Source organism: Denticeps clupeoides, chromosome 15, assembly GCF_900700375.1.
Source record: "Denticeps clupeoides chromosome 15, fDenClu1.1, whole genome shotgun sequence".
In the NCBI taxonomy this organism is placed as follows: domain Eukaryota; kingdom Metazoa; phylum Chordata; class Actinopteri; order Clupeiformes; family Denticipitidae; genus Denticeps; species Denticeps clupeoides.
The window spans coordinates 3,938,486-4,079,760 of record NC_041721.1 but is presented as its reverse complement, the minus strand read 5'-3'; the positions used below and the strand labels follow the sequence as shown (position 1 = coordinate 4,079,760).

Genomic DNA, 141,275 nt, shown 5'->3' with positions numbered 1-141,275 from the left:
GGGGCGTCTCTGGAGACTCTCACATCATACAGAGCCCTAAGCTTCCGAGGAACACCTATAAATGTAATGATTTCCTGCATTATTTCATTTCATACTGGTAGACCTCAGGACAGAAAGCAGGTGGGGCGATTATTCTACCTTCATCCATGATAGCTTGAACTTTGTGATCATCATAAATCATACGCACATTAGAAATTTGTGTGTGTATTTACATCACATTTAAACACAGACATGTGACATGTGGCCGCTGAGGTGCTGGAATACGGAACGTGGAAGCATTACCTTGTGACATGGTCCACAGTGTTAATAGCTGAACACTGGTGTGCTAGGAACAGTTCGACCAATCCACTAGCGCGAGTGAAATTGAATAGGCGTGTAGGATGCCCGTGACATCATGAATGTTTAAGCAGCTCAAAAACCCGGACAATTTTAGAAACCCAGCCGGTTTGAGGTTTCCAGGTCTCAATAAGAGGACATGTCCTGGGAAAACAGGATGTCTGGTCAAACAATGGGCTATGGCCAATGCGATGTGGAGCAAATGGAAAAACTGTGTAAAATACGTCTCCTTCTGTGTAAGTAAAAGTCTGGCAATATCTGAAAAAACTGATATTGAAAAAAATCTATTTAAAAATGTAATTCATTATGGGAAAATATATTGTGTTCAATTTTCTAGGCCATATCACCCAGCCCCATACCCAGATAATGATCCTCCCTTGGTACCACTGGTCGAGTTTTAGAATTTCTCATACCACACCACTACAGTGGTCATGGTCCTACCACATCAATGCACCAGTTCCACCTAAAATCTACCACTGAGGGGGCTGATGAACCATTAAGACCTTCCAGACGAGAAACATCTCCTAGAAACAGCACCAACTAAGACAGATGGGCTCTCCAGAGAGTGGCGTGATGTGCATGATCCACATTCACCTCCATGACCTGCAATCTATCTACTGCAAGCTGTGTCGGACCAGAGCCAGGAAGATAATGAAGGACCTCAGCCAATAAACAAGCGCAAACTCGCTTGCATTATGCAGACTTGGCAACTTTACAGGTGTACATCATAGTAATAAGTCCTGCCTGTGAGCCTATGCATTGCATTGTAGGTGTTTTCCTTGATCGAAAACAAAGATGCATCTGTGCCAAAGGTTTGTTGTACGACTTAAGGACGTGGTACTTGGTATAATTTAAAAGAATTTAAGACATGGGAAGAGTCCTTTCTGAATGCTTAGCATCTTTGAAATTTGTATTTATTTATTATTATTAATAAAATCCCTTTCCCTCCTGCCTCTGCGCTTCCCTCCCCCGTCAGCACACCAGCGTGACAGCCTGAAAGCAGTTTTGGGAGGAAATGTCTTAACAAAATTAACAAAATGCCAACAAAGATGGCCTTACCAGACTTGTTACTAGATAAAAAAAAAAAAAATTCATAAAAATTAATTGCAGTGACATGCTGTTGCATTCTTATATGCAACATACACTCCCAGCTCAACGTGTCACCTGGTCTCAATAGGTCCTGCCTGTTAGCCTATGCATTGCATTGTGGGTGTTTTCCTTGAAAAACAAAGATGCATCTGTGCTAAAGGTTTGTTCTATGACTTCTATGACGTGGTACTTGGTAGAATTTAAAGCATCCTAGACATGGGAAGAGTCCTTTCTGAATGCTTAGCGACTTTGAAATTCATCCTGTGAGTGGTTCTTTCTTGACCTTGGCATTTGACCCCTGACCTTTCACCCCAATTGCACTGCAGCCTCCTCATGGTTTTATTCACCTCCACCCACACACATGTTTATTCAGATTTTTATAATTGTCTCAGTCAATATTTGAGTAGCTTCTCTGTTGGTTTGTGTTCAACGAAGGCGAATGTCATCCTGTCCAATAGACCCATGTGTTCAGCTAAAGTGGAAAATATTGGAGCAGTTGGGTAAGGAGGGCAATTCAGTGTCCAGGATCAGTGCTGATATACACTGTGCTCGGTGTGTGCCTGTGTGTGTATGAACAAATTTGAATATGCACATGCATCATGCTGTTCCAGCAGTCTGTGGGTGGGCCAAAGACCCCCACCTGCCTACCTTCAGATGGCTCAAAAACCAGAGATGCTCCACCCAATGCTCAAGTTCCTCTGCATCCACGGCATGTCGCTCTGTTAAATTCACTCAGATCCTGACAACCTGAACTTTCATTAATATTTCACCATGAACATCTTAACCCACGTTAGACCTCAGAGTCTAAACGGGTGTGTGAGTTCACAATGTGCAAGCAGGATGCTGCAGTACAGACAGCCCTTTGATCAATACTGCACTGCCTCTGTCTGCAGGAACACTGCAGGACTCCCAAGTGTAGGTGTGTGTGTGTGTGTGTGTGTTTGTTGCAGCTGTTCCCATCCACATAGTGTCTCCCTGAGTCAGCTGATTGTGCCAACATCTCACCATCTGTCCCCTTTGCTCTCAAAACACTTCATATATAATACCCCCCCCCCCCCCCCTTCTCTCTCCACACCTTTACACATCGGGACAGTTTTGTTTTTTGCTGAAGCAACACGAATCCGTTCGAGCTCCTGTCCCGCCTGTGGCTTCTCGGTCACTGCTAGTGTGCTAATGAAGCACCAGCAGGTCACGTGACTCCGTGTGTGATCAGGAGATGGTACCCAGACAGTGAGCATGCTTATGGCCACAGGAAAATAACATACCGGGCCTGTTTTGAACATCTTACTTAATAAGCCCTATGTCTGAAAGCAGGTTTGGGAGGAAATGTCTTAACAAAATTAACAAAAATGGTAACAAAGATGGCCTTACCAGGCTTGTTACTACTACTACTACAAAAAAAACGACAATTCATAAGAATTAATTGTAGAGATTTGTTGCATTCTTATATTTTTCAACCCTTACTCAGCAGGCACATTTTCTGAAAAATATAAAATTCAGCGTTCTCTAATCTCCAACAGACAGGAAGACAGTGTGAATATGAAACTGGGAGAACGTGTAGGAGAACCACTGTCTCTCTCCTCTCTCCCTTATTTCTCGCATCTGCTCACACACATTCTCAGATTAAAATCTCGTTCGTTGTCTCCTGGAGACTCAAGGTGTTTCCTCCCCCTCCTCCAGTCGATAACCATTCACTGGACTTCAGTTCTCCATTCTCTGTTTGAGAACAAGGTCATTTAAGAGATAAGAGTCGTTCTTCTCCTTCTACCATCTTCAGGGATCAGGATGTTTATTCACAATCTGCACGCCTCATACTGAGTGTGTGTGTGTGTGTGTGTGTGTGTGTGTGTGTGTGTGATTTGAGGTCCTAATGCAAACGATGTCTGAAACTCAACAAGTAAAACTGGGCTAATGTGTAGCTGTAGCCAAAATACGTGTGTGTGTGTGTGTGTCTGAGATTGTATCAGGGAGCTCATTATCAGCCTAGTTGTTGTGGCGCCAGTTCACGAACATGCCAATGCAGCCTCTATCCTCGCCATGCACCCACCAATCAATTATTCATGAGTCTTTCTCTGTGTATGTGTGTGTGTGTGTGTAGCGGTCGTAAGTGTGTGATCACGTCAGCCCTGTCTGTGTGTCATCAGAATCTAATGTGTTCACGGCTTCTTTACTGCCTTACTGTCTGTCACCGCTGCAACGCAGACATGTTTTATTGTAACAATGGAAGTGGAGCTTTAATTCCTGTGTGTGTGTGTGTGTGTGTGTGTGTGTGTGTGTATGTGGGTCAGAGCAGGGTAAGTGTGCAGATCTCTTGCCTATGAACAAACGAGTTTAAATAAGAAAATTGCGCTGTAACTGTGGTGTTTAATCATGTTGCAAGGCTGCACTTATTGAGCTCCATTTTTCCTTTTTATTATTTTTTTTCCTCCTGCGATTGAATAATGTTCACACTCAACGTTTTTCCTTTTTTTCATTTTCATTATGAAAACAGATGTTGGCTGAAATTGTTTTTCTTCCAGAAGAGAACCTTGGGCTGTTGGTTCAGGGTGACTTTTTAAATTTTTTTCTTGTTCCCCTTTACATCTCTTTTTCACCCTCTCTCTTGTTCTCGGTGCTGATGTAGGACCTGTTGCCCAAAAACCTGCCTTGGACAAGACCAAGGGTCTGATAGAAATGGAGCTCATACAACAAAAGCAAATTCTAACAAGCTAGAACAATCTAGAAACTAAACTAAAAAGCTCCTCTTTATCAACAGAAGAACTGAGCTAACTAGATTTTGTAGCCTAGTGGGTAAGATACTTGATTATAAACCAGAAGACCACAAAGTCTCATGTTTTAACCTCACTTACTACCATTGTGTCCATGACCAAGACACTTAACCTCGAGTTAAGTGTATCTACTGATTGGAGAAGGGCCTGTGATAAATGCCATAAACCCCAAATTGTCTCAAAAGACCAATTTTTGCAGACAGCATTCTTGAAAAATATCAGTTATTGACAATATCTACAATATCTTCGCTGTGTGGAATAAAAGTTCTGTAGACACTTCTTTTTACTATATTTCAGGGGGAATGCCAGGAGGAACATGGCAGGTGTGGCAGGAGAGGCTGGGCAGGAAGAACGTGGACACTTGGGCAGAGTGAGCAGGCAGGAGACAGGGAAGGAGGCAATGGCCAGTGGCACCATGTCTTTACCGTGACTTGAGAATGAGAGAGGCGTGTAGGAGGAGACGAGAGACCTCGGTGCGGCGGGACGCATGGAGGCAGGTAAGTTCCTCCGCGTTACTCTGCGAACGCGGGCGGCGCAAGCCGCAACACCACACTGATGTTGTCGTTCGCGTTTAAGGCACAAAGACAGGACAGGACAGAACAGGGCGACAGGACGGAGATCAGGTTTCGGGATTACAGACAAACTGGAACGAGCTTACTTGGCTTGAGGGGTGCGGAGCCGGGTCTGACAACGGGTGTCAATCAATGACCAAGCATCCGGCAGCTGCTCTCTCGTCAGTTTGTAGGGCACACGTTACCTCGTTTCCGTGTTGCTCCTAGTCACATGATTGAATCATGTGACAGTCTTGAGCTGCCATTTGAAAATACTCAGTGACTGAGCTGTTCATTCCACCACCGAGGGGCCAAGACGGAGAAGAGTCTAGATGAGCGTCTTCCTTTTACCTTCAGAGATGGAGGGACCAGGCGAGCAGTACTGGAGGCTCGGAGTATACGAGGTGCAGTGTGAGGTGTAATAAGGGCTGTGAGGTAGGATGATGCTACTCCATGTTTGGCTTTGTAGGCCAGCATCAGTATCTTGAATCTGATGCGAGCAGCTACTGGGAGCCAGTGGAGGGAACGTAGCAGAGGGGCGGTGTGGGAGAATTTGGGTTGAAGATCAGTCGTGCCGCTGCATTTTGTATGAGTTGCAGAGGTCGGAGGTACTAAAACGATCCCATTCTTAACTGGCGAACAGCGATTATCATGTAAACCGGCCAGGCTCTAATGTACATGTGTAAAAAATGTTAATATGATCTGATCTTACGCACTTATTATTATTATTACTACTACTATTATTATACTGCTGTTATGTCCTGGTCTCGAACAGGAACGTAACCATGTATGAAAGAGGGAGGGAAATGCTCTGAACATTTCAGACAATTTGAAGTTGAGCTTTATTGGCATTTTAGCTACATACATGTTAGAGAGTACCTAGTGGAACAAAACAATGTTTCTCCAGAACCAGGTCCTACATGCACGATTTAAACAATTTAAACTGACATACTGACAATCAATTAAAACAATACTGAGATAAATTGCATGTGTGCATCACAGGCCGTGTTAGAGTAACATTTAACCAAGAAGCATGTAGACCACAATGAGACAGACAGCACTAAACTAGTGAAAAGAATAATAAATGAGCAAAGTAAAAAGTGCAATAATATATAATAATACTCAATATAACAGAGGCAGTGTGTGTGTGTGTGAGTGTGTGTCAGGAGGAAGAGGAAAGTTCCTGAGTGTTCAGGCGTCTGATGGCCTGTGGGATGAAGCTGTGGGATGAAGGGTCTGGCAGTGAGGGCCCGAATTCTTCTGTACCTTTTTTCCGGATGGTAGGAGGGTGAAGAGTGCATGTGAGGGGTGTGCAGAGTCCTTCACAATGCTGGTGGCTTTCCTGATGCAGCGTGTGTTGTATATGTCTGTTATGGAGGAAAGAGAGACTCTGATGATCTCAACATTCCTCACTATCCACTGTAGGGTCTTGCGGTCTGATGCAATGCAGTTCCCAAACCAGAGAATGATGCAGCTGGTTAAAAAGCGCTCAATGGTCCCTCTATAGAAGGTGGTGAGAATGTAGAAACGCTGCTGTTCTTTCTTGGCTGTTAAGGAGAGGTTCTCCTCTAGATGAATGACACAGAGGAATTTTGTATTCTCGATGATCTCCACACAAGATCTGTTGATGTTCAATGAGAAGTGGTTTCCAGTGGTTGTCTTCTGAAGTCATCTCCTAATCATCTCCTTCATTTTGATCACGTTCAGAAACAGTACTCTGAACACTGACTTATCTTTCTTGCTGATGAGACCCACCACAGACGTGTCATCAGTGAACTTGGTGATGTGGTTGAAGCTGTACATCGCTGGACAGTCGTGGGTCAGCAGGGTGAACAGCATTGGACTGAGCACACAGCCCTGAGGAGCTTCTGTGCTCAGTTTTGATGGTGCTGGAGATGCTGTGACCGATTCGGACAGACTGAGGTCTCTCAGTCAGGAAGTCCAAGATCCAGTTGCAGAGGGAGGTGTTCAGGCCCAGCAGGCTCAGCTTCGCGACCAGGTGCTGAGGAATATAGGCGAATTGCAGTGGGTCCAGGGTGGAGGGCAGCAGGGTCTTCATATGTTTCATGACCAGCCTCTCGAAGCACTTCATCATGATAAGTGTGAGGGCAACGGGACGGTAGTCATTGAGACACGGCACTGAAGACTTCTTCGGCATGGGCGCGATGGTGGTGGCCTTGAGACACATTGGAACAACGGTGGTGCTCAGGGAGATGATGAAGATGTCGGTGAGAACATCTGCAGTGCTGGCCTGCACATTCTCTGAGCTCTCTTCCAGGGATGTCACTGTAAATAGTATAACAGAGATGGGGGCGGGGCTGGAAGAGTTGTTTCAGATTGTAGACATCATTTTCCGCAATGTCCATGAACCGGAAAGGCCGTGTGAGCTACTGCCATCTTATGTGTGTGAGTCTGTGCCCACACTGTCCCAGGATGGGATCCAGCAACCACGACCCTTAATAACAGGACTAAGCTGATAAGGATGGGAGTGAGTGAGTGAGTGATGAGTGGTTCACACTAGAATCTGATATGGATTGGCCACAATTAAAAAATAATGAAAAAAGCAAAAATGAGCACTTAGGCACACAGAGTGAATGGAGTGGAGGGGTGTGCCTGGTATTGTGTGTGTATGTGTGTTTTTTGCGCTCTCTGCTTTCTCTTTCTGCACCACAGCGCCATCTGCAGCTCACAGCAACTCAAACCGGGCCTCTCTGAAAAATGTAAAAGCCGTGTCCAACACAAACTTTTAATAAAATGATAAAACCATAATAAATGTGTTTTCTTTTCACACAGCAATGCAATAACTTGGTTATGCACATCAGACAGAGTGTGCGCAATGTGCAGATTTCTTTCTGCTGCGCTAGTCAAGTCTTCTGAATTATAAATGACGTTTCCAGTATATTAATAAACCAAAACCCAAATTCAATCCATCGGAGAGATATTGAATTATGGGGAGAGTCCTCTTCTTTTCTGCAAGATTATTATTTGAATAAAATAGAAAAAAAAAGGTGGAGAAAATAAATCGATCCATCATCTATCTGTCTGTTGATACAAATTCTTATTATTTTCATTTCATTAATAATAATGATAACAACAACAATCAATAAAAATAAAGAATTTTGTTTTTAATATTGTTGCAAAGTATTTAAATCAGACAGTAGGTCAGCCCCCACCCTACACCATGTATGTTTTGTTCACCCAGCAGCTCGCACTGGGCATCTTAATATATGTAACTTGACCTTTGACCCTGCCAATAAATTTCTTCTGCTTCTGTGGCCTGTAGAATGTGACGCAGTGGTGGGGTAAAGTCTTCCTACTCTCCCTACTGTCTACAGAGCCAGCAAGTTCACAATACTGAACATTTGTTTTCAGTGTTAAATGAGTGTAGATTAAATTGCATAGAGTAATCGCCCCCAAAAACAGCATACCAATCAGGTCTGAGCCAGAATCTGTATGTGTGCAGAATATTAAGAAATGTATTCAGCTTCAGCACATTGGTCTGGAATGGTAAAGATAATCTCTCTGAGTCTTGGGGACAATGCATGCAGGGAAATGCGACACGGCCGCCTGCAACCTTGCTTTCTTGTTAATAGTACATAGATTCATGTATGTTTTGGCATCATGATGGTTTGAAATGCTTAATGCACATGCAAAGCACAAAGTGGAGTAACAGTCACGGTAAAGCTAGAGACAGGATTATAAATATTCATTATTGTGTGGCTTTGTAGTTTGTTGCATGTTGAACACTCACTTGGTGAAATAATTTGTGCGCCCACCTGTTTAGAGCAGAGTGTGTGTGTGTGTGTGTGTGTGTGTGTGTGTGTGTGTGTGTGTGTGTGTGTGTGTGTGTCTTTTACCCTACGATTAATGGAAGCCCAACAGTCGGGCAGCGGATGTAAACTCCCAGGCTCTCCCACCGCTGGCAGCCGAAGTGGATTCAGTGGAGTCGGGAGTCCCTTCATTTTACCTGCTGTAATTGAGACAATCTGGCAGTGATAGATTAGCGAACTAGGCGCTCGCCCCCTTCGGATTTTTGTCATCTGGCTTCACAGTGCTCCACCATGTGGTGTGATATGGAAAAACATGGTCCGGTGGGAGGGTGGCAGGGCCTCATGTGTACTAATGTGTGCTAATCTTGGGTGTAAGGAATAGGGATGTGAAGATCTGTCCCAGACAGGAAGTCACAATCACACGGACACCTGGCCGCAGTGTTAAAATAAAGCTTTAGACCAGGTTGCAGGCATCATCGGTAAACTAAACCTGAATCTAAACCTGTTCTAATTTGAACTAGATCGGTTTCTGCAAATGACATGTCCAGCATTGCATTTTTTATGTACTTCATTTATATTTTACAAGCTTTCAACTCATTCAGACAACACAAGAAGAACCACTCCACCACCATGCTCCATCCCAGAGGTTCTGTCTGTTCTCCTCTGGACTACCATACGAGAAGTTCTAGACAAGTTTACTGAGGCTTCGTGCACTTTGAGGTGATGAACATGCAAGATGCTTGACACTAAAGCTCTTCTCGGTGAGTTTCATCTTTCTGTAATAGCTGTTATTCGGTGAACGTTACAGTCGTGGGGACTGGGGACCATTTCGTCCAAAGTGTGAGTTCTGAAAATACAGAGCATTAGCACAGTCGTCCAAACACAACCCTACGCAGATCACAATTAAACCTTTTCATTTAAATTCGTTTTCTGAGTTTCTGAAACAGTGAAGAGAATCAACTGACGGAATGAATCAGTGCTTCAGTTCGGATGAACATTTCCTGTTCCTGTCCATTCAGGCTCGGCGACCTGTCTGGATTCTCCACTTCCTGTGTTCCTTAGCAGCAAGGAGGGAATCCAAACAGCTCTGTACAGAGACGGAACCGTTCCAGGAGGTGAGGGTGTCGGAAGCTGCATTGTGCCTTTTACTGTGCTGCCGAGTGCTTTGATTAAGTGTGTGTGTGTGTGTGTGCGTGTGTGTGTGTGTTTGTGTGGGTGGGTGTGTGTAAGCTTTTTTAAAGGAGCAGCTGTTGCTTCATCTTCATCACCTGGTCATCTGAAGTGTAAATAAGGTACATCAACATCTCATTCACATTCAACACACACACAAACACACACACACATAGACAATCAAGTGCTTCTCAAAGATAAAAAACAAAAGTTATGATGCTTTCCAGAACTTTCTGACCTTTGAGTTATTTTTTGAGAAATCACACAGAATATTGGATTTTCATGAGCTGATTTTCATCTGCCATACTCAGCATATAACCAAAAATATTTCAATTTACAACTGAGGGAGTCAGCATACATGAATGCTTCCTTTTTGAATGAAGATATGCAAATAAATGACCTTAACCTTTTCTGAATTTATCTCTGTGTGTGTATATGTGTGTGTAATAGAGAGAGAGTATGGGTGTGTGTGAGAGAGAAAGAGAGAGTGTTTGTGTGTGCGTGTGTTTGAATTGCCCATCTCTCTCTGTCAGCTGCTGTTATACTGTTTGACACTGAGCAGCAAATCTGATGTACTGATGCTGGACAGAAGCCTGAATCTCAGATTTATTTGCCTTTGCTTTTTCTCTAGGGGGGAGAGAGAGAGATGTATGTATGTGTGTTTGTGTGTTTGTGTGTGTGTGTGTATCCTAGAACATATGAATCCTTATTTCAACTTTTAAATTAACTTTCCCAGAAATGTTTTGCCGAAACAAGAAGCTTTTTGCAATGTGAGAGATCATCCTCATCATCAGCGTTGGAGATCAGCGAACAACGAAGATTTATGTTGCTCATTACGGGCAGGGCGCAAAACCCACGCTTTAAACGGGTTTGCATCGTTACAACAATTGTGCAGAATTGGTTTTCGAATGGAGCGGCGAGCTCTTCGAGCAGGATAATGCTCACACAGGATATTGGCTGAGCAGCTGATCACCATGGCAACCGAGCTCCTCCCCACAGGCCCACCGAGACCTTTCCTTCCTTTCTATGTGGACAGTCCTGAGTGTAAAAAGCAGTCGAGGTTCATTCATTACAAGCTGAGAAGCAGGTGTGTGTGTGTGTGTGTGTGGGTGGTACACAGACTGGCTACACTGATATCTCCCAATCAGAGGTGATTACAGTGCCTGTCAGTGGATATATCACTTCATCCGTCTCTCCGCTGCAGACAGCAGGGTGATTGATGGACGGCCTGAAGGAATTCTGCGCTGGACCGGAGTCTTGGCTCGGTTCCTCTCTCCCCGCAGAGCTGCGGTTCTTCGCCGTCCTCTGCCATGAAATTGGCCAAATCGGAGCATCTGTACACCATCATCCAAGATGCACTCGTATTTGTGACGGATTTCAGTTTATTCCGTGTGAAAATGTGCTGTTTCTGAAGGTGCATGCTTCATGATGTCTGTTCCCCCTCTCTGGTACCAGGGGGCGACGTTGAGCCACTCTGAGGGGTGACCAGAAGGCACACTGCGACCCCTCGCTGTGTTCATCGCGCCTTCAGACTTCATGGCCTATTTGTGGAAAAACTAAGCAAAACGACTGAAAAACAAGATTCCTTTTATCGCTACAGTTTTGCAGAATAATGAGGAGAAAATGCAAATGTATTAAAAATAGCTGCAGAGGGGATGACTGGTTTCCTAAAATAACCTGAGACTATATTTACTCACCGCAGCAGACATTGTTCTTAAAAGCCAACTCCAGTTTAGAAAGTGAGATACTTTGAGAGATGAAGTATAGAGAGATAAATGCGGACAAAATGGTCAGGTAGACGGGACAGTTTCAGACTGTTAAACTTTGGCCCTAAACAAATGTTGTATATATTTTATTATAAATACATGTGCACATAGACTAACAGATCACACTTTAATAAAGCAAATTGCAGTAAAGTAAAGAATCTGGCATGACTTTTGATGAAACTCATACAGTGCATGTTTTTACATTGCATTTCAGCAGCCAGTCACTTCAATTCATTCTCTTGTAATAAAACCAATTGGGGGTCAGACTCCTAGCCTGTGGTGTGTGTGTGTGTTTGTTTATTTTATATATATATATATATATATATATATATATATATATGTAAAAACCCACACATGAAGACCATGTGGTGTGGGAGAAGAGAATAGAGTGTGTAGAAAAAACTCTTTCTCCCTCCACACAAAGCACTGTATTCATCCACTCCAATTTGATGTTACCTGGCAGAAAGAGGCATGGCACAACAGAGGTTAGAAATGAACAGTTTCTAATTTATTAACACCGGTAAATAATTATTGTAGTTACATGTGAATATTGAATGTAAAAAGGTACCAAGGTTACAGAGAAAGTAAACATGAGAAGAAAGAGTAAAGAGGGAGAAGAGAAAGAGAAGGGAAAGAGAGGGAAACCCCCCTGAGCAAGATAGCTCAGGGGCCCCTTTTCCACATGTGTGCAGACATTTATACCCCTGGCCTATAGGAAGTTGTCACTGGCCTACAGGAAGTTGTCACTGGCCTACAGGAAGTTGTCACTGACCAATCAGAACCTGTTGTTTCTGATGTCACGCCCCCGGTGCCTCCCATTTGGTGAAGACAAAGAGGGTGGGCGGTCCTGACGGCTGATACTTCGCACGTTGACGTCGGACAAAAGACATGTAAAAACCGGGGTGTCGAATCTTCACCCACAACCGTCGACACAGGAATGTTACACTTCCCCCTGCAGACATCTGTTATGCAAGACAAAGCAGGCTCCCACGATGTCCATTCTTACAGACGGCCGGTTGATCCCCTGGGGCACTCGAGTATTCAGGGTCCATGGGGATCACAATTGGGTCATGATTGTGTATCTGCTTGCTTCCTGGTCAGTCGGGAATTCAAATGTAGCCGATAGTTGTGGTTCTGTGTCCTTTGTGATCCTCAGGCGTCTGAGGTCACCCTTGTAGGGAAACCTGTCTTCTTGGCATAGATCAAACACAGCAGCATACATAGAATATTCAACTGGATCCAGGGCTTTTCACACTTGGTTGGGTTCTTTGTCTGGAGTGTGATGAGGTTTGCATACAGATTGTGCATGTAGAAAAACAGTGTTCATCGTACATTAAAACCAAACCAGAAAAACAAATGACAACAATGATCAGATACTGTAATGCAAAAAACATGTAAATATAGTGGGAGGCTTAAAATGATATCAGGGAATTCATAACTCCGCAGATTTGCACTGGCTTATCAAGTCTAATCAACAACAGTGGCCGGAAAAATAAATACAAATAAATAAATAAAAAAGTCCCGCTTGTTGCCATGTGATTGGAGAATTACACCTTTATTAGGGAATTCATAACTCTGCGGATTTGCACCGGCTAACGAAGTTCAATCAACAACAGTGGCCGGAAAAATAAACACAAATAAATAAATAAAAAAGTCCCGCTTGTTGCCATGTGATTGGAGAATTACACCTTTATTAGGGAATTCATAACTCTGCGAATTTGCATCGGCTTAACGAAGTTCAATCAACAACAGTGGCCGGAAAAATAAACACAAATAAAATCCCGCTTGTTGCCATGTGATTAGAGAATTACACCTTTATCACTAAAAGCTATTATTTGAGATTATGGCATTGTTGAGGTGTTCAGAGAGAGAAACAGTTTCACATAAATTTAAATTCTGATCCTAAACATGTTGATCATACTGAACATGAATTTAAAATAAAAACATTTAAGTTTAACAGTGCAATTTCCAATCCCTGATCAGTTATTATCAAATTGTTCACCGTGGGACATGGTTTATGATGTTCAATGTAATACCAGTAATCTAAAATGTCACAAATCCTGGTTAACAGTTTGGTTTGTGGGTTCATCTATTGTGCCAGCCATATCTACATGCCACATTGTAAGTGATACAGTAATTAGTCTATGTTCATTTTATACCTTGTCGGAGTGGATCTGGATTTAGAAATGCCTCGGTTTCTACGGTCCCGGGCTTTTAGGATATGTAGATCCTTTTTATTTAAATTAAAGCACATAGATTCTATTCTTCCCTATGCAGTAAAATTCAGATAAAAGAGACTTACGGTCACAGATCCACATCCGAGCAAAGGTATCACGTCGGGATCACCATTGTAAAAACCCACACATGAAGACCATGTGGTGTGGGAGAAGAGAATAGAGTGTGTAGAAAAAACTCTTTCTCCCTCCACACAAAGCACTGTATTCATCCACTCCAATTTGATGTTACCTGGCAGAAAGAGGCATGGCACAACAGAGGTTAGAAATGAACAGTTTCTAATTTATTAACACCGGTAAATAATTATTGTAGTTACATGTGAATATTGAATGTAAAAAGGTACCAAGGTTACAGAGAAAGTAAACATGAGAAGAAAGAGTAAAGAGGGAGAAGAGAAAGAGAAGGGAAAGAGAGGGAAACCCCCCTGAGCAAGATAGCTCAGGGGCCCCTTTTCCACATGTGTGCAGACATTTATACCCCTGGCCTATAGGAAGTTGTCACTGGCCTACAGGAAGTTGTCACTGGCCTACAGGAAGTTGTCACTGACCAATCAGAACCTGTTGTTTCTGATGTCACGCCCCCGGTGCCTCCCATTTGGTGAAGACAAAGAGGGTGGGCGGTCCTGACGGCTGATACTTCGCACGTTGACGTCGGACAAAAGACATGTAAAAACCGGGGTGTCGAATCTTCACCCACAACCGTCGACACAGGAATGTTACACTTCCCCCTGCAGACATCTGTTATGCAAGACAAAGCAGGCTCCCACGATGTCCATTCTTACATATATATATATATATATATATGTGTGTGTGTGTGTGTGTGTGTGTGTGTGTGTGTGTGTGTGTGTGTGTGTGTGTATATATATATATGTATGTATATATATAAATACACACACATATATACATATACATATATATACAGTACAGGCCAAATGTTTGGTCATATTTTTATTTTCATGACCATTTACGTTGGTGGATTCTCACTGAATGCATCAAAACTATGAATGAACACAAAAAAAGGTGAAATAAGTGAAAACATGTTTTATATTCTAGTTTCTTTGCTCTGATTACTGCTTTGCACACTCTTGGCATTCTCTCCATGAGCTTCAAGAGGTCGTCACCTGAAATGCTTTTCCAACAGTCTTGAAGGAGTTCCCAGAGGTGTTTAGCACTTGTTGGTCCAGCTCACCCCAAACCATCTGGACTGGGTTCAGGTCCGGTGACTGTGGAGGTCAGGTCTCCACTTTTTGTTAAGTACATAACTCCACATGTGTTCATTCTTAGTTTTGATGCGTTCAGTCAGAATCAACGTAAATGGTCATGAAAACAAAGAAAACACATTGAATGAGAAGGTGTGTCCAATGTTTTGGCCTGGACTGCACATTCTGGCACACTACCAGAAACATATTTAGAATTTGTTGTATGAGGAAAAAGTGAAGTATGTTTGATTAATCTATTTTTTCAGATTAATGTAAAAATCCAAGACCCATAAATGGGTAGATGCATCCAAACTTGTGACGGGAAGTGTGTGTACTGGTTTTCAATGCCCCATAACACACACACACACACACACATACACACACAAATAACCATACTTGGTCTTGGCTGGAATGCAGTGTGAGGGTCAGCCATGAGGTGAGAGCAGGCCGCCTCCTGGTTGACCTGCAGGCTGAAGGAGCAACCGTGAAGAAGCATCTAGACCGGCAGCCGCAGGCTTAGCATGCCAGTTAGTTACCTGCTGACAAGTCGGCTCGTGTCGTGTCGTGTCGAGCTGAAACTGAAATCAGTTTCGCGTGACCCGAGCTGCAGCCAGAGGCAAACATCGTGTTGAAACGCCCCGCCGTTTGAAGCTTTTCCAGCTCCGAGATGTTTTTTTCAAGATCATTTTCACCTCAGGCTCAAAAACAAGCCGAAAGAAGCACAGACAGCTAAACAACAAAAATCGGTCATAATTCATATTCTTAATTAATGACCATTCCGACAGAGCAAATGCTTTTTTTTTTTTTTCATGTTACCAACAGTAATCTGAAACAGTCCGGGAAGTGACTCCCTAAAATACAAATAATGATCATTAAAAAGAGAGATGAGCTACAAGAACAACTATACACACAGTGTCTTTGTTTCATGGAAATGACGGAATTCTGCAATTAACCAATTAGGTAAATCAGCAGCGTTTTTTTTTTTTTTTTTGGAGTGAAGTGATTGTCATTGTGAAACACTGCAGCACAGCACACGGTGACACAATGAAGTGTGTCCTCTGCTTTTAACCATCAGTGTGTGAGCAGTGTGTGGGGACGGTGCTCTGCTAGGTGGCACCTCGGTGGATCGAGATTCGATCGAACTTTATGGGACAGTTCATGGCCAGTTTATCAGACATGAAAATGCAAATTATGAACAACATACTTACAATACAGAAATACATCTCTAGATGTCAAGACCAAATTATTGCCACTTTCACTTAATAATCCTTATTTGTGTTTCAGATCACTGTTGGTTACATGATTTAAAAAAAAATTTTTTGTAATTTTGCACACGACTGTATATTCGTATTTATTTCATATTTCTGTATTGTAAGCATGTCGTTCGTAATTAGCATTTTCCCCGTCCGATAATGTGGAAATTGCGCATTTACCGATGCCGGTCGATTGGGCTCCTGCCACGGTGGTCCCGGGTGCTGATGGATCGGGTGTGACAGATCAGGGTTGGCCGCCAGGGGAGGCCATTTTTCCTCCTCGTGTGTGTGTGTGTGTGTGTGTGTGTGTGACTGTGCGTAACACCACCACCCCCTCCTCCCCTTACTCCAGGTTCTGACGCTCGGAGGGCGGCAGCGCGCACTTCAGGCTGCCGCACCCAGGGAGCGGAGATGCTGCTCCGCTGCGGAGAAGGACCCGGATCGGGGCGGCGGGGGTGAGGAGGTGGCCTCGTCATGCGCCCTGCCCCGGGGCCGCGGAGCGACGATCTGACTCGAGTCGAATTTTTCCGGATCGTGTGAACGGCGCGGACCGCCATGCAGCGGACCGCCCTGCTGCTGCTGCAGCTGCTGCTGATGCTGCCGCTGCTGGACGCGGGAAACGGCGGCTGCGCTACAGGTGCGTCCCCGCCGGACGCCATCCTGCGTAGTGACGTCCGTCACGGGACCGAACACGCACACGTCCCGTCGGGCAACGGGCACAAGTTGAGCCACCAGACGCCCGCTGCCATGGGAACGGCAGGAGGGCGCACCCCCCCCAAGGCCACCAAGGCCACCAAGGCCACCAAGAGCCAGCGGCGGAAGCGTGGCGCGCGAGACGGCCAGAGGAAAGTGCACAGGGGCGCGTGGCGGAAGCGCATCTTCGCAGAAAGTTTGGCCATGTGGGAGCCGCTGCCCAGGCCCCTGGCCCTCACCTCCACCGACTCCCCCGCCGACATGAGCCGCCACGTCGAGCACAACACCAAGCAGGACGAGGACCCCTGGGACGCCACCCCCATGACCCCGCCCAACGCGCCGGACAGCGAGGAGGAATACTTCCCCAACCCCTTCTACCCGGTCACCGGCGGCACCTTGGGCGCGTACGCCATCACCTGCGTGTCCTCCATCATCTTCGTCGTGGGCGTCGCCGGGAACGTCGCCATCATGTGCATCGTGTGCCACAACTACTACATGAGGAGCATCTCCAACTCCCTGCTGGCCAACCTGGCCGTGTGGGACTTCACCGTCCTGCTCTCCTGCCTGCCGCTGGTGGTCTTCCACGAGCTGACCAAGACCTGGCTGCTGGGACACTTCACCTGCCGGGTGGTCCCGTACATCGAGGTAACCCGCCAAGTAGGGCAAAGGCGTCAGGTGTCACCTTTCCGGCAGGGAGGAGCTCTGCTGTCCTGCCAGCGTGTGTGTGTGTGTGTGTTTGTGTGTGTTTTTCGGAGCGCCACGCCCATTCCGTCCGCTGTCACCTCCACCGAGCGCAACAAAGTCCCCCGCCTTTGTGCGGTCGATGTCGAAACTCGGAAACAAAAGCCCGGCATTCTCGATCCAGTTCTGTCCGCTCTGTGCGAGTGTGTGTGTGTGTGTGTGTGAGTGTCAGGTTGCCGCTGCGAGACGGGCTGATGGGAACTCCTCTGGGGCTGGTCGGCTGTCTGAATGCTGCAGCACTGTAGTGTAGGGGTGGTGGCGCGGGCTGACTGGAGATCAGTGTTACTGTGCAGAGTGCAGGACCGGCATGCACTCTGTGTGTGTGCTGGATACCGTGTCCGTATCCGTGTGCGTGCATTTTTGTTTGACTGTGCGTGTTCATTCGGTTTGCATGTGTGCGGTCTGTGTGTGCGTTGCACGTCAGTCTGCGTTCGTCTGCATGTGTGTTGTTTTTTTTGTGTAGTGCGTGGTTAAAACTGCATGAGTGCATGTATGCATGTTTGTGTGTGTGTGTGCATTCGTGCTTTTGTACTACACTCTGTAGGTGTGTGCATTTATGTTTGTGTGTTACATGTGTGTGGCGGCTGTGATGAGTGAATTTGGGTTAAGTGGAGAGTAAAGTTGGTCCGCGGGGCGGATGTGTGAGGGAGCGTTCCACAGAGACATCAGCCTGAGGCAGCATTACTCACAACACACACACACACACACACACACAGCCCATACACACTCATACACACATTCACACCCACACAACCACCCAAATCTACCTAAACACAGACCCGTGTTGACCTATGCAGTACACAACTGTTCATACACACACACACACACAGCCCATACACACTCATACACACATTCACACCGACACAACCACCCAAATCTACCTAAACACAGACCCGTGTTGACCTATGCAGTACACAACTGTTCACACACACACACACACACACACACACACACACAGCCCATACACACTCATACACACATTCACACCAACACAATCACCCAAATCTACCTAAACACAGACCCGCGTTGACCTATGTAGTACACAATTGTTCACACACAGACACACACACACACACAGCCCACAACGGGTTATATGAGCCGCAGCCTGACAGGCTTCCAGCAGACCTGGAACCCGCCTCTCCTCACAGCTCCTCCCAGAACCCCCCACGCGTCTCCACAGAAGATAATACGCTGAGCCGGATGCCCCACCTTCATTCCAAATTTCATCCCGGAAACCGTATCGGAGCTTCGGAGGGCGTCCGGGAGGACGGTGACCTTGCCCGCATCTCGCCTCACCGCACGTAATAATAACGGCTACATAATGCATTGGCTCATAATCGCGTTGTTGTGTCTGCGCAGTAAACCCGAATCCACTTCCTGTAATTACCCGACTCGTTAACAATAAGATCACATTAGTCACTGTTTCGGAACAGTGCGTTATTCTGAACTGAAGTGAAAGTGATTGTCATTGTGAGACACAGCAGCACAGCACATGGTGCATACAGTGAAATGTGTCCTCTGCTTTTAACCTTCACCCGTGGTGAGCAGCGGGCAGCCATGACAGGCGCCCGGGGAGCAGTGTGTGGGGACGGTGGCACCTCAGTGGAACCTTGGCCGCTCGGGATTCGAACCGGCAACCTTCTGGTTACGGGGGGCGCTTCCTTAAGGAAGTTGGGCCACCACTGTGGCTGAACTGCTAAAGTAGTGGCTGATAAGCCCTAGTTATCGGCAGCGTCTCGTCCAAATTGATCTGGAAATGAATGGTGCTCCGTTATTTTCGTCTCAGTCCCGGATCGAACGTTCCCACTGTGGCTCCCACTGTGCCTGGCGGTGGCCCCGGCAAATGCCATCTATCAGTGCAGGTGCAGACGTGAAGCCCTGAGTGCTAGGCGTCTCCGGCAGGCTGCCTTAGCTGTTTGTCTGCCCCTCCCTGCCGCTTCTTGGATCTCTGATCAAAGCCCCCCCCCACCCACCGTCAGGAGCCGCTCCGGCCCCGGCTTTCCGGTGATGAAATATTGACGCTGTTTACGCCTCGCGGTGCCAAGCGTGCATATGGAGCTCGGCTCCCGATCGATCGGCCGACTGACCGGGCGGCGCAGGCAGGGAGGGGCTCCACCGGCCTGTAATGGACACCGTCTCCACCACGCGCTCCGCCGCGAATTGGCTGCGGGCTTTTTATCGACGTCCATCAGAAGATTGTCCCTAATGGATGGGCGATACTCGATGCCGCTAATAAATGAAGTGCTACGATGTTTGCATGTTGTAAAGAGCCTGTTGCCGCGAGTTACAAGTCATTATTACACGCAAGGGCTCCATCATCTACTATTTACATCAATTTAATGGACCTAAAATGGAAATCTATTTCCAGCATCACTGGTGCGGCCTGTGTGTTTGGCCCGTGCTTCTCCAACACCAAAGATCTGGCATTTGTTTGTAATTCATCAGAGGTCTCCCACCGGTCGGCAGGAAGCCGTTGTTTAGTGCACTTAAAGCCGGACTGCTGAGGACATTTAGGGCCTTCTGTTAGACATTTACGATTAAGACTGCGCCACTCCAAAGGAAATAAGCGAGCGAGGAAGCTACTCAGGGGTGGGTAGTAGCCTAGTGGGTAACAGACTCGCCTATGAACCAGAAGACCCAGGTTCAAACCCCACTTACTACCATTGTGTCCCTGAGCAAGACACATAACCCTAAGTTGCTCCAGGGGGACTGTCCCCTGTAACTACTGATTGTAAGTCGCTCTGGATAAGGGCGTCTGGTAAATGCTGTAAATGTAAATGTAAACCTCGTGCCATATTGTGGAGCCGCAAGGACGAAAAGGGTTTCCAGTTGTGGCAAGTCCCTGTGTGTCTCATGTTTTTTAGTAACCGTGAAAAGTCCATTTCAACACATGTAACAAGGACAGTTAAATGGACTTGGGGCATGTTCAGTAGTACTTGATCAGAATGCTTGAAGTAAAGTGTTGATAAGCTGCTTGTTGGTATTGGTAGTGGGCATGGACCTGAGATTTCAATACAAGGAATCACGTTTATTACATACCAAGTGTAGAAAACAGAGGAAAACAGAGAGATTAAATAATCAATACTTTGGATATACAGTACAGGTCAAAAGTTTGGACACCTTCTCATTCAATGTGTTTTCTTTATTGTCATGACCATTTACGTTGGTAGATTCTCACTGAAGGCATCACAACTATGAATGAACACATGTGGAGTTATGTACTTAACAAAAAGTGGAGACCTGACCTCCACAGTCACCAGACCTGAACCCAATCGAGATGGTTTGGGGTGAGCTGGACCAACAAGCTAAACACCTCTGGGAACTCCTTCAAGACTGTTGGAGAAGCATTTCAGGTGACGACCTCTTGAAGCTCATCGAGAGAATGCCAAGAGTGTGCAAAGCAGTAATCAGAGCAAAGAAACTAGAATATAAAACATGTTTTCAGTTATTTCACCTTTTTTTGTTAAGTACATAACTCCACATGTGTTCATTCATAGTTTTGATGCCTTCAGTGAGAATCTACCAACGTAAATGGTCATAAAAATAAAGAAAACATATTGAATGAGAAGGTGTGTCCAGACTATTGGACTGTACTGTATGTCACTAAAGTTTGTCTTTTTTACTGGGCTTTCCCACACTTTCCCCCTCTCTCCAAGGTATGGAAATTTTGTTTCTATATGATTCATTCTGTTACCACACATGGCCTCTTCGGCTTCGTAGTACGTGGTATTGCTTAATATTGCTTGTTGAATTAGATCAGTCTTGGTTACATGTTTTTTTTCCGTCGGCCTGCAGGTAGCCTCGCTGGGCGTGACCACCTTCACCCTCTGTGCTTTGTGCATCGACCGCTTCCGGGCGGCCACCAACGTGCAAATGTATTACGAGATGATCGAGAACTGCACCTCCACCGTAGCCAAGCTGGCGGTGATCTGGATCGGAGCGCTGCTGCTGGCCCTGCCAGAGCTGCTGATCCGGCAGCTGGTGACAGAGGACGCTGGCGTCCCTGAGGCTCCGCCCACAGAGCGCTGCGTGGTGAGGATCTCCACCGACCTGCCTGACATGCTCTACGTCCTGGGCCTGACCTACAACGGCGCCCGCCTCTGGTGGTGCTTTGGCTGCTACTTCTGCCTGCCCACCTTGTTCACCATCGGCTGTTCGCTGGTGACAGCCCGCAAGATCCGCCGGGCCGAGCAGGCGACCGTCCGCGGCAACAAGAAGCAGATCCGCCTGGAGAGCCAGATGAACTGCACGGTGGTGGCGCTGGCCATCGTGTACGGCGCCTGCGTGGTCCCGGAGAACATCTGCAACATCGTGTCGGCCTACATGGCGGCGGGCGTGCCAGAGAACACCATGGCGCTCCTGCACCTCCTCAGCCAGCTGCTCCTGTTCTGCCGGGCCGCCGTGACCCCCGCCCTGCTGCTGTGCCTCTGCCGGCCCTTCGGCCGCGCCTTCCTGGAGTGCTGCTGCTGTTGCTGCGGCGACAGCTGCGCCGCCCGCTCCTCCGCCACCGCCAGCGACGACAACGACCACGAGTGCACCACCGAGCTGGAGCTGTCCCCCTTCAGCACCATCCGCAGGGAGATGTCCAACTACACGGCCACGGGGTCGCACTGCTGAGGGGCGGGGCCTGCGACTCTCTGAAGGAAGTGTATAAAGTTTTCTATGTGTACCTGTACGTTCACTCTACGTGCTTTTAAAGGTTTTATTTTCCATGTTATTTAATACCCTGATGGTGCCGCCAGCCGCTGTAGAGCTTCACTCCCACCGTCCCTCTCAGGGCTGCACTTCTCCAGCACTACATAAGACATAACATCACTAACGCCAGTTCATTTACCTCTTCAGTGTTTATGGCTGGTAACTCGCCACTTCTGACATCCACACCATGAACCTTAACGGCTTACTTCCACACTCTGGACGATTTTAACCCCTTCCTGTCAATTCGGGTGGAGCACGGCATCCATCGCCTCCCTTTCTCCTCGGCCTCCCCCCCATTCTCCACGCTCCTCATGCCCCCTTGTACACAGGGTGCGTCAGTGGGCGTCACCAACACCGACGTGCAGCACTTTAATTGGAGCGTTCTGACCAGTGAAATAGTGAATGTGACAGTAGTGAACACGCCCCATGCATCGTATTTCGTGCTGGGAACGTAGAGCCCTTAGTCTCACCTCCTATCCAGATTTAATATATTCTAAACGACTGCGTGTTCTGTGACGTGCTTGAGTTCCGTCTGAGGACGGCGATCGTTGTGAAACCGGTCTAAAGGTGTTCAGATGTCGTGTGAAGTACCCTGTGCGCCCTTAGCAGCCTTCCTGTCTGTATTTGATAAAAAAAAAAAACCTGTAATGCACACGCCATGGTCAGTCTAGCTGGTAATTTATAAATTACTTTTTCTATAACCAAAAAAAAAGAAAAAAATGTCTTTAATAAACGGACTCCCTCAAGTTCTCTTGGGTGGAAAAACCTGTACGTTCAAATGCAAATGTTGTCTTTTTTTTTTTACCGATGACGTGCTGAAGGAGATTAGCAGGAAACAGGAAGCATAATCATACTGTACTGACGTCTCGGATCTTGTAATGCAGCTTTTGATTGTGCCGCGGCAATAATCAGGGACGGGATGTAGGACGGAACGCCGAGGTTCTCCGTGGATTATCTTCACTCATGTTAGGAGGTACTCCTTTATGCTCCTGCCATCATTTGATGTTATTTTCGGCGCCTGGCGGGAAGCGGGCCGGATTACGACAGGTCCCCACTTCCGCCTGGTTATCAGGAAGCGTTGGTCGGGTAGAATGGCTGCTTTCGACTCGCCTCAGCTCGGCAGTTTTCCACCGCCGGAGAACCACCTACGTATTCCGCCCTCGCTCGGGAAAGAAAAGGGCTCTTCCAGTGCCAGCGTGACGAAGGTGGAGAATGAGTTTTGCCAGACTCTTCCTGCCACCATCTGAGCTGCAGATGGAACCGTCCTCTACTGCCGTTGCGCCGTTGGATCGGTCAGTTCGTGATTAGCCGTAGGTTTTTTTTTTCCCGTCTGTGTCAGGCATTTCTATGGCTACCAGATTCGAGCAGACTGCATGTGGGACAAATTACCAATGCAAATATCCTCGCCTGTCCCCTGATTCCTCCATATCCTTTGATTCCACAAATACCATCACAGTTAGGCCTGCCAGAGGACAGTACATGTCGAAACTTTTTTAACGGAACCGGTCAGCGAGGACTGAGAACCACAGATTACACTGGGCATTTATGGCATTCACCAGACGCCCTTATCCAGAGCGACTTACAATCAGTAGTTACAGGGACAGTCCCCCCTGGAGACACTCATGGTAAAGTGTCTTGCTCAGGGACACGATGGTAGTAAGCGGGGTTTGAACCTGGGTTTTCTGGTTCATGTAAGCTACTGCTACATCAGTGTAGTGGCTTCAGTGTTGGCATTGAAAACGCGGGACATTGACTCAACAAGGCAAAGGTCGAGCCTGCTGCCTAATGGTCCCCTGCTGGCCGCCTTGGCAGGCCGGACAAGGTCATCGTACGCTCAGATTGTTTTTTTGCTGTGTGTTCTCTCCATCTCTAATGAGTTTCCTGTCCTGGTCGTGCAGCAGGGGGTACTTGAGGGGGGGGGGACATTTCTCAGGCCTCGCTCTTCAGTCACTGTCGGAGCGAGGCGCCGGGGTGTTTCATGTCACCCTGCCGTCCTCACGTTTCCGCTACGTCTTTATTACGCATTTCCTCTCCAGGCTCCAGACGCCCTTTATGGATTTCTGAAATCAGATGAAGGCTCCATCTGCCCGCCTGTCTGTCTCTGTAAAAGACAGCCGAGTGTCTCGTTTTGAAGACCACCGTTTCGCATGGCTTGACGATCCTCCGGCGCTCGGATCAGAATCAGCCCTCATGCATTTTAATGGCGGCGAGTTCTAAGCCGACCAATCGAAAAGAAAGGAAAGAAACGCGCTGCGTCTGGTCCAGCATAAATCAGAAACGCAGGGGAACAAGCGTTCAGCAGGGTGAATCAGGCAGGGTGAACATTTCTCTTTTTGCTGTCAGTGTGTGTGTGTGTGTGTATGTGTGTGTGAAGCTACAGGCCTCAACGATCAACACCAAAGGGGCGAAGCACGGATGAAAACTCGTTTCATTACGGACTCTCATCAGTTGTATACCTGTAATAGTCGGCCGATTGTGATGAAGATGAAGAGCCTGAGAGCCTCCAGATTGCAAGTGACGAATAGACCGGAGAGGTGGAGCGAGGTGCGCTCGGAATCGTGCAGTATTCCGATGCTGCATAGCGAGGAGGAGTTGGGACTGTGTGTGTGTGTGTGTGTGTGTGTGTGTGTAAATATATATATGATTGTCTCCCCCTGCCTTTTGTTTGGTTGCCATTCATTTCTAGGTCAGTGAAGGCACGGAATGCTTGAGTAGCTCGGAGCCGCCAGCTCTTCTTCCACGGGTTGCAGAGGTAGAGCGCAACGAGAGAGGAAGATGAAGAGCAGCCCTCTTTTTTTATTCTTTTTTTTTTTCCCTGCTCACGAGGTACTCGCCTTCCAGCCAATCGGAACAGAGGGTTGACCCGGATCGGTACTAATGCTGATATGCGATCACTTATCTCGGCTTAAATGGCCGGGCGAAGCGCCATTTTGTTCCCTGATGAGCGCCGGGGGTTCACCCATCCTCGCTGCTAGCATCTCTTCCCTCTCCGACAGAGCTGCTCATCTTAAAGACTGCTCCAGCGGCCCTGTTGTGACTCGGGACGATTGCCACGCCGGCGTGTCCACAGTAAACTGAGATTGACTACCTAATGCTTCCGGCCAACGTGTCCAGGTTTAATTCAGCACCGTGCACAGACGCGAGCGTATTCCGGAAAGGAGAAAATTCACCTCCGTTAGCCGCTTTTCCTGCAACAGATACACTGTCGTGGAACACTGAAGCAATTCCGGCTGAAAGCCGGTGGAGAAGCTGGAAAAAAGCGGCGCTCCTTCCACACCTCCTCGCCTCCTTTGTGTCTTTCTGACAACAGGCAAATCAGGCAACAGAAAAGCTACAGAAGCTCTTTGTGCTCTGACGGGCTCCTTTGTCCTCTGTGTGTGTGTGTGAGGATTAAAGTCTGTGGGTGGAGTAGGGGACCCTCACCGCGGGTTCCCCTCTACAGAGGGGGGTTCTGGGTAATTAGAGGAGCGATAGCCGCGAGGAAACACCTGCTGCTCCGTCTTTAATTGAGCGTCTTTAACGAGCCGTGGGATCGCGCTCCTTTGAAGCCTTCGCTCGGCGACTGTGAACCCAACTCGAACGTTTCCGTGGGCTTCGCCCACCAACGGACAGTTTTGAAGTATGGCATCGGCGCGTTAGCCCCTCGCTGCGGCGCACCTCTGACCGAACCAGACAATCTGTGGCGATCATTCGTAGCAATTACCCGCCGTTGCTCTGGCAACCGGCACTCTGTTGCTGTGGCGATGGCTGCAGCCCTTACACAAGCGCCCGGCTGAAGCCTCTTTATGCGGCGAGGCTTGCCGGTTGGCCCTCGAATTCAATAATGTCCACCACGAGATGCCAATCCCTCCCGAACAATGGAAAAATTTATCACATTTTCCAAAGCTAAACTAAGCATGTAGCTACTATCTGATGGTACATCACCATTCCATTACTTTACATTTACAGCATTTACCAGATGCCCTTATCCAGAGCGACTTACAATCAGTAGTTACAGGGACAGTCCCCCCTGGAGCAACTGAGGGTTAAGTGTCTTGCTCAGGGACACAATGGTAGTAAGTGGGATTTGAATCTGGTTCATAGGTGAGTGTGTTACCCACTAGGCTACTACCACCCTATTAGGTGGTACTAGATGGACTCAACATGCCCCTGCATAAGGTGGCCGTCACCCTGCCTTGTTATTTATGGCTGCAGAATCGAATGCTTGCGCCTGTCGCAACTCAATGCAGCATTCTTACCTGCTGTGGCCTTTGGGTGATTTAACACTCCGCTGCTGCAGAAAGTGCCTGTGGGTGCGAAGGAACCTTGGTGGAAGGCTAGCAAGCGCGGTGGTGGTGGCACTGAGGACGGCTGTGGGCGCCCTAGAGGTAACCATGACGACACCTCCGTCCCCCAAGGCCAAAGTGAAAGAAGAGCAATGCTCAGAGGCCCGGTTCGATTGAGCGAAAAAAATTGCACCCACCCCCAACCACAACCGGTTAAATAAGCCTGATTCTACTTAATCACCTCAAAATCACCTTAAACGGGTCAGACTCTAAAACCCAGATTAAAACAAATCTCAGACTAAATACGGTTTTAAAGAGCCGGTCTGGTGGCTGGTTCCTTTTCCAAAGTCAACATTTACAGACCAGAAATATGAAGTCTTTCGCCACACTGGACTTTTTTAAAACCTTAATCCTGGTTTTAGAAGGACTTTGGTGGATATACTGTGTGGTGGATGTTTGGTACATAACTAAACTTACATTTACAGCATTTATCAGACGCCCTTATCCAGAGTGATTACAGGGAGAGTGCCCCTCAGGGTGTCTTACTCAGGGTCTTCTGGGTCTTCTGGTTAATAGCTGAGAGGCTACTACCACCCTAAATAACAAGGCAGGGTGATGGTCACCTCATGCAGAGGCATGGAGAGTCCAGCTAGTACCAGTGTCCAAACCTGACCTTACTCAAATGGAATGGTGATGGAAATAAGTTAAGGGCATTTACAGACAGTATTTAAACCATCAGATAGTAGATACATGCTTAGGTTAGCTTTGAAAAGCGACTTGACTGGTCACAGGAACATGTCAGCTGATGATGTTTAAACCAGATTTGAGGGCTTTATACAGTCGCTGAAGAGAAGGTGAGTAGATAACCAGTGATTTCTCATTGGTTGTAAGAATGATATGAAAACAATGAACTGATCGTCAAGTAGTGTCAGCAACATTTCTCCCCTTCATTCTTCAAATTCTGGTCTTCTAACATGACCTCGGCCTTGACCTTCTGCTGAGCCGATGCAGGTCGGGAGGTTCAGGCAAAGGCACAATGTCCCTACTAGACAAAAATGGCACCCAGTATTGCATATTTCTTCCTCCAATATGTCAGCGCTGTTAACTGGAACAACCATGAACTCTTTCTTTCTTTTTTGACATTTTCTTGAACAAGGATGCCCTGTGAAAGCGGAAATCAGCAAAACTTCTCACGTGACTCAGCACAAAAAACCCCACCCCTCTCCTGTTAAATAACGTTCATACATGGAAAAATCTGCTCATCTGCTCCGTTCTCTGCTGTTTCCTAGACAACGTTTGATCCAGTTGTCCACCACACAAACACACCCTCCCCATCGCTTACCGCATCACGTCCGACTCCTTCAAAACGAGGAATTCAGCAGCTGATGCATGAACCGGTGGGCTGAAGGAACTATGCTATCTCCACTGAGCCACCTTCTCCGCTGCTTAATTCACCTCTGTGCCCTTCCTCCTCCACACAGGGATTATTCTAATCTCTTTTACAGCAGAAATAGTAAATGTGATTAAATTCGTGAAAGTTTATACACGTTAAACTCTCAACATGTTTTTTTTTTTGCCGCCACTGGAAACAAAATGCACCCTGGGAAACTATATAAAACGCCGGCATCCATATTTAATGAGAGCTGACTGCAGACAGACTGACCCAGTATTCTACATCTCTCTGTAAAATTTGGTGGGGAATCAACATCAACCTGACACATCTGAAATACACACACACACACACACACACACACACATATCAGACCTGTTTTTCAATGGCAAGGAATGAGCTGTAATGGGTGTCATTCATCAAATCCCACCAAAAGGACTGTTCCGAAATCCAGGATCTGTCAAAATGCCTGGTGCTGAGAATGTTTCATGGCTGCAAGTGCTGAATGTATCAATCAGGAATTCTGCAAGTGCGAGGCAAGTCGTGATGGGTGGGGCACAGGCGAAACGAATGGTGACATCTGAGTCATTTTCAGGAAGGAACAAAGAATTCCCACTTTAGCGAGCTGCCCGTTCACTGTTGGAGTCGTCAGTGTTTGATGGAAGGATGTCTGTGTCTGTCGTGAAGGGAGCACAGGATCTCATTATACTGGTTGATTGGCTGGCAAATTTCTAAGTCTTTTTAACTTACTGAATTGCATGGGAAATGTCTGTGTAGGGCATGGAAATAGTCCTTCCTGACAAGTGGGAATGGTTAAAAAGTTTCAGAAGAACCATTGGTTCCAAGAACCATGTACTTTGCCACATCAGTATCAGAATCTTTTTTAGATTGATCATAGATAATAGAGCAATCCAGCAGGGAACAAAAATATTTGATGCTTTTAATTTTTTGTAATGGTAAAATTATTCATCTTAATTGATCTTGTGCCTTTTATCTGAGTCTTGTGTCTTCTTCTCTGAGGCCCCGCCCCTTTTTGCTGTAAATGAGGGGGCAGTAATGGCTGGTGAAGGAGCCACAATGCATGGGCCGATGCCAATCACAGACCTCTCATTGTTTGGCTCTGTGTAAGACTTTGTCCTGGAGGGACAGAACTGGACCCACCAGCAGAGGCCTGCTTTGCTCTGTTTGCTGTCACCAGGCTCTGAACGGCTGGCCGTAGGGGCGATGGCATGTGCAGATATCCGAGATTGGGACCACAGAACAGCAAGGGTCTCCTTCCTCCCGTGTTTATTCAGGGTCGTCACGTTGTAATTTTAGCTTCGAGGAGGTGATTCTCAGAACGGCGAGAGGTACAAAGGCGGTGAACGTGCGTCATTGTGAGGCTCACATGACCGGGCTGGGACAATGGCCGCGCTGTCGGGTCCCTTGTCCTCTCACGTGCTCCGTGGGATGTGCAGATGGCGTCGGCTGATCCTTGGTGACCTGTGGCTCTTCTGTCCACAAACAGGCATGGACCAGAGCCAGGGAGGGGCGACTCCAGCAGGAAATGAGGGGACCGGACGCCAGCTGTCCGGCTGCAGAGGCGATGCCTCCGTCCCCACTGACATGAGCAGGAATTGGCATCTGGTGCCCAGAGCCGTTTCTGCTGATATTCCCAGTACCGGCCCACCGACTCCCTGAAATTGTTCAGAATTGAATGTCTTGTCGGTATGCATTTGTCTGTCTGAATGTTTATCTCCTAGGTTATGTTCTGCACATAGTTCTGCCATCGTCATAGTAACCAGCACATCTTCAATGACTTCCTACTGTGCAGGGAGTCTTTACAAGCCTGGATGAGGTCCTGCTCAGATGTGAGGCTGTTCATAGGTGCAGAACAACACGCCGTGGAGCCGCTTGTTGCTGGGGGAGGATGGGAGACTGCTGCTATGGAAACGTAGAAAAAAAACAAAAAAAAAACAATAACTCTGGGGGTGATAAGGTGTAGCGTTAGAGAAACAGAGACTGGACATGATGGACGGTGGTGGTGATTCATCTCAGCACTGCATCTGCGTCCCGAACAGCGGCGGGAGGGGAGCGGCGTGGCTGCAGCATATCGCCTCGGTGCCTCGGCCAATCAGAGCAGGGCAGGTGGACCGCGCTGTGACTCACTCCCACATCGACTCTGTTCACTTCCATCTCAACCCAATTCAAAAGGGACAGAATTGCCCATCCAATCACCCGGGGTAAACAGAACAGTTTGCGTGATTGCATATTAGAGCCCTGTGTATATTGGAAATTCAATTTTTCATTTTCGTTCTCCGCCCATGGAGTCAGATAAGACAGAATGAGACAGGAAACCTGTTCCAGAGTGAAACTGAGCCGGGTGGAACTGGGTCAGTGGCTAATTGGGCTGCAGCGGTTCACGCTCATGTCATTGCGTGACAGCGGTTTGATATGCTTTTGCACTTGATCTTCATCTCCGAACTTTTGTCTTGACTTCCACACAGCGTGGATCAGACCTATTGCACATTGTTGTTTTTGTCGCTTTGAGATTAATGAACTTCTTGGACAATAAAAAAGTGCATAAACTGAACAAAATCAACATTGCTAAAAGCAAGACTTGAGAAATATATGACAATTGACTTTGCAATGGATTGATTTGAACCATCTGAACCAGATCAGTATGTATTTCTGTCTTTATTGGAGGGCGAATGAACTTAACTGGGTAGAGTTCTTTTGGATGTAAACGTTTTGCACGCCTTGCAGACGTTTGTAGATGATCCCATGTTTGGCAGAGCTAGCAAAGATTCAAAAAAAGGTGGGTGTGCTCTGCCTTAATCTCTTTCCAATTAAAATATATAACGGGCAGTTTACTGCAAATTAATGGTAGCAGGATAAGTAAATAATCGTCCATCCTCTTGGGCACCTTTTCGGCTCGGGGCCCCGGGCAATCGGCTGCTCTGCCTACCCGCTCGAGACGGCCCTGTGAAGGCTTCACACTAACCAAATCAATTAATTAATTAGCCGCACCGTGGAATATAAGATTTGCATACAGATGAGCCTTTTAGCATCTGACGGAAGAGTTGCTGATTTGACTGATAATTAACGCGGAATAATTCCGGAAGGAGGGAGCGCCGAGGAACATGGACTTGCCGGGCTGAGGCCGGAGGTCAGGAGGAGGCAGCGGGTTCTATTCTAACCCTCTTCCTACCGTTCCATCATGAAAGCGAGTGACGGCAGGGGGTGATCTGAGGGTGACCTTTAGCAGGGGCAGCCCTACCCGGAATAGTCCTGCCTTACCCGGTCTGATCCGTGGCACCTCTTCACACGCCGTCTCACCCCAGGTGATGCCGGCGCTTCCCTGTATCAAACCGAAAGAAGCGGGGCGCTTTGTTTCCCCCAGATCTTGGCAGGCAGCTCTTTAATAATGAATCCGAGGCAGCGGAGGCTGGAAGGAAGTCGGTGTGGAGTCACCAGCGTGAGAGGGTGTCACGAGCGGGGAATGCAGCGGTTTCCTTTTAGCTTTTAGCAGCTAATGCTAAGTGACAGGATGGGGTGCGGGTGCCGCTGTGGGGCAAAGTGTGTGTGAGTGTATACGTGCATGTGCATGTGTGTGTGTGTAGAAACAGAGGTCCAGTGGCAAGATGCAACCATATGCACACACACACACACACGTTCACATACTGCATGCATGAGTACAGACCATGAAAAATTTATGTAGCCCCCTGGTGTATTTAAGAGAGCTGGAGCGCCCCAAACCGCATCTCCTGCCACAGTGCACACACACACACACACACACACACAGAGGGAGAGAAGAGGAAAGTGTGTCACTGGGTCAGCCATTAGCCATCATCTAAAGGAGAGGGAGAGAGAGAGCAGACGTTGGCAGTGGGAGCCTTGCCAAATGAAAGTGAGGAACAGAGGAAGATGGGATGGGCGGCAGAAGAGTGACCTCTAGCAAATCATCCTTCAGCAAGCAGTGAATTTCATTAGAAGGAACTGATGATGGGTCCTCTCTCTCTCTATCTCTCTCTCTTTCACACACACACACACACACACACACACACACTTCTTTTGTAAATTAGCAATGCAAATTGTACTTCTTACATCGTTTGTCAGATTAATATTATCTGGAATTCAGAGTCCTTGTTGGGAAGAATTCGTTCTCGCAGAATAAAATAAAATTTATGAGAATAACAGAGTATTATTAGAAAAAGTTAGTTTGTTCTTGTAAAACATTTTCAAATAAGGTAGACCTGCAACCATTCAACAAAAATCAAGTATTTATCTTATTAATGAAGGTACGTATCCCAAGTTTTGACTGATCACAGTTGAATCAAAACGAGATTGGCAGATTGTTCTGATTGTCGTGAGGTATCAGTCATAATCATAAAACGGAAAAAAAACATTTTACTCAGCCCATCAGTGAATGTCTTTTTTTTATATTAAAAAAATATATTTTCAATTAAATGGGGTCTGATTGGGTGGGTCTGGTTCCTACCACTTCTAAGGAGTTGCACATTCTCTTCTTCTCCATTCGTTGCCCAGTGCAGGCGTCGTTCTAATGTTCCATGCATCCTTTGTCAAATTGCATCATATATCTTATTAATATAATAATTTGTAAATATTTGGGCCACATGCAGCAAAGCATCTCAGAACCGTCTGTGGGGAGGTGTGGAGTCCGTGGACATTAAGGCTGGATTATGCAAATCCTAATTGTACGACAGCGCAGCTTTTGTGTTGGGGACCGCGTCTTGAGAGCCCACGGAGGGAGGGGGTCCCGTCTACATTCTGCTCTCGTCTGTGGGTTGCATGCCAATGGCTTCATCAGGCCTGGGCCGCCGGGTGGCATACATATCTGAGATTTCAGGCACAGAATAAATTCCCTTTTCCTGAGATGCAGATTGTTGGATGTGTAAATAGTTTAGCTGCGGATGTAGGGTTTGGGCGTAGGAGTTGAAAGGATTGCGGTGTCAATATTGAGCCTTTGTGACGATTTTCTTTGAAAGACAGACGTCGCTGATGTTTACAGATGGGGGGATGGCAGCGAAGGAGAGAATTGGTGGAGGAAGGAGGAGCAGAAGGAGAACTTCAGACATCTCCAGACAAATCTTCACGCCCTGTTTGATTCAGAAAGCAAACATCAGTTTTCTCTTTAACAATCATGAAAATGAATGTGAGAAATGTGCCAGTTCTGGCATTAAATCTCTGATCTGCCACCGTGCCAGGAAAATGCCATCAGAGATGACATTGAAACAGCTCTGAATCGGTTGTGCAATTGTGAAATGAAACGAGTCAAGTGAGAAATCATTTATTTGGGCTTGATAAGGAATGTACATCCAGACAATAAGCAGATGTGCAGGGAGCGGGAGCGTGACTGAGAGCTTTGGAATTTTAATTCCCTCTCTGGCGGGCTCGACGTGGCCCGCCGATAGCTTTTAATTGCTGACGTTAACCTGACATTCCACCGGCATTTCCAGAGCAGGTCTGTGGAAAAATAAACACGTGGGTAAACTTGCATTTGGCGCGAAAGCGCCGCAGAGTGGTGAGTGGCGCGGTGACAAAGGGGATGACCTTCAGACAGACCCCGCTTTTTATCTGGTCAATCACAAAGTGTGTGTGTGTGTGTGTGTTCTCTGTGCGTATTCACACAGTCTATTTACAGGCAGTACCGTGGTAATCTTTTGTCAGCGTCAGCAACATTTCAGGTGTGGAGGGGAGATACTGCCGTACGCATGTGGATAAGTTGCTGTTTTACAGACTGGAATGGTGACCAGTTTGGCGGATATTAGCACTTTGGATGCTCCAGTACCGTTGAAATGTCCCGTCATTTCATTATCCTGTAGCCTAACTGGGTTATTGGTGATGACGTATCTCATCGTCTGGTCAACAGTAGAAGGTTGCACTTAGATAACAGTGATGATCTATATCTTGAAGAGGGGGAATTTATTACCCACACAGCCCTTTTGTGTACACTGAAAAAAATTACCTGATTTGAATGTATACATCGGTCCCACATTATCAGGATATGATGAACTGACATAAATGTTTCTCTTTTGCTCAATTAATTGTTACTCTTCAAAGCTAAATATTTAATTCATGTAAGATTGTTCATGTTGAGTCAACATAATATTTAGTTCCTTAAAACCAATTTATTGAGTAATGTCAATGCAATTTAATCACTTTCAGAGTATGTGCTTTTCATGTGCTTTTATAATTTTGTAATTCAACTGTAAGTGTTACAATTAGCTACTCCTGTCATGTAGATGTCTTCTTGTAAAAAGTAAAAGAGACAAGAAAGCATTTTGGAAAGCATTGGTACTAATGGTGACCAGGTGGGATCAATCCCTATCTTAGTATATCCACCGCGGTGCATGCCCCGGTGAACTCCTTGTTAAATTCATCCCCAGTAGGTGGGCAGGCAAGTAAACATGCCCTATCTGATCCAATGACATTTCTTGCTGGACACTTTTTCCATTTGGACAATGGACACTTTTTCCATTTCCGGTGGTGGCCAAACATGATTACATTGATTTTCAGATTTTCAATTCTAGTCAGTGTGAAAGAATCATTCTCAATAATCAACTGAAATGTTCTTGACTAAATCATGTTTACCAAAGAAACATATTTTAATTGTGCTACATTTACAAAATTATTTTTTTCTCGATAATCTCGATAATTATTTGTGACACCCAGAAAAAGGAACTTTAATCAAGTTTTTATAAACAAAGTTTACAAAGGGGAGGAGCCTGTTTGCATGATTGACACAGTCACACACCCTACCCCTACCTCATTATTGATGATTTAATCCCCCTCCGTGTCAATATGTCACACGGCCCGGTGTAGGGCATCATCCATCTCCTCCCTTTCCCTTCATTCTCTACACATGTATTAGTACTCATAGTACACAGGGTATGTCAGTGGGCATCGCAAACGTGAGCACGCCCACTACCTACACCAAGATGCAGATTATTGTCCCTTTAAATCAATTGTTCTGATATACGTTCTTCAGGAATAAAGTGTGCTGGTGGCGGTAGGGCCGTCATGACATGTCCTGCAATGTTTTGTCTTTTTAAACACGCTCACCATTGCCAATGCAATTCAAATGCAGCCTACTTTCCACTCAACCTCACCATCAGGTTGTTATGAGAGCTCATTAAAAAAGGACTATGGGTGTTCCCGTGTTAATCAGGTGTAGGTATGCAGAACTCCTTTTATCAGTGTGTGTTTGTTCAGGAAACATCTCAGGTTTCTCAGGTGGGTGGCATCGGGCACAACAGCAGATGCACTGAGCAGAGTGGCTCAAAGCTCAAGCTCAACACCGGGGAGTAGTGGCATGAGGAGGAATGTTGCCAGCATCCTATCACGGTTCCTCGTACTAATGCACAATTACGTCCAGCTCCACAGCTCATCCAGCAGCTGACCCCACACCTGATCCACGCCTCTGGGGGCTCCCATGTAACTTGCTAAATGAGCAGTGAGTAAATTCATCAACTCCTGTACATCATAATGAAGAGGACAGCCAATGACACGCTGGCAACCTGTCCAGACAGTTTAGCATCTAATTCAGATTAGGTTGATACATAGATACATAGATATATAGATAGACTGGTAGAGAAGACGTCATGATAATATTAGCACGGCACCATCACAGTCTGCTGAAAGTGAAGTGATTTTCATTGTATAACAAGGTGACATGCAATGGAATGTGTGGGGACGGTCCCTTGCTCAAGGGGACTTTGGAATTTCAACCTGCAACCATCCATTAGTCTGCTTCCTTACCTGGGCGACCCCTGCCTACTGTCCTTATGATATCACAATGATGCCGATTCTCCCTATTTATCATGATGTCTGAGAAGCTGAATATGAACAACAATCCCCAGAATTCACAACTCAAGTAGCCTGAAATGAAAATAAACCTTACATGGCTGCATTGTTTAAATATGAAAAAAATATGAATATTTTATGACACATCTCTATAGTTTGGATATAATGGCAAATTGGAATTTTAAAATGACTGCTGGACGTTTCTCACACAATTTAAACCTTGATACAGTGATTGTGAATAGCAGCGTTGCGATGACGCTGCCGTATAGATTTATCGTCCCACCCCCACATTCAGTTGTTGGCAAGAAAACTGTACTTTTTAGGCAGGAGGACAGTGTGTTTTTTACACAGGATGCCTGGTTAGCTGGTCGGTGAAATTCTACGTCTGGCTCAGAGAACCTGTGCAGCTCTAGATGTACCACCGGAACAGCAGAATCACACGCCCCGCCGAGCATCTCCCGAGCAACCCTCACCATGGCAATGAGGAGCCAGTGGATGTGTGTGGTGCTGTGATGGATGTCAGGAGGCCAGACTCCAAGACCTTGGCCCAGAGTGTCAGTCGAGCACAGCTTTAACCCCATTAAAAATGCAGGGCGGCGCACCGAACGCCATGCCACTGCCGTAGTCCTGCGGCCAGACCCGGGAAGTGACTGGAATTTCTGATGCGGGAAAAAAAAACAAAAAAAAAAAACAAGGGCTGAATCCACGCATGGGAATTTGGCATCTCCACCAGGAGTCTCCCATCCCCCATTACACACCTCGCCCCGAACGCCCCCCCGCCGTGCCGTCGAGACAACGCCAGACAACGGACCACTCCATCCAATAACTACAGCAAATTGGAGGAAATGGGATCTAAAATTACATTTCACAGCATGTCATTTAAAATGTATGACCGGAGGGGGGGAGGAGCTTTTAGCTTTTATTTAAACACAAAAAAAGAAAACCCCTCAGCACCCCGAGGGCGGTCTGTGGTATCAGCCAAGCATCACACTGCTATTCCTCTCATTTCTTCTCTCACTTCGGAGCCGGAATGCACCGGGCCTTCGAAACCAATTCTCTTCACCTGCGAGGAACAGGAAGGAGTGTGTTGTGCCACGCGAAGAGCCTGACCGGCAGAATCCATACGCAGGCGTGGTGAACAGTACAGAAACGCCAGCTATTTTTAAACCGGCCCTCCACCTCCGGCGAGAAGGTTGTGGCCGGTTTTTCAAAATGTAGCGTGACCGCCACCTAGCGACAGAGCCACGCACGCACCACGCCTTTATCTGAATCGCTGCCGTGTGACCCGCATCACCAGGCCTCACCATTTATTCCGGAGTCGCAAACCCCCCCTGCCCACGAATGCCATTGGCAAGGGAACGGATCCTGTGCCGCGTTTTGCTTTGCAGTATTCACAACCAGTGGTGGCCTAGCGGTTAAGGAAGCTGCCCCGTAATCATAAGGTTGCTGGTTCGAATCCCGATCCGCCGAGGTGCCACTGAGGTGCCACTGAGCAAAGCACCGTCCCCACACACTGCTCCCTGTTCACTCAGGGTGATGGGTCAAATGCAGAGGACAAATTTCACTGTGCATCGTGTGCTGTGACATGTGACAATCACTTCACAAAAAAAAAACTGAATTCTGTCTTACAGAGGCCGCCCGACCCGGCCCAGCCACTTCCTCTTTGCACGTCGCACTCGGCTCAGTGTTTATCTTTGTACAGGGTAACAAAGCAAACCCTCCACCCACCTCACCTCGCCTGTTTTTCCTGGAACCCCACAAAGAGAAACGCTGCAAACGTGTACGAATAGCCACAACACAGACGGTCCAATGGCCGCGCGTCAGACGAAGACACGCTCGCCAGTCTGCCCGTCCACAGAGACATCTGTCTCAGTCCACGCTCACAAACATGAGTGGATTTGGGTTGCTTTCGGGAGAACTGCTTGCGCTCACTCCAACAGAAACGATTTCTCAGATTCAGCCAAGGGCGAAGACCTCGATAAGATGTGGGGTTTTGCTTGCAATGTGCATCTCTTAAGCACCAACAGTGTCTACAGTTTTGGAGAAATGATCACAACCATGTAATGCATACCAAACGTCTCAACATACTGTGACTGAAAGGAGGTATTTGGCAGAAATAAAATCCCAACTGAAGACTTTTTATAGGACAGGCATTAAGATTTGATGGCCATCATCTACTGTTGCTGTGAGCTGATCCCTGTGGCATTAGGTGCAGTAATGTCAGCAAGGGCCGGCCCCTCTGAGATAAATTACCGCCTTCTGTTCCTCACATGGATGCATAACGCAGGTAATGATGGATGCATGTGTCAGTGTGGGCACGCAGCTTCAGTTTCGTGGCTTTCTGTGCTCAGCTGCTGTCGCAAGATCACGTTATTGCATGGTGCATTGCCAACCTTGCTTATTATCCCTACACAACCTCTTTATTATTAATGCAGTTGTAATATAGCACAGAAACACAAAACTACTGAGCATGTCAGTAATTTTATAAATGTGTCAGAAATAAAGAAATACACAAATCATGATTATGTCTGTGTTGCCAGATTATGTGGAAAAGCGCCGGAAATCGTAACTGGTTAACGTATTTCAGGCAAGTCTTGTTTTATTGTAGCCTATGTAAGCTTCCAATGGTTTCGTAAAATAATTTTGACAGAGCTTGTAATTGTATCAGAGGCTAATTCAGTACTATTTTAGGATGCAATGATCATGTTTTACTTCTCAGAAGTAAAATTTTACTTCTTCCTCCACCTTCCCAGCACAGCTTTTCATTAAATTCATTCATTTATGCATAAAATACACCGATCACAAGAACATTTAAAACTTTTGCCATTACTGTGATATTAGTTTGATTAAGCATTCAAATAATCTGTGACGCTGTATAATAAATAAAATAAATAATTTGGACAGTTTTTTTCCCGGTTCAGCTTCTAACTTTCAGCTAACCTGATAAATGTTGCATTCATGTCTAATAATTTACATGTTACATTTATGGTCCTTATCCAGTGGAGTGACAGGGACAGTCCCCCCTGGGGACACTCAGGGTTACGTGTCTTGCCCAGGGACACGATGTGGGGTTTGAACCTGGGTCTTCTGGTTCATGTACGAATGTGTTAACTGCCAGGTAACAAAAACATTTAACACCAACACGTTAAATTATGTGAAGAAATCTAAATACTGTCATTTAAATGAAGGAAATTTATTTTAGAGCTAAGGGCGTGTCTCCTGCTCTTAATTCAGAACGCTAATTACACGCTACGATCAATCCACGCTTATTGCCCCGCCAGCCAATCAGAGTCGAGTATTTATTCATAGCGCCGGCCAATCAGAGCTGAGTATCGCGTTGAACCGTTGTGCGGCTTATTAATAACAATGGGAATTTTCTCTCCCAGCATTTGAGGTGGATTTCCTCTCCCGGCGGTTTTTTTTATGATTGTAAAAGAACATATTTGCCGTATTGTGCGAGGCGGGTTGTGCATGGTGTGTGTGTGTGTGTGTGTGTGTGTGTGTGTGCGTGTGTCACCCCGCCCTCCCCCTCTCGCCTCTCCGGCTCCGAGGAACGGAGCAGCCGCCTCGCCGGCCAGGGACCGCGTCTGATCCCCGATGTCCGGAGGAGGCGGCCGCCGGCTGCCGCGCTGGATGCGCCTGTACTTCTACGGCATGCACGGCGTGACGCTGGACGTCGTGCTGTCCTCCGTGCGCGGCTTCCTGGACGACGGCGACCCCCGGCTGCTGGGCTTCTCCTCCCCGTACCGCTGCGCGCTGCATTCCCTCACGCACCTCCTGCTGGAGAAGATCTACCTGCAGAAGCGGCGCTTCCGCCGGCGCCCGCTGCTGTTCCACCTCGTCCTCTACCCGGCGCTGTACGTCGCCCTGCAGACGCTGGTGGGCGACGTCAGGGCCGCTTCCGGCGCCCAGCTCGCCGTGCAGTACGTGCTGGCCCTGTACTTCGCCAGCATCTTCCACGGCGGCCTCCTGCGGCTGCAGTACCAGGGGCCGGGGACCAAGGCCTCCCCGCAGGGCCTGCCCGGCCCGCTCAGGTTCGCGTTCTTCGGGATGCACGGCTTCCTGGACGAGGTCCTCTTCACCTCGGCGTTCGGCCTGTTCGAGCGGCCGGACCGGACGCTGCGGGGCCACACGTCGCTGTGGTCGTTCCCCATGTACGGCAGCTGCAGCTTCGTGGTGGAGAAGCTCTACCTGTATTTGCACTTCGAAAGGGGATGGGGCGCGTGGCGGCGGCTGCCGCTCTACATCGGCTTCGTCTACACGTGGGAGTTCTGCTGGGGCCTGGTGCTGCGCCAGTACCGGGCCTGTTCCTGGGACTACTCCCACTACCCCCTCAACTTCATGGGTCTGGTGACCCTGCTGTACCTGCCCGGCTGGGTGTGCCTGAGCCTCTACCAGGACGTCCTGTCCAACGTGCTGCTGCGGGTGACGTGCACCAAAGAGGAGGCCGTGGACCTGGCGTAGATCCGTAGACCCTGGGTTACGGGTGTGGCTCTGCGAGCAGATTTACTACCGACACACACAAAAAAGAAAAAACTGCCGTTTATATGCTGTGTTAATTAATATTTGATTGGCCCAAAAAAAAATGGCCGTTTTTTAAACTCCTGATGTTGGCATGCTTTTAAAATTATGCATTATCGATTTAAAACGCATGTGAGGTGCCCTAGTAGTGTGGTGACCACCGAATAATGACCTTGTGGACTTCGCGGACCCGTCCTCAGAAGCTTTAACAGTCTAACCGACCGCAACCGAGTGCCTTTCCCAACGGCCTTAGGCAGCTGGATTTTAGAGCTCCTCGGCCCCGAACTTGACGTTCCTGGTCCGAGGGTCAATATCACGTCTAGACTCTTTTTTTTTGTTTTTTTTTAACGTAAAACACTGTAGCATCTTTATTTTAATCAAAGGTATTGATACATATCTAAATTCATATCTAAAAGGGACATTTGACCCTGACCGTGTGGTCCATAGTCGTGAGAACCGAACCGAACTTTCACTGTGAAATAACGGTGGGAACCACATTGCTGAGGTCAACTGAGCGGAAAATACACGTTTTTTTAAGGTTTCCTACAACTTTGTGATTCTGCTGCATGTTGTGACGGTCTGTGTGTCTTCATGTGACGTGGAAAACCCGCTACCAAATATGGACTGGATTTTGTGCAGACCCGCACCGTCTGCATGCCGTCACTATAAAACGTAAATCTCTCCGCTGGACGCTCTGCGTGAACCTTTGGCGGCTAAGTGCTGATTTCTAAACTAATAAGACTTACGAACTGTATTTCAGAGCTGGAGAAGCCACAGTGTTGCACTTCACTTCAGTGTTGTCTGTGTGTGTAGAGATTAAATTCCTGCCTCCGCCGACTCGTCCTCCGTCAAACTGGTTCCTGGCGCTATCTGGCCCGTGGTTCCTGATATGAACGCTTTAAATATCCCCAAACTGCCTGCGCGGAACCAGAAGCTGGAGACGTCCGATTGGTCAGATTCCTGACAGCCTCATGAGTCACAATTAGGTCCCGATATCCCACAAAAGTTGCAAGTTTTGTCCCTACTTATTACCATCATGTCCCTGAGCATGACGCTCGCTCCCAGGTGATTGTCCTTGTGATTAGTGATTGCAAGTCACCCTGGACAAGGACGTCAGTCAAATCAAATATGGCAATTGCGGCCTAGTGGGTAAGGAAGGGCACTCCTAACCTTCAAGGTTCTGAGGTCCCCTCGAGTGACGTCCCGTCCCCAGACACTGTTCGCCGGGCGCCTGTCATGGCTGCCCACTGCTCACTCAGGGTGATGGTTAACAAAGGACACGATTCGTGGTGTCACCGTGTGCTGTGCTGCAGTGTTTCACAATGACAATCACGTCACTTTCACTTTAGTTCCTCCATTGCTCTGTCCCTTTTTAGAACAATGGTAAAACAGTCTAGCGACCCAGGTCCCCCAGCACCGAGCAAGTGGAGCTGCCATCCTGTCCCCTACGTGACGGCCGGCCTACGTGACTCCGGTTCCTCTCAGGTTTATGGAAGGCGGCAGTGGTATTTTGGGGTTACGAGGAGCCGAACGTTCACGACGTGCGGCTGATTGGGGTTCTGTTTACGGCCTGCGCCCCTCCTGCAACGTGCCACTTCTCTACGCTGCCTGCATGCAACCGATGCTCGAAACAACAGTTATTCAAGGTGGGATAAAGGGTATTTTTATGAGGCAAATAGGATAACTCTGCCAACGCTAATCTGCTTAAGTGCTTAATAGGGCTTTAGGTCCTGCTATGCCGTCCCCCCAATCACATTCACAAGGTCCTCAGTGGGGATGAGATGCAGATAATTCCACAGCTCTGGCCTTTCCGAAATGTCTCGTTTCAAACAAACCAGGCTCGATACGAGAATTCTTCGCACGCTTCTTTCCCCCAGATCTTCTTCATCCTCAAAAGTGCGGCTTCTGCTGCAGCCTGGTGTTTGATGGTTGGTTTACAACCAGGCAGAGCTCTGTCACTCATTACGGCCATACCAGCGGAAGAACGCACAACCTTGCCTGATCTCGGAAGCCAGGTAGGGTTGGGCCTGGTTAGTACTTGGATGGGAGACTGCCTGGGAATACCAGGTGCTATAAGCTTTTTTTTGTTTTTGGGGCAGTGGTGGCCTAGCGGTTAAGGAAGGTAATCAGAAGGTTGCCGGTTCGGATCCCGATCCACTGAGGTGCCACTGAGCAAAGCACCGTCCCCACACACTGCTCCCCGGGCGCCTGGCATGGCTGCCCACTGCTCACTCAGGGTGATGGGCTAAATGCAGAGGACAAATTTCACTGTGTGCACCATGTGCTGTGCTGCTGTGTATCACAAGTGACAATCACTTTACATTTACATTTACATTTACATTATTTATCAGACGCCCTTATCCAGAGCCACTTACAATCAGTAGTTACAGGGACAGTCCCCCCTGGAGCAATTTAGGGTTAAGTGTCTTGCTCAGGGACACAATGGTAGTAAGTGGGATTCGAACCTGGGTCTTCTGGTTCATAGGAGTGTGTTACCCACTAGGCTACTACCACTTCACTTTATCAAAGTCATTTCTAAGAACCAAGGAACACAACACAGGCTCCAAGTGCACAGGGGCATTTGCATGAATAGTCAAATGACATTTAAAAATGTTTGGGGTGGACACCACCATCCCAGCACTTCTGGTTCAGGATTTAAGATTTTTTACTGGACATTTATGCATGAACTGAGAGTCCAAGCACATTGGAATACTTGTGCAGAGAAAAATATATATGTGTGTGTGTGTGTGTGTATATTTATTTATTATTGCACAGTTAGACCACATTGCACCTATTGACACACAGAACTATTTCCCATAATTGCACATGTCGATTGACGTGAGGTAGTGTGGGGTTATTGTTGCATGTGTTCAGTAGTTCTGTTTCGCCATACGTCTGACTCTGGCGGGGAAGAAGCTGTTAACAAAACGAGCTCTATGAGTGATAATGCTGTACTGTGAGCACTTTTCTGGCAACGCCGCACATGCTCATTGTCCATAGAAGGAAGATTTGTCCCTGTAATCCTCACCGCTGTCTTTATGACTCTTTGCCTGCGCCTTGTTCTTCGGTGTATTGACATTTCATCCCGGAGCTTCCCGGCTCTGCCTCTCTGCCAGGCCGCAGTTTGTGAAGGAAGGAGAACGTGCTGGGTGACATTAATGGTGGCTCTGTGGTAAACTGAGGCCTGCTCAATGGCTGCAGAGGGTTACAAGAAAAAAAAACATTCACTTCTCTCCTGAAGCCACTTCATCATCTCTCACATCTTTTTATTGTATTGAAAGTGTGTCATGTGACCATGACGCTGTGAGTGGACCCCCAGCCACCCCCCACCCCCACCCCCATATGGTGCTGACCAGTTGCAGAAAGGTAAAGGAATGAATGGACAGAGAAAAAGTAGATGGAAAGAAACCAGATACCCCCTGTGATGGGCTACAGGACAAAGCTGCTGTAACCAAAGACCCTCGGACAACCCTACAGGGGTCAGAACCACACACACACACGCCTGCACTTTTTTTGCCCATTCCATGGACAAGAAGCATTTCACCCATGTACTTAACACGGAACAGTTGTAATGTGGACGTGGGTCCTGTGCGTAGATTTCATGGTGGTTGTGGCACACCATCAGGGGACACCGTATCCGAAACTGAACACAGCGCTGAGAGCCGCTGACCGGGAGGGACTGTCCAGTAATCTGAGCTGGACCAGCTCAAAAAGCCATCAGCTAAGAATTTGGACACTGATCTGGATCCCCTTAAATAATAAAATACCAATATGAATTACAGTTAAAATGTTATTTAAATGTAATTTAAATCTTATTTCTTTAAGTGTGCTGTTGAGTTTGTGTCTTGGTTAGTAACAAAAGTCTAGTGGGAAAACATTGGTGAATGTCAGAATCACAAAGTAGATTTATTAAAGACATTCATTTGGTTGGTAGTGTCAAAATTACCATGCGGTGTCACAATTGTAATTTTTGAAAAATTTGAATATGCAAAAAAATGTCAAAAATTCAATGATCTGAATAATGTAATTCAGGTGAAGCTGAGAGAGTGTAGCATTGCTATCAGGGTCCAGCTCTGAGACAGAAGGAGCGTCCAGCTCTGGTGTCCTTGGGCTCTAATGACCTTCGTTCCCTTTGTATTCCTCCTTCTGGGAATCCCATGCGCAAACATGCATTTACAGCGCTCGGTCTTTACGGCTCCAGGAGAATCAGAAAATCGATTTTAAAAATTCTATTTCCACTGGCTTTGGAGAGGAGATGAGCTGCACAGCCAGGGAAGAGGGGAACATGCTGGAACTGATCGCAGCTCTCTTTCATTTCCCTTTCAGCCACCAGATGGAGATGTGCCACCAGTCTGCTGAATCTTCCTTTTTAGGAAACACTTAGATTAATAAGGACTCCTGCGGAAAAAAAAAATCATTGTATTTCAGGTCCTAGAACGGGTCCGAGTCAACCGAGTCAATGATCGATTTAAAGGATGGATATTTTAGAGCCTTTACTGTCACTTAAGTCACTCCTGATATGACAGGAATATTCTGAAGGTGACTGAACTGCAATTCAGGCTGATTTGTGCTGCCACCTTCTGTTCAGACGGTGAGCTGCTGGTCAGTCTTGTGAAAAAGGAGAAGATCCCTGCGAGAATGCCCCCCCTGCAGCACCGGTGTCCTGCCACGCGCTGCGGTTTTCTGTTGCATCCGGAATTCAGATCTCAGTGGCTTTGGCGGGGCACTCTGGCCTGTAAGTTGAGTCAGAGACCACTGGGGTTGGTGCGGGGCGACCTCTGACCCAGAGACACCTGAAGCTGGGGTTTTCATGTTCACCACAACAGGGGCAGTGGTGGCCCCGTAATCAGAAGGTTGCCTGTTCGAATCCCAATCTGCCAAGGTGCCACTGAGGTGCCACTGAGCAAAGCACCGTCCCCACACACTGCTGTGTTTTGCTGCTGTGTATCACATGTGACAATCACTTCACTTTAAAGAAGGTGATGCCACTCCCTCAGGTCATGGTGCTCTGGTGCTATTGACACAACATATTTACATTTACAGCATTTATCAGATGCCCTTATCCAGAGCAACTTACAGTCAGTAGTTACAAAGACAATCCCCCCGTGGGTACACTTAGGGTTAAGTGTCTTGCTCAGGGACACAGTGGTAGTAAGCAGGATTTGAACCTGGGTCCTCTGGTTCATAGGTGAGTGTGTTACCCATTTGGCTAGTAGCACCCTACCACATACTACCACAAATAAAAATCCTCATGATAAAATTTCACATCTAGTAGTCATGCAATTTCCCACTTGTGGGACTAATAAAGGTTGATCTTATCTTATGTCTTCTATTTATTTTCGCCCAATGCGTTTTTATGGAGCAGCCATTTGAAATAGATGGAGGCAGGGCGGGAATGTCACCTGTGGTGCCCGAGGGGGAGACGTCTCACATTCTTACACGTGTGGTGCAGCAGGTCAGGTCGGTTTTCATTAATGCCACTCGAATAGACTGGAGAACACAAACTGGAGTCGTGGTGAATTTACACATGACTAATGAAAAGGACTTAACAGTTCGGTTTACAGCATTTTCTTCCCTGTTATTTTTTTATTGTATTTTAGCGGTTCTATGTGGGAAACTACCAATAAACCAGTGAACCACAAACTCCAGTTCTGTCACCAAGCCAACTCCAGCAATCCAGGTGAAGTGATTACATGGATATACATACAGGAATTTATTTTGGAACAAGAAAAAAGGCAGTGTCCTTACAATATTACTAACAGTCTCTCTGAAAATTGTTCAGGAGGGACAAACACACAATTATAATTATTAATTAAAAAGAGTGGAAAATAACAACAATTTATCTTGAAATAATTAAAAAATCCCGGAAGCAAAAGTCTGCAGATGGACATCAAATGTGGATAGCAAACTGAAGTCACAGCAGAGATGTGGACACGTGGTTTCATGGTTGTATGATTGAGCCTATTAAATAACATTAAACATAACATTTTGTAGTTTCCATAATGTCATGGTTTACATGTGGAAGTTTTTTTTGTACTGAGGACGTGATCAAAATGCATTTATCAACCAAATGGTATAAAAAATGTATGTAAATTAATTCACTATTTTGAATTATTTTGAACAAAAAACTCACCTTATAACAGTAACCCACTCATACATACATTTATCTATACATTCACACAATTTCATCATAACTGCATCATACATGTGGGTCTATGTGTGCTGAATGTTTGTTCATAATTTAGACTATTTATGTACATTTTTAATGACTTCTCTGATTAGACTTCTGTGCCACATTTCACTCTGCACGGTTTATGACCCCGAGCTGCTGCTTCTCCCGCTCCACAGCGGCCCGTTGTGCTCATCTGATGACTCGGCCGCTGAGGAATGAGGACGTGGATCCTCCTCACAGAACTGCCACTGTTGCACCCGTAACACGCAGGCTCCTGCGCCTCGTTTGTGACGCTCTTGAGGATCCAGGCGGTTGTGAAACACATGGCAGGGACGAGCCTGCCTGTCAGGTTCCTCAGGTTCTCCGGCCTGCTCCACCGCAGAGCGCAAGCATGCAGATGGAGCGGCTGTAGGCCCGCAGAGGCCACGCCCCCACGTCCCCTTCAGTAAAACCAGCATCTGTGAGGCTGTTGTGTTTTATACAGTGAACTTCATCTCACATCAGCTCTGCTCAACCAGATCGGATCCACTGACCCATTTTGTGTTTCTGCTGCCTGACAGGAGGCTTAGTCACCCCGTCACAGAGGAAGAGAAGGAGTGGAAGTGAGTGGGAACGTGAGCATTCCCCCGCAGGCCAAATGATGAAAAATGCATCATAACTGGAGTCTGAACTCCGAACACAAAAAGCTGAAGATGCAGCGATTAGCCTAAATCTGGATCGCAGCACGTACAGCCATCGTATCGCGTCTGCCGTGTGAACATTTCACCCAAAGGCCACGGGACTCTTATTTACAGGATTTCGTGCCACATGGTCCCCTCTTTGTCAGCCCTCATGTTGCACAGTGACCCCGAGGCCATGAGCACCAACTGGAGCAGATTTCATATCTTCTGTTAAATCTGGTTAACCTATTTATTCTATTCGTTTTTTTTACCCTCACATACACTTTTTTCAAATTCTCGACTCTGCTCACTTCTAATATGCAAAAGTCATTATTTAAAAATGGTTAATAATTATTAGTCATTCTCTTCTTGTTTAATATTTGTTAATTTTATTATATCATACTACACTGCATATTATATTATAGTCACTTGTAATAATTCCGTAATAAATCAAAACAATTTTACGCGTATAGTATATTAAATACTTTTGACGTCACACTGCTCACATCTAATATAATAAGAGTCATTATTTAAAATGGCTATTAATTATTAGTCATTCGTCACTTGTTTAATTATTAGTCATTCGTCACTTGTAATAATTCCGTAATAATTACGCGTATATTATATTAAATGGTGCTGACGTCACGCTAGTGAAGCCCCGCCCCCGGGCTGCTCCTTATTTCCAGCGTTCGGCCGCAGAAGCGTTTCCCCGCAGCGCCGCGGGACTCGGTGTCGTCCCCGGGTCGCTGTTTTCGGACGCGCGTATGGCGGAGGCGGGACTGCGCTGCGCCGGGAATTGTGCGTAAACGCGGTGCGGAATCGCGGCTGCGCGGAATTTGCGCTGCGCTGCGCCGCTGCCATGTTGGACGGAGCTGTCGACGCCGCCGTGAAAGTTTAGGTCGCCGCGTCTCCCCGGACACCGAGCGGCCCCGCGGCTCTCCAGGCCCGGCCGGAAACACCGGGGGAACCCGCGGACCGGAACCCCCTCCAGACGCGAGGATCGGCGCCGATGAGCGGCTCGTCCCCCCTCGGCTGGCAGGGCCGCGGTGATCAATGACTCTTCCTCAAACCGATCCGAACCGACTGCGAAACCGCGTAGCCGCTTCCGCCGACCGGCAGCCATGAGCGGGAACCCTCCGTCGCAGCGGCGGCCGCCGAACGTGGGCTCCCTGGTGCTGACCAACCAGGAGAACGACGCGCTGTTCGCCCACCTGGGCAGGAAATGCAGCGTAAGTTCCGGCGGCGCCGCGCCGCGCTGCGCTGCACTTTTCCTCTCTTTCCCCCCCTTTTTTTCCTCATGCGTCGAGATTTAGAAAAGAAAAGAAAGAAAACGCGTTTGCACGTGTGGATCCAACACGCCGTGGGACGCGGGGAGGGCTGGAGTCGAGCCCCGAGGCCTGGTTCCTGCCCGGCTCCCGCTCGGCGAGTTCCGGGTCTGGAAAGTCGATCTGCTGGCGGTCAAGTTTGTTCCAGAACGTTTCCTCCCGGTACGGGCACGTACCCGCCGACCCCCCACCCGCTGCAGGCGCGTCATACAGGGGTGCCCGGGGTCCTGGAGAGGGGTCAGAGGTCACCCCCTTCTGTTTTATTCTTTATATGACTGCTGAAGGCTGAAATAGGACCTGCAGCTTCTGCCTCGTTCTGTGGGGCGTGGCGGGTGACACCTGTCACTCAATCTACAGGGTGGAGGTTTGTAGGACCGGTTCGGCATCTGACTGTGGTTCGGTCAGCGGGAGCCATGTGATCCTTTTTGCATAGGACTTGAGTGACGGCCATGATGCTTTATTCAAATCTGGCAAATCTGGGTGCAGTAGATGTCAAACGTCTGCAATGTTACACCAACATCACCCCGCTAAAGCTGATGCTTCGCAGTTAAGATGTTTACAGGAGCTCTGCCATGCCAGTTCAGCTTGTTTTGTTGTTATGAAGGTGTAGTGTTACCTCCACCTGGTCTCGGACGCAGGTCTCCAGGGTAGCAAACATAAAACCTGACGTCACCACCAGGAATGGCGGCGGGAGCGATGCTACCCAGTCACGTTTCCCTTCCCCTTCGGGACGCTTTCCCAGCTGCTTCTTACACACGCAGTTCTCTGAGGTAACTTCTCATACACCTATGGTACAGCGGGCCATCCCACCATCTAGCCATCGGTCCATGATTTAACTCCTGTATCTTGTAGCTTGAACACAAAACCAAAGAGTAAAGTGTTTGTGACTTTCTGGGTGCATCCAGCCCTGCTGTTGCAGTACGGTGTTAGTATAGTGAAGTTCTGGGTATTCTGGGCTGCTGATGCGGTACGGTGTTAGTATAGTGAAGTTCTGGGTATTCTGCTGCAGTACGGTGTTAGTATAGTGAAGTTCTGGGTATTCTGCTGCAGTACGGTGTTAGTATAGTGAAGTTCTGGGTATTCTGTTGCAGTACGGTGTTAGTATAGTGAAGTTCTGGGTATTCTGCTGCAGTACGGTGTTAGTATAGTGAAGTTCTGGGTATTCTGCTGCAGTACGGTGTTAGTATAGTGAAGTTCTGGGTATTCTGCTGCAGTACGGTGTTAGTATAGTGAAGTTCTGGGTATTCTGCTGCAGTACGGTGTTAGTATAGTGAAGTTCTGGGTATTCTGTTGCAGTACGGTGTTAGTATAGTGAAGTTCTGGGTATTCCGCTGCAGTACGGTGTTAGTATAGTGAAGTTCTGGGTATTCTGTTGCAGTACGGTGTTAGTATAGTGAAGTTCTGGGTATTCTGTTGCAGTACGGTGTTAGTATAGTAAAGTTCTGGGTATTCTCTGCTGCTGTTGCAGTACGGTGTTGGTATAGTGAAGTTCTGGGTATTCTGGGCTGCTGTTGCAGTACGGTGTTAGTATAGTGAAGTTCTGGGTATTATGTGCTGCTGTTGCAGTACGGTGTTAGTATAGTGAAGTTCTGGGTATTCTGTGTTACTGTTGCAGTACGGTGTTAGTATAGTGAAGTTCTGGGTATTCTGTTGCAGTACGGTGTTAGTATAGTGAAGTTCTGGGTATTCTGTTGCAGAACGGTGTTAGTATAGTGAAGTTCTGGGTATTCTGTTGCAGTACGGTGTTGGTATAGTGAAGTTCTGGGTATTCTGGGCTGCTGTTGCAGTACGGTGTTAGTATAGTGAAGTTCTGGGTATTCTGTGTTACTGTTGCAGTACGGTGTTAGTATAGTGAAGTTCTGGGTATTCTGTTGCAGTACGGTGTTGGTATAGTGAAGTTCTGGGTATTCTGGGCTGCTGTTGCAGTACGGTGTTAGTATAGTGAAGTTCTGGGTATTCTGGGCTGCTGTTGCAGTACGGTGTTAGTATAGTGAAGTTCTGGGTATTCTGGGCTGCTGTTGCAGTACGGTGTTAGTATAGTGAAGTTCTGGGTATTCTGGGCTGCTGTTGCAGTATGGTGTTAGTATAGTGAAGTTCTGGGTATTATGTGCTGCTGTTGCAGTACGGTGTTAGTATAGTGAAGTTCTGGGTATTATGTGCTGCTGTTGCAGTACGGTGTTAGTATAGTGAAGTTCTGGGTATTCTGGGCTGCTGGTGCGATACGGTGTTAGTATAGTGAAGTTCTGGGTATTCTGGGCTGCTGTTGCAGTACGGTGTTAGTATAGTGAAGTTCTGGGTATTCTGGGCTGCTGTTGCAGTACGGTGTTAGTATAGTGAAGTTCTGGGTATTCTGGGCTGCTGTTGCAGTACGGTGTTAGTATAGTGAAGTTCTGGGTATTCTGTGCTGCTGTTGCAGTACGGTGTTGGTATTGTGAAGTTCTGGGTATTCTGGGCTGCTGTTGCAGTACGGTGTTAGTATAGTGAAGTTCTGGGTATTCTGTTGCAGTACGGTGTTGGTATAGTGAAGTTCTGGGTATTCTGTGCTGCTGTTGCAGTACGGTGTTGGTATAGTGAAGTTCTGGGTATTCTGGGCTGCTGGTGCGATACGGTGTTAGTATAGTGAAGTTCTGGGTATTCTGGGCTGCTGTTGCAGTACGGTGTTAGTATAGCGAAGTTCTGGGTATTCTGGGCTGCTGTTGCAGTACGGTGTTAGTATAGTGAAATTCTGGGTATTATGTGCTGCTGTTGCAGTACGGTGTTAGTATAGTGAAGTTCTGGGTATTATGTGCTGCTGTTGCAGTACGGTGTTAGTATAGTGAAGTTCTGGGTATTCTGTTGCAGTACGGTGTTAGTATAGTAAAGTTCTGGGTATTCTGTGCTTCTGTTACAGTACGGTGTTAGTATAGTGAAGTTCTGGGTATTCTGTTGCAGTACGGTGTTAGTATAGTGAAGTTCTGGGTGTTCTGTGTTGCTGTTGCAGTACGGTGTTAGTATAGTGAAGTTCTGGGTATTCTGTGCTGCTGTTGCTGTACGGTGTTAGTATAGTGAAGTTCTGGGTATTCTGTGCTGCTGTTGCAGTACGGTGTTAGTATAGTAAAGTTTTGTGTTCTGATGCTGTGAATCTCAGTGGTCGTTTCCTCATACCTGAGCGCTCAGGTTAAAGGAAGCAGGTTTGGACTAGAAGAATGTCATATGACTTTTTCTCAATATCTTTTTGCCACCTTGTGACAGTGTGTGACAAAGTACTTTAGAATGACAAGCATGAAGCGTGTGTGACAGCCAGCAAATTAAAATAATCTTTTCCTGAATGACTTAGTCTTGCATAACAGAGCTATGAAATGGAGAAAAGAATGCGATCGTCGTCATTTTTCATTTTATTGTCTGTGCCTTCCTGCCTGCTTTCATACCTCAGTAGCTTGTTTATACACGACCATGCTGTTCATCCACAGGAATTCCTGGGAGAGTCTTCATCATGTGATGTGGAGCACATACAAACAATTGCATACATATATAGACACACACACAATAAATAATAAAAAGCAGCACTACTCATGGCTTCTTGGGATTCTTGGCTTCTTAGCACTAAGAAGCTAATTGATGTACAGATCAGTCCACTCTGGTTAAACTGTTGTGGCATGTCTGATTGTGAATGTGTGTGTGTGAAGGTGAAGTTTATCACCATTAGAGGAGCTCCCTGCATCATGCCTGAAAATATCAGCGCTTTTCTGGGATCTGAACCCTGTCCTCGTCTGGGATCAGGAGGTTCTAATGTGAGACTCCTGATGGAGATCCAGGAGAATCATGACACATCTCCATACATCAGTTTTTCAGGGGTTTTGATGCTGGCAATGTGAATTTCACATCAGTTGCATTATGTTGATTGATTTATTGATCTGGAGCTCCATTCTGGAGCTGTGATTCTGAGAGATTATTTTTTGTTTTGCATTTAATTTTTAGACTTAAGTCACCAATTGCAGCTTCAGTCTTAGTCTCAAGGAGACCATGTTAATAAATGGGCTTTGAACCTCCAACCCTGCATTTATCTGGGTCAAAGTTCAGTTTGTTAACCACTAGGCTACCTTAATTGTAAACCTACTGGAACATAAAACCTGACTGTTGTTGAAATGAATCTCCTAATCAGGGTTGGTGGCATTCAGGTGTTTTGCCGGACGTGGTTACCGACGTGGCTGCATAAGATAAATAGATAAATAAAAGTTCAGGTTCTCCCAGTGATCTGACCGTCCAAGCTCGCTCGGTAAATTACTCAGTCAACACGAACTTCTGGTCTATAGTACCTATTAGGGGTGTGTATTGGCAAGGATCTCACAATACGATACGTATCACGATGTATTGTGATACTGTACATATTGGGATATTCTACAGTTCACTGAAAACGTGAAAACAGAGCTGAAATACAAGAAACTGTGCTCGGGCTGTCATTTTTTTGTACGATTTCACTCTGCCTGAGATGCCGAGCAGTAAGTCAAAGTACCCAGCTGTGCAGCGCCATCTACAGGAGTGGAGGCTGTAGTCACACGCTGATTCTCATCTGTGCTGACCTCACTAAAGAAAATGCTCTCACTAAAAAAAGCACCACTCGGTGGACTACATTTGTATACAAAAATATTGTTATTTGATGTGCATGTATTGAAACAATATCACCATGTACATTATGGTGATTTATTGCTGTATCAATATTTTCTATTTTCCACATGATGGGAAATTTCCACTGCTTGTAAATTTGTTTCAGTGATTGGTAAAAGTGCTTCACATGATGGAAATTTCTATTAATTTTTGGTTTTTTTTATTGAACTGTTAATCTGCCACCATCCTCAGGTGACACATTTTCAATATTATGGATGTGAAAATGAATGCTGTGCTTGTCAGTAGGGTCTTGGGCCATGTAGGGTCTAAAAGTTAATTTGCCGGGGGCAACTGTAGGTTCAGGATTGTTTGCCACTGTCGGCGCTGCATAACCGACGCACCGCCATGCAGATGTGGACGATTCTGCATAAATGTAGTGCAGAATATAATCAATTATATCATAAAGATGCAATTCATTGGATCCTTCCTTGGTCATTTTTCTCTTCCAGCCTTATAAAAATTCATTTGAAATGAACACCATACGTGTTTTTGATGCACTTTGTTGCTGCATTCGATTGGCATTTCACTTGTGTTCGCTTGACCCTGTTTAACACATGTCGCTGTCTAACGTTCGAGGGGGAATTTGGTAGAACTTGACACCAAGTTAATGTTGCATTCTGCATTTATTTGAAGCAGTCCGAATGCGCAGCTGACCAAACACTGGTGCTGAACGCCCATGTCGGTGCTTTGATTTGCTCCAATGAGGAGAAACAGTCGTCGTTCGGTCCGAACTCACCTGACTCCACGAACGGCAGGAAAAAAAGCCGGGTTCAGACGTCCATGTAAACGAGTCTTCAACGCTCATCTCCTTGACTTACAGTACAGGTCAAAAGTTTGGACACACCTTCTCATTCAATGTGTTTTCTTTATTTTCATGACCATTTACATTGGTAGATTCTCACTGAAGGCATCAAAACCTTCACTCTGCGGTCCAGCTTGCCCCAAACCATCTGGATTGGGTTCAGGTCTGGTGACTGTGGAGGTCAGGTCTCCACTTTTTGTTAAGTACATAACTCCACATGTGTTCATTCATAGTTTTGATGCCTTCAGTGAGAATCTACCAACGTAAATGGTCATGAAAATAAAGAAAACAGAAAATGAGAAGGTGTGTCCAAAGTTTTGGCCTGTACTGTATTTGAAAACTTAATGTGAAGTAATGTAGATAAACCATACAATATGAGGCATTGATAATCGCAATTGAATTGAATCGTGACCAGCTACGCTGTATCATATTACTTGAATTTAAATGAGCTTGTATGTGTCGAAAGGTGGAGCGTGAGGTCAGTTCTTCAACAGTTGGGTTTTCAGCCTGGCTGTGTGTGTTGCACTATGTTGTGCCAGCCTGGCTGCAAACACACACACTGCCCAGATTTTCCTGACCCAATCCTCCAGGCAGTGCTCCTCTGACTCCGCCCTGTGGTCGTTCTCATGTGTGATTCAGCAGCAGCAGCCGCTGCAACCAAAACCGCCGTCTCCGGGCTGCTAACGTTTCCCCGCCGCAGCAGGACGGGCCGACACCTCCGAGTGAGGTCAGCAGCTGTCGCTCCGCAGATATTCCAGTCATGTGACCTGATGGGAGAAATTAGAGTAGAGAGATATCGGCAGGGAAACGTGGAGACTTATGTAACCTTGTGTTACAGCTGTTTAAAGTGTATTTTGTCAGCCTTTAAGGGCGTTTTAAAATATTGTTACATTATTTTGGATGAAAATAAAAAATCTCGCCCTAAATGTGAGGTCAGGGCTGCATGTTGGGTTATTGTTATATAGAGTAGTCAGAACCATGTGTTCCTAAAGGACATTACAGGACAGCAATACACATTTATATATATATTTTTTTGCTGTCCTTTATTTATTTTATATATATATATATATATATATATATATATATATATATATATATATATATATATATATATATATATATATATATATATATATATATATATATATATATATATATATATATGAGAGAGACTTAAAAACAGACTAAACACACATAGTGAACAATATTTTACAATTGATTTCTTTCTACATTTTTTATTTTAACTTAACCTGCTTGTAGTAGAAAGAACTGGTCTGTATATCTTTATTTCACCTATATAGTAATTTAATGCCCAAATGGTTCTCACCGCTTTATGGTTGTTTAATGATTACCTTCACTGTTGTCCTGGGGTCACTGTTGTCACCTTACTGTTCTTACCGTACTGTTTCCAGGCCCTGTGCTCTGCAGTCGTCCAGGTCTTTACCGCAGACAGGAGCTCCACTTGGGTGAAGAAATGCTGCGGCGTGGCCTGTCTAATCAAGGACAACCCGCAGAGGTCCTATTTTATACGGGTGTTTGACATCAAGGTGAGTTGGCCGCTCCTCCTCTTCGTCTTCCTCAGAGTGAGAGATTTGGAAGATATCCACTCATAGGCCTTTCTCTCTCGGTCCATTCAGGAGGGAAAGACGTTGTTTGAGCAGGAGCTCTACAACAACTTCAATGTTGTGGCCTCCAAGACCTACTTCCTCACCTTCCCAGGAGATGTGAGTTCTGCCACTGACTCCGCCCCATTACATTTTAACTTGGTTACTTGAGTCTACATTTACAGCATTTATTAGACGCCCTTATCCAGAGCGAATTACAATCAGTAGTTACAGGGACAGTCACCCTGGAGCAACTTAGAGTTAAGTGTCTTAGTGAGGGACACAATGGTAGTAAGCGGGGTTTGAACCTGGGTCTTCTGGTTCATCGACAAATGTGTTACCAACTATAAGATGTTCTTGTCTTCCTCATCTTTAGTCAAGCCAGATTGGCCTCAACTTCGCCAATGAAGAGGAGGCTAAACGCTTTCGAACCCAGACCAGCGACCTGATGAACAGAAGACAGAGGAAAACTGGTGATGATGATGATGATTATGATGATCTGTCCTCTCTGTCTCCCTACTTCGCCGGACTGTTCTCTCATTCATTTTCCTCTCTTTCTCTGCCCTTTTCCACTGCGTGTTATGGACTGAAGTCACTCTTTGTGGTTCTCCGTTGAACAAAGGTAGAACCTTTGGTGTCACAGATTCCTCATACACTTGGCTGAGTGCTGATTGGTCAGAACTAACATGCTAACATTAGCTATCGTGATCCGAACTGAGACTTGGTTGCCATCTCTGTGCCGCTAAACGCATATGCCAACAATAACTAATGTGTCGGTGCTGAGACCATGACGGCCATCCTGAAGATATTCAACTCTATTCCAGATGGTTTGTCTGATAAAGGAGCTCACGAATTCCAACTTTCAAATTTGCAGCAACAGCATGCCTGAACCTGCCTGTACAGAGACTATGACCATGTAGCACATGTGCTAATGAAACTGTGCCTATAAACGTATCTACCAGGGGTGGTGAATCCTAATTAAATAAAAATAAAAAAAACATTGACGTAGCGCCTTTACAGTTAGCTTTGAACAAATTTTCTGTTATTTACATTTACGGCATTTATCAGACGCCCTTATCCAGAGCGACTTACAATCAGTAGTTACAGGGACAGTCCCCCCCCTGAAGCAACTTAAGGTTAAGTGTCTTGCTCAGGGACACAATGGTAGTAAGGGGGATTTGAACCTGGGTCTTCTGGTTCATAGGCGAGTGTGTTACCCACTAGGCTACTACCACCCAAAACATTTTTTTTTTTTAAATGAAGGCACCACTGGGATTTGAATCCAGGATCTCCTGTTTACTAGACAAGCACTTTAACCAACTAAGCCACTACGCCAAAGTTTACTGTTTGAGTTATACTATACTGAACCACTGACACCACTACTGTCCACCCTAGTCACTCACAACTGTCTCGTATTGATAAAAAATTCATTAATTATTTGCCATCCTGCATAATTTGAGGAGGTGTCGAGCTCTGGTATGTGGCACTACATCCCTGTCCGAGTCTCTGGCACCGGAGTCGAATGGTGACTCCGCCATCCAGTAGAAAAGGGCAACAATGAAAATAATCCGGTAGGATTTAAGATCGGCCTCCTCCTCACGCTCCATCTCGCCCGTTTCTCTCCTCCCGCTGGTAACGATTTTCCTGCTGTTCTCTCACTCGTCCGGGTGCTTTGAACCTTCCTCTTCACGCTGTGTCTACATCTGTACCGCTCCTGTGACACCAGGCTCCCCTCGAGCTTCATTAGCGCCCGGGCGCTTCCACCTCCCGGAGCCACACTGGTTCATGGCCGCCTGCCCCTTCTCTCTTCGAGCTCTCACTCCGCCCTCCCCTAACTCTGCGTCTCACTAACGCCCTCCACAAAGTGAATTCAGGCTTTTAATTCTCTCCGTTTTGTTCTTGCAGAGAAAAGGCGTGACCCTCTTAATGGTAGGTCATTTATTACAGCGTTTATTTGAAGAAAAATGTGGCATGTCAGTCTGTCGCATTCGCAGCGCAGACATCTGCACAAGCCCCTCCTCCAGATGTTATTGCCACTGGGGATAATCTCCTGTGCGCGTGGAAGTCCTATCTGGCCATATGTAATCCATACGGGGGGGGGCTGACTGTGGCCCTTGCCTCCTCGTGCTGTGATTGGTTCCCTTTGAGCAGACCGGAGGTCATGTGACTTCCTGACTTCATGACGCATCAGGGGTCCTGCTGCTCAGCGTCCAGCTCACACTTCACTGGTGTAATGAAATGCAAAATGTCCCACGCTAATGATTATAAGAGGATTTTATTTAAGCCGTTAATGTCCCTCATCAACATGTCCCTCCCTCCTGAGTGGGTGTGGCTGTGGGAGGAGGGGTCAGTTGTCTGACAAGCTATACACGCCTGATGTTTGCCTCTCCGGGGGCAACCTACAGCCAGTGCTCTCCTGGAGGTGAAAGGTCAGGAGGTCGTGTGGTGCCCTGCAGCGGGTAGAACTGGTTTGCTCCCCCGACTCCGCCCAGGTGAAGACGTGTCATCGTACCCTCTGGGTTTTATTCCCCCCTTAAAAAAAGAGAGATTTCTGGGGATTAGTCCTGGCTTTAGTGGTTATGTAAAGTGTACCGCCGTAGCAGAATAAGATTTGTGTTCTGGGTGGGTGTGGTCTCGGCGCTGCAGCTGTGTAGGGGCGTGGCCCGGTCCCTTAAACAGTCAGAGGCTGCAGCTCAGCTGAGCGTCTGTGGAGCCTGTCCGTGCGCTGGCCGCCTTGGACCCGACCGCTCTGGACCGTGGGGGCGTCTTTCGCAGCGTGCTGCGCCCCATGCTCCGCCTCCTGGGCCGAGATGTTCTGCACCACCTTCCTTTCGGCTCCGTCCGAGGAGCTGGGGGACGGCGCGTCGCTGCGGTCTGGCGGGTGCCTGGCGTCGCTGCACTGCCTGGTGCTGCCGGAGGACGAGCTTTACGCGCCGTTCTCCACCCAGAGCACCCGCCCGGCCCTGCGTCACGACCACGCCTGCGCCATGGTGGGCAACATCCTGCTGGACGTCAGCATGGCAGGCGCTCTGCGCGAGGCTCAATCGTGTCCCAGGGACACCCGCTGCAGCTCGTCCTCACCTGGCGGTAAGACCACCAGAGAGTGGCCTGTAGCAACCCCAGGGTCCTTCAACCTGCCCTCTGTTCCTCTTTGAGGGTTCTGCACTAGAGTTGGGTGGTTGTGTGTAATGTGTGTGTGTGTGTGTGTGTGTTTGAGTGTGTGTTTGAAGTGACAAGTTTTTTTTTTTTTTTTCTCTCCCTCTCTTTCAACTCAGGACCTGCTTTGCCAATGGCCACGGTGGACATTAAGAACCCAGAAATCAACAACGTCCGCTTCCACAACAACAGCCAAGTCAACAACATCGTCCACGGCAGCTTCAGCAAGAAGGAGAAGAAGGTGAAGGGCAAGAAGGGCAAGCGTCTTACCAAGGCCGACATTGGCACCCCCAGCAACTTCCAGTGAGGGCCTTTTTCTCTTCTGACACCCTCTCATGTCCCTGTTGTTGCCTCGACGCTGCATCGCGTCCTGGTGTCTCTTCGGCATCAGTGATAATACGCCGTGTCCTCAGTTTCGAGCATCAGTTCTGTTGATTTTAATAATTCCCTGTTAGCTGACATTTACAGTCCAGACAGGAAGTAGATGTAAGGAATTTATCATACCTGTGGGTTTACATGGAGGGGAATATTAACCTTTTGTTATAGTGTTAGAATTCACTTCACGTTTTTTTTTTGTGGCTAATTTTCCACAATAATTATCACGTATCATGATGACCGTTCATCTTCTCCTTGTTTACAGACACATCGGTCATGTGGGCTGGGACCCCAACACCGGCTTCGACGTGAGTTTGGCCGCCAGCTTATTTCTGTTGTCTGTTCCGTACTGACGCGACTGGGATTCATAGCGGCTTACAGCCCCGCCAGCGGCAGGGTTACGCAAGCAGATTTGAGAAGAATATTTTATTTCTGCATAATCCACAAAATTCTCATGGGGAAGTCTTCATGCATGAACTCATGGCTTTTCTGCGAAGGAAGTGTTTTTGAGCTGATTTATGAAGTCAGTGGGGAAAGTGATCAGGGTGGAGAATGTGTCCTCCTTAGGCGGTCAGTAGTGTCCTGAAAGGTTCTGTGCGGGTTGGCATGGTTTCCCTGAAATGGCCTTATTACAAATTCAAATTTTATTTGTCACGTACATAGTCATACACGGTATGAAATGCTTTTTGCGACTGCTACAGACCACAGTATTGCAAATGTTGCAAGTATACAATGAAGACCAATATGCAAATATTGCAAACATAACCAAATATTACACTTTTACGTCTTTAACATAAAATGTGTAACTGGAAGACAATGTTTAAAAAAAAAAAAAAAGAGCAGTAAAGTAAAAAGCGCAAAGATTTTGTGCAAAGAGTCCAGAGTGATTGAAGGTGAAAGTGCTGGAGTTCTATGTAGTGTTGTGGTTGCGAGCTCGGATAGCCGGCGGGAAGAAGCTCCTCCTCATTCTCTCTGTGTTGGACTTGCATGGTTAGTTTGTTAATGAAGGGGGACCACCTTCCTGGGTCAGGTGGGCTCACCATTGACACTGGACACTGAACTTTAGTCGGCCTATGCTTTGTTCATGCATAGTTTGACATGAGACAGGGCTGATTGCGTTCAGGCGCCGCGCCGGATTTCCTGCGTACCGACGTGGCTGCAATCTGAGAGGCGCAGCTCAGAGCACGCCTTTCACTCTCAGCCATCAACAAAAGCCGCACTAGCCAATAAGCCAATCAGAGATAGGGAAGGGGCGGGACTTGGGGCAAGTCGCGTCGCGTCTGCGCAAACCGCGGGTCATGGACAGCACGTTCATGAAGCCAGGGGAAGACATCAAAGATACTGATAGATGCAAACGGAACAAATGGCGCTGGGGTTGGATAGAGGACGTGGGTCGTGATGGAAAGCCCCTTGGAAGCTGGTGCCAAAAGCTCTGGCAACCAGGAAGCTGGCACAGGAAGCTGCTATATGGAGCAGAGGGGGGGGGGCACAAATTAAAGTGTGGCTAATTAAAAAAAGCTTTCATTGCTGAACGTGACCTGTCATTTACAGTCACACATCTACTGGTCAATTTATGCAAGAAATTAGCGGAGGATAAAGCTCGCTCATCTGTCAGTCTCAAGGCAGCATGCGAGCTACCTCCTTACACATCTGAGAAGCTGAAGAATGTTTTCATGAAGCCACGGACAAAAATATGAAATGTTCTGGTCCGGTTTTATGACTAGGATGCAGGCAGTGTGACGCCATGAAACCTTGCAAGCAAAATATATTTGGGCACAGAGAAAAGTTCAGGCTCAGGAATTTTTTTTCCCCATCACCCCAGCATTAAATCACTAAAGATACTTCCATTTGGCCCGGAGTGCTCTATTTGAGCATGTTGCTCTTCTTCTGACCCCTGACCCCTGACCTGTTTTCAGCTGAACAACCTGGACCCGGAGCTGAAGAACCTGTTTGACATGTGCGGCATCTCAGAGGCGCAGCTGAAAGACAAGGAGACGTCGAAAGTCATCTACGACTTCATCGAGAAGAAGGGAGGCGTGGAGGCGGTGAAGAATGAACTCCGCAGGCAAGGTGTGCATTTGTGCTTGCTAGACTGACTGTGTGTGTGTGTGCGTGCGTGCGTGTGCGTGTGTGTGTGTGTGTGTGTGTGTGTCTATATGCTTCATTCTGGTTTCAGCTCTGTGCTGGGCTAACGTGTGGTCTGTCCCTCAGGGCCGCCCCGGTTCTCTGGTAGGTTCTGGTTCTGCACGGACCTGCAGTGTTGATCGCTTGTCGCAGCCCAGTTAAAGTACCGACCATTTTAAAGCTGCGTCCATGAACAGCTCAGACAGGGAATGCTGTCCGGCCTATCAATGAATAAATTTTACAGGGCAGAGGGAAATGGGCGGAGCTTTAAAATATCAGAGTATCCAATCACCAAAGAGACTCTGTTCACTGTGTGTGTGTGTGTGTGTGTGTGTGTGTGTGTGTGTGTGTGCGCACACTCAGCATGCTGTTTGAATGTGTGTTCCCTTATGTTTTTTTTTTTTTGTTTGTTACCTCATTTAATACATCTTAACAGGCACTTTGAAGGTGTGTGTTAAATGTCCATGGGCTTATAATTAAAAATATCTGATTTTGAAACACTGTGTGTGTGTGTGTGTGTGTGTGTGTGTGTGTGTGTGTGTGTGTGTCTAAGTGCATGGTTTCCAGGTTTGCTGTAGCACAGTGTGCTAAAATAATTTTTCTGAAAAAATGGTTTTCTCTCCAAAGCACCCCCACCCCCACCTCCCTCTCGTGGTGGGCCCCCACCTCCCCCTCCTCATCAGAGCTCTGGACCCCCGCCCCCTCCACCCTCCCGAGGCAGAGGAGCTCCACCCCCACCTCCACCCTTCAGAGCACCCACGTCGGCTCCTCCGCCGCCGCCACCCTCCCGGCCGGGCATCGGTGCCCCAGCTCCGCCTCCTCCATCCAGAGGCCCCCTACCCCCACCTCCACAGCCTTCACACACCTCCACGGCCCCCCCAGCACCACCGCCGCCGCCACCTCCTTCCTCTTCCGGGGGAGCGGCGCCCCCGCCTCCTCCCCCTCCTCCGCCTCCACCCGGCCCACCTCCTCCTGGACCCCCACCTGCAGATGGAGGAGAGCCCCTCCCCTCGCCCATGGGGGGTAAGTCAGCGCTGCTGGACCAGATCCGCGAGGGCACCCAGCTGAAGAGGGTGGAGCAGAACAATCGGCCCGCGTCCAACACCGGGCGGGACGCGCTGCTCGACCAAATCCGGCAGGGAATCCAGCTGAAGAACGTGAGTTTAATACAGCAATCCATGATACAGACCCGCCAACCGACACTAAAGCACACCGCTACATGGTTTTTATGCTACGCAAATGTTTCGTAGGTTATGATGAAATCAAGTCTATGCCAATGAAACAGACAAAGAGTTGGACCAATCAAAGTGTCCAGGTGTAGTGTAAATTCATCCACGGGGTGGTAGTAACCTAGTGGGTAACACACTCGCCTATGGGGTTCAAACCCCACTTCCTACCATTGTGTCCCTGAGCAAGACACTTAACCCTACGTTGCTCCAGGGGAGGATTGTTCCTATATAACCCTAAGTCACTCTGGATAAGGCCGTCTGATAAATGCTGTAAATGAAGGATGAAGTGTACAGTAACACCGCGGTAATAGTGGTGAAATTTCTGGATAAAGCATGATCGCTCACAAACTATACTGAATTGAACACAATCAAACCACATCCCTTCATAAAACGCAGTCTGCAAGGCCTGCTCCCTTTTTATGTCATATTTGTTTCTTTTTGTTTATTGAAAGTTGTCACTGTTAAGATGAAGTGACAAAGCATGCAAATAAAACATCAAATTCATGCAAAATAAATATCTTTTCAATGAATGGATATGTCTGGTTAAATATTGTTAATATAGTTTACTTATGTATATAATGCATTATCCAAGGTCGACATGTCAGCTGATTCAAATGTGGCTTTTGGATAAAATGTTGCGTTTGCGTGTCAGAATTGATGTGATGTGTCATGTGACTCCTGCAGGTGTCCGAGTCCTCTGACTCGGCCCCGCCCACCCCGGCGCCCTCGGCTGGAATAGTTGGAGCACTAATGGAAGTTATGCAGAAGAGGAGCCGAGCCATCCACTCTTCAGGTGAGGGACCGTAGTCTTTTCTTTCTTGTGTGACACGTCTGCACCACGCCCTCTTGTGGGCCGGTTAATGTTTTGTGAAGCGATAGTAATAAATTAAAAGCGTATTGTTCCCTCTGTTCCAACAGATGAGGATGAGGATGATGAGGAAGAGGAAGACTTTGAGGAGGATGATGAATGGGAAGACTAGTGATTTTATTTTAATTTTTTTTCCCAATCCCTTCCCTCGATTTAAGACACTAAAGCTCTCCTGTCTTTTTAAATGTTTTTTCAGATTCTTATGTAAATGATCTATCAGTTTACTGTATATTTTGTTGCCTTTAAGCTTTTTTTTATTAATCTGTGCAATACCTCATTTAATCTTTAATGGTTTTGTCATCTGTAAAGTTTTTTTTTTTTTTTCTCTCTCTCTCTCTCTCTCTCTCTCTCTGATTTAACGTGAGTTCAGGGTTTCTGGATTTTGTAGAGCTGACTTCTGTTTCCTTTGTTGCCTGTTTAAGGGAGGTCTGTGGATCAAATGTGTGGAATCCGTAATGAGAACACTATTTTCATACCCGATTCTTCTCTACCTTATTTTTTCATATTAAGATCTTAGTTTAGCGTGATTATTTTCTTAAAAAAAAAAAAATCAACTCTTTGGAATATTTAGCCCCAATGCTCTTGATTGTAAAGTTTGTTATATTTTTGCACGAATTGAGAAAAGAGGACATTTTAAATGAATAAATTTAATTCACTACACTGATACAGGGCAAATAAATATCTGGGCTATATTTGGACTAACTTGACAGAAAGCTTTCACTACAAAAACCCAATCCAGCACTACAGTATATGGTTGCTTGTGACCTCATCTCTATAATTTAGATTTTGTTTTGGTTTGTTTTATAATCATCTAGCGTATGGTTTATATTCATACTTACTGCGTCTTTGGATGGGGTTGGGAGTTCGTGTCCAACCTGCAGCACACTGTTACTTCATACTGAATGAGCTGCTGGTGCACGCAGCCGAGGTTGTAGGTCGGTGTCTGTCTGAATGTTTAGTTTGTTTTCTTCATTTGGGCGCTGCGTTAATAAACCACACATACATCAGACCTACAGAATTCCGTTGGAATAATAAATAACTTGTAAATTCAAATAAATGGTGATATTTACAGATGTCTAAGTTGCAGTGTTATTTCTGATGACTGATTCATATGTTTCTGGTGTGTGTGTGTGTGTGTGTGTGTGTACATTTCCATTTTTTTTCCTCAATTTAATCTTGATCCCACTGTTGCGCCCGTGTGTGTGAGGTGCCGCATGCTCTGAGGGGCATGGTTGTCTCAGCAAATGCACGTGATCATGGTCGTCATATCTGAAGGGACCAGATTACTCATTTATCAGTTCTGTTTATAGGCTGATATTTAAATGTACTATGGATGCATTGGCCCTGTCTGGTTCCATTTGGTGTCACCATTTGCCTGCTTTGTTAAAGGATGAAGACCTCTGACCTTCCCGTTGGGTCATAATCGGGCTTCTGGGTGCATGGCACTTCATACTTGTGATGACTTTTGGGTTTTCTTCTCAAACATTATTAGTAATATCAAAGGGAACTTATTTTATAAAAATTCCGAGCAAATAGGAAAAGCAGTCATGTAAATATCCTTAACTAATTGTGAGTAGTGTAGTTGAACATGATGGAACCGAAGATCAGTAGACTCTACATCCACTCCTGTTCACTCCTGGATAGACTTTTCTTAATCTAGACCGCTTGGAATATGTGCACTCATGGTTTAGTGACATTGAGCACGCAATTTAATTTGATCTCATCATCATATATATTTACAATTTTTACAGGGATGAAAGTATTATAAAAAGAGCAAACACAAAAATTAAATGTACAGATTAATATGCAAGAAGCTCCACATCTGATGGGCTCGGCAGATCCTGGGCATTGCTGCAGGTCTGTTATCGAAGATAATTTGGCACCTCCACCTGTCACAAGACATGAAATCTGCTTTATTTTCTGCATTAATTTCCACAACTCCCTATAATAATTCCAGGTTAATTTGTTAAACTGTTCTGTGGCTCTGCTACAAATCTGCTTACGTCTAGAACAGTGGCTCTCAAACATTATGAGTAGCACCTCTGAATTATTTTGGCTTTCCGAGAACCACCATTTTGACCAGCAGTCAAACAAGTGAGGATAGTAACTAGGTTATTACATTTAAATCTGAAATATTTGGCTGACACCTGACTCAGATATTACTACTACATTAAGGATATTATATTATTAAACTTACTCTAGCTGTGAGGATTATCAGTGGTCTTCTGGTGTACCACCAGAGGGATCCTGTGTACCACAGTTTGAGAACCAACATTTCTAGAACATTTCAAATAGACCGCATTAAAATATATAAACTAAATCTAGAAATGATATCCTGCCACGGTGACATATCCAAGATTTACATATTTATCGTACATTACAGGAAGTGTCATTCATATGAATGTGCATTTTTGTTTTTTTGTTAAATCACATCTGATCAAGAGACAACTTCTTGAGTGCAGTGTTTGCTTTGTGTTGCTGTCCACCGCACCAGCTCTGCCAGGCATTTATCTTATCAGGACAGGGGTGAAATGTGTGCCTATTTATAGTGCCATTAAGTGGGTGGAATTCACACGGATCTGTCATCTGAGGGCAACAGAATTTTCCATGGGCAACAGCCCCTAAATGACTTTCACAGGAATACTGTGGTCTGCTTGTGTCTCTAAAGCATGTTTGGATCCAGAAGCCTGTTCTCATTGTGATCTCATGCATTCCTCTCAGGGAAATCCTGCGCTTTGCATTGGTCTCAAAGCCAAATATTTGAGTACACTAAACCAAGTGTCTGCATTTCTAGTGCAAGATGACATGATGTCTGACTGCTCTGTTCTTTCCTAAGAGAGGTTGGACTATTTGTGGGTTTACAATCAAATAAGTTCTGGCTTCGCTCTCTTATGTCTGTTGTCTTGATTGGATGGATAGGATTGGTTAGAAAAGATAGATCACTAGGAGGATCACTGGGAACCCTTGAACTAGACCACATCAAAAACATGAAGAATGAATGTCATTGTTTTGCGCTCACCTTTCTGAGAGATTTGACACTGCTTCCACGGATGGCAGCCATGAGTTCATCATGGGCCGACCGCTGTGGTGTGGACGGTCGAGATTCTTCAGACCTTTTGTCAGCGATGGGCCTCAGAGCATTTTTCAGTTCTTTCAGAATACTGGTTTCCTTCACCTTGGGCCCCTTCTTAGCCTTCTTGGTCTTAGACTTGTTCTTGCCCTTGATTTCGCCAAGCTCATGGTTCCTGTGGCATTCCTCATGCCGTTTAATCACCTCTGCGATTGTCCTAGTCGGGGATTTCTTCTCAACCAGAGGGTTTGATAGAAGGGGTGGAGGTGGAGGGGGTGGGGGAGGTGGTGGTGCTGGTGGAGCATTCTTGACCAAGTTACTATGAGGCAACTTTGGTGAAGACCAGGGGCTGTTCTGGGGTGAACCATAGGGTGATGAAGCTGGAGTTCCCTTCTGCAGGGCAGCGGTGCGGGGGTTGGTAGCCATTGCCCCAGGCTGACCACCCAATTTCCTATGTTCCTCCATACGTCTCTGCCTCTGTCGATCCTGGTTGCGTGTCAAGATGCTGGTCATACTCATCCGGGGGCCTGGAAGGTCAAACTGGTATCCCAGCTTCAGCAGGGTGGTGTTCTCCCTCAGCAGCTTTACAACTTCCATCTCCACCTGACCACCACAGATGTGTCGTTGGTTGTGGAAGCGTAGCTCTGTTAGGGTGCTGTTCTTGGTCAGGGACTGCACCAGGGCCAGAACGCCCTTCCCACTGATAAAGTTGGACTCTATGTTGAGGCTGGTGATGCATCTGTTTTCTCTCAACATTTTTGCAATGGCGAAGGCCACCTGGTCGTCCGCACGAGTGTTGGCCAAGCTGAAGGATGTGACTTGAGTGTTGGACGTCAAGGCTTCAGCAAAGCAGATTAGAGTCTCCTGGGAGATGTTGTCAATGTTGTTGAGGTTGACCTCAGTGGTATCTTCTTGGTTGGCCAAGACCTTCTCCAAAGCCTCATCAACCACTGTTGGGTTTCCGGAAAGTCTGTTTGGGGGAGTTGCTGTCCTAAATGATGAACATTCAGCTGCTACAACCGGACTTTGTCTGAGAGGTTCTTCTTGTTTCGGGAAGTTCAGGACTGGGACTTGAACATTTGTTTCTGTGTCATCTTCATCCTCCTCTGACTCCTCAAACTCATCCTCCTCCTCGTCCTCCTGTTCCTTGTCGTCATTGTTGTTACCATCCGAGTGGTCTTTCTTATCTTCTTCATGTTCGTCTTTCTCATCTTCTGAGGCATCACTTTCACCCTCGGTCATACATTCCTCCCCGCTCCCTTCTTCATCCTCATCGCTCTGTAATTCAGTTTAGGGATTAACATCTATGACCCAACTGTCACAAATACGTTATTCATGCAAACATTTGTGTTTCAAGATGATCAGCAAATCTGAATGAAAACGTCAGTATTTTTTTAGCTAATGATTTTTGTAAGTATTTGTTGTTAGTTATTAATGATCAGCCGTTGGGTCTCTGACCTGCTTGGCTTCTTTCCTCTCCTCCTCCAGCAGTTTCCGAGTCTCGTTCTCCCAGTACTTCATCAGAGCCTCCCTGCTGAAGGTCCCCGTGGGTGTTTTGACTGTCTGGTCCCGTTGTCTGTGGCCAATCGGGACATTGTCATCAGGGTCAATGTCACAGAGCTCTTTCTCCAGTTCTTGCAGTTCCTCAGGGCTCAGTGAGGCCAGAAGCTCATCCTCATCCAGGTCCTCATACTTGCTAAGTTCCCTGCGGTAGCCGAAGGTACTCATTGCCCGCAGCAAACCAGTAAGAGGCTCAGCTTTGAAGAAAAACAGCCAAGTTATCGGATGGTGACACTCTGAGGGGCCGCCGTCTTGGTCTCTGTTGGTGATCTCTGACCAGTCACTGTTCCTCTAATCTGACCAGCTGCTGGGGGAGCCTTAAAAGAGGGATCAGCCCATGATGCCGTTGCTTTTTTGGGAGACGGGTGTCAGCCAGATCAACCTCCAAAAAGAATGTGATCTCAGCGAACAGGTCGGAGGAATTTGTCAGAAGAGCCCTGCACATTGTCCACGCTCGAAAAAAAAGAAATTCTCTGTATGTCTAGCAAAGATCATCAGTCATAATATGTCAGAAAAGTTCTTCAAGGGCATCAATAACCATCTTTATGACAATCAAAAGTGTTTGCCTTCAAATGTACTTAAGTATTAAAAGTACCTTGATATCTTATGGCTCAAATATTAACTTTATTTTTGTTTTGTAATTTTGTATTATGTTCTTAATCTACTCATTTCGCTCTTGGCTCACCAAAATTTTGTTACCAATTACACTGATGTCTGTTAAAATGATCACCAAAAATTAATGGCAAACTATCTTGATTAGGTCTTATAAAATAATAGAACAGGAAAGTTTTTGGTCAGATTAAAGTTCAGAAAACACAGATTTGTGTATTGAATGCTCTAAAAACCATCTGCTTGTATCGTTGCATTTACATAAACTGCCCAGATCAAGTGGACTATAATAGGAACAAGTTTTTTCAATAAATTAAGAAAAAAGACACACAACACATTTCTATAATTTTGTCAAGTTTCACAGGAACTTGTTGCATGCTTCTTACATTTAAAATAAATAGTGGAAGAGGAAATATGAACATTCACTTTGTTACTTTGTCACCGCTGATATTAACGTTGAAGTTGTGTTATTTATTGAATTTATGTATATTTGTGTAGATTTGGTGGTCATATATTTATACTTTTTATCATTGTCAAATATAATTTGGTCCAAAGATCTGATCGAATAGCTGGACAACTGTGCTCAAAATCCATGTAGTAGACTAACAGAAGCATTTTTTTCATCTGCCAAAAATAGTGCCAGGCTGAGGCATCACTGCATCAGAGAGCTGTTGGGGTAAAGAGGTTATCAGTCAGGCACTTGCGGTGGGCTACTGAGCAACATCCAGCACCCAGCACTGCTGCTAAATTCTTCTCCTTTGATGCGGATATCTGCCACGCTGTCGGAAAATTAAAGAGGCTGCTTTTAGAGCCAGACATAGTGATCAACGATATATATACATATATATATACATATATACATATACATATATATATATATATATATATATATGTGTGTGTGTGTGTGTGTGTGTGTGTGTGTGTGTGTGTGTGTGTGTGTATATATATATATATATATATATGTATATGTATTTTATTTTTTTTTTGCTTGATTTATACAGGCTTCAGGCGTCCATCAGATGGTGGCACTGAGCAGTAATCAGACTCCTGTGTCGGCCAGGAACACAATGTCTACTGTTTGTGTCACTTTAAGCCTCTGGTTTATGTTGACAGCAACGGAACACTGTTATCGCAGCAACAGCCAAGTCCGCTAGTAAGACTCGTACATCAATCATATTCATTTATTCATCCGGGCCATTTACAGACTGATGGAAAAAAAAAAAAAACACACAATTTCACACCACAGAGGAATCACACGCTGGAGAAATGAGATCACATGTTGCCGTAAAGGTCGTACTCCTTGTATGTGATGTAGTTCATGAGTGCGCGAGGTATCTGGATGGAGGCCGTGTGGCCGGGGTCGCACACCCTCCTCAGGGCCATGTGTCTCCTGACCACCAGCCTGCACAGGTGCTGCAGTGACCGGGTGTTACCTGGTTCAAGAGCAGAAGCAGGGGTTTTAGGAGACATCGGGACTGCTTGAAGACCTCCCCTGAATGACTGACTCACTCAGAACTTCATGGATGTCGGGCCATTCTTTCTGCTTCTCCAGGATCTGCTGAAACTTGCAGCAGATGGGGACGTGGTCCACATAGTCCAGGAGAATCCGCACCACCCTGCCCACCAAGTGCACCAGCCAGGACACGTTGATGAAATCACAGAACTGTAATGGGACCAAATATTTTTAGATTAAAAAGACCACCTCTGGATGGCTTAAGACACGAGGAGCCACAGAACTCACAGTCACTTTGTCGGGACGGCTGTAAAGGCTGTACGCCATGTTGTGCACGTCCTTCCAGATGGACTCTGGCTGCGGGCTGTTGCCATGGTCACAGCAGAAGCAGCTCTCCACGTGGTAACCGTTGTTGAGCAGCAGGCGCATCATCGCCTCGTCCGTCAGGCAGTACTGCAGCGCCGTGGGGAACACCGTGTTGATAATCGCCCGGAAGTAGCAGTTAACGTCGGCGCCGTGGCCGAGCAGGAGCCTCACCAGCTCGTGCCTCCCGGCCCTCACCGCCACCAGGAGGCAGCGCAGGGGGTCCAGGTCCGGCATGGCCCCGGCCTTCAGGAGCATCTCCGAGCACGTCACGTCTCCGTTGGACACGGCAAAGTACAGGGCGCTTTTCCTCATGTCGCCGTAGTTTTCTGAGATGTGCTCCTCCAGGAGCGAGTTCACATCGAAGCCCTTCTCGATGAGCAGCTCCAGGCAGGAGGCGTGGCCCCCGTCTGCGGCGGAGTGCACCGGGCTCTGGCCAGACAGGCGGATGGCTCTCTTGGTGGTGATAGGGATGAATCTCCTCAGGGCCCTTCATTACGACAGAGAGACAGGAGTCAGCAACGTTCTTCCCGTCATCCTTCATGCCAGGTTAAAGTAGGTCTGGGGACCTTGGTTCCTAAAGCACCGTCCCCATGCTTCAACACTTCATTCATCCCCTGAACTGTCTCTAGCAGTGAAGCTTAAAGGTCCCCTATCAATTTGACTTTGTGAGATTATTTAACATTAATACGAGTTCCCTGAGCCTGTCCATGGTCCTGCAGTGGTTAGAAATGGCGATAGGTGTAAGCAGCAGTTCAGACTGTCAGATCTGGAATTTGTCCCCTTGTGACGTCATAAGGGGAAAGGTTACCTCCCGTTTCTCATGATGTTTCCGCCAAGAAAATTATCTCCACCGACTGTCATGGCTTCCAAAAGTGCTCATTAGCATTTAAAGCTTTATTGTGGGTTTAATGTGGCTCAAAGTGGCTGTAAGTCTGCACCAAGGCTGAATTTCAGTATTAGGGGACCAACAAGACCAATCTACATAAAAAGGGCAACTTTAAGTACAATTCTCTTGTTTTGGAACTGTTATTCCAAAAATGGAATAGCTGAAAAATAGCTGAAATAATCACAATCAAGGGATTATGTAATACTTGTTTCAGGCCTCGCCAAGGCTTTAACTTGTTGTTTGTAAGGACACGACTCTTTCTGTTCAACTAAGCACATGTACAATAAATATGCAATTCAGCATTAACCTTCTGCCGATAAATTGTTTTAATCCCTACTGCTGTTGAATCTGATATACAAGAAACACATGAGCCCTCAAGACATTGACCCTCAAATGTGTGGAACGTAGCAAAACTCGAGCGGGGGCGCCCGGTGCTTACAGGTAGTGGCCCTCGTACGCAGCTCGGTGGATGGGCAGCTGACAGCACAGGCTGGCTGTATTGGGGTTGGCGCCGTGCTGCAGGAGGAGATCGATGCAGTCGATGCTCCCCGACCCGGCAGCGTCGTACAGCACCGTGTCTCCGTTCGTGGCCTGTGCGTTCACATCACCGCCTAGTGGACAGTGAGGTAACGACAGGCATCAGGGATGTGATTTGAAGAGCGCTGCAGACTGTTAAGTCTGGGTATGAAACTGCGTTCTTTTTGCCTTTTTTTGGACAAGTGCGGTTGGTGCAGAGTTCGTACCGTTGTGTATGAGGATCTCCAGGGCTTCGGGGTGGGCGTACTCTGCAGCGATGCCCAGCGGCGTGACGCCGTGCCCGTCTCTGCCCATCACCTTTCCCCCGTGCCTCAGCAGCAGCATCAGGATGTCACAGCAGCCCACCTTCGCCGCCTCGTGCGTGGCCGTCCACTTCTTCAGACACAGCTGCTCCACAAAGGCCCCGCCCATGACCAGGGCACTGACAATGTCGTACGAACTGAGCCTCACCGCTGAGAAGCAGCAAAAATTACTATAAAATCACAGATGAATGCAACATCATAACACATGTGTCATTTGAACGATTTAATGCATCCTCCTCTGGAGGTCTGTGTGGAGATGCCGTCCCAGAGTGCAGCGTTACCCAGGAGCAGCGGCGTCTCGTTTCTGCTGTTGGTGTTGTGTGGCGATGCCCCATGTTCCAGCAGGACCTTCACGTTCTCCACCAGGCCGGCCTGCACAGCGAGGAGCAGTGGTGTCTCGCCCTCGGAGGTCGTCTCCTCCATGGTCAGCTCATGAGATGCTGCTCGAACAAAATGCACCCCAGGATTGCAACGTCATGCTCTCATGCTGATTTTTAATCATCAGAACGAATGTCTAGTGTCTTGGTAGTAGCCTAGTGGGTAACACACTCGCCTATGAACCAGAAGACCCGGGTTCGATTCCCACTTACTACCATTGTGTCCCTGAGCAAGACACTTAACCCTAAATTGCTCCAGGGGAACTGTCCTCTGTAAATACTGATTGTAAGTCGCTCTGGATAGGGGCGTCTGATAAATGCTGTAAATGTAAATGTAAATGTCTTGCTAGTCAGTACTGGGTTAATACTTTTGTCATTTTTACTGGTAACTACAAGAAAAGTGGCAAACAGGAAGAAATGTCATGTACGCACCTACGTTTTTAGCAAATGTTGCATCAGATTCTACTCCGGACACCTTTAGCTTCCCTTCTGAAACCGAACCCTATGACTAGATAGAATGATTTGGAATGCATGTGTGTCAGGATCCGGTTCGGAAGGGGCATCCTTCTTCCTCGCCATGTCCAACAAACGTGACAATATGTACACAGACAAGATTCATTACAGCAGCCCGGCACTTTACAATTCAACGGTGTCCCTGTCCTCTTCATTCGTTTATCTCCCAGCCCAGGAAACCGGCGGTCCGGCACTATTTTAGGCCTTCAGCTCATGACGGGCTTGATGAAGACGTGCTCGGCCTTGAAGGTGCATTGTTCTTTGTGGCGAACTCACCCAGCAGAACTGTGTCCAGAACCTGTGCCAGCGGCTGCACCGAGGCTGCGTGCATAGGCAGCCAGCCCCTTCCGTCCCTCTCCTTAAAGGCGGAGGAGATCCGGAACAGTCCTCTGAGGGCGAACGCGTCACCTGCGGGTGATGAGGAGAAGGACACTGGCTTGGAATTGATTCTCATTTTTTTCATGGTTTATGGGCCTCGTGGACGTTGGTTATGGTTTAATACCTTCGCGAATGGCTGTGAGAATTTCCGCATTGGCTGCCGTGATGCTGAACACACACAGTCATCACACATGACAAGGGAACCTTTAAACACAAGGCCATTTTAAGCATTGGAAAAAACATTTAAGCCAAAACTCAGACCTGTCAGTTGCTTTCATTTCCTGGATCTTCCAAGTGTCCTGGATACTCATCTGAATAGCATATTCTACAAGCTGGTCCTCATCCATTTGGCTGATATCATCCATAACTTTGCATAGGCATGAAAATGGAACAGTGTTATTGGCCACTTTTTTCTCTGTTCAACACGCTGTGTTACTTGCTGTTGATTAGAAAAATTAGAAGATCAAGAAAGGCAATGCAATGAAAAAGCAAATTCATAAATTCACTGCAAGTCATATATGGTTGGCGCTGCCTGTCTCACCCGCTCGTCTTATATGAAGCGATATGTGAGAAAGCCTCCCCTGTCTTCTCTGCCTTATCACGCCGCGTTTGTTTTGAAGCAGAGCTCTGGGTATATTTAGTCGCGTCCTGCTTTCGGTGGCCTCCAGATTCTGAGAATGCAGGTCACAGGCCAGCGGGGGTTCTGTTACCCCACATGCACAGACTAGACATGTCATTAAACACTTTCTAAAATGTGAAAATGCATGAACTGTGCATTAATAACACATGATGTAGCATGGGGGGGGGACTTTATCAACATATTTCTAGCCTTATCTAGAAATTAAAATGGAGAGTTGTCAAAAAAATTAAGAGACTGTTTTTGTGCCTATTACTTTTATCTACTTTAACTTAATTATTTTCTGATTTACATAGTTCTATTTTTATATATATTTTCTCACACATATAAATGAGCCAGTAATGTCTTAATTCAATGTGTGTCCATGAAGTCCAGGCTTTTAGTGAATACTTTATTCAAGATTCAAAATTCAAGATTCAAGATTCAAGATTGGTTTATTGTTATAACAAGGGTATAGTGCAATCATAAAAGAAAATTATATGTATATACTAAACTAAACTATACTAACTTAAACTAAAGCTTAAAGCTTTATGACCATTTATGACATTTTAAGCAATTGAGAGTCTGCATGGATTCCAAAAACGTGTTAAAAGTCTGATACACAGCTAAAAGCCACCGTGCGGACAGGCCGGATCACTTCTCTTTATTCCGCGCCCGGTCCTGCAAGGATCTACCACTAGAGGGCGGCAGAGCAACGAGGCCGACAGTGACGTCATATGCATGCGCCGTACAGGCTCCGTAGCAAAGATGGCTGGAGTGATCAAGAAGGTACGTGCGGAGGTCATAACATTAACAGATCTTTCTCATAAAATTGTTCCTAAAGATCCTTATTATGAAAGTGTCCTGTTTTACAGACCACCGGCCTGGTCGGCTTGGCCGTGTCACCCAATCCACACGAGGTGAGGATATATTCTATATACACGCCGGATCTTTTACTTTTTTTTTTACATTTACGGCATTTATCAGACGCCCTTATCCAGAGCGACTTACAATCAGTAGTTACAGGAACAGTCCCCCTGGAGATACTCGGGGTTAAGTGTCTTGTTCAGGGACACAATGGTAGTAAGGGATTTGAACCTGTGTCTTCTGGTTCATAGGCTACTACCACCACCACTTTTTAAAGACCATTAAATAATTCCCTCCCCATGGGGGAAAACTGTATTTGATTGAGTCATTATGTTTGTTTTGTTTTTTTTTGTACAGCATTTGGTCTCTAGTTTTGTGTAGTTTTGAAATTTATTTTTCAAATTTATTTGGTCTCTTGGTGTGTAGTTTTGAAATTTATTTTTTATTATCTTTTAATCAAACGCCCATTAATTATAATGTTGTTTTGGGAGGGGTGTCCAACACCCCACCAATTGTGCAAGAATATGCAGGTCCTAGAAAAATGAATCCGTTAATTAGCTGATTCTCATGTTGTCATTTCAACTACAACAACACTGCATGGGACAGAACTCTAATACACTCCAGCACTTTCAGTCACTTCTGGACTCAATTCTGGAACCCCCCAGAATTTTGCACAAATTTTCACTTTACGTTCACTTTTTTTTACACATTTGCACACCTTTACCCTACCTGTTACACATATTTTATGTTTAAGAACATAAAATTTTAATATTTGCAATTGCATATTGGTTCCACTTGAATACTTGCAATATTTGCAATATTGAGGTCTATAGCAGTCGCAAAGGCATTTCACTGCATATCATACCGTGTATGACTTTGTACGTGACAAATAAAATTTGAATTATTTTAAAGTTCATTCGGGGTCTATAGGTGATAATATAATCATGTCGGTACTCCGCTGGACAGTCGTGACACGCACTCGTGTCTTAAAGCCGCAATTCAGTGCATGGTCATTATATGTGTCGTATGCTCCTGTGTTCTGTTCATCAGCGACTCCGGATCCTCTACTCCAAGATCCTGGCGTCCCTGCAGACGATGCCGCAGGACGCTGCTTACAGGAAATACACTGAGCAGATCATCAGCGGCCGCTACAGCCTGCTCAAAGCGGTAACTACGGCCACGCTGTCCGCGGATCGCTGCTTTAAGCCCAATTTCCCGCTAGGGTCAGCTTCCTGGCTGAAAAATGTATTCTGCAAAAACCAGTGATCTGGAGGAGCAAATGACTTTTTTTTTTTTTTTCTCCCCTCTATTAAATATTGTAGTAAAATATTGACTTTATTATTTGAGTCTTGCCTTTATCATGAAAATGGTTATTTTCCACAGTTCTAGGTGCATTTTTATACAGACAAACTGTAATCATTCCTAGTTCCGGCAGTTTGGTAGGAATAAGTGATTAACGATATTCTGATAGTTTTCAGATTTCTTAATTTTTTTACAGTAATGTGAAGTGTAGAGACCATAGATTAATGGTTGTCTGTAATGCTTTTAAGGAGCCCGATGTGGAAAAGCTGGAGAAGAAGATCAATTGCGGCCAGATTGAAGAAGTCATTGCTCAGGTACAGTTATTGATCAGGTGCGGGCCAGATTTTGAAATATATTGTACCTGTATACAAAGTGAAATTCCCGTCTTGTTGTGTGTCTGCAGGCAGAAACGGAGCTCTCTCTGTCCAGGAAGATGTCTGAGTGGAAGCCTTGGGAGCCCCTGATCGACGAGCCACCTCCCAACCAGTGGAAGTGGCCAATTTAATAATTTTCTTTATCTTTCTTGTTAATTTATGCTTGTCATCATTAATAAAACACTGATGTATGATGGCTGGCTGCTGCTACTACTTCTGTTCTGATTTGGAGGAGGGGTCGGCGTCTCCAAATGAGTAAAGGTAGAAGTCTAAAAAATGAATCATATTCTGTTGAATGTGAAGTGGATTTCTATCGTGATTACTGCTGTTGGAGCAGTAGCCCTTCATGAAATTTATCTTGTATGGTTTTCCATGCTGTTCTGTATTTATCCGTGTGTGTGTGTGCAGATAGCCGAGTGATGTAGACAGCAACAAATCAGATCCAGTTTTAAAAACACTATTTCATATTCAGAATTAAAGATAAAAAGAGTCTGGGCATCACATGAACATGATTCATAATAAAAGACAGTAAATAGGGCCAAGTATGAAAACATCATCAATATCTCAGCTAATTTATCAAAAGTCAATTAGACCATTAAATCTACAAAACAGCCTGTAGTAAAATATAAAATCTAGTTGTATAAATAGATTTTGGTCTGCCCATGCGATATGAATTATTTACATATTCAATTATTTTCTTTGTTTTCCACTTCCACAGCGTTTGATGTTTTATTTTACAGATTTTTTTTTCTGATTGTGTCTCAGAATTGAGTTGTCTACAAAAATAGAGCTGATTTCTGCTGGTTTAACAGTGAAAGTGAATTCTAGAAGAAGCGGCAACATCTAAACGTGACAGAAATCGATCAGCTGGACAGGAATCGAGGGAAATGATAAAACCATCAAGGAAGCTTGAAGAACTGCAAAGAGAAGAAAGGCACGAGAACATCCAGCACCAGAGACACTGAAACACACATACACACTGTCACTCCACATGGTCTACATGAGAGACTCCAGGCTCTCAGGGACAGTGGCCGAGCCGGATGGGATTGTGCCGTTGTTTTCTGTGGACTGCAGGGTCTTCTCGTCCTCCTTGCTTCTGACCAGGCTGAGCATGGCTTTGTACAAGAACTGGAGCTGATCCTGAAGAACACAAACATTCATTTCCACAATATCAATGCCATAATGGTGAAAGTGACAAGTTGGTTGTTGAGCATGACCCATAAGAACCATTCTACATGAACCCTGAACATGAATATTTGAAACGTACCACATCGCTGAAGACCCCCGGCCTCATGAGGTTGGTCATCCTGGCGGTCAGATAAACGTCCATGCAGTTCTCCTCTTGCAGCTGGTTCACCAGTGTGGTCAAGGCACAGAAGGTTCCTGCAGTGGAGCTTCCATACCTGCTCAGAAATACATTTTTAAAAGAAGATTAGTGAATTAATATTTACTATTTGCTGTACCAAGCTTCTCTTTTTCTTACTATTTAGTGTAAGGCTTGGTCGAGTTGTCCATCATTAGATGATGAAATGTTTTATATACACACACATACACGGTCAATTCTAATATTTCTAAATGACACACTTGTCATGGACCACCATGGTTCCCTCCCGATGACCCATCTCCTCTCTGATGATGTTGATCAGCTCAAACGTGTTGCTGATGGGACTGTCAGGGTTGGGCCAGTGGGAAACCTGGTACTGGCGCACCTCCAGAACATAGTCGTCCTGTCCGATTAACAACATTTCAGAACTCTACACCAGCATCTGATGAGTGTACAACTGGGCTCGTAGGTCATCTGGAAGATCTGACCTGTGTGGCCTTGAGGACGAAGTCCTGCACGACCAGCCGTTCTTCACTGGACAAACACACATGGTCCTCGCCAGTGAAGGACACCGTGAACATCTCGCAGTTGACTGGCTGATCTTTGCTGGGCCAGTAAACACACGCATCGTCTTGTCCTGCCTGCGAGGGAAACAGCCGTAGTTGGAGGTGGTTGAATGGACTGTTCTGGAGGGGTGAAAGATTCTCCTCACCTGGCCCTGTGTGTCAGCCAGAGAGACAATGATCTGCGTGTTGTGGTCCCATATCATCCTCCAGAAGTCCTTGACCGTGTTGGGCAGAGGACTCTGGGTAATGATGAACTCGCAGCTTTGGTGGAATCCCTAAAAAAAACATTGAACAGTTGACTCCTCCATAGCTACAAGGATAATGATCACGAGGAAGATGATGGAGTCCTACCATGACGTAAGAGGCGTTGATGTAGTCTGATGATTCTCCTGTTGTGGTTGACAAACACACTCTGGATTTCTCCACTGCAACCCAGACGCACGTCATACAGAGTGGAGAAGAAGAGAAAGAGATGCAGTCATTCATTCTAACAGAGTTTATTTTACTTGCAAAGTTAATGCAACTCACCCGGCATGAGGGATGAGATCCTGTTCTTCTCCATGTTGGTCTCCTTCAGCGCGGCAGTATAGTCTCGCTGCCTCGCATTGCTCTGCGTTATCAGCTGAACAAAACAGGAATCAGTGGGGACCAATGTCACAGACGTTCTTAACCCAGTTCCCTCTATGTTGCATAATTTTGGAGTGAGATGTTTGTTCACCTTGAACTGCTTCTCCAGTCGAGTCTTCCCACTCAGGCCCGGCGTGAGGAGGTCAGACACATAGGTGTGGATGTGATTGGCTGAGACCTCGGTCTCGCGGCTCAGAATGGCCTCGACCAATGCGTCATGTATAAAAACATACTGCTCCTGAGGAGACAAGAGTTTCCGTGGGTAAAGGGCGAATGGGACGTGCCAGGTTGACTTCAAGGATGTCTGCACTCTAACCTCCATCTGCACCAGGTAGTTCCTCTGGCTGCGGATGTGTTTGAGGAAGCCCATCACGTTCACGGATCCTTCTTCTCTGATCTGCTTCAGCATGGCGTCCAACATAATGTACGTCCCTGTTCTCCCCACGCCAGCACTGAGAATGGCAGGCACAGGGAACAGGGTTCCGTCGAGCCAATCAGGGGTACCAGTGAGCACAGAGGGTCTTCACCACTTACCTGCAGTGGACGATTATGGGCCCCATGTCAGGGGTCTTGGCCCGGGACGATTTCTGGACGAAGGACAAGACAGGCAGGGTGTACTCTGGAACGCCCATGTCAGGCCACTGCGTGTAGTGATAATGGAGAACGGTGCGTTCTAGGGCCAGAGCCTTCTGAGGACCCTGTGAGAGGTTAAGAACATGGCAGGAACAGGTCAAGAGGGCCTAAGAGCTCGCGTGAAGCAGAAGACGAGCTGACGCACCTTCCTCACGCTGGTGTTCCTCAGGATGAACGTGCGCTGTGTGTAGTAGGCCAGTATTCGGGTGCTCTTCAGCGTCACCAGGAAACAGCCATACTCCTCCTGGTTTTCCAGAGGCCAGTACTGGTCACACTTCCTCTGAGAAACAATCAACCATGATTCAGTTCCATTTTCCAAATAAAGGTGAAATGTGAAGAATTTCGGGAGGTTTTTTTTTTATCTGAAATGCAGAATTTTTTACTTTTATCAGGTCATCATAGTCTCCCATCAATATAATTATGTGGATTAAAACTCATAAGCGCTCATAAATTGGAGTTAAGGGCATTTCTTGGGAGAAATGATGGGGCAAGACTTGACCAAGAGTCTCCGGTAGCACATTGGTCCACATGCCCATACTGTACTAAAATTATTATTTAACAGGATGCAAGTTGGCCCAACAGATGTTTGCCATGTGACAAGGTTTGCTCACCCGACCCTTCTCCACCAGGTTGGTGATCATGACAATCACGCCAACGTTCTGCTCCCACACCATCCGCCAGAAATCCTCCAGGCTGGACTTCAGAGGACCCTGAGCAGCTATGTAGTAGCTGGGCTGGTTGAAGCCCTGCGGGGAAGATGGGACGAGGGACTCAAACAGACTGTTCATGAGCAATGATCAAAGTTTATTATCTATCCCGCGTGGTAGTAGCCTAGTGAAAGACCACAAAGTCCCAGGTTCACACCCCACTTACTAGCATTGATCCCCCGAGCAAGATATTTAACCCCGAGTGTCTCCAGGGGGATAGTCCTTGTCACTATTAATTGCAAGGCGCTCGGGATAAGGGCATCTGGTAAATTCCATAAATGTGAATGTTATAAATGTGGTCATGTATACCTGCATCTATGGACCATAGCATTAGTCTAGTTAAAACCCACCTTGCATGGTTCAGTATCTTCAAACATGAATAATCGATGCACTACTCTTGAATACCAACCCTGCTCTGACAGCTATTTCACCCTCACTCTAAAGGGGGTCTCACTCTGATTGGTGGGTGTCATCTGTAAGGGTCTGCCAAAGATGTACTGAATGTGTTTTTTGGGGCTAAATAGGATAAAAATCTTGTTGTTGTTGTTGTAGAGGTCGATTATACACTTACATCCACAAAGTTGGCGTTGATGTAGTCGCCGGCACTCCCGTCTTTATCCAGACTGTGTGAAAGTTTGACCCGACTGTGGTCATCTGAAATAAAAAGCACACTGATGAAGTGTGGGTGTGTGTGTGTGTGTGTGTGACTGGGTGTGTACGTTTTAAAGAGCAGAAGAGAGCATCTTACAGGCCAGGATGTTGACATATCTGTTCTTACTCTTGTTCCCTGGGCTGGTTGGAGGTGTCGGCGGTGACGCCAACGTCCACAGCGCAGGTCTGCACCTCCTGGAAGAGAATAGATCACAGATGGGTGGGGGGTAGTCACCGGACGCGCCCCACGGCCACAGGCCACTCAGAAAAAAAACGGAAGAAAAAAAAAAAGCATGCAGCAGACTGAGAGACAGGGACATGGCAGCATTTGGTCTACGCAGTAATAAAACAGGAGGGAAGAGGTGTCTTACCTCGTTAGACTCTTTCAAGATCTAATGGGGGTGAGAATGCAAAAAGCACAGCAATGAAACTCCATGACAAGACGGTGAACAGTAAGTGCAAGATACGTGTGTGTGTGTGTGTGTTGCTCCTGTGCTTGTCAGAGCTCATGCAAACGGCTAGACTTGTGGCTATGTGTGGTGGTCATGCAGTCTGACCACGACAGGGTCCTGTCACACAGAGCGTGCTGCACATGCTCGGAGGGACGCGGCAGGCACGTCAGGAACAGACATGCTCGTGACACCAACTAATCGCTTATCGTTATTGTCCTCCTACATTACACAATGGATGCAGCGTGGGCAGAGTGATTAGTGGCGCCGCCGCCGCCTCTCAGCAGGACGATGTTACGGTTTTCTCTGAGGGCGCTCAGGGGCTCGTACCTCGAACTCCTTGGAGAACGTTCCGCTGGCGTGGAGCTCTCCGACGTGCTTCACGAACTCCTTTACTGGAACGGCCTCGTGCTCGTCTGGGAGGGGCAGGAAGAGATTTGGGGTGTGTAGCCTTCATCAGACATGATGTATGTGCGCGTGTTTGAGTTGGCGATACCTGTGGGTATCAGCAACGGCGTGGACGGAGCTGAGAGTACTCTGGGCGATGCGTTGTCCTCCACGTAGAACTGTGCTGTCTGAAAGCATTTCCTGTCGAATCGCAGAACAACTGTTCTAAGATCTGTTCTAAAGCCTCATAGACTGAGCTACGTTCTACATAACTGCTACAATAATTTCATTTTTTTAATATCAATAATATCATCAGATTACAGTAAAAAATGTTTACTGGTGCTTGGCAACCAGAAAGCAGCTACAGACTTGGGCGCGGCCAATCACATTGGTGTCAATCATGTAATGGCAGGATTCAGATCAGCAAGGTTCCTTTCTCCAGCAAAGGGTAAACACGATGATTCTACCTCCAGTAGATGAGGATGCCCACCAGCACCAGCAGGCACAGGGAAAGTGAGCGTCGACACCACCGCCAGGGGCACCACCGTGTGCTTGTCCTTGTCCTTGCTGCCCACCATGCCCACACGAGACTCCGGACTGCTGTTACTGGCCTCTGTGTGTGAGGCGGGAAAAGATATTCATAAAAATAAGGACGTTGATTTGTAGAACCCTTTATCCAGAGCAACTTGCGTAGTCTGATCAACACAGTTATGAAGTGAAAGGTAAAAAGCTAATAAATTGACCTGTAGAGCTGTGAATTGGCCACATCTACGCAGATCCTGATTTACCTGTGTGGACCCTGTCCCCAGACTCCATAGAAATGTGAGCACTGCGATGGACCCCCAACACCGGACCCTCCCCAGCGACACCATAAGCCCCAGTGGGGTTCCAGACAGCATCGTTTGCTCCCGCTGGTTCCGTCATGCCTGCTGTCTGGGTGGGTTGAGCTCCCACAACACCCTCAGGGTTCAAGGGGGTCAGGTCTGGTTTTTCAGGCTCATGCGTGGTATCGTGTACCTCCTCCCATTCTCGCTCTAACTCCTCCAGAAAGATGGCCGAACCTGAGCCACTGCTCTCCATGGGGCCGTGACCTCTGGGTTCAACTTCAAAATCAGAGGGGTAGAGCAGCGTCCAGGTTCGGAAAGGACCTGGTCTTAGCCGAGGTTCTATGGGACCGGCAGCTGTAAAAAACAGGTCCGGATGGTTAAGGCAAAAACATCCAGAGATGATTCAAGGTGGAAAAGCAAAGAAGGTTGAAGAGCCAAAACCAGCCACCAGAGGGCAGCAATCACCCAGAGATAACATACAGCAGCAGAAGAGGTGCCATCCTGGAGAAAGACCACAGCGGGTAGTAAACCACCACCACAAGCAGAGAAGGGAGCTAAGGCAGAGCAGGAAGAACCCAACCCGAGAGCTTCAACCACAAAGCATGGCAAAGAAAACGGTTCTATGGTCCAAACAGAGGCTCTGTCTAACAGCAAACTAGAATGGACGTATGTCAGGGGCGTGTCCACAGGGGGCACCAGCCACCCTTGAAATCTGATTGGCCACCCCGCCTGGCCCAGCACTGTTAATCAGTTTGTTAAATTAGTGTCTCGTTTCAAATTCTGACACGTCTTGGGGTAAGTAAACTGTTGTCTGCAATATTTAGAGTTTAATGATTTGACTTTAAGTTAGTACGTAAATTGTGGAGTTGTCACTAAGTTAGAGTGACCCAAACATGTCAAACCGGGTTTTCAGACTTGTCTGGGTGATTGAACATTCGTCACGTCTTTGGCATCTACATGCGTATTCGCTAAATCCTGTAAAAACGGCATTCTGGTAGCATTCGCAAATGACAGTCAAGTCATCGACCACTAAAGTAGGGGTGTCTAATCTTGAATAGATAAATATATGAATGACTGGGCCAGCCCCAACCCCCATGCCCCTGACGTATGTGTCCCCAACAGCAGAATACATCGTTTCCAAAGCTTCCCATCCAGTAACACAACGTCACAAACAATTTACAGACAATTTTGTGTGGAGAATTGATTCATCAATCACGAAGGCACATCAATGACAGAGACGAGGTTTACCGGGCAAATTTGCATTCTTGCTTCTGCAGTATTGGCGGCAGAATTGCTGCCAGATTCGTCTATACCTTTAACCTGAAAGGCCGTCTTACCGCTGTAGACAGGCTGGGTGCTGTAGAGGGCGCCGGTGGTGGAGGTGATGGGAGAGGAGGCGGTCCTTAATGGCATCCCACTGTCATCAGGCACAGGTGGGCCCACTTCGTTGTCCTCCGGGGAGACCCTCGTGCGATCGCGAGGCAGCGTGACCGCGCCGATGATCTCATCATCGGGAGACGGCGTGCCAGCTGAGGTAGTGGTCTTATACAGGGAGCTGCTGAAGTCTTCATAGTAAACATCGGTGACCACCATGCTACCGTCTGGGGGCTTCAGCTCCTCTGGCGACAGCAGCTTGGTGACGGGACGCCTCGTGTACGTCTCGGCTGTGTCCTGGCGTGACGTCCATGACAACAAAGCTTCCTCCGTGATCCTCCTCTTGACAGGCTTGGTTGGGATGTTAGGGAAGAGGAATCCAGGCTGGGTTGTTGCCATGGTGATGCGGATGGAGCTCTTGGAGTCAGGACTGAAGCTCTTTGTTTGGGAAGATGTTACCTGATGACAGAAAGAGAAAAACATCTCCTAGACATGTCTCCACCCACTTATTGGAAAACAGCCCCAGTAATGACCCACAACACGACTGAATGTTCTATGAATAAACACTATCACTCCTCTAGGAATTCAGGGTTCATTGCACAATAATGGTCCACCAAATTTAAGAATAGTGATTAACTCTTATGGAACCTGTGATTAGTTCAAGTCACACGCAGTTCTTCTCAGCCAGGAAAATGCCCAGTTGAAGGGAAACCCCTGACATTACTATGTTGTGCAGCAGATACTTTCAAGCTCAAGTTCTGTTCAAGTTGCATGCTCTAGATTAGATGTAGGGGACTTTCGTGAATATAAGTCACTGTAAGCAATCATTTTTCTTAGCAAAAAGCACTGATAATCTATTTGCATTCTTAGTTTGGTAGTGGACATGGTCACAAGATGGCAAGATGTGTGTGTGTGTGTATATATGTATATATATATATATTTTTATTTTATTTTATTTTGTGCAGTGTGTACGCATGTGCGTGTGTAAGTGTTAGATTTGTCTGCAATACTTTTTGAATAAGCGGGTTTTCAACTGCTTCTTAAAGGCGGTGGTAGTCTCGGCTAGTCGAATGAAGGAGGGCAAGTTGTTCCACCAGCCAGGGACAACAGCGGAGAACAGAGCTGATTGGAATCGGAGACCCCGTGAAGAGGTGCTGCTTTACAAGACTGCTTTACAAGACAAGACTAGCAAGCTTGATATGACCTTAGCCAACATGCCCCAAGCTCTTTGGCTACAATAGCACTTTGAAAATGACATTCCCTAACAGGCTCATAGCAGCTGCTGTACGCTACCTCAAGGTAATCTTCAGACTCGGGATCTGTAAACAAATCCGATTCGCTCTCTGCAAGAAGAAGATAACTTGGTATTAATATGACAATAATATCCACGCTTCACTCAGCACTTCTATTCTGGCGGGCAGCGGTGGTCTTACCAGGGTTTTCTAGGGGCATGTCCACAATCAGTCGGTCACTCACACGTCCAGTCAGGCCATTGGCGCACAGAGCCATCACCTGGACCACGTAACTGCTGTTGGCCAGCAGGTTGTGAATGATGGCCGCCTGAAATGTCAACAGGCTTTGGTTCGATTTTTTTTCCTTTTCTGAAATAGGAACAGGTTTCAGAATTGAATAGATTTTTGTTTCATTTACCACATCCTGGTCTCCGTCTGTCAGGTACTGGCATTGGGGAGGGTTCCTGCCCTCCAGCCTCTGGTAGGTGACAGAGTACTTCTCAATGGTGGTGTCGTACACCACACGCGGCCTCTCCCACGTCACCACGATGCCCGTGTAGTTCCGCGGGTCGGCCTGGATGTTCTGAGGTTCTGAGCTGCAGACTAGACACAAACGCAGTTATAGGTTATACATTCAGAAAGAACCCAGCCGCTGTGAGTTCTAACACAACACAACAGCCCAAGCAATCAGAGATGCTGGCCACTTTAACCTACACCTTCGCAACATCTAGTCAGAAAGTGCTGGAGACAGAAGGGATGTGGAGCTGATGAAGTGTGAGGTGTGGTACCATGACTCCCCAAAGAACCCAAAGCACCTCTACTCCCATCACTCACTGGGTCCAGTCAGCTCCTCGGTGCCGGTGTAGGATGCGAACACCAGACCCATGAACTGCTCCTGCTGCTGTCGGAAGTTATTCTGCAGGTAGTCCGTCAACATCACGTATCCAGACTGCTCCATGGTCATCACCTCGCAGAAGAGCTCCAGCTGCAGAGAAAATCCAAATTGCTGCTTGCAGGATTATCCCACGACGAATGTCCATTTAAAATTTGCTGTGGCATTTTTTTTGTGTCACATAAGGATTAAAAGCAGATCCCACAAAGAGCACTGCGAGGCATTTTCATCTGACCTCAAACTGCAGCCTGGTCGGCATGCTCGGTTTTGATTGGCCGATGGGTCGGCGCTGATACTCTACAATGCACAGCAAACTCCTGTCAAGTATAATCACCGCTCTGAATTATTGTGCCGGCCTTAAGGTAGCAAAATCCTGTCTGTAACCATAGCAACCTGCCGAAAAAGCAGCAAGCAAAAAAGAAGGGGAAAAAAAATCCATATAGAGCCGCGAACGGCCTTTCTGTTACGGGACTATGGACGGGATAATCCACGACAAGTAGTATCTGTGCGTTACGCCCAGGCAATCAGAATTGGGCGTCCTTCCGAACATTGTGTACCGAAATTGGTGTTTGAGGCATGAATTTCCGCTCTCGTAGTGATTTTGACGTGGTCACAAATCACGCATAAAATGACAAGGACCCAACATCAACAGCAGACTTACGCTGAAATATTGATGCGAACATTGCACTCTGTCTATTTTTTGGGAGGGAGGCTGGCAGTAAATACACACACACACACACTGACACTATATACACTTTGTGACGCCGGAATGACTAAGTGATCTTAATCTCTCCGCACAAAGTTCGGTTTGTTCCAAGCGTCCCACTTCTTCGTTTAGCATAAGAATGGCAGAACGGCGAGGCGGGGTTCTGCGTGCACGCTGCGGCAGTCCTCGGCAGAGCAGAAAACCACACACCTGGCTCTCTGAGATGGAGACGGCGTTTTTGAAGACAACCCACTCGACGGGCTCGCTGCACGGCGGCGTCGTCAGGGAGCCGTTGTACATGTAGTACTTCTCCGTGGAGTCGGGCAGGAGCCCCAGTAAGGGGAAAGGCTGCAGGGTGCTGCTTTTGCCTTCGGGGGGGGAAGAGAAAGCAGGTGGCTTCAGATTCGCCGGGCTTAACCGCGGCAAACGTGAATACATTCATAAACGTGCAGTGGTGATTTACCGTAGCGGCTCACACTGCTCACCCCATCCATAATGCTGGTGTAGTTCTTATTGTCTTCGATGCCCACCTGGAAAAGACATGTACAAGAGAGCATGTGTTGCTGTGGCGCGTCAAGATATGTTCCTGAAAACCATGTACGGTATATAAGCCTCACCTCAAACAGGACGGCCAGCGCTACAGTCCTACCTCTAGTGGACAGCCAATCACCGACGGCCTCATCAGAATCATGGCCGAAGATCTGCATCTGTGAACAAAGCAGAGTATAGGAGCGTTATCCATTCATTCATATTCAAACCATAAGATGAAAGAACTTGGTTTGGTTTGTGTGTGTATGTGTGTGTGTATATATGATGAAGCTTTTAGAGAATGTGCGGTTTTTGGTCAGTACCTCCAGGGGAAACTTGCTGCCACTGAGGCTGTGTTCTGACCCGTCCGACGTGGCATTACAGCGACCCCAGTGAAACACGATTCTGGACAACTTGAACCTGGAGCTTAGGCCTCCGCCACTGATGAAGTACTCGCCATTCAGACTAACAGCCACTGAGAGACCGTGGGAGAAGATCAGTTTACAAAATACACACTGAAAGTACCAAATCTGACCAAAAAAAACACAACTCAGCCTAACATGACATAATAACAACACAACAAAACCAAGACAGCCAAACCACACAACCCAAACACAACAAAACCAAACACAACAAAACCAAAACAGCCAAACCACACAACCCAAACACAACAAAACCAAACACAACAAAACCAAAACAGCCAAACCACACAACCCAAACACAACAAAACCAAACACAACAAAACCAAAACAGCCAAACCACACAACCCAAACACAACAAAACCAAAACCAAGACAGCCAAACCACACAACCCAAACACAACAAAACCAAACACAACAAAACCAAAACAGACAAACCACACAACCCAAACACAACAAAACCAAAACCAAGACAGCCAAACCACACAACCCAAACACAACAAAACCAAAACCAAGACAGCCAAACCACACAACCAAATCAATCCATTACACATTGATTTTATCCGTTTATTTAGATTTTACTTTTTAGATCTGTTTAAAAAAAACTGTGAATCAGGTCGTCTTTTTGGAAACTCAGCACAGGGCAACACAACTCAACAAAACCAAAACAAACCCAATATAGTCCAACCCGATCATCAGAACTCAATCACAAAACCAAACAACATAAATCCTAACTCATTTCAACACATGCATCCAAACAAAATAACAAAACTGTGATCAAACCTAAATGTATATTTTTACTTAAATCAAACCCAAATGATCTCTAATCACTGTGCTTTTCATTTGCAGTACTAAATTATTAGGATCCAGACAAAAGGCTGCTCAATAATGCAGAATTATTAAATTAAATATTTACAGATAGATGTATATTTTACAATGCATCTCAATATGTGACTGCACAGTGCGTGAAATGTCTACACTACATATCTGTGGGGAACAACCAGCTGACACCAATTCCTCAGCAGAGGACATAATGGCATTTCAGGCCTAGCACTTAATCTGAAAATGAACCCCCGGCAGGCAGCATAATGGCGTTCTTAATCCGGGCACCCCGCTGCAGTTCCACAGCAGCCCAGGGGGCACATTGGGAAGATGAGATCCCCCTTTAATTTAATTTTGCACTTGGACAGAGAACAGATTCAGCAGCATATACAAGCAGTGAAGAGATTTTCATTCCATCATCAGTAACATCCTTCAATCATTATGATAATGTGTCTTCATCTTCTCTCCCAAATGAAATAGTTATGTATTTAAAAGAGAAATAACCTGTTTTCCCATCATTCACGATGGTGGTGGACTTGGACGTCTCCTGCTCCAATCCCTCAAATTGTAGGTTCTGAAACTCCTGCCTGACCTGGGCAAACTCCTCCTCTATGTTGATGGGCGACTGTCGAGCAGTGTTGCATGATGGGTATTTCCGGGTCCAGTGCTGCTGGTTTAGGGTTCCTGAGTGAACATTGTGGAGTAGAAATTTGTATTAAGCATAATCTGTTCAGTTAAAATGTGCATACAGCATACTGATACTAGAATGCTTATTGAGATGTATTTAAGGTATGTACACTTCAGGGGGATGTTTTCAATGCTCTCTGTTATTATTCACTTGTTACAGCAATGTTTTACACTGACCCAGTCAGGTCAGGACTCAGTATTGAGGAGGAGGTGTGCCTTGTATTTAGGATGAAAATATCAACTCTTGACATCTGTGAGGTTTCAAATAACCACCAATCTCGAACCTACCATTTATTGGTCAACTCCTTGAAAAAGCCCATGAACTGTCTGCATTCCAGTCAGGTTTTAGACAGCACAGACACAGCACAGTTACAAATGATCTGCTTGTGTCATCAGACAATGACTGCATTTGACAATGAGAGCTTGTGGGAATTAAAGGGTTTGCTTCATATCTATCGAGTAAATAGACTTTTGTCAATATCGATGGTGAGTGTTCAGAAAAAGCATTGGTGAAACATGGAGTACCCAAGAGTCCATACTAAGACCAATACTGTTCTCTACGTATATTCTTTCTGGGTTCCAGATCTACTGCCTCGCCATGTCAAACCAGCATGACACTTTCACTTGGAAACATAATTCGGAAACATGGTGTTATGCAGATGACCCACAACTGTACCACCAGACGCAGAGAAGACATTGATATACAAAAATGGGAAATGTTTAAAACACATTAAAGACTGGATGAACTGCAACTTCCTCATGCTAAACTTGAAACTATATTGATGGGACTCACACCAACATATGTACAACCACCAAAGACTTGGGAATCACAATTGACAGAGATTTGTCTTTTGAGAATCACATATGCAGCATCTGCAAGGCTGCATTTGCTCGTTGCATTGGCTACTGGTAAAATTTCGCAAAGACTATAAATTTATTTGAATTAACATAGACTGGTCCCTGATTACCTGAGTGACTTGTTAACATAGTACTGTCCTGGTACAGAGAATTAACAAACTCTCAGCAGGAGGACAAGCTTTCTTCTGCAGAGCGCCCCTGCTTTGGAACAGCCTTCCTGCTAATGTTCAGAACTCATATGCAGTATCAATATTTAATTCCAGGCTAAAGACACATCTGTTTAGCCAAGCTTTCCATAACAGTTAAAACACACATATGCTATAATGCTCGTCTCACCTAGGCTGTCCTAGATAGTCCATCTGTCTCTCTCTTAGTTACTCCAAATACTGGATCCTGGCAATGAGCTGCTGTTGAGAAGTACCAGCAGAAAATGTACCAGAGGGTCACCACAGCCAACAACACCATAAAGCTTCAGGGACCAATATCAGGGACCATCAAATGGACCAATAGCATCAGCACCATAACACTGGAAATAAAATCTGCTCTGCACTGCCCAGTGCCTACAAACATGAACATATCCTCCATATTGCACTTTGGTCTTTCCTACCACTACACCTGTTGAACAATTTTTGTTCTTGGACAAAATCATTACCAACCCTGCAATGACACCAATTGAGGCTTACTCTACCCTGGGAAGTTTTTTCTTATGTGCAGAAGGGTCAACTGTAGGGCCTGTAAAAGCCCATTGAGACATACTGTATGTGATATGGGGCTATATAAGAAATAAAAATGTTGCTAATGTTGTTGTCAGATTGGGCAGACTTGATTTGATACTTTGGGAAGAATTGCTTGTTGTAGGGTGGTAGTAGCCTACTGGGTAACTGGGTAACACACCCGCCTATGAACCAGAAGACCCAGGTTCGACCCCACTTACTACCGCTGTGTCCCTGAGCAGGACACTTAACCCTAAGTTGCTCCTGGGGGGACTGTCCCTGTAACTACTGATTGTAAGTCACTCTAGATAAGGGTGTCTGATAAATGCTATAAATGTTGTTGTTAATAGGCCATTCTTATTTAAGTATTTTAAGTAGTCAAATTTGCAAATTGTGTTTTTGCAGATTTTTAGATGGGTTGAAACAATCACATATCAGGCAACACAGCTTTACTTTGCAGGTGACACATGGTTCAATGGTTGATGGTTCAATCCAGGAAAGTTGTGTGGTGTGTAGGAAGTAGAATATATGAGAATATATATGTTTCTAAAAACAAACTCTAAAAAGTCCCAGTATAGTATAGTATAGTATAGTATAGTATAGAATAAAAGAACAAAACCTGCAAACTATTAGGGTGTTCCAAGTTTCATACATGCTTGCTACATGTATATGTAAAAGTTACATGACAAGTTTATAGACGAACATGACATGTAAGCAGACTTTTGTGATAAGGGGCATCAAACACAAGCTATCATCATCAGTCAGGAAATAAAGGGTGCAAAGAAAGTGCCCATCCACATGACATACAATCATGATGAGATGGAGGGACACCCTGAAAGCGCCACATGGCAGCGGGTTGCACATTGCTGAGCAGGTACACTTTGCATCATCCCCTGTAGCTCTGCTCTGAAGAGTCTATTGTCTGAGGTCACCGGCATTAGCATGTCAATGGCCACCAAGTGCAGGGACTCTATAACCAACCTCGTTATGCACTTAGCTGTATAATGACAAGGACCCCTAATGACCAGGAACTTCAGCCAAAACACGTGATGTTCATGGTCACATCAACGTGAATCCACTGAAGAAATGGCTGCCAGTTCGTTACTGCCTAGGATTGAACGTTGCACCACTGATGTCACGTCTGATGTGTGGTTCTCTTAAAGTCGGAATGTCTATTGGCTCCAATGCTGGCCCCCGTGGTTTGACATGAAAGCAGAAACACATCAGAAGTACGCTGGCGTAGTGCTGCTATGGCAACAGGCAGCTGAAGGGGCCACGACTGATCTCCACATCCTCCAGACATGCTGATCAAATGGCTCAAACGTCCTTAAAATCCAGTGGAGGCAGCCAGGCATCTTTATCATCAATACCGAAAGCTTTTTAAATTTGCATTACCAGACCTTTTGCATTAGACATAAATATCTTAAAAATGCATGGAACATTGATCTCCCTCAGTAACTATGGGACGTTGAAACTGAGAAAATCTGCCGCATTGTGGAGTCAGGGCATGGAGGCTGTATGGTATTTATCAGCAGCAACAGTGCAGCTCAATGCAGTAAAGACAGTTCATGGCACATCAGCATTCAGCACCATGCTGCAGGACGCTCCCAGCGTGATTACTTCCGTCTCCACCGGAGCAGCAGAGCTGCAGCCATATACAAAAAAAACGAATATATTCTGAAAAGGGCCAGTTGTTTCAGAAATTGAATTTAAATACATTCAAGCTTTCAAACCTTCAGCACCAGCCAAGTATAAATGAAGATTATTTTCAGAAGTTGGAAATCATCAGCATTGAAGTGTAATGTTTACCTTTTTGAATTAAAATTAAATGGTAATATGATATACATTTGGTAATACAAAACTACCTAGCTACACTCCTGCAGGCTCTCTCAGATCGGCAAATGAAATGTGACTGAAAATTCCTTCTTTAGGAGGTCTCCGATTCCAATCAACTCTGTTCTCCGTTGTTGTCCCTGGCTGGTGGAACAACCTGCCCTCCTCCATACGACTACCCGAGACTACCACCACTTTTAAGAAGCAGGTGAAAACCCTCTTATTAAAAAAGTATTTCAGACAAATCTAACACTTACACACGCACATGCGTACACACTGCACAAAACAATACAAAAAATATATATATATATATATATATATATATATATATATATACATTATAATTTTTCTGCATCTAGCACTTAACAATCTGGGGTCTTCCTCTTATAAGTCGCTTTGGATAAAAGCGTCTTCTAAATAAAGTAAAAGTAAAGTAATATAATATCCCAATTTCTGAAGATGCAGTAGTACAGTAATCCTGTGTTCAGAATGCACTGGGTTCTCATTGCAAGTCTGGGGCGAGAGACCAAGCAGCGTGTTGCTACGGTGACAATCATTCACATACTCTTAACTACCTGTCTGATCTCTGGAACCAAAATGTATTTAAAAAATGTTCCATTTGACTCTCGCAATCTCTGAGCAGCTTTGAACATTCAGGCGAACGTCATGCCAGTATCACAGGGTGGGGGGCGGTTGGGGTCAGGTTTATGCGCATGGTGACGTGCAGTGTATGAGCAGCACAGTCACAACATCCAGACAACGTCCAGATCACTGGCGTCTCCTGGGCTTGTGCGAAAAGAGGTCAGCGCTGCAGCGGGTCACCTCAATACTGCGGTAACGCAACTTACAAGCCGGTGTGGTGGAATGAGAACATGTGAGACAGGAAGTGAAAATAAATAATCTGTGTTGGAGAGGAGGAAATAACTACTTTCCACCTTTTTGTTGATGTGTAATTATTTAGAATCAGAATCAGAATATCTTTTATTGTCATTGTAACAAGTACAATGAAATTAGGAGCAGTCCCTTAGCCTTAAATTCTGTGATTAAAAAAGAAAGTAAGATAGGAAAAAGCTTGCTTTAACAACTACCATATATTCTTATGTAATACAAAATATTACATTAGTAAATACTAAAATACTAGTAAGTAGTAATTACTAAAATATAATACAAAATATAATACAAAATCTGAAATTTAAATTAAAGGGTGGTTAAAATTTAAGGGTTATGACATGATAAGATTAACTTTAATGATGCTTTTTCATAGTTTAAAAAGGGGAGGAGCCTGTAGGATTGAAAGCTCCCACACGCCTTACTTCCTCATCCTGGACGATTCAACCCCCCTCCTGTCGATACAGTATGAGGATATAATCCCAGTAAGAGAGCAGAAGGGAACGTTGTTCTGTGTTTACAGGCCGCAGAGGCCGTCGTGTCGGTTCCACAGACAGGAGGATCATCATTCAAAGCTGACAGCTTTTCTTCGATTCGGGTTCCTACAATCAGCGTATGGAGAGAGGAAGAAAAGTCTTTTTTCTCACTCTGTTTTTTGCTCTTTTCCCCCTGTGTGCCGCTGGTCACAATGGGCCATGGTCTTTCAGATGTTAATTCTGTTATTCACACCCCAGTGGTCTCCTACCGGCAGGCAGGGCTTGGAATTAAAGACAGTCAGGGAAACAAACCCCCGTTCTCATGGGTCTTTCGGGTACAGACGTAGTAAACTAGATCCACCTCAATAGATCTATGCTTTTTATGTGCAACTGATTTGGCAGATTAGTGTGAAAGTGAAGTGATTGTCATTGTGAAATACAGCACAGCATGCAGTGCACACAACAAGATGTGTCCTCTGCTTTTAACCCATCACCCTTGGTGAGCAGTGGGCACCATGACAGGGATGGTGTTGCTGAACCGGCAACCTTCCGATTACGGTTCTGCCCGCTAGGCCACCACTGTCCCTAATTAGAGTACCACAGGCCACTTCCCCTACTGCCATGTTCTGACATGACACCAAACTGCTGGACGATTGGAAGTCATGGAACAGACCCCCAACATCTTATATGGCTTGTTCACTTAAATATGGCTTGTTCACGTAAAAAGCGTTTTCAGAAGGGACAGAAAGTGTAAACCAAGTAAAGTAAAGTGAAGTTCTAAACCCGATCCAGCGGCAGCTCAGTACTAGAAGTTATTTCACGTTGGTGGAAAGCTGGTACATCACCAGCACCCACCTGTATAGGACCAGTCCTCAGCAAACTTCTTCTGACCTCTGAAGAAGGCGTCTCCCATGTGCACTGAAACACAGGAAGAGAAAGAAGCAGGGAGGGAGAGAGAGAGAGAGAGAGAGAGATTTACTTTTTCATTTGAAAAAAACACAGCAAGCCGCAACATTCATGTCACCTTAGACAAGGTAACAGGGCCGATTCTTGCTCCTGTGAAAGAAACCCTTTATTCCGCTTTTCACTGCCTCTCAGGTGGGTACTATAACAAGAAAGATAAGATCGAGACTTAGGGAGACCAGTCAGTCAAGGCTGAAGAGCAACAGCAACTTAACTCCATCCATGCTGTCTCTAGAGGTGAAATGAGGAATTGATGAATTAAAGACACATTACCACTCTGGAAATGGGTTAAATAGTTGTCTCACACACACACACACACACACACACACACACAATCACTATGGCCTGTCTTTGGGGACTGTGAACTATGGAAACACAGGCGGTGCAGGAGAGAGTATTTATCTACAGAGAACAGAGCTCGTATTTTACTGTTTAACTCTATTCTTTCGAAATTGCAGAAGGTGAAAAAATCTGGTCCTATTGGATGACAAATAAGACCGGGAACACCCAGGCACCCGTCTCCCCTTACAACGGCTGCTCCGTGTCCGGATAGGAGCATAATGACCCGTATCACAGCCAGTTTAAAGGCTTACTGGCATCAGTGTTGCTGCGGCATTACCACATAAAGGGGTTCATTTGGAAACTTCCATTTCCTGCTCGAGGTTATAGTAGCGAATCAGACGGGATGGGACAGTCATATTTATTTATTTATACACAAATAAAATCAGAGATTTTATAAATAGCATGCCCGCAGTTTTCCATTCCCCACCCCGTCCTGAAGAGCCACATAAAATGTTAGTTATTGCCTTAAATTAAGTTGGGGTAATGTGTGGTTTTATCTCTCTCTCACTCACTCACACACACATTAACTCTGTACACGCAGCACATGCTGTGTATTTCATTAGGGTGTGCCAAGAGGTCAAAGGTCAGCGCACATGTGTTCCTGTGCCACAGTTCAAATGCGTGCTGTATCCCAACATGCCTTGCTGCGCCCGCTGACCCCAGGTCAGCACACTGACCCTGTTCCACTGACCGCTCCATAGGTTCTGATCAAATATTAACAAGTCGCTTTTTCTGGAAATCTGCAGCAGAACATAAGACCAAAGTGTCTTAGAATCTCATATGTTCAGATTTCACAAAGAAAAAGTGGCAGGGGACTCGATATAATGATGATGAAGCCCCATGAGGAGCCTGGGGGGCATTCTGCATGTGGGCGGGGCTCTTATGTTTTTGCCCAGGGCTCTGCAGACCAGCTGCCACACAAATGACTTCTCAGGTTGGAAGCTCTGTCTGCATGAGAACCATAGAACTTTCCAGCAGCCTTCCAGATTGGAGCGAATTTGGGGGAGACGTTAACACCTGTTCAGAGAGCGCTGGGGCTGTGGAGCCCCGTCCAGATCCACGCTGCCACAGCTGCCGAGACGGAAACATAATTAAATTATCACACGTGTTCCCCGTCACTCTGTTTTATTTTGGACGGGTTGGAGAATGCAGGTCAGATTGGGGATACAGGCTGACCAAGAAAATTCACAGGATCAAATTTCCTGCTCGTGGGCGGAGCTATAACACAGTAAGGTGCAGATCAGTTAATCATTTACAAAAACTAACATCGTACATCATCTATACAAAAAACTGAGGCTCCAGGGGATGTTTTAGAGACACTATTTAAGAAGTGGTGCATTGGGGGTGTTGTGTATGCCATGTTCACTAGTGAACCCATCAGAACGGTTGAAATAAAGTGCTCATAATCTGCACGTTGGTGCTTGAACATTGGTGCTTGGGACAGTGGTGACCTTGTGGTTAAGGAAGCGGCCCCGTAATCAGAAGGTTGCAGGTTCGAATTCCGATCCGACAAGGTGCCACTGAGGTACAACTGAGCAAAGTACCGTCCCCACACACTGCTCCCCGGGCGCCTGCCATGGCTGCCCACTGCTCACCAAGGGTGATGGTTAAAAGCAGAGAACACATTTTGTTGTGTCACCGTGTGCTGTGCTGCAGTGCATCACAATGACAATCACTTCACTTTCACTTGAAGCGGTCGTGGACACATTTGCGACTTCCATTGACATCCCCTGTATACAAGGAGTATTAGAGGTGTAGAGAATGGAGGGAAATGGAGGCAAAACTGCACTAGACCTGGGTGTGTGATGTATCGACAGGAGGGGGTTTAAAAGAGGAAGGAGGGTGTGTCACAGCTGTCGATCATGCCTGCAGGCTCCTCCTCTTTTTAAACTTTGTTCATAAACATGTCATCATTTGGGTTTTTTTTTTTTCAGAAATAAATGCACACCAACAAAAAAAGCAACATAAACAATAACCATCAAGCAGTCAGTTTGATAGAGAATAGTGCATTGACCAGTCCAACTATGATCACTTTGTGCTCTAGATTACAAAAGAAACTCCAGAGTTTAGCGAATATGAGACCCATGTCTGCTCCGGCGTGAACAGCTGAGGTAGGTAGAACTTAATTTTTTACATTTCAAAATTAAAGCCAATAATTCTTAAGCAAAGCAGTCATACAATCATTAAAATTCTTACATAAAATATGTACACACAGCAAAAAAAATGACCTAGAAGGCTGACTGGACTAAGAATTAACCAAGACCAGAAGACCCAAACACTGCAGTCATGACATTTCACAAATCACAAACCAAAACACAATATGGTCTGACACCTGTGATGTGACGACACTGTCTCTGAGACGACACTGACTTTTGGTTCTTTTTTTCTATCTGTTTAATTCTGTAAACATTTATTATAATGGGACAAAGGTTGGCCCGCCACCTTGGATGGAGAAAAGCAAGAACAGGACAGAGTATCAGAACTGGCAACAGCTGCACCCCATTAACGGAACAGCGACCCAGACCATACAACATACTCCAAACATGAATATTTTAACAGTCATCATTCCGAATGCCTGGGACAGGTGCAGCAGAAATACGGATTGTCCTGAAAAAGAGTTCCAATAAACGGAGTACAGGGAAATGTTTATAATTCCCATAACTCTTTTTAGGCAATATGAGTATGAGAGAGAGAGTACGTATGTGTGTGTGTGTGTGTGTGTGTGTGTTGTCAGGTCTCAGGTCAGAGGGCAAATGAGACCCAATAACCGTGAGAATGAAGTGTCCACTGCTAGAAATTGTACCGCCAAGTGGCAGCTGGGTTTTTATGCTCGAAAGCTGCACAGTTGTCAAAAAGTGAAACTTCATCTCTTCACACAAAAGACTGTTGCGGTTTACTGAGTGACTTAATGTCAGATGCCAAAAAACTTAACACTATGCTGCAGAGGGCTTCAGATGTTTCATTAAAAAAGCATCATGACCGGGCAAAGAGCCCATAAATTGACCTGGCCTCCACAGTCACCGGACCTGAACCCAATCGAGATGGTTTGGGGTGAGCTGGACCTCTTGTTTGGGGTGAGCTGGACCTCTTGAAGCTCATTGAGAGAATGTGTTCAAAGCAGAAATCAGAGCAAAAAAACTAGAATATAAAACATGTTTTCAGTTATTTCACCTTTTTTTGTTAAGTACATGTAATAAGTACTGTAATAGTTCCAACATTTCAATAATTACACTCATTAGTCTCATGAAGAACAAACATCACCTGTCATGTTGGTAAAAAAAGATGCGATTTTACAAGTCAGAATTAATTTACCAAAGCTATCAACCACCTACAAACTATCAATATGCAGCTTCATATATAAATGAACATAGGTAATAATCTGAGATACTAAATTTCTCAACTACAATCAACAAAAAGCAAAAAAATGGATTGAATTCATGTTATACTGTACTTTTTGTCTTTCACAGTGGTCATCAAGTCATACTACTGCCATGAACTCTTTCTATATTGTCGCCGGATTGTTGGCGGTGTCATCCAATCACTGCTTGCATGCTGACGTGTGTCAGTCATCTCTACCAAAAAAACACATAGTTCAGAGCCACAAGGGCTGTTCACGTTCCTGATGTTCACGTTTGGGCCCATCAGCAGCAAAAACTGAAATTGTCCATCGTGATGCGGTGGAGAACGCGGTCCCTATTACCATTCGCCTACATTCATGCCTGTCGTGGGTGTAGATCCATGGTGGAAATCCAGAGCTGCACATCAGGTACACCACGCAATCGTTTAAATTCAGGCAACATCCCTAATGCGGTTCTCAGCACCTTACCGGCTTCCTCGCAAGAACACTAATTGTTTTTTTTTTGTTACTGCCTCTGATGGTAAGCAGGCTGACTTCACGCAGGACGTTCCAGAGCGGAGCTCCCAGACAACGGGCGCCTCCTCCAGTGGCATGGGGCCAGAGCCACCCATTGCCATGGTTACGGACTTAGCCAAACTCACCTTCTACTTAAGGAAGGCAGTAGATGGAACCTCTGCAAGCCCCTGTAGCGCCAAGCCCACCACCGGCCGCCATCCGGCACATTGTCCATCGAGCGTAACTCGTCAAGAGGGAGCGGAATATATTTCCCTCTCGGGCTCCGGGCCACGTTCTCTGTGCCGCTAAGTCATTTGTCTATAAACATTTACATCAGGGGCTGAGGAGGATTTGAGCCGGATGTGGAGGTTCTGGATTTGGGGAGAGCACTCTCTGTCTCCAGAGAGTTCCTGTGCTGGAGGCAGGAAAAGGCAGATGGGCAGGGCGACTCCCGCTCTGGGATCTATATCAGAGTGGAATAAACAGGCCTTAAAACACCAGATTACTGGCCACGTCTACCCGCGACCCAAATAGAAAGCTGCCCACTTTGCGACTTTGTGAAATCCGGTAATAAGTGTGCGCAGAAAAGGAAAAGCTCCGAGCGGCTTAGCTAAAGGACCTCTGGCATAACTCGACAACGCAGCACATCTCTCCGGACCCGTGTCACGCACTAGTCTGGAGGACCAGCCGGATTTAACCTAATCCCACATTTGAAAGGCGGAACCACCACCCCGGGTGGGGGGTCGAAGGCACCCGGAAACAATGAAAGGGCGAAGCTGCAGCCGATTGCAGGGACAGATTTGTTCTTATTTGGGAGGACACAACCTGCTGTGAGCGGAAATACAAGATTCACACAGAATATATACACGATATACACTGCGGCTCGGCGCGGCATGCCAAAATTTGCCGTAGCCTGGATCAAGTTTCCATGGCAACGGTCACAGCCAAGGATGTTTTTCTTTAATTGCGTTACAAATCACGATTCTGTCTTGCCGTTCCTTAAGGGATGTATTCCCATTTTGCTCTGTGTGTGTGTCTGTGTGTGTGTGAGAGTTGGCACAGTGAAGGTGTTACTCCTCCCGTGATTCTCCATCTGCTCTGTATACATACAGAGCAACCCCACACCCGACCGCCACGCATTCCAGGACTTCAGAGAAGTGATCTGACAGTGAAAAACCTCAAGATCATACGGCTCCTTCTCATGAGGAACTGACCTGTGGTCAGTACAGTGATTAGAAGAGAAGTGCACCTTGCTTTTGTAAGTTTGTATCTACTGTTGCGGTTATTTATCACAAAAATGAGCTTTTCAAACACTGGACGTCTTCAGTTATATACATATATTGATCAGATCCTATCACTGTCCTCACACAACGTACAGTATCGCAGGATTAATGGTCAATAACCTATTACAATATACAGAGGGTTTACCAACACATCCACCGTTGGGCATGAGTGACACCAAAACCCGTGCAGATTGACCAGAACTCGATAAATGAATCAACTCAGGGCTCCGAGCCGACAGCCAGAACTCCCTCAGCCAAACAAGCCGCCATACAGTCCGGCAGAAACAGCCTCTTCTACTGAGCCAACTTAGAACACATGGCTCAGGACAATGGAATATTGTTGCAGGGTCAGAGGTCAGGCGGGACCAGAACCGGAACCGATCATAGTGGCACTGGGACAGGGCGAGGTTACTGAAGGATACACACAATGTGGGCTGGGTGAACATAGACAGACTCTGCATGTTTAGTTTCAAAATTCACAAATAAATATCACAAATATATTTCTTGATTCAGCAACAAATGTAACAAGATTCACAAATATAATGTACAATTTGCAAAAAAAAATGGTCTAAAATGCAGCTGCACTCGGGAAGCTGTGACTTACCACTCTGCACCACGGACTCACCGAAAAGGAATCAAGCAAGAAGGCAAGATATGAGGAGCGATTCCTGCTGCACGTTCACCTGCTGGTTATGGTTTATTGGGACACGCCCATGTTAACTTGTGTCAGGTCACATTTTAATCTAGTCACCCTGCACATACAGACGTGAATACACGGCATATAAAACGGTCACCTGCTGGTTATAAAGTAAAGTGAAGTGATTGTCACATGTGATACACAGCAGCATAGCACACGGTGCACACAGTGAAATTTGTCCTCTGCATTTAACCCATCACCCTGAGTGAGCAGTGAGCAGCTGTGACAGGCACCCGGGGAGCAGTGTGTGGGGACGGTGCTTTGCTCAGTGGCACCTAGGTGGCACCTTGGTGGATCGGGATTCGAACCGGCAACCTTCTGATTACGGGGCCACTTCCTTAACCGCTAGGCCACCACTGCCCCAAAAAAGTTCTATCAGAAGTGGGATTCGAAACCACGCCTCCAGGGGAGACTACGAACGCCTTAGACCGCTCGGCCATCCTGACATCTTTAATATGGTTTATTGGGACACGCCCATGTTAACTTGTGTGGGGTGACATTTTAATCCAGACACGAGTACACGCCATATAAAATGGTCACCTGCTGGTTATGGTTTATTGGGACATGTCCGTGTTACTTTACATTTACATTTACATTTACGGTATTTATCAGACGCCCTTATCCAGAGCGACTTACAATCAGTAAGGGAACACTTACAATCAGGGACAGTCTTCCAGGAGCAATTTAGGGTTAAGTGTCTTGCTCAGGGACACAATGGTAGTAAGTGGGGTTTGAACCCGGGTTTTCTGGTTCATAAAACTTTGTGTTGGGTCACATTTTAATCTGGTCACCCCGCACATACAGACACAAATACACACCGTATAAAACGGTCACCTGCTGGTTATGGTTTATTGGGACACGCCCATGTTAACTTGTGTCGGGTCAAATTTTAATCTGGTCACCCTGCACATACAGACACGAGTACACGCCATATAAAATGGTGTGGTGGTGGACACTCATTGCTGCACTTGAACTTCATTTTCGTTGAGAATTTCGCTGAGAATTTCAGGTCTTATTCTCATATCCAGGCTGTCTGTGTTGACATGTGATTGATGGACACCACTTGACATGAGCAAGCTGGGAAACCTGAATTATATTGAGCAGATACACAGTTACTACCACAACAAAACACTGCAGGATTTGCCTTATATTCAAGTCTTTTGTCCCGATTCATTTTATAAGAACTTTTTATTAATCACATTGATATTGACCATTTATGAAGTCCTTCCAAGAGACCCCGACAGTGCTGTGAAAGTAGCATACTGTTGTCAACATTAAATCAAACTCTCGAACATCGGTTGATGCAAACTTTGGAGAGCTTTTGGGAAAAAAAACACACATTTGTGCATTGAACGCCATCAAGTTTATAAATGTATAAATAAATGTAGGGGTGTTCACAAATATAGACGTGCTTTTTTTGTAAATGGAGGTTTTTCGGTTTGCGACATTTGTGCATCACGTAAATCTTTTTTTTTTTTTACGGATTTACGGCTTATTTGTAAGTCATAAATTATATTCCTGAATCCTGAATTTTGTGAATTTTGAAACTAAACCATCGCCGTAAAAAATCTGCCCTGCTGTTTTAGACGCAAACGACGTCCGATTGCGTCCATAGTTTTACCCGTGCAACATTAAGAACGTGTACATTACTCTACAGTGAAGAGGACGGTTATTAATACCGCGCGGAATGATCACCGGGGGAGCGCTCGGTCCGCGTGGAACTCCACCTGACGGCGCGCAGCCGTCCACGGGACCGATCGACCCAAACTCGCCACGCTCACCTACGGCGCCGACGAGGAAGAGCTGGCCGAGGGAGACCTCCATCTGTCCCCGCGCCGGTGGAACCAGCCGTCAGCGCAGAGGAGCCGCCCGGAGATGCCGCGCCGGCTTCATGTCGACGACGCGCCGCCGGGGATTTTACGCGCCGCCCACCGTGCGCCTCTTTACGCACAGGCTCCGGGCTCCACAATCGCGTCCGAACTGAGGACGGAATAGAGTAACAACGCTCACAGTTCAGACTGGTTTTTCCACTGGGTTCCTATATGTCGGATCGGAACGTTCCGAACATTCTAGACAGGTTTTGCCATGTTGTGTCCAATCCACTGTGTGCAATCACACAACAACTATAGCATCGTAAATCATTTCGGATTATTAATCTGTCCTTAATTAATTATTAATTAGTCCTTGCCTCTTTGTAGCCATCTTCAGAGTTTTCGTTATTAAAGGTGCAACGTGTAAGATTTTGTCCTCCTGGAGAATTTAAGCTGCACCCAGCAGAGGGCAGTGTTTCACCAGAAGGATCTTTGCCACTCCACGTTGCATCCACAAATGTATCCATTTACATTTACATTTACAGCATTTACCAGACACCCTTATCCAGAGCGACTTACAGTCAGTAGTTACAGGGACAGTCCCCCCCACTTAGGGTTAAGTGTCTTGCTCAGGGACTCGATGGTAGTAAGTCAGGTTTGAACCTGGGTCTTCTGGTTCATAGGCGAGTGTGTTACTCACTAAGCTACTAACACCCCTATCCACACATATTTACATTTACAGCATTTATCAGACGCACTTATCCAGAGCGACTTACAATCAGAAGTTACAGGGACAGTCCTCCTGGAGTTACAGGGACAGTCCCCCTGGAGCAACGTAGGGTTAAGTGTCTTGCTCAGGGACACAATGATAGTAAGCGGGACTTGAACCTGGGTCTTCTGGTTCGTAGGCGAGTGTGTTAACCCTAGGCTACTACCACCCCTATTACCACCCGCGGCATCTCCGAGCTGCTCCTCTGCGCTGAAGGCTCATTCCACCGGCGCGGGGACACGTCTTCAAGTTCATTTCATTGTTTGTTAAAAATTCATTTGCAACGCACTCTTGATAAAAGTAAACGCACTGTGTATGTAAGAAGTAGAATTGGCATTTTTTCCTTGCTGTTTAACCACGTAAATAGCAAGTTCCATACATGCATAAATTAACATATTTTAACTGAGATTGTCCATAATGTATGCAGGGTCTCAGTCTCAGTACCTCTTTGACTGCGTTTTTTCTGAAAAGTGGAGCGCAGTGTTTGGTTTTAGTGCAGCTCCTACAGCTTCATGAGAGCTGCTCACCCAGACATGTCAGCTATAATGATCCTGCAAACCGCAACACATTTTTAGTAAACCTTATTCATTTAAAAATATGTATAAGGCCTGCTTCGGAATGGGAACTCTCGCACTTTGAATCCTCGGGTGAGCAATGCGGCCCAGCGAAAGCACGACAGAGGACGGTTCTGGCCCATCATCAACGCTGGCATCATTTAGATGGGGAACAATGCCATGCCACTTGGCAGGCTGCGGAACACTGCAGAGAACGGTTTACATTCCGCACACACGACATCAGGGTTGACCTCGGCAGAGTTTTGCTAACCGTGCGCTTATTTGAACGTGTCATGCATTGCATCACCTTCGCATCAGTGATGCCAGCGACCGAATGAAACCCCCCTGAAAACCTTCATTCTCTCGCAGTATCGAGCGTCGGCCGCGAGCTGCCCCGGGTTCGGTATTCCCACCACCGGACGGCGGGCTGGAAATCAATGTGTGGCACGGTCGATGGCGGCAGGCGTGTTTACCCCACAGCGCACAACAAACAGATCTATCGAGCAGCTCCTGCACCATCTGTGGCCGGCAGTGTGTTGCTGCTCTGCGGTACCACGAACTTGATTCCCACGATTTACTGAAGAATAACATTTACATTACCAACTGTATATCACTCTGGTGGGCTGCTGCATTCTTTCTTTTAACGCAGTCCCTGCCAGACTGGCCTCGTCCCTGAGATTTGCCTCTGAGGTCTGAAAGAGGGGACCGTTTCTTCAAACTCTAAAGCTGAAAAAGAAGACGGGAGACAACAAAACTGAGTACCAAAGTACCAAAAAGATAAATAGACAATAGATCAAAGCTACCGATCATAAAGCACAGTTTCTACCCCAGTGCCATCAGGCCATACAACACATAGTATGCACTGTCACTTAAACTATGCACACTCACTTTTTTATGCAACTTAGATATATCCTTCTGTGATTTATTTATTTATTGCTGCTGCACTTTGTCTTCTATGTCTTCTTGGTATCATGTTCTATGTTCTGTCTACATGGGAGGGGTTTTCAAGTAAAAATTGCATTGTGCTCTGTACGCTGTACTTTGTACATATGACAATAAACTTCAACCTCAACCTCAGCCTATATAAATCCTCCCTTTGTCTGCTATAAAAGGTTTTTCACACAAATGGTTAAAGTGCTGACACTAGATGAGAGCATATAAACTATACCTTAGAAAGTAATTTTACCTCATGTGAATAAGCCAGGTTACAGCAGGTTTGATTGGTTTATTTACATTACTTCAATGCTAAATTAGTAGGTGTGACAGATTACGTTTTATGTTTGGCAAGTGTTCGCTTTTTAAAGTGCATGGATGCATTGTCAACCGTAACTGTTGCTTGTTAAATTGTTTTTAATTTAATCGGTTAAATTAGTTCGCTTTTTGTGTCACGGACAGGGTACAAGACAGGACAGTGGAGACAGGACAGGCGCAAGGAGGCACGTGAATTTCCAGTGTCCGGGAAGGCAGGACAGGACAAACAGGCGAGGAAAGGAACGATTTTACTCTCAGGTGCGAGGTGAGCAGGAGCCGGGTCGTCGAGTCCAGATAATGCCATTTAATGACTGAGCAACGGGAGGCGGCCATCTTGTCCTTTTATAGGAGTCGCCTCCCCCCTTTTTTGTGAGTGGAATCACGTGACACTTTGAAACTAAGCTGTCTAGTTCATGCTTTACTGTCACATCTGGGTGGGGCCGGGCTCCCAGCCTGCACCAATCACCCTGGCAACAGGCCGCTGATTAGACGGCCATGATTAGGGCCCTGATGGCAGCAGAACAAGGCCGCGGCATTAATGTCTGCCGTTGCCTGCCGTTTTGTTTCTGTTTATGACACATGCCTTCGGGTTAGTTTTAGCTCTTTTGGTTTCTTTCCTGGCCATCGCGCCTGTTTATTTTGTGATTAAATAAAATCGCTTTCCTTGAGCATGATGAGTTTCTGCGACTCCTTCCCCTCCTTCCCCTTCCAGCCCGCAGACGTGACACTTACGAGTAAATCGTTTTTATTCTACTATAATGCTGCTGACAGCAGGTTTGTTTGGTTTAGTCACATTACGTCAATGCTAAAAAATATTAGGTGTGACAGATTACTTAAATTTGTCAAGTTTAGCCAGTGTTCGGTGTAAGCATAAGCAACACTGATGTGCACGAAAACGTTATACAAGGCCCTATAATTAACTGTGCTTTCAGAGCTCATTAAAGTGCTGATGTAACGACCAATAATCGGAACAGAGGGATGGCAGGGAGGAAAAAAGCGTGACTATGTCTCCAATGATGAGGAGAAAGTCTAATAGGTGTTCCCACACTAGTGTTGCATAACACGACACATTATACATAAGACAAAGGAAATCCAAAATGCAGTGATCCTCCAAATTTACAATCGGAACACCACAGTTTTCACAGAGAGGTCGACAGGACAAGTGAACAACAATGAGCCACATTTCTGTTACCAGCTGATGCTTCTCAGCCTTTATTAGAGGAAAAAAATGCAAATGTCACAGATAAAAAGCAAGCAGCATCTCCCCCCTGAGGAGGCGTCTACTTTTTCTAATTAAAAGTGAATGTTCTTGTGATGCACAGCAAGCACAGCACACGGAGCGCACGACAAAAATGTGTCCTCTGCATTTAACCCATGACCCTTGGTGAGCAGTGGGCAGCCATGAAAGGCGCCCGGGGAGCAGTGTGTGGGGACGGTGCTTTGCTCAGTGGCACCCCAGTTCATGATTCACACCGGCGACCTTCTGATTAAGGGTCCTTCTCCTTACTCGCGTGAACACCACTGCCCTAATACATTATTCATGCATCAGCTTAATGCTACATAACGATGCAGGTCGTCCACACACTTCACGGTTCAACGTATTGAATTGCACGAACCCATAGCCAATAAATATGCCAGGAATGGCCAGTGAAACTCAGCTGTTCCTTAGCAACAGGCAAATTGCAGGGTAAAGGCCAGCGATGCCGCAGAGGAACACCGACTGCCTGCTGACCGCAATCTGCCACAGATCCATGTGGTCTACCTATTCGGTTGATTCTTCGGTGGTGGTTGGAAGTGCTTGATGCTGAACTTTTTTTTGCTTCAGCATCACAGACACACACTTCCACTGCTAAATTATTACGGAGGCGTCCCACTGAGGCCTTTTCAGCCCAGCTTCCCCATGCAAGGACTCATTCTTCTCCTTCTGAGTGTGGAGCCCCAAACAAAAGGCTTCCTCCACATTCTCACAGACCCTCCAAGGGTTTCCTGCTGCCAATCTTCCCCTGAACACTGCTGCCCTCACTGACAGCGCTGGGCATGCAATCCGTGGGCTGAGAACCCACCAGAAAATCTGTCTTAACTGAGCCCGTGGCTAGAAGAGATCAGCATTGGTCCTATTTACAGTAACGCAATAGCCGTGCAATCCCCGGGTCATATTTCACACTGCTTGACTATGAGCCGCATCATAATGGTGTTGTGGTTTATTTGCAGATCGTGAAAGACTTTTTTTCCCCCCCTTTGTGCGCTGGATGGATCCCAAGGAAAAACTTAGGAGATGTTGATTTGTCTCTTCTTCACTAATACTATTCACTTCCACCCCCTCCCCAGATTTTGGGCTTTGGGGTGTCCCATTGTCACCGCACACAACAGGCTCTTTGGCAGCTCCTTACGATTGCAGCCTTGGTTCTGCCAAAAGCCTCAATGGGCCGGGGTGGGGACTCTGAAATAGGAAAACAGAGTTTGGTGCACGTCACAGATCCTCTTCCTCTGTTGTGTGTGTTTGTTTGGCTGTAAAAGATACAACCCCACCCCCCCATTCCCCATCTCTGTGGGAATTTCAGAGGCTCAGACAAACAAAAAAGAGAGAGAACTGAAAAGAAATGAAATGAAAAACTCACTCAAAACAATGACGAACATGGTTGTTTTTTAATCATTCTCATAGATGGATTTAACATGCTCTCGTTTAATTCAAGGTAGAAATGTACAAGAGGTTTATGTGCGATCTCCCTTTACTTCATAAAATGTGACAGCCCTCCACCTAGCGGTCATCTGAGCAAAAAACAAAAAGGCAGCATTATTCATCCATTCATTCATTGTTATTAAAACACAGAAAAATATGCCCCCCCTCCCAAAAAAAATAAAAAAATAAATGCATTATTGCAACAGGTGAGAGGTGCAACATTCAGAAACAACTGGACAGTCTAAATAAGTAGTATTAAAAATATACCAATATGACTCGTTTTATTCAAACTGTTTAAATAGATTTCTTCATGCAAGATGCACAAAAACTGCATGATTGAAATAAGAAACAGCAAAAAAAAAAGTAGGTCGAAAATATTGTTTGCCTTCAATTTAAACGCTAGATGTCGCACTTCAACCATGTAAACAGAAAGCAAGTCAGATAAATAATACAGGATTTCATCTCCTCTTCTTTTTAACCATTCTCTGAATTCTTACATCAAGATCATATTAAAATCCCTGACTGTCCTGACATTGATCAATATAAATTTCATGTTTGCGCATACATCGGAATGTTAGACATCAGGCCGGCCTCTGAAATCATCTTGGGATTGTTCAAAGCTTGCAGCAGCACGTACAGTAGGCCAACTTTATGAATTATTTATAGGCAGACAGGATGCTTTATATGAACAATAAACGTAGTCTTTGTTGCCTGTAAAGCTCAGAAGTGCAGAATTGTAAAATTATGACAATAACAAAAACACTCATCATCCTCCAGGAATATCTGAATTATTAAATCAAGATTTTAATTAATAAAGACCTTAGATTAGATCTTAAAATGTGCAAATCTAAATTTGGCCGTGTAAATTATTTTATTTTGGTTTTAACCATATACATATGGCTGTGTGGACAATGTTTTACATATTTTATAAAAATTGTGTTTTGTGAAACAGCAGCAGCTATAATCTGGTTATTAATATCAAGAAACTCCCTGTTATTTGTTCGTAATTGTCTAGTAGTATAATCTTGCTTTAAATCAAATTGTGGAGCTGGCCAATAAATTAAACGCGGTTTAATTTTTTTTAATGTTTATTATAAAAACAGTTTGTAGTGAATGCACGGAATATTATATCCAGTGATCGATATGGCAAGCGACAGAAATACATACACACAGAGGGGCTGGTGCGCAGTAAATAAGAAAATCCATTGATCACATCGACCCCGTGACTGCACATGAACGTGATTTGACGAAATAAATTGTGACGCGGTGGCCCGTCCCTCGCTCGGCCGGTGACAGTGTCGCAGAGGGGTGTGTGGCGGTGGGGGGGAGGGGACGCGCACGCTGGGACGCACGTAGAGCACGTCACGCACGCGCGGTGCGTGCATTTCACGCCGCCTCCCTCGAACGTTTTGCGTTAAATGCGTTTTAAGCGCGAATACCTTCACTGTTGCGTCACGTCAGCTGAGATAGGTCTGTGGTCTCCACTAGGCTGTGGCGAGTAATGCATACAAAGATGTTATTAAACACCAAATGAATCAATCACTTTTTTAAAAATACGGTTGTGGTCTTAATTTCCCCACGAAATAAATAGTTGTGATGTTGACGTCAAAAAAAAACCGCACAATGCCCATGCACGCGCGGTTTTTAACCTTCGGTTTATTTTCGTTCACGGTCGTATTTTCCTTCGGCTACTTCCGTCACCACTCGTTCCCCCCCTTCGGCTGTTTCCGTCACCACTCGTTCCCCCCCTTCGGCTGTTTCCGTCTGCGCGCTCCCGTGCGCCGGCCGCGAGCCCGCCCCGAGCGCTGCGCTGTTTGGGGACAGTAGGAAGATGGCGGCTGCTCCGCTGTACTGTGTGTGCCGGCAGCCGTACGATGTGAGCCGGTTTATGATCGAGTGCGACATCTGTAAGGACTGGTTCCACGGCAGGTACGTGCGCGCCGCTTACCTCTACCGGGCCGGGAGGAGCTGCGGGGATTTAGGCCCACGTGTGGGTCAGGAAATAGGGGTGAAGTCAGGGTGTCATGCGGTCTAGCTGCCGCCGCCGCCGTGGTGGTCCTGCGTGGGTCTTTCATGTGTCTTATTGTCTTTGGGCTGTGTTCGGCTGTTGTGGTGGCACACGTGGACTGTGCGTTGGCGTTCCGACCCGCCGGCGGCTCCGGTTCTCTCACCCGGTTCGCCCGTCGCTATCGCTGCCTTTAACGGGGGCGAACGTGGTGCCAGGTGCGCCGGGGAAGTTTAAGGATGAGCACCGAGCGCCTTGTGCATTTACTTCCCACCAGACCACAAGTTTACGTTATTTTACTTTGTCGTTTTTCTCTCTCCGTGTTTTTATTGTTTCGCCGTCGGCCTGCATCAGGGTTAAATACAGGGTCATGTGTCACGCATGGTGTCTGACACTAAAGTTCAACATGAAACATTCGTGTTTGGGTGAAAATTCTCCTTTTGTTTCTATTTTGGTTCTGGCTGATTTCTCGACCCCCTCTGGGTTAAACCGCTTCTGTTTTTGTGCTGTTTTGTGACAGTCGCGGGATTTAAATGCCCTTTAAAAAGTGTTGGCGCCTGGCGGCGGGGACAGGAACTGCGGTTTAAAGGGACCGCCGCCGCGCACATGGGGCCTTATTTTTGTCTTCTGCCTGGGTCCAAGGGGTCCGTGTCGGGGACGACGCGCTTTCATCGTTAACTCTACAGACATGGTGCACGACAGGTACAAGCGACACTGACCAATGGTGGTGGGCAGTGGGGGCCTAGCGGTTTAGGAAGCAGCCTCGTAATCAGAAGGTTGCCGGTTCAAATCCCGATCCGCCAAAGTGCCACTGAGGTGCCACTGAGCAAAGCACCGTCCCCACACACTGCTCCCCGGGTGCCTGTCATGGCTGCCCACTGCTCACTCAGGGTGATGGGTTTAAATGCAGAGGACAAATTTCACTGTGTGCACCAGTGAAATGGTGTCACAAGTGACAATCACTTCTCTTTAAATCACTTTAAATCAGAATACAGCTGCAGTGACCCAGAACTGAGGAGAAAGTGCTCATTCTTAGGTCACAAGCATCGGACAAAGTTACCTGATGTCCACAAAAATACAGAATTAGAAGCAGCAAAGAATTGCAGGATAAAAGGAATTGGTTCAGGCTATTTTGAATGAATGAAAGCAATTAAATTGCATTCTAATAGAAACCGAGGAAGAAGCCAATAAATGTGAATCGAAATAAAGGGCACTCCCTGCTGGCCCGTGAGTCGCCGCTTTGCGCGGCCCCTCCATGCGGACTTTTGGCGGCGGCAGGTCTCCGTGGCATCCGCAGCCACGTGCCAGCACGTGCAGGGTTAAGGCCGCGGTTGTAAACAGTTTCGTTTGTGCTGTGGTTGGGGGGAAACTTGCGTAACTCCGCCGGACTGCCAAGATTCCTACGCCCAGAGCTGCTGGCGGTTTGAGCCAAACGTCTGACTGCGTCACTCTCCAAAAGAAGAGGAACCGTTTTTTTTTTTTTTCTTTCTTTCTTTCCCCCCTCCGGTTCATGACTAATTAGCAGTTGCACATGGTGTTTCGACTTTTCCTGTGCGACTCGGACGGGCTTTCCAGCGCCAGGGAAGCGGCCTGGCACCGTCAGGGACCTTCTCCTCCGCCTGGCGTTGGCTCACGGCGGCCGCCCCTCTTCCTCCCATGCCTCTTGTTGTGCGCGAGACTGGCTGCTACCGAAAAGGATTAGGCCGTCTATCCAACCACGTGCCTGGATCGTAATCTACAGGGCGGCGCGGGCCAGTCGGGAGGCAGGAACTTTGGGAGGGCGGGCGGAATTACGGGCCTCTTTATCACAGTCAAACACACCGACCCGATCCCGTCACAGAGCTTATTCTGATTATCCGCTCCCCACATTCACATTGCCTTTGGCCCCCTTTTTTTTTTTTTTTTTTAAATGTCTCTTTATTTGGCAGGATGCAGGCTTTATCTGCCTGGCATGATATATACAGTTAATACAGTGTGGCGTACATTCCACCGCCGTAATTTTTTTTAGGTTCACCCCCAATATATTTACATTTACAGCGTTTATCAGACGCCCTTATCCAGAGCGACTTACAATCAGTAGTTACAGGGACAGCCCTCCCCTTGAGACACTCAAGGTTAAGGGTCTTTCTTGGGGACGCAGTGGTAGTAAGTGGGATTTGAACCTGTGTCTTCTGGTTCATAGGCAAGCGTGTTACCCACTAGGCTACTACCACCCAGCTAGGTTACTAGGCTACTACTATATGTGTGTGTGATTTGTGTGTCTTCTTGGAGGAAAGTTATCACTTTAGCTCTTTACTTTTGCCAATGTCATGTTGTCACCTTATGTTGCTATGCAGTGTGTGTCCTTTCCCTCATTTAGAGGATCATATTGTTGATTAAAATTTTTTTAAAAACATCTGACAGGCGTAGTACCTGCAATATCATTCAAATGTAATGCTGCACTCTGATGATCGTAACGTTGTCATTACTGTGCCAACGTCATTTAATTTCCTCCAAGAAAGAATGGGTCACTGTGGGTCACTGTGTCACACTCATAGCGTCAAACATGTTGACTATCCGTGGCTGTTCAGAGCCCATCCCGGGTCACCGGCCCGCCACAGGGTACAGACACACACCAGACACGCCGACACTCACACCTGCGGTCAATTAAAGAGTGGCCAATCTACCTATTGCGCATACCATTTGGTGTGAGGAAACCGGAGAACCCCGAGAGCGCAACCACTGGGAGATTCGAACCTTGGAGGTCTCTGGCTGCCATGCCACCGCGCGGCCCTGTTTGATATACTGTGGCGTTTTAAAATAGTATCCCGATGAGCTCTGCCGTAGTGGCGACAGGCCGTTTGCATTTAAATGCGTCGTGGCCTGATGGCCTTACGGCCTTTTGAACGGCACGGTTAGCAGACGCAGTACAACTCCCTCACTTGTGCTCCGGCGGCGCTCCCCTCTGGCCAGAGAAGGTTTCTGCAGCAACCGTCACTGCTGCCAGACGTCATCGAGGTTTTTTTTTTGTCCCACACTCAGCGGTCATGAATTTGAACACGGGCCGCCATCCTTTAATGTGGCATGACTTCGGTTTCCTGTCGTTGCGGCCCCGTGTCTGGGCGTAGGGTCGGCGGGGGGTTTCGGGTCCAGACAGCACAGGATGGGGGACAGGATTGATGGCTCGCCTGCTGCGCCAAGTTCAATGGACCATCCGTCAGTGGCCACCCCACAATAGAAACACGGGAGAGATGGATGGGTCCAGCTCTTCAATCCGGTTGGCCCATTCCACACGGTCAACTTGCAGTTTATCCGTGCTTCAGTAAAAGAACACAATAGGCAAAGGATCCATCTCCAGATCTGAAGATGCTCCTTTAACATTGCACTTAGACGTCCCTTTTTTTTTTAGTTCCGTCATGCAAGACTCTGAAGAACCAGTGGGTAAATTTTTTTATTTTTTCGGGAAAATTGGCAATACGTTGTCATGTCTTGATGATTTGATTTCGTATATAGGGGCAGTGGTGGCCTAGCGGTTAAGGAAGTGGCCCTGTAATCAGAAGGTTTCCGGTTCGATTAGGTGCCACTGAGCAAAGCACCGTCCCCACACACTGCACCCCGGGCGCTTGTCATGGCTGCCCACTGCTCACTCAGGGTGATGGGTTAAATGCAGAGGACACATTTCACTGTGTGCATCGTGTGCTGTGCTGCTGTGTATCACGTGACAATCACTTTACTTTAAAGTTAAGGAAGTGGCTCCGTAATCAGAAAATTGCCGGTTCGAATCCCAAACCACCAAGGTACCACTGAGGTGCCACTGATCAAAGCACCGTCGCCACACACTGCTGTCTGGGTGGGTGGTAGTAGCCTAGTGGGTAACACACTCGCCTATGAACCAGAAGACCCCCACCAGTTCGAATCCCACTTACTACCATTGTGTCCCTGAGCAAGACACTTAACCCTAAATTGCTCCAGGGAGACTGTCCCTGTAACTACTGATTGTAAGTCGCTCTGGATAAGGGCGTCTGATAAATGCTGTAAATGTAAATGTAAATGTCTGTCATGGCTGCCCACTGCTCATGATGGTTAAATGCAGAGGACATTTCGTTGTCACCATGTGCTGTGCTGCAGTGCTTCACAATGCCAATCACTTCATTTTCACCCTCATGTCTGCACCAAACGTAATTTCCGCGAATGCCCCCTCAACTTCTATAGGCCGCTCTCCTCCTCGTCCCGCCTCTCTCCTCCTCATTAGCATTTCGAAAACAGACTTCAGATACAGGATTAGGGGACACTAAGATCGATATAAAAGCCAAAAAAATTATAATAGGGGACTTTTAATCTGTTTTAGTTGGGGGTTGAAATGCCTGCGGGGTTAAAATAGGAAGCCAGGTGTGTTCAGTCTCCACCTCCACTTGACAGCCTCCGGCCCAACCCCACTTTGTGTAATGGAGAGGTTTCTTAGTCGTGGGCGGGTCCATTCAACACTTTCAACGAATGGTCGCTCCCACTCAAAACTATTGTGTGTCAATGCGAAGGCGTGGGAAGCCTTTCACTGCGAGTTGGGCCAGTCAGTTTTATTATGGCCTTTAGTCGAGTAAGATGAATCAGTCAGAAAACCCATGATAAGGTACTATATTTATGACCATTGTATCACAAATACTTTTGATTCCTCAATAATCAATATATATTACAGAACTATGCTCTGATACAATAATTCTATTTTTCTAAAACCCAATTAGAACTATTGGTCCTCTCTGCTGTAAACACACAGTGTTCAATTTAGCAATATGACACCAGCGAGTCAATATACAGTACAGGCCAAAAGTCTGGACACACCTTCTCATTCAATGTGTTTTCTTTATTTTCATGACCATTTATGTTGGTAGATTCTCACTGAAGGCATCACAACTACGAATGAACACATGTGGAGTTATGTACTTAACAAAAAAAGGGGAAATAACTGAAAACATGTTTTATATTCTAGTTTCTTTGCTCTGATTACTGCTTTGCACACTCTTGGCATTCTCTCCATGAGCTTCAAGAGGTCGTCACCTGAAATGGTTTTCCAACATTCTTGAAGGAGTTCCCAGAGGTGTTGAGCACTTGTTGGTCCCTTTTGCCTTCACTCTGCGGTCCAGCTCACCCCAAACCATCTGGATTGGGTTCAGGTCTGGTGACTGTGGAGGCCAGGTCTCCACTTTTTGTTAAGTACATAACACATGTGTTCATTCATAGTTTTGTTGCCTTCAGTGAGAATCTACCCACGTAAATGGTCATGAAAATAAAGAAAACACATTGAATGAGAAGGTGCATCCAAACTTTTGGCCTGTACTGTAATATATTTCTATATTAATTTTGTCATATCTAGTTTGTTTATATAGGAAAACCATATATAAACCATATAGAAAAAAAAGCATTGGCAGAATTGGCCTTAGTTAATTAGGATGATGGGGGGGGTTGCTCGCAGCATTACGTATGGATCAGGCCCATGATAACCTGGTCTAGTAGCTTTTCCATAAAAGAGGATCCTGTAAGTGTGAGAATTTGACTCACAGCATCACGTGTGTATATATATGTCCCACGTTCAGGATTTTGGTTGAACGTAGTTTTCTGGTGGGTAGAAGACCAGACTGGAGCAGAAGTCCCAAGTTCTTCTTTATTCTCCCCTCCCTGCTCCTCGTTAGATTGTTAATCAGCCGACTCATTCGCTGAGTCAGAGCGGTGTGTCTGTGGCACAGCGCCGTGTCTCCTTCTCTATTACTCAGGGACCCACTGGGCTGTAGGGGGCGTGGCATGCCTGCCTCGCCACAGCGGAACTGGCGCCGCCGCGGGTCACGATTCCGCCTCTATCACAGACCAAGCGTGGTTTTGGGTGGCGTGCTGCTGCATGTGGAGGAAGTGAAGAGACCTGTTGGTGTGTGGGACTCTGATGTGAAGTCACGACCCGCTCCTACAGTTTCAACAATAAAAAAAAAAAAAAAACGAGGCAAAGCAAACCGGGACTATTCTAAAATAGAGCAGCACAGCACACTGCACCCACAATGAAATGTGTCCTCTGCTTTTAACCATCACCCTTGGTGAGCAGTGGCCAGCCATGACGGGCGCCCGGGGAGCACTGTGTGGGGACGGTGCTTTGCTCAGTGGCACCTCCGTGGCACCTTCTGATTACGGGGCCGCTTCCTTAACCGCTGGGCCATCACTTCCCCTATCTGGGTGGTAACTGTATTATTACCACCCGACATCTCAGACCTCAGTCCCCACCCAAGCCACATCTGAAGCAGAGCTTGTGAACAATTCACTTTCAGATGCCGATAAATCATTACGCTCCAAAAACAATGCCGGCGTTTCTGATGCAATCAAGAACACAAGTTCTGCCAGGACAGGTACTGAAACTAAACCCTACTGAACACAATGCCCGCCCTAAACAACGTCTCCATTCCAATCTTCTCATTAAAACACCCTTCATTTAATTAGGAGACCAGTGCTAGATCAGGTCTCATTTTGGCTGTCACCAAACATTGCTTCATATTTATTCTCCTCACGATACTGAAATTTGATACACAATACTACACAGGGAACTTAAAAAAAATATTTTAAAAAAATATTTTGAGACAATTTTGAGTGAAGTTAGATAAATAAAATTTTACTTTAACTAAAAAAAAAAAACACTCCTCGCGTCTCACGCTGCGAGCTGAGAAATATTATAAAAATTATAAAATGAGGAGAGAGAAGTGAAGTCACAGCCATTCTTATAGTTAACTTAATTCAACAGGATTCATATTACATTCAAACAACTTTACTCCCCTCTCCAAACCTGAAAAGATATTCAGAGTGATGATGTTTCAAATGCTGCTCGCTGTGATAGCGACAACTTTGGAGCACTACTTGCAAACGGGATTGTCCACAACTTTTGGTTTTCCCCGCTCATCTGGTTGATATTCGAAATTCTTTCAGACGGCGCTCTTGCTTTTTAAATTTTTTTGCATTGTTATCAAAATTTGAAAGTTGATTTTTTGACACTACTTCATATTAAAACAGTCTTGGTGTATGATATGATATCACCGTGTTAAATTAGACAAACCTGATTATTTATCAGTGTAAAAGGGACCAAATGAATTTTTTTTGTGAGGTCTAGTGTTCATGATGAAAGACCCCATGGTGGTACTCCATGAACCACCTTAATTTTGCTTCTCACAGTTTCCTGTAATAAACGCCGCCGGGCCGTCGCCCTCCTTTTGTGCTTTTAACACCCTGCAGACGCTGTTTTGGACTGTTAACACAATCCAGAGCGAGACGGCTTTGATGTCCTACGCCCTGGGGTGGGATGGGTCTCCAGTATCGCTCAGCTTAACCTGAACTGGGGACTAGTACTGCTGGTTTTTAAAGACAGGATGAGACAGGAGTGTCTGGGGAGATTTATATGATGTCATTTATATGATGTTATTGTTTTAACAATATTGTTAAAATGTCAAATTTGTACGATTTTATGTGTAACAGCACCAAATCAATTTTGTTTTGTTCCAGAAAATAGAAGATTTTGCATGGAATAATATCAATACTGTAGGTTCCAGTGTAGAAATCAGCACCCTTCTTGGTATTAAAAATTAGATTTTATCCCGTATTTATGTTCTCTGAAGTTTAGGAATTTCAGACAATTTTTGCATTTCCTGAGCCAGTAGGTTTTTCTCTCCGTTCAGTTTGTGTCTGGAATGTTCCTGTTGGAACACCAAGCAGCTTTTTCCCCTTTTCCCGGCTGTGGTTTGAGGCTGACTGTCTCAGTTCTGTGGTGGGACAGTGGCAGCCACCCTGTCCTTTTCCACTCACTCCTGTCGTGGCTGAATGTCCTAACGTCAGCCAGTGACGTTCTGTGGGATTGGTGACTGTTTTCTGAGTGGCTTTATTATGTCTTTGATCACCGGCCGGTAACCCGTGGCATTTTCCCGTCCTGTTTGCATTTCCCTCCGTCCTCACTTAGTATCCGGAGTCCTACACAGTCTCACCATATTCAATTCTTCGATCCTGAATGATCCTCCCTGTCTTCCTCCTTCCAGCTGTGTCCAGGTGCAGGAGCACTATGCTGCAGACATCGACGTCTACCACTGTCCCAACTGCGATGTCCTGCACGGACCCTCCTTGAGTAAGTGGCTCGTGGGCATCTTGATTGATGGCCCTCGGGTGTTGGGGGTGGGTGATTTCCTGCTTTGATGTGGTCCAGTGCTGACCTCTGAAAGTGCAGGAGGTCAGGCTTTAACTGGCCAACTGAGTGGGGCTGTAATCCTTTAATTGTGGCCCTTCTCGGAGGCCTTGTAGGGCAGATAAGACCGAGACGGTGTGTAGACCTTCAGTCTGTGTATTCATGGGCGTCGCCGTCTGCAATGTTTTGCAGTGAAAAAGCGCAACAACTGGCATCGCCACGACTACACGGAACCCAACGATGGAACCAAACCAGTGCAGGCCGGCACCGCCGTCTTCGTCCGCCGGCTTCAGGAGAAAACCTTCCCCAGGTAGGAGCTCGGTGTGCCCAGAGTACTTGGTCTGATTCTGCAGCGTACTGACTTGAGCTGTAAATGTTGGCCAGAACCCGGGTGGCAATTTTTTTTTTTTTTTTTTATAATGAAATGTTCATTTGATTTGCAATTCTTGGCCACTGTTGTCAGGTGACAACGTTTTAATTATTGAGCCAGAGTTGCGAAGATGGATGCTGAGGAGATGAAATGGAGGCGATTATGTTTTAAATCCGCTCATTTCCTTTCCCTCTCAGTCCAAAGTTGGGCTTTTAAAAAAAAAAAAAAAAAAAAAAAATCATCTTCTTCACAGTGCAGACGAAATTGTGGTGCGGATGCAGGGCAGTCAGGTGACTCCGCAGTACCTGGAAAGGCAGGGCTTCAGCTACCCAATCATGGTGCCAGACCTGGACGGGCTGGGGTTGAAGCTGCCGCCGCCCAGCTTCTCCGTCGAAGACGTGGAGCAGTACGTGGGTAAGTTCGACGGCGGCCGATCGCGACTTCCTGCGGCGAGCGGCCGGCGTGTTGGATTGCACGGTCATTAGGAGCAGCGGGCATCTCGGGTTCCGCGGCGTCACCCTGGTCGGGTTACACGCCGACCCCCTCCCCCCCACGCACCACTAAGCGTTAAGCGGCGGGCGCTTTTCAGGGAACAGGTGTCCGGTGCGACCGGGTCACGGTACCTTCTTACAATAGGTGAAGCCACAGCGTCCCCCTGGGCTTCCAGACACCTGTGATGGTCCACAGCTACATACAAATGAGCTGACTTGAAACGGTCAGTAAAAACCTGGCAACGTCATGGAATTTGAATAGAGGATTTTCAAGGCGTTGAAATATAAAGTTCTGGAAAAGTCACTGAAATCTGACTGACACATCAATTATAAACGAAGTACACTTACAACTACAGCATTTAAAACTGGCAGAGGCCTGTAGTGTCTTTGCTGGCTTTATGTCACGTGGCATTGCATGCGTTGCTTCCATATTTTCCGAGTTGTCCTGAATATTTCGGCAAATTTGACTTGTATTAGTTGGGAATGTGGGTTTCGGAGCTCCATGCTGTTTTCTCCGAGCCTCCAGCTGTTGCCTGTCATCAGACGCTGACCAGCTGGGCTATGTGTGTGGGTGTGTGTGTGTGTGTGCGCGTTTCGGGGGGGGGGTTGATCATCACACAAACGCCAGCTGTCCACTCCCTTGTTACAGCCTGGTCTGTTTCCGGCCCCTTCTCCGTTCGGCCCTTTTGGCATTTTTTTTTTCTTCTTTTGGTGCTTTTGCAGCTGTAAGCTAGAGACCCCCCCAAACCTTGCAGACCCCCCACCCCACCATAGCTGTTCCTTTAACAGGAAAGCCACAGATCATGTGTATTTATCGCTATAGCAGCTCGCATTAACAATTTTGTTTATTTATGCTAATAATTCCGTAAGACCATACAAAGCATGACTTTTTTTTTTTTCTTTTTTAATAGAACAGTTAAAATGCAGCTGCACATTATTTATTTCCACATTATTATTTATTTTATGTGTGCAGGTGGCAGTAAAGTCATCGACGTCATAGACGTCGCCAGACAAGCAGACAGCAAAATGAAACTCGGCGAATTCGTCAAGTATTATTATAAGCCGGAACGGCCGAAGGTGCTGAACGTTATCAGCCTGGAGTTCTCCGACACCAAGTAAGTGATTCACACCCGACAGGCCCAACATAGAGTTCTGCAGAATAAGCTCCGTTACACAGCACGTGCCGGTCCAAAAGCCTCTGTCCTCTGTTCCCGTCGCAGGATGGCGAACCTGGTGGTGGTGCCTGACGTCGCACAGAAGATGTCCTGGGTGGAGAACTACTGGCCGGATGACTCTTTCTTCCCAAAGCCCTTTGTCCAGAAGTACTGCCTTATGGGGGTGAAGGACAGCTACACTGACTTCCATGTCGACTTTGGGGGCACGTCTGTGTGGTACCATGTCCTCTGGGTAAGCGCACTTCTGACTGCAGTGAACGCGGGTTGAGATGTCTTCTTCATTAATGTCTTCTCTTGCACTCAGCAGTTGTAAGAATTAGTATTTGCCCAATCAGTGACCTGGTCAGGAAGTTCCTCAACCCGAAGTGGGCCGCACATGTTCAGAATTGCTTCTCGTCTGCAGGGAGAGAAGATTTTTTACTTGATTGAGCCGACCGAGGCCAACCTTGCACTTTACGAGGCCTGGAGCTCGTCCTTCAGCCAGAGCGAGGTGTTCTTCGGGGAGAAGGTAGACAAGTGCTACAAGTGCGTGGTGCAGCAGGGAACCACTCTGCTCATTCCGACAGGTGAGCTTCACCCGCCGATCGCCCACAGCGGCCACTGTCCTGAATCAAACCGGTGGATCTCGGACATTTTCAAGTTAAAACACGCAGGCGAGCAGTTTGTAGGAAAAAGTTTTCCTTTTTAAGAGGACTTCCTAGTTGTTGTAGTAGACAGGGACTGTGTGAGGGCGTGGTGGGATGAGAAAGCTGTGAATTGCAGCTCGCCATCGGGCCGTCTTCTGTTACATAACGCAGGTTTTTATCTCGGGTTGAACGTCCGGTCGCGCCGCGCAGGGCCGCGAACCGCGAGTTGGGAGGTGCTTCGTGGGTGTGTGTTATCAACGTCGCCGGCGCCTCCCACTTCTCGCACTTTCCTCGCTGGACTGAGGGCAACGAGTTGACTGACTGCTTTAAACTGGAGAGCGTTGCATTGATCTGTAGATGATGGCCAAGCTCTGCAGTTCTATGGGGGGGGGGTGAGCAGTTATCAGACCCTGTGAAGTCACCAATTTAACGGTCCTCACGAAGACACCAAACACGACTCGACAGAAAACCGAGCTGAACCAAATATGGGCTCTGGATATAATCAGGGCTGCTCTAATCTTCACCCTCTGTGACAGGATTGAGATAATAATGGTGTTATCAGACAAGCTGGGATTGTGTGTGTGTGTGTTGGCTCTGTATTGATTGTTGCACTCTACTGCCCTCCGCAGGATGGATCCATGCGGTTCTCACATCTCAGGACTGCATGGCGTTTGGAGGGAACTTCCTGCACAACCTAAACATATGCATGCAGCTCAGGTATGATTACGACTGACTGGGTCCATAGGCTGCAGAATTGTGCCAGAAAATATTTTTTTTTTTTCTAAACTGTACTCAAACCTTATGGTTGCTGGTAGGTGTTATGAAATGGAGAGGCGTCTGAAGACCCCAGACCTTTTCAAGTTCCCCTACTTTGAGGCGATCTGCTGGTATGTGGCCAAGAACCTCCTGGACACTCTAAGAGGTGGGTGTGTTGAGCATGACTTTGTTGAGACCACTGAATCCAGCCATTACCAGAGGTGGGTATAGTAGCCAAAAATTCCAAAATAATAACACTCATGTACATGTAAAAAGTAGTCATCCAAAAAATGACTCAAGTAAGAGTACAAAAGTATGTAGTGATGAAACTACTAATGTACTGAGTAACTGTTTGACTGTAATATCTTGTTTATTTTTAAGAAACAATGTAAAAGTGAAATGATTGTCATTGTGATACACGGTGCACACAGTGAAATGTGTCCTCTGCTTTTAAACATCACCCTTGGTGAGCAGTGGGAGGCTATGACAGGCGCCCGGGGAGCAGTGTGTGGGGATGGTGCTTTGCTCAGTGGCACCTTGGCGAGTCGGGATTTGAATTAGCAACCTTCTGATTACAGGGCCACTTCCTTAACCACTGCCCGCCACTGCCCCACTGTCTGTATTCAGACAGAAGGATTATACATGTGCTAATTGTGGTACTTATTAGTAATAATAATAACTTATTTATTAACTGATACACCAAGGGTGAAATGTAATCTGTTGCAAAAATAAAGCATATAAATGGTTTGAGAAAGTAACAAGTCAAGTGATGCCCAATGTGGCGACGTAAGAGTAGTGTTTCTTATTCATTTACATTTACATTTAAGGCATTTGGCAGACGCCCTTATCCAGAGCGACTTAGAACGTGCTTTCAAGTTACCATCGATTAAGTGATCAGTTATCTAAATATTTTTTAAAGAGGAAGGTGTTGAGCTGCCGTTCACAAACATACTCAAGCAAAAGTAAACAGTATTGCATTGTAAACCTACTCATAAGGTACTTTTTTTTTTCTGTTTCTTCTCCCCCAAAAAAGTTACTCAAGTAAATGTAACTCATTAATACTCTGTCCATTACCATACTCTAGTGACAAAAATTTTTTTTGTTTCTTCCTCAGATTGCCGTGATGATAATGTACAACCCCAGGCCTACCTCGTTGAAGGGGTGAAAGCTTTAATCATCCGGCTGAAGACTTGGCTGAAGAGAGAGGTGATTGTCTACCTTAATTTGACCCTCCACCTTTTTGTTGCACCATCCATTTGGAATAAAATGCTCATTCACTGTGGATAGAACGTCTCATCATTCTCAAGCAGCTCAGCTAATAGGAACTAGCACTCCTGCTACCCAAAGGTTGTGGGCAGCCATGGCAGGTTTTATGTTCATGAAAATATCTTGCCAACAAGTCGAGGGTTGAGAATTGCCATTTTGGGTGAAATTGAGAAATGCATATCAAATTAAATCTATTGATCAAGTCGTTCTGCTGAATAAATTCTTGATTTTTTGAAATCGAAAAATGTTTGCGGATTTAAGTATGTGCATGCCATGATAAGTTGAAAGCTTATTAATGAGATGTTAAGTAGCGCAGCTATACTATCACTGAAGGACATTTGACCTCTTCAGGTCACCGAGCCCAGCAGTGAGATCCCAGACAGCGTCAGGCCCAACCACCTCATCAAAGAGCTCAGCAAGGAGATCCGCCACCTGGAGGTACGCTGGTGTAATGTTTCCAACCTTCACAACAGTCATTGTTGTGTTTGTCATTGGACCTTCTGTCATCCTTTTGCACATTCAGGAAGATCAGGGTAACTGCGGCATGAACAAGCCGATGAAATCTCAGGTAAGCACCGTCTGCCCTTTGACACGCGGCACGCTGGAGCGGGGCTGCCAGTCACGGCGGGTGCCACGGAAGCTACGGGATCACCCCAAGCTGCCCTCCAACCTAGACATCCTGGAGCAGCACACGCGTGAGGTGCTGAAGCGCCTGGAAGTGGGTTTGTTGGAGGAGGTGAGGCTTGGTGAAATGCATTGTGGGACACTGCGTCATTGTGATGTACACGTACCTTGACATGCGTGCTCTGTCTTGCAGGACCCTTCCTTCAACTCCATGCTAAATATAAAGTTCAATAACGTGTCCATGGCATCCGCCGCCACCGCGGAGAGAGGTGTGGACAACAACCTACGTCTCAGGCTCTGTAATGGACGAATCGTCAGGTGAGTTCCGCTCCATTTCACTATGAATGTGTTGAGATGGTTTGTATTGTAGGAAGGAATTTAAATGTGCGTTCTGATTTCTGAATCTTGGGGTTCATGATCAGAGATCCACGGCCGAGATCCAGAAAGGATCGCCACTACAGCTTATCAACAGAACTACAGATGGTGAAGATGGAAAAAACAGAACCTGGACAGGAGGTGCACAGAGTCACAGTAAAGCAGGAGAAACCAGACAGCCTTGGTATGCTTCTCAATTCATTTGAGGGAAATTGTGTTAGATCTAGTACAGCCATAGTGACAAGTACACATACACCTCCGAAAAGCGTGAGAAATGAACGCAGCCTTTTTCCTCTGCAGATTTTCTCGGTAGCGTTCACACGGAACTCAGGGGCGAAGCTCCAGCCAGCGCTGGTGTTTCTGATGACGAGTCTGAAGACGGCAGCAGCACGGAGGTAAGAGATGTCTTCCCAGCGTTCCTATAAACTTAACACCAATTAAGCTACCTTCTCGTAACATCCTGGACTTTCAAATCAGAGGGACTCGTCCGAAGACGATTCCAGAAGCTCAGAGGGCGAAAAGGAGGATTCTAGTGGCTCTCGGAAAAGAGACTCAGGGAATGGAAGAGAGCATCAGTCAAGCAAGAGGCACAAACGACACAAACCCCTCAAGAGGTGCTGATTTTTAAATTGTGCAGCCCATAGACCTGTGTTCAGTTTATGTTTAAATTTTATTTTTAACAAAGTCCTCTACTGCCCCCTGCTGGGGTTAGGTTTGACTGCCAGTGACAGCAGATGAGTGTTTTTTTATAAAGCAGATAAAATTAGTTTTGGCATGTTTTTGTTTAAATTATTATTCTAACTTTACCACATTGTTTGGTTTTTTTTTTTGTTTTTTTAGTTTTTCTGTGATATTTACACAGAAATCCAGCGTGTCGCAAGTTACATACAGGCTGGTTGTTACCGTGGTTTGGATTATCTTACATTCAGCTTTGTCAGTGTGTATAGTACAGGTCTCAGAAGAATGATAGTGTAAGCTGGTATATGTACAATATTTTAATGTCTATTTAACGTATTGTAGAAATGTGCTGATAACAAGTTGTCTTCCTTACAGAGAACGCCCTACCTCACCAAGTACAGAAGAAGCCATTGAGGGCATGCTGTCTATGGCAGGACTGTTGTATCCACCCCGGCCAGAAGAAGGAGCCAACTCCCAGGAGCCCTGGTGGTCCAGCCCATCCCGGCTGTCTCCGGAGCATCAGGGGGATCGGCAGCACTACGTCCAGGCTGGCAAGGGCTTCATGGACAGCCAGGGCAACAGCAGCAGCGAGGCGTGGGACAGCCCTCTGCATCCGGCAGGCAGCCCAGGACCAGATGAGCTCCAGTACCGCGAGAGCTCCACGTCACCGCCACTGCACCCCTCTAAGCGACAAGCGTCCAACCCCCCGCCAATCAGCAATCAGGCTACAAAAGGTTGGCAACTGGTCTCTTCCCTGCCTTACTTTTAAAAACTGGAACTGGAATCCTGGACCATCCTGAATCCTGGAGCGTTCTGTTGCTTTGTGCATGAAAATTCCCATAAAATCAGTTTGAATAGATTATGATTTTGTTCTCATTTTTTTTTTTTTTGTTTTTATTTCCAGGCAAACGACCCAAGAAAGGAATGGCCACGGCCAAGCAGCGTCTGGGGAAGATCTTGAAGCTTAGTCGGCACAATCGCCTCTTTGTGTAGGGCTGTGCAGAGGAACTCATGATACACACACACACACTCAGTCTATATGAACACACACTGACACGTTCACTGTGCATGCTTAAGGGGCAAGGCTTTTCAGTCGAAGCACGCACGCCGCTTCACATTGCTGACCACAGAGTGAAAAGAAAGCTCAGCGCGTAAAAATGGACATCGCAGCTCCTTCCACACATTCGCTTCGCCGTCTCTCTGCGTTCGGAGCTTCCAGTTGAACACCACCACACACACACACACACCTCCACGAGTCCTGCAGTGCTGAGAGACTGAAGCCAAGTCAAGGACAATCAAAGACAAAGCGGTGTGCGAGGCAACGAGCCGCATGGGCAAGTGTGGCCCGACCAGAAATGGTGCTAAGGCGATGAAACTTGAGATGTTGCAGCGGCGCTGAAGTTTGAACGTATGTCCTACGTTTCCTCCCCTGCCCTTCTCTGTCACACCAGCAATAATTACCGAATGTGAGTGAAAAGAAAACGTTTTCCCTGGGTTACAGGCGTCACCATTAACACATCTGAGCCCTTTTTTTTTTTTTTTGGCCATAAAAGCCATATTTGTAGCCAGAATGTTCCTTTAAAGAACATTCCCTGATATATTATAATTACAAAAGACTCACCAAGATTGAAGACTTGTTTCTACATTCTCTTTAGTAGAAAATTTGGTTTTGTGAGGTTTTTTTTTTTTTTTTATTGTTTTAATCTTCATATTTTAATTTGCATGGGATGTTCTCTGAGGAAGGTGCATTTAAAAAAATTAATAGAACAGTTTGGTTTAAGGCATTAGATGATGTACATGGTTTGTGGAGTGACATAGGAATTTTTATTAATTTATTGCATTTTGGGTGTTTGACTTTCATTTTGATGGCTGTATTTATTATAATTAAGCAAATTGTTCATTTGTTTATATATAAATATTCTCACCAAGATGTTCTTGTAAATTTAGAGTTACGACTCAGTAGTTCTATAGATCCTTTGATGCACAATGTCATTGTTGCCAGACAGATGTTTCAAACTTCAAAAATTGCATTCCAAAATGTGTTCTGAAGTTCAGTAAAATGTCGGTGTTTTGATTTATGCTAAACATTACTGTTCCCCCACGTGGACTGTTTAGGAAAAGGTAAAAGAAGATTCAGAGAGTGTTTCTCAGGGAATAATTTGTTTTATATTTTAGCATAATTCTGGCTTCCACTTTATGTATAATGTTCTTATTTAACAATTTCCCACACCACATTACAATCTTGCCCACACTGTAAAACATGTGATTTGTATGTATTGCACTAAAAGAAAAAAAACCCACAGAGACGTTTTGAGCTGAAGGGACTGGTTGCCAAAAACGTCCAACGATTTTCTACCTGAACCAACCTTTTCTAGACCCTCCCTTTAGCAGTAAGCTTTAACCATCTTCACTGATTTATCACCCATTTTAACTCCTGCATCTTCTATTCCCCTACAAAATGCTGAAAGCATTTCAGTTCAAACTTCCTTCTGTCATTTCACGCTGTGACTTGTGTGATGGTTGCCAGTGGCAGCTTCGATTGTACAGTATTTATTTCAGGGTGCAGTTTTGGTCAGGGTCAGGTCACTGTGTTTGAATTTGTAGAATGGGCTGCGTTGAGTTATTTTCCTAAATTTAGTATTTGAAAAATGTCTGTACCTTTTAAATATGGCCTGTAAATATTGGGGTGGGGAGAAGATATTTGGTAAGAACAGTTTTGCTCTTTATACTAGCATTGACCAGATCTCAAGTGGCAAATAAAACTTTATTAACTCAATTATGTGTCATTCATCCATAATGTTGTACTCAGAATCATGGTCGCATGTGAACGACGACACTCCAAAAACACCTTATTTACACGGGGTCAGGTTCACTGCTGAGATGGAGACCTGGCAGAAGAAAGAATTTTTTTTTTTAATTCTGTGGTCCCTTTCCACTTCACTTCACATGGCTTAAAAATTGGAACTAAATCATCCAGTACATAAACTATGGTTTAGCGAGGTGTTAGAAAACATGACATCAAATAAACTATTTTTGTATACAAATTTAGTCCACCGGTTGGTGCTGTCGAGCGTTTTCTGTAGTGAGGTCAGCAGAGATGAGAATCGGTATGAACAGCCTCCGCTCATTTACCAGACGCCCTTATCCAGAGCGACTTACAATCAGGGACCTGGAGCAACTTAGGGTTAAGTGTCTTGCAAGTGGGATTTGAACCTGGGACTTCTGGTTCATAGGCAAGTGTGTTACCCACTAGGCTACTACCACCTTCTCCTGTAGATGGCGCTGCACAGCTGGGTAGTTTGAATTACTGCTTGGCATTTCAGGCAGCGTGAAATCGTAAAACATGACAGCCCAAGCACAGTATCTTGTATTTCAGCTCTGTTTTTTCATTTTCAGTAAACTGCAGAATATTGCACTATGTACAGTATCACAATACATCATAATGCGTATTGTATTGTGAGATCCAATACACCCCTAATGGTTTATAATACAAAAGTAAAAAAAAGCATGCTTTTTCCTCATATGACATTAATTAAAATCAACTCTGAAAACCTTGGAGTACAGCAAAGGAAAAATTCTCTCACCTGGTCTCCTCACTCATCGGGTGGGATGCCAAGCTCCTCGTCAGTCCACTGAGAGGCATCGGGCCAGGGGAAGTGACCCTGCAGGGACATTTCAGTCATTTACCAGGCGCGCCTTACAGTAAGTAGTTACAGGGACAGTCCCCCTGGAGACACTCAGGGTTAAGTGTCCTCCTCAGTGAGACGATGGTAATAAGTGGGGTTTGAACCTGGGTCTTCTGGTTCATAGGCGAGCGTGTTGGCCATTGCCACTCACCAGAACTGCGTCCGGGTCGTGCCAGCAGTGCCACAGGATCCAGAACCACATGGCGCTGCTGAGCAGCTCCGACTGGAATACCTGGTTCTTGGTGAGCTGGGGCAGCTGCCTGTACTGGGCTTCAATGTGCGGGCCACCGCCGGCCCTGCAAAACACACACACACACACACACACACACACAGAAAGTCCTTTTTTTAATGGTATATCGGGACATGAGTGGAAACTTTGGATTCTGGACCTTTAGACCATTATAAACTTATCTGTGGCGGTTGAACTATGGGGACACTGGCCCTGTCCCCACAATCCCAAAAATTCCTGTAATGTCGGTGCGTATTCAGGTCAAAAGTCCTTCTAAACCAAAGAGTCCAACACACGCGTGCATAGAAACTAGAATTCTATATAAACTAGAAAAACTAGTATATAAGAACTAGTATTCCATATAAACTAGTATTCGCATACCGCCGGAGCACAGAGGGATCGCGTCGATGCAAACCTCGATACTAATGCATTCAAACCCACCTGCGGGCAACGAGCTTCCGCGGACCGCGTCCCAGCATCTGCGCCCCGCCGCGGAGGACGCCGAGCGCCCTGCCCAGCGACGACATGGCGACAAGTTGCGGGTCGACGCTGCAGAGGAGAGGCTAACGACAACAAAATGTCACCTTCCTGGCAAGGGCTAGCGACTAGCAAACAAGCCGCGCTGTGATTGGTCAGGAGCTGCTTCTCTTTTGTTCGGTCGACTGAAGCCCCTCCCTGGTTGGCGCTTACTGGCCCCTGCTGGACGGGAGCGGTACAACAGCACTTTTTCAGATCAGATCATTTACATTTAAAAAATGTATCAGACCCCCTTATCCAGAGCGACTTACAATCAGTAGTTACAGGGACAGTCCCCCTGGTGACACTTAAGGTTAAGTGTCTTGCTCAGGGACACCATCTTGCAGTAACGGGCGTGGTGAGCTAGAAGTCCACTGTCACTTTTCAAAATTCAAAATGTGAATTTATAGCCAGCGTTACCATCATAATGCAATAGTACTGTGACATTACAACAGTAGCCTTGATCTCATTGCCCTTCATGAAGTCCAGCGATTCTCGGGTCAGTCTTTTGAGTTCTTCTTGCATGCTGTGTGAACCCGTACAGAAACCCTTTCAGGTGGATTTGCAGCTTGTGTACTTTACACATGCTTGCTTTTTATATGATATATACAGTACAGGCCAAAGGTTTGGACACACCTTCTCATTCAATGTGTTTCCTTTATTTTCATGACCATTTACGTTGGTAGATTCTCACTGAAGGCATCAAAACTATGAATGAACACGTGTGGAGTTATGTACTTAATGCTGGCTATAAATTCACTTTTTGAATTTTGAAAAAACTGCTCACTAGATGCTTTCTATATTGTCAGTATTATTTATGCAAAAATGTTATTTATTTATCGCCCACCCCTACGAGGAATGGAATTCGGAAATATATTTCATTTTTCATAGCACAGTTTTTTTTCCCCTCCGGTGTGGCTGAGGCTGCAATTCCTTGGCTTGCTTTCCCACTGCCACGTTTCTGATTCCATTTGAGGTTTTATTGGTATCAGATGAGCCCCGGCTCTTACTAAAGCCTGTCAGCATCTCGGTACGGTACCCACAGCGATAAGCCTTCACTGTCACTGTAATAAATGTGCTGCGTCCCCTGCTCCTGCGGCCGAGAGCCGGTAAATTACGCCGTCTCCCCGCCTGCATTAGGAAAGACGTAATCCAGGGCCCGCCATTAAAAGCCCCTGGCAGCCATGAGAACGCGCCTCACTGGCCAAATTCCTGCCTTTGAACGTACATTGAAAGAACATGTGTGCGGAGTGAAGTGGCCTTTAAAGGCCCGGGTTTTATTAATCACAGTCGCGGGCGGCCGAATGAGCGCAGCAGACGCAGAGGCTCCACGTGGGATAAGGCCGAGGTCGCCGCGGTCCCTGCTGTCGCCCTCTTGTGGTCCAGTCAAGGCAAAGCGGCGACCACTTTTAGCCTTAGTACATCCTTATGGAGATCTGGCTCTTTACTCTCAGCCCACCTTACCATTCCTGGGACTTTTTAGAAATGCTTCATGTTCTTGTAAGGACCAAACAGGCATAAGTGAAAGTGAAAGATCAAACTGAAGTGACACGGTGACACAACGAAATGTGTCCTCTGCTTTTAACCATCACCCTTGGTGAGCAGTGGGCGGCCATGACCGGCGACCTTTCGATTACGGGGACGCTTCCTTAAGTGCTAGGCCACCACTGCCCCATAAATAGAAGACATATTTATAACAATGCAAAAAGTAGAAAAGGGGAACATTTTGATAACTAACAATGAACAACTTTGGTTTAGTAGCACTCTTCCTCTTCAGGATTTATTGCTTGTATCAAATGGGTTGTGCAATGGAGTTCACTTCCAAGTTTACTTACTCTTGTGTAGTAGGAGTGTACTTGCTCATGCGTGAGAAGAGGCCATCTCAAGCTTAGTTTGGGTGCTAAACTGACACAGTAACGCGTTCTAGTTCCACCCAGGGCATGTTTTAGAAAGTAAAATGTGCGAAAACCTGAACCGGAGTGCCGTCCGTGATGCTGCGGGCCACACAGATGCCTGCCGCTGAAAGGGCCTGAGATTGCCGCCGAAGGGGTCCGTAGGAGGACCGGCCCAGAGAGCCGCATCAAATGACGGCGAGGACAGGACCTGATGACACCCGATCACCACCCCGAGGAGTCGGACTTAAACTGAGCACTGTTGCGCAGTCGAGCTGTGCGAGCTACCGTGCAACATCGCTTCCTGTCGCACCATCACTCTTCTGGCCGTCCCTGTCACATCTCTGTCCATCTCTGGAGTTTCTGAGGACAAAATGGAGCTGCAGCTAGAAGACAGGAGGCCTATGACCTCAATATTAAATTCCAGTATTCATTTTCCATTGGTGCTACACTATATGTCGCCAATATGTTGCTTCGAATATTCCACAAGTAAAGGAAAAAGACCGAAAATCAATGCCAGGAAGCATTTCGCGCTGTAGTCTGGACTCCTGGGGTAATTTATTGAATGAAAAAGCTCTTGTTGGAATGGAAAGTTCAGTGACAGTTCAGTGTCTGGACGGCAGAAACATCCCTTCGTGGTCATGTGACACTTTTCGTGGCTCTGTTTATTGATGGAGGAGGCAACAATATTTCCTCCACATTTCTTTTTTACAGGTCGTATCAGGTCGTAAAAGAAAACAGCGGCATCACACATCACTATTCAGAGCCGAAAGAGCGGGGCTCTGTCTTTGGTGGCAGAAGGCATGGTTTATTATCTGTTACATTTTCTGCCCCTGACACGGCCCACCCTGGCATTGGTTTTTCGACAGTGAGCCCATTGTGGCTCAAGGCTTTAAATCACTTTGTCACGCTTTAATTCACATCCCAGTGGGACGCTGTCCCAGTGGGTCGTCACCCACTGTTTTAGTGGCTGCAGTCTTAAAACGTTGGCTATTCAGTGTTGGGCCGATTTGGGTAGTAAAAAAAAATGTCAATAGGACCATTCAGTAAACTGCAAGCCTTCTGTCTGGGGCACTATTTTAAATAAAAGATTTTAATTGAATAATTTCATACCTCCGTCTGCAGCTATAGTACTGAAGTCACAGCCCAAAGTCTAGATCTAACATCACATTGAGGGACGAGAAGCAATAGGTGGATGGCAGTATTCGTAGTCCTGCTCCTGCACCTGGTCATGGAGCCCTGGTTCATCTGCGCTGAAGCCAATTAGGCTTGATGAAAATGATGACGAGAAGATAAAAATGTCTTACATGTGATGTATTTTATAATAAGAACCGGTAGGTGCTGCCACATTAGTGTGGACATTATACCTATACGTTGTGTTCGTTTGGTCAATTGATTCACGCCTCCGGGTTCGTTTTTGCTCCTTTTCTCTTCCCCTGTTTTTTGGCCCTCATGTTGGTTCTTTTGTATTTAGTAATAAATCCCTTTTTGCCCAGATGTCTACATTACATATACATTTAAGTGGTTTTTTGGCACACGCTGTTTCGGTTTGTTCAGTGTTAAGCAATTTATTCTTATCCTTTTTATTGCCAGTGGAAAGAGCTGATCATGAGCTTTCATTTGATATGCACATCTCAACTTACGCCCATACAGTTCTCACCCCTTGTTATACAAAAACTTTTTTTGGCATAAGACAGTCAGTGCAGATGAAGACACGCTCAACAAGATCCGCTCAGTCAGATCTCGTAGCGTTTCGGTGTCTAATTACGGTGCTGAGGACCGGAATGGATTCAAAAGTCACCTCCTCGTTCCCAAAACGAGTTCTTCGCTGAGCCGCTCGGAGTTATGGGGAGCCGGGCCATTTCCGTCTCTGTGTAGGACCCGGCCATAAATCCATATCGGATGTTGTCACCGTCGCTGGAACTGTGCATCAGTGACAAACGACATTTTCCATCTCGTGTTCGCCGCTCTCCGTGCTGCAGGATCATTAGCTAAAGGGAGCAGACGTAGGCCACCAGGTCGTCTGGCTAATTACAATGTGTTCCAGATGAGTCCCAGCTCTTAATCACTGCTGTGTGTGTGTGTGTGTGTGTGTGTGTGAGAGAGAGAGAGAGAGAGAGAGAGAGAGAGAAAGTGATAATGTCTGGGTATAAGAGCGAGTGTGTGTAAGACTGTCTTTGTGTGTATATATATGTATGTATATACGATGTGTGTGTGTGTGTGTGTGTGTGTGTGTGTGTGAGAGAGAGAGATAACGTGATAATGTCTGGGTATAAGAGCGAGTGTGTTTTAGGCTATCTTTTTATGTATGTCTATACGACGTATATGTATGTATATATGATGTGTGTGTGTGTGTGTGTGTGTGTGTGTGTTGTTCCTCATGAGAGTCATTATGTGGTGAGTGTGTGTTGATTCAGTCGGTGTTTCTCTAAACTCCTGGCCCAGATGATTAAACAGCAGGAGCTGTGGTGTGTGTGTGTGTGTGTGTGTGTGTGTGTGAGTGTATGTAAGTTCAGAGGCGTACGTCCTGCTGGAGATCTTCACAGCCTCACCCTGGTCACATGCCCCCACATCTACTCCCAAACATAGACACACACACACACACACACACACACACACACTGCAGACAGTGAAAGGTACTTTGTTTAGCACTGAACTTTTCACACCGGGGTATGATTTGGAATCTCAAGTGCTCGCACACACACACACACACACACACAGTTGCGTTGTGTGAAATGACTGAATGAAAGTGTCTCTCCACACACGTGAGCAGTGACGCGAGGCTTCATTAAACTGTCGGGAGTGTTTGGCCGCGCTCGCAGCAGGTGGTCGCGGTGTGTGGCACCGTTTACACTCAGATGAATCACTGAATGACTTACTGTACCCCTGGTCTGGGGGATTTATTTTCGGGGTGTGTGTGTGTGTGTGTGTGTGTGTGTGTGTGCGTGTGTGTCCAGTGGAGGTTTTATGTGCACTGTGCGCTTGTGTAAACACACACCGGATAGAAAAAAATCTGAGTTCAGCTCCTCAGGGAAGGCGCAGGGAAATTGTGTTAGTTTTACCAAATCATTAGATTTTTTTTCATGGGGTCTGTGTGTGTGTGTGTGTGTTTGTATGCTTTCCATATGGAACTAGTGTTTGTTTTTTTTGTTTTTACTTTATTTTACTTCAAACATGTACTATTTAACTGCACCACTGTTTTAAGTGTCGTTTTAGTGTGCATGGTGTGTGAGTATTTTTGGTGTATCTGTACAGTATCTGACACACAGACAGACAGACAGACATTCGTCAGCATTTATCATCTCCGACATCCACAGGTCCCCCTGTAATGTGCTTGGTGTGAAAGCGGCTGTAAAGTGGCATATGGCGCCCCGGGGAGCCCTATTGGGCTTTTTTAAACGCACTCCACTCATCCAGCCACTTAAACACACTACTGAGCCGGGCGCCATCAGACGAACCTGATCTACGCCTCGGAACTTATCTCTGCTTTCAGCGTGACCTCATCGCGGAGACAGTTTATGCCCACAAGTCACCCCGCCTCGTCATCTGTGACCAGTCTCAGATTTTTTATTATTTTTGTGGGATGCTCCATAAATCCCCATCAGAGATGCGGTTCTTGTTTTCTGTAGAATAAAAATGCTGCTGTTCAAGAGAAACTATGAGAAACGTGACAAGGGTGGTAGTAGGGTGGTAGTAGCCTAGTGGGTAACACACTCGCCTATGAACCAGAAGACCCGGGTTCGAATCCCCCTTACTACCATTGTGTCCCTGAGCAAGACACTTAACCCTGAGTGTCTCCAGGGAGACTGTCCCTGTAACTACTGGTTGTAAGTCGCTCTGGATAAGGGCGTCTGGTAAATGTCACCATTTACATTTGCATTTACATTTATGGCATTTGGCAGACGCCCTTCTCCAGAGCGACTTACAACGTGACAATAAAGCGACGACGGTGTTGCCAATGGCATAAACCCAAAGTGGCTCAGAACATGAAGAAGACGATGATATGGAAGAGATATAAAGAAGTAATAATGAATAATCATTGTTGACTATAAAGGTTTTCATGGCAAAAGTGGTCAACCTGAAGCTGAACTTCCACAGAAGCCCGCAGTTAAACCACAAATAATATGCTGGCTGTCATCATTCCCATCTAGTGCACTACAGTCTACGAAAAGAACATGACAAGGAGAAGATAATAAAAATAAATCACTCACGTGGAAAGCAAAAGGAAACCATGAAAACACATTTGAAACACGAAATGTATAATTTTAATTACAGAAAACATAATCACATTATCACTGAAATTCACCGTGATGCGATATCAGAGCAAACAGGTGTGCTTTAGCTTACTGGGTGAGGAGTTCTGCACCAGCCTCACGTGTGAAACCACTGGCCTTCACAGATGGTGGCAGTGGAGGCCACGAGTGGACTCGAATGGTTGCCAGTTCGAATCCCAAGCTGCCGAGGTGCCACTGAGCGACGAACCGTCCCCACACGCTGCTCCCCGGGCGCCTGTCATGGCTGCCCACTGCTCACCAAGGGTGATGGGTTAAATGCAGAGGACACATTTCACCGTGTCACCATGTGCTGTGCTGAGTATCACGACGGCGCAGACCAGGTGGCACAGAAACGCACGACTCCAAAACGAAACCAGGATTTAATCACAAGACATAGAACGCAGCAGGAAACGGACCAGGTGACGGGTACAACGCTGGCACGATGACGAGACACGTTCCAGGCAACTTTATAATAACGCACAGGTGGCAACACTCAGGAAAACCGGGCCCGGAATGGCGGGGGTAAAGTTCGGCTTGACACAATGACACTTTCACTTCACCTTTGAGAAATTTGTGCGTGGTCGGCTGTTTGTTTTTGCACAGAATCATTACTATGGGCAGAGACAGTGTATGCAGGCAATGTGACAGATTTTTATTATGGGACACCTGTTCACCTGTAAGAAATCGCTTTCTGCATTTGTTCATCCCCCAATCAGGGCACAGGCAGATGTGTTTTCATGACACCCACATGAATCCTGCCTCTGCTCCCCAGCGCTGAGCCCCCGCCCAACTTCCTCCATCGGGAGTGTGTACGGTACGAACCGCAGCCAGCTCGAGGCTGGATTAACATCACAGCAGGGTTGTAGATGCTGTGGCCTGCATCTGTTAAAGCCATCAGTGCTCCGAACGTCAGTGTCCTGCATGGAACTTCACCACGGCCTCAACGCCCCAACCCACCACCCTAAATAAATTAGACTCTCGCCCAGAACGTCCGTCGCTGACCCTAAATATGGGGAAAAGTCATCTCCATCACAAAATGCCACCACTTCCTGAACTGTAGCTCCATAAAGTCCATGGATGAGGCTGTTCAGTATTGGCGAAGAGTCATTGCATGTTCTCCCAGAATGAAAACTGGAACTGGAGCCAAACAGGTATTTATGTGCATGCTGATCATGCCGGAGCCTAGAAAACGTTTCCTCGTGTCTTCCTGGCCATTCACTTTCCAAGCCGTGTGAATTATAGGACTGTAAATTCGCTCTGCCCGCAGTCCAACGTTCCTCCCGTTCGTCATTAACTTTTCACTTCTTGTGCTGACGCTGCAGCGCGGTAATAACACGCTACGCCACTCGAGACCCTCGACATCCGCCGCCGTGGCACTGTGGCTACTGGCTCCGTCTTCCGCACCCTTCCCGGTCCTTTCCCAGCGAACCCCGCTGCTACGGGACCCCGGCGAACAAACCGAAGGGTCTGGCGCTGACGAATCAATCGGATCCTAAGCAGAATGACCTCGCCGCGACCCGGGGTCGGCCGTCAGCTTAATTAGCGGCCTGTCGCACTTCGGCGATTGCGGTTCTCTCGGCGAACGCGGCTTGAGCCAATTATGGCTCCGTGGCGATGGGCCCTGGGGAGGACGCTGTACCTGTGGTCAGGGTTGGCTCCTCCCCCTCCCGCTGCCACAGTCATTGTATGTCCTTTATTTAGGAAGGAGGTCATCCCACTCAGGGTTATTAAGTTGGGTTTCTGTTGATGAGAAATCGTGGTGAAGGAGGACCCATGCTTCGCTCGGAGTGTGTGTATGTGTGTGTGTGTGTGTGTGTCTCCCAGGTTCACCTCCTCGCTGACTCCTCTCTGGCAGCCCATGTGTTTGTAATTCAGGCCTGTTGATTGCCGCCTGTTTGCTTTAATGGACCCATTTTCACATGATGCACAAACTGCCCTTGGACCCCCATCTCCATCGGCGTGAAGTAACCGACCCCAAAACATTCCAACACACACACACACAGAAAAAAAAACAGTGGTATGCAGACCAAGCTGTCTAGAATAAAGTTCCATAATCCAGTGGATCTGTGATTTCGATGCCTGTAGATAAAGGACGTTTTATCTGATCATAAACTGTTCTCAGACGCGCAGGATTAGGCGGACGCGCCCCTTTTCTCCTGGTTTTCCCTTTCAACATTTACGTGCAATCACTGTGTCCTAATATCTTGGCCTAGGAACCAAAAAAAAATAAGATGAAAGGAATGAAGGAGAGTGGCTTAAAAATGGCGATGGCATCAATTTCCATAACATTGTGGCATTTCAAATATTTCTGAGTAAATTTCCCCCTATAGCTGAATGTTCAAAGACAATTTGGGCCTTAAACCTCTATGTATGCTCCAAAAATTCAACCAGCCCTCTGATCCTGCAGGTATTGATTAAAATGCCAGACTCTAAATTACTGTCTTGGATTGTAATGATTGTAATGGATTGGTTGCATCTTAAGGGGTTGAAGATTGGGCTTTCAGATCAAATAAATAATGGTTGGGTGAAATAGTTCAAAAGCAGGCCAGATCTGACCGACAGATGGAAATGGAAATTGAAATTGACGTTACACTTTTTTTCTTTACACTCTTGGCTTTGGTGAAGAATTATTCTTTTTCTTGCGTGTAAAAAACATCCCTGGGCCCTTTAAAGAAAAAATGAAACGTAATTGAATTCCACTGCCTCTCTGACTGAACGCTTTGAGATCTTGATTTATATGATGATTGGTCATGCCTTGTTTGTGTTGATCTTTGACCCCAGGAAGCATATAAAACAGCAGGATGTTTGCACAAGGCAGATTCCAAAAAAAAGTGTATGCAGGTCAGAACCTCGTCCCAGTTCTGGTCCAGATTAATCAGAGAATTGGACTTTTGTCTCGGAGCAGTAATGTCTTCAGCATGCCGGAGTCCATCTCTGCCCCGCCACGCTCCGCAGAGCCGGAGTCAGGAGGTGAACTGAGAAGGCATTATTGCCTTATTGATCCGGCACTTTCTAGATTACCAGCTAATTCAGTCCCATGATGCAAATCCATTCGTTCTTATTTGAGGCTTGTTTTGCTCTTTCAATTTTTCATTTCGAACGCAATCTTGTTTTTAACAGCCGGTTTGGCTTCGCAGATGGAATTTGCTTGTAAACTCTTAGGGAATAGTGCAGTGGGAAAATAAAAAATAAGTGGAAAATGGGTGTCTGTGTGCATCAGTAAAAACGCCGATTTTGTGGAAATGGAGTATTTGGCTACGCAGGGCAGCCCAGGCCCTGTTCTCTTTTTTCTTCTGCTGAGAAGGGTTGTCCAGTAAGGTCCTGAAGACCATGACCATCAGCAGTAACACTGAGCAGATGATGGTCGCTGGTGCCGTGAATGCCATCCACTGTGTGTGGTGCACAGGGACCTGTGCACATCTGCTGAGGGTAAATCAGAGGCCGAGTCCTGACCCGCGTCCCACAGGACCGCCCAAGTTTGTCCCAGAGCTCCAGAACTTCAGTCGACATCTCAGCCACAGGTGAGTGACTTTGGTGGTTCTCCGGTGAGGGTCTTGCTCCAGACATGTGCAGGTGGGTCCGCTGGGACGTCCTTTCCACTCACTCGTTCCAGAAATCACGTGGAGTGAAGAAACTGACATTAGACATCTGCATTCCATGCCATGCAAGGTAAGCGATATGACTTGACCTTTGACCCGTGGAGAAATCATACCATTCGTCACGGTTGGAGTGGTGCGGTTTGGTGTGGGTTTGAGTGGCAGCTGGCGCATCTGTTCTGAGCCAAGTTACCCATGTGTCCCTGGGTATCTGCTGTGTTCTGATGATGCATGTAAATGAGCAAAGGTCGACTCTTCACCGGTTGGAGACCTTGACCTTTCTCTGCTTTGGCTGCATGTCTTTCTCTAACTGCTCTAGAACAGTGAACCTTGATCTACAGAGCAGAGAAAAGCACAGACAGGAAGACAAAACTCAGAACTGATTTATCAGAACTGTTTAACATTGTGCAACTTTTCCTGTTGCCGTTTTTCAGATATTGTAAACAAATTAGATAGGACTTGAGCTTTTTGAGACCGTTCAAACCCATCGCAATACAGAAACTTACCCAGAGCCATGTAAACAAAAAAAATGGGATTTTAAATCAAAAATAAACTACCGTTTGCTTAAATTCTACATTCTTTAAATTGTGAATATGAATCTACACTGACTTAATTAAAATATATAGAACTAATATTTCTGTCATAAGCAATGGTCTTGTTGTTTGAATAATTGTTACAAAAGGAAACATATACAATTTATAACATAATTCATTGTGTTATTACCTGCATAAATGTGCAGAATCTACAGAGATTTAATCCCACTGATTGGTTGCTTCTTGTGGGCCTATGCAGTAGAAAAAAGACAGGTCGAGAAGTGAAGGTGTCATGAATTTGTGCTCCCACTTGTTAGTGGGGCAACATCTAATTTAATTGAATAATTTGGACACAACCGCTTGGGAAAAAGTTATCGTTCAGGCTTGAGGAATTCCACATTCCCCCTTTCCCTTCTGCTTAAGCAGGATGGGCACTCCTCTGACTGACAAGCATATTGTGATGGACAGGTTTGGCCTCTGACCTTTCCACCATAGCTTACCAGAAGAGGCATGACAAACCCAATGACATTCACATGGGCTGATCCCACCAGAAAGCCTGTGGGATGTCTGTTGGAAGCTGGGCTGGGTCGGGTGGCTATTGAATGACCTCAACAGAGTGACCTGATTGAGCAGGAATGCCTATTGAGAGGTCTTCATTGACTCAAGCTGATTGGGATTCCAGAGATGTTCCCCACAACCAGCTGAAGACACCAACCCCACCAGACTCTGTAGGATGGGAACAGTTAAGATTGAAGAGATAGGACCAACCCAAACTTCTCAGATGGATAATGTTCCCATCGTCTGATTGTTTAAAAATCTGGGAAAAGATGACTGACGGATTTATCCGGAACATGACACCTTAGCTTGTGTATTTCTATGCTCAAACAGAGCGATCGTTTTAAACTCTTCAAGAAAAATGAGACAGTGTTCGTCTTGAAGGTGTTGTCACAGCAGATTTGATCAAAGCTTTGACCTGTTAATGGAACACACTGCTGGGGTGCTCAGGTTAAGACAACAAGAATCAGTTTCGGATGTTTCACACATTCCCAGGCTGGGGATGCTCAGCTGAGGATTTTTGAAACACCAGGTTCCGGGTGCAGAGCGTTGAGCACCTTCTACATGTGCTAGAAGTGCAGGGCCCATAGACAGGAGCTGTGTCTGGGTCAGGCCAGTGATGTTGGGAATAGATACGTTCAGACCAAGAGAAATTGCTTGCAGGTGTTCCGGTGCACGACAGGAGGCTTGTGCGGATTTTCCATGGCTGCTACCAGCAAGTAGCTTCAGTGATCAGGTCAACTTTTTTTTTGTGCTGTGGATGGTGGCATTCCAGAGTTATGATAGATGAAGGAAAATTAAATCATAAATATCTAAGAGTCATTCCTTAAGCCAGTCTGCAGAAACCAGCACTGCATCGGGAGTAAAAAAGTAATATAACTTGCTGTCCACAATGAAAACCCAACATAATCCATTTCTCCACTCAGAAGAATAAATTAAATTTCATTTCCACTTAAAGTTGAAAATAAATCATCTCCCTGTCACTCTCTTTCTGAGCCTCTTTTCCACATTTTTTTCTCTCTCTGTAATAGTTTTATAGTTTGAAGCCTTTTTAAGTACAGACTGCAAGATGAGTGTGTGTATAATTAGTTACAAATTACTGGTTAGATTACAGAGTTGTTCATTTGACCACCTCAAATGACCCCCCCCTCATTTGAATAACTAATTTAAGCGCGGGTAACATCCGCAGAGTAATAACACACAGATGCCTGCAGCTTCTGAAAAGAGCTCCTTCAGTCC

General features: G+C 46.2%; 9 protein-coding genes and 1 long non-coding RNA gene across 19 annotated transcripts; 6 read left to right on the top strand and 4 right to left on the bottom strand.

Moving 5' to 3' along the window:
• The first annotated feature begins 9,265 nt into the window (after positions 1–9,265).
• On the top strand, positions 9,266–10,929 carry LOC114765308 (uncharacterized). Its single transcript, XR_003742595.1, has 3 exons — positions 9,266–9,629; positions 9,745–9,806; positions 10,889–10,929. It is a non-coding gene; the product is annotated as an uncharacterized LOC114765308 (long non-coding RNA).
• Positions 10,930–16,476: 5,547 nt separating this feature from the next.
• gpr37b (G protein-coupled receptor 37b) lies at positions 16,477–23,050 on the top strand. Of its 2 annotated transcripts, none has more exons than XM_028955451.1 (2): positions 16,477–17,446; positions 21,386–23,050. In XM_028955451.1, the coding sequence occupies exons 1-2, from the start codon at positions 16,692–16,694 to the stop codon at positions 22,185–22,187; spliced, it is 1,557 nt and encodes a 518-aa protein (XP_028811284.1). In that variant the 5' UTR covers positions 16,477–16,691; the 3' UTR covers positions 22,188–23,050. The 2 variants fall into 2 exon arrangements, with proteins under 2 accessions (XP_028811284.1, XP_028811283.1); XM_028955450.1 differs by having other exon boundaries at positions 16,477–17,474; positions 21,366–23,050.
• A 16,215-nt stretch (positions 23,051–39,265) lies between these two features.
• tmem229a (transmembrane protein 229A) lies at positions 39,266–42,262 on the top strand. The gene has a single exon (XM_028955178.1). It carries the CDS (start codon positions 39,324–39,326, stop codon positions 40,188–40,190), a length of 867 nt encoding a protein of 288 aa, XP_028811011.1. The 5' UTR covers positions 39,266–39,323; the 3' UTR covers positions 40,191–42,262.
• A 5,493-nt stretch (positions 42,263–47,755) lies between these two features.
• LOC114765082 (neural Wiskott-Aldrich syndrome protein-like) lies at positions 47,756–64,281 on the top strand. Of its 7 annotated transcripts, XM_028955152.1 has the most exons (13): positions 47,756–48,307; positions 55,262–55,396; positions 55,487–55,573; positions 55,830–55,926; positions 56,046–56,075; positions 57,359–57,382; positions 58,729–58,912; positions 59,250–59,292; positions 60,901–61,054; positions 61,196–61,213; positions 61,736–62,265; positions 63,022–63,130; positions 63,256–64,281. In XM_028955152.1, the coding sequence occupies exons 1-13, from the start codon at positions 48,200–48,202 to the stop codon at positions 63,315–63,317; spliced, it is 1,581 nt and encodes a 526-aa protein (XP_028810985.1). In that variant the 5' UTR covers positions 47,756–48,199; the 3' UTR covers positions 63,318–64,281. The 7 variants fall into 7 exon arrangements, with proteins under 7 accessions (XP_028810985.1, XP_028810987.1, XP_028810986.1 ...); XM_028955154.1 differs by lacking the exon at positions 57,359–57,382; XM_028955153.1 differs by lacking the exon at positions 61,196–61,213.
• Positions 64,282–64,896: 615 nt separating this feature from the next.
• Positions 64,897–68,134, bottom strand: lmod2b (leiomodin 2 (cardiac) b). The gene is made up of 3 exons (XM_028954876.1): positions 67,734–68,134; positions 66,225–67,553; positions 64,897–65,094 (listed from the first exon to the last, which is right to left on the bottom strand). Exons 1-3 carry the CDS (start codon positions 68,001–68,003, stop codon positions 65,068–65,070), a joined length of 1,626 nt encoding a protein of 541 aa, XP_028810709.1. The 5' UTR covers positions 68,004–68,134; the 3' UTR covers positions 64,897–65,067.
• A 1,550-nt stretch (positions 68,135–69,684) lies between these two features.
• Positions 69,685–73,920, bottom strand: asb15b (ankyrin repeat and SOCS box containing 15b). Its single transcript, XM_028955061.1, has 10 exons — positions 73,798–73,920; positions 73,518–73,695; positions 73,381–73,424; positions 73,155–73,286; positions 72,270–72,428; positions 71,893–72,138; positions 71,589–71,760; positions 70,186–70,750; positions 69,954–70,107; positions 69,685–69,877 (listed from the first exon to the last, which is right to left on the bottom strand). Exons 2-10 carry the CDS (start codon positions 73,619–73,621, stop codon positions 69,717–69,719), a joined length of 1,737 nt encoding a protein of 578 aa, XP_028810894.1. The 5' UTR covers positions 73,622–73,695; positions 73,798–73,920; the 3' UTR covers positions 69,685–69,716.
• A 663-nt stretch (positions 73,921–74,583) lies between these two features.
• On the top strand, positions 74,584–76,611 carry ndufa5 (NADH:ubiquinone oxidoreductase subunit A5). The gene is made up of 5 exons (XM_028954703.1): positions 74,584–74,661; positions 74,748–74,792; positions 75,790–75,906; positions 76,290–76,355; positions 76,445–76,611. Exons 1-5 carry the CDS (start codon positions 74,614–74,616, stop codon positions 76,544–76,546), a joined length of 378 nt encoding a protein of 125 aa, XP_028810536.1. The 5' UTR covers positions 74,584–74,613; the 3' UTR covers positions 76,547–76,611.
• A 245-nt stretch (positions 76,612–76,856) lies between these two features.
• Positions 76,857–103,183, bottom strand: LOC114764780 (receptor-type tyrosine-protein phosphatase zeta-like). The gene is given in 32 exon segments (XM_028954702.1): positions 76,857–77,555; positions 77,683–77,818; positions 78,000–78,142; positions 78,228–78,380; positions 78,452–78,580; positions 78,657–78,730; positions 78,834–78,927; positions 79,024–79,170; positions 79,249–79,384; positions 79,467–79,630; positions 79,711–79,845; positions 80,177–80,311; positions 80,844–80,926; positions 81,021–81,063; positions 81,065–81,118; positions 81,295–81,315; positions 81,703–81,788; positions 81,869–81,960; positions 82,227–82,267; positions 82,269–82,372; positions 83,924–84,419; positions 85,254–85,303; positions 85,394–85,520; positions 85,611–85,795; positions 86,027–86,177; positions 87,001–87,158; positions 87,254–87,320; positions 87,408–87,497; positions 87,642–87,793; positions 89,063–89,242; positions 94,869–94,931; positions 102,933–103,183. Coding segments are annotated over 32 exon segments (3,876 nt in total). The 5' UTR covers positions 102,976–103,183; the 3' UTR covers positions 76,857–77,411.
• A 6,825-nt stretch (positions 103,184–110,008) lies between these two features.
• kdm7aa (lysine (K)-specific demethylase 7Aa) lies at positions 110,009–127,531 on the top strand. 3 transcript variants are annotated; one of them, XR_003742532.1, is made up of 19 exons: positions 110,009–110,145; positions 118,252–118,337; positions 118,587–118,704; positions 119,018–119,178; positions 120,229–120,370; positions 120,476–120,662; positions 120,834–120,996; positions 121,686–121,773; positions 121,872–121,978; positions 122,927–123,018; positions 123,430–123,516; positions 123,602–123,814; positions 123,896–124,020; positions 124,125–124,261; positions 124,378–124,472; positions 124,555–124,691; positions 125,131–125,279; positions 125,312–125,489; positions 125,660–127,531. XR_003742532.1 is itself a non-coding variant. In XM_028954363.1 (18 exons), the coding sequence occupies exons 1-18, from the start codon at positions 110,048–110,050 to the stop codon at positions 125,746–125,748; spliced, it is 2,484 nt and encodes an 827-aa protein (XP_028810196.1). In that variant the 5' UTR covers positions 110,009–110,047; the 3' UTR covers positions 125,749–127,531. The 3 variants fall into 3 exon arrangements, 2 of the variants coding, with proteins under 2 accessions (XP_028810196.1, XP_028810197.1); XM_028954363.1 differs by having other exon boundaries at positions 125,131–125,489; XM_028954364.1 differs by lacking the exon at positions 110,009–110,145 and having other exon boundaries at positions 118,249–118,337; positions 119,023–119,178; positions 125,131–125,489.
• Positions 127,501–129,297, bottom strand: ndufb2 (NADH:ubiquinone oxidoreductase subunit B2). Its single transcript, XM_028954365.1, has 4 exons — positions 129,112–129,297; positions 128,593–128,737; positions 128,340–128,417; positions 127,501–127,643 (listed from the first exon to the last, which is right to left on the bottom strand). The coding sequence occupies exons 1-3, from the start codon at positions 129,195–129,197 to the stop codon at positions 128,349–128,351; spliced, it is 300 nt and encodes a 99-aa protein (XP_028810198.1). The 5' UTR covers positions 129,198–129,297; the 3' UTR covers positions 127,501–127,643; positions 128,340–128,348.
• Positions 129,298–141,275: the final 11,978 nt, after the last annotated feature.

Excerpts from the sequence above, each read along its gene's own strand:
- gpr37b (XM_028955450.1), top strand. The coding sequence starts at position 16,692 with ATGCAGCGGACCGCCCTGCTGCTGCTGCAGCTGCTGCTGATGCTGCCG. Across the intron at positions 17,475-21,365 it reads GGGTGGTCCCGTACATCGAG|GTAGCCTCGCTGGGCGTGAC; the intron begins GTAACCCGCCAA and ends GTCGGCCTGCAG.
- tmem229a (XM_028955178.1), top strand. The coding sequence starts at position 39,324 with ATGTCCGGAGGAGGCGGCCGCCGGCTGCCGCGCTGGATGCGCCTGTAC.
- LOC114765082 (XM_028955152.1), top strand. The coding sequence starts at position 48,200 with ATGAGCGGGAACCCTCCGTCGCAGCGGCGGCCGCCGAACGTGGGCTCC. Across the intron at positions 59,293-60,900 it reads ACCCCAACACCGGCTTCGAC|CTGAACAACCTGGACCCGGA; the intron begins GTGAGTTTGGCC and ends ACCTGTTTTCAG. Across the intron at positions 63,131-63,255 it reads CCGAGCCATCCACTCTTCAG|ATGAGGATGAGGATGATGAG; the intron begins GTGAGGGACCGT and ends CTGTTCCAACAG.
- lmod2b (XM_028954876.1), bottom strand. The coding sequence starts at position 68,003 with ATGAGTACCTTCGGCTACCGCAGGGAACTTAGCAAGTATGAGGACCTG. Across the intron at positions 67,554-67,733 it reads AGAGGAAAGAAGCCAAGCAG|AGCGATGAGGATGAAGAAGG; the intron begins GTCAGAGACCCA and ends ACTGAATTACAG. Across the intron at positions 65,095-66,224 it reads GTGTCAAATCTCTCAGAAAG|GTGGAGGTGCCAAATTATCT; the intron begins GTGAGCGCAAAA and ends GTCTTGTGACAG.
- asb15b (XM_028955061.1), bottom strand. The coding sequence starts at position 73,621 with ATGGATGATATCAGCCAAATGGATGAGGACCAGCTTGTAGAATATGCT. Across the intron at positions 71,761-71,892 it reads GGAGATCCTCATACACAACG|GCGGTGATGTGAACGCACAG; the intron begins GTACGAACTCTG and ends ACTGTCCACTAG. Across the intron at positions 70,751-71,588 it reads GCGTACGAGGGCCACTACCT|GGCCCTGAGGAGATTCATCC; the intron begins GTAAGCACCGGG and ends GTCGTAATGAAG.
- ndufa5 (XM_028954703.1), top strand. The coding sequence starts at position 74,614 with ATGCGCCGTACAGGCTCCGTAGCAAAGATGGCTGGAGTGATCAAGAAG. Across the intron at positions 75,907-76,289 it reads GCTACAGCCTGCTCAAAGCG|GAGCCCGATGTGGAAAAGCT; the intron begins GTAACTACGGCC and ends AATGCTTTTAAG. Across the intron at positions 76,356-76,444 it reads TTGAAGAAGTCATTGCTCAG|GCAGAAACGGAGCTCTCTCT; the intron begins GTACAGTTATTG and ends GTGTGTCTGCAG.
- kdm7aa (XM_028954363.1), top strand. The coding sequence starts at position 110,048 with ATGGCGGCTGCTCCGCTGTACTGTGTGTGCCGGCAGCCGTACGATGTG. Across the intron at positions 110,146-118,251 it reads AAGGACTGGTTCCACGGCAG|CTGTGTCCAGGTGCAGGAGC; the intron begins GTACGTGCGCGC and ends TCCTCCTTCCAG. Across the intron at positions 120,663-120,833 it reads TGTGGTACCATGTCCTCTGG|GGAGAGAAGATTTTTTACTT; the intron begins GTAAGCGCACTT and ends TCTCGTCTGCAG.
- ndufb2 (XM_028954365.1), bottom strand. The coding sequence starts at position 129,197 with ATGTCGTCGCTGGGCAGGGCGCTCGGCGTCCTCCGCGGCGGGGCGCAG. Across the intron at positions 128,738-129,111 it reads CGGAAGCTCGTTGCCCGCAG|GGCCGGCGGTGGCCCGCACA; the intron begins GTGGGTTTGAAT and ends TGTGTTTTGCAG. Across the intron at positions 128,418-128,592 it reads ACGACCCGGACGCAGTTCTG|GGTCACTTCCCCTGGCCCGA; the intron begins GTGAGTGGCAAT and ends ATGTCCCTGCAG.